The following is a 121,896-nucleotide window of genomic DNA, read 5'->3' as shown; positions in this document are numbered from 1 at the left end:
AAAACTAACTTAGTAAAAGCCCACCAACCTCTGCTTTTGATGCAAATATTAGCATCAAACTAAAGCAGCCAAATATCATTAGCTTCAGCTCTCAGCCTCTATAGTGTGTGCAGCTGCTTGTCACATGTACAACTCTCTCTCTCTCTTTGAGCAGATGCAGGGCTGATAGCTGGTGCCATCATCGGTGCCATCGTGTTTTTAACCCTGATAGCTGGACTGCTCTACTACGTCTTCAGCGTCCGCGGATACAAACTGAGCGGCCTGAGCCTGCCAACAAGAACAGCCACTAAAATCGATGTGGTGAGTGATTGATTAGCCTTTCACGGTCGATCATAGAGACGATGATGGTTCAGTTTCTGTGTGAGTGTAAATACTAAAGTTGTGTCATTCCTCTGTTGCAGCCGGCATTCAACAACCCCAACTTTGGAGGAGAATCAGACACATAAACCATAGGGTTCAAGTTTTGTACAGTATTTTTGCTTAAAAACAAATCAGTAATTAATTAAAAGCAGTTGTATATAGTGTAAAACATCACAAATCACAATTGTGCATTCAAGAAGAAAACTTCATTTCCATGTGCTGCACTTACATTAGATGTTTCTTTTTGTAATGTTTGCAGCAATAACTGTGAAACATGTCCAGACTCTAATTCTCTGCAATGCAATTCTTCTTTTCATTGAGGAATAAATGACAAAGTCAAATGAGTAAAAGACAAATGAATTCATTTCCAGTGTTTATTCATCTGTGTACACTGCAACACAAATTCTTTACATAGTTCACAAAAAGGAAAAAAAAGCATCCTTCAAAAACCTTTTCTGAACATTTTTCCTATAAGTAATTAATCGGACAAGATGTGTAAACTTGTTTGAGAGTAATTCATAAACGAAGCACCAACACCCGATGATAATGAAAATAAAGCCACAGGTTGGAAAGACGAGACCCAATAACATCCCCCCAAGAGTAAAAAAAAAAGAAAAGAAAAAACCAACAACAGATGAAAAATCAGAGTTTTATCTAGTGTCAAATGCCGAATTTAGTGTTTTCACTTTGTGTGCAGTGTAGACATCCGTGGATAAGATCAATACAATAGCAGCCTGCTGACGATCTGTACGTAAAAATAATCCCCCAATTTCCATGGCACCGGTTAAACTCCTCACCTAAAAAATATCACTTTTATCATTAATATGAGAAAATAAATCGAGGAACACTTTGTGGTCCTTTTTGTTCAGCCCTTTTAGCGTGAAATAGCATGGACACACCAACTGAATTAACAAGCGAAAAAAATCTCACAATTCAATGGCACTCGTTTCCAAAGAGGCGCTAATATCTAAACCAATGTTTCTTTTCTCCGATCGCTAAGTCATACTGATTAGTTTTGTTTCCCCACAGTGCATCGATAAGAACCTGCGACAACTGTGTCAAGAACTCATTGAAATTTTTAAGCCGACAAAACTCAAGCTTTATTGCTTAGATTCAAAAATAAGGAACACAAGGAAAGACGAGCACAGTCCTGCCGGTCTGATGTACAACAGTGCACTGAAATCAACTACAATACTCTTTTTTTTTTTTGTTAGTAAGCTACAGTTGGCCTTTTCTTCTACTCCCACAGATTTAGGGAAACATTTGCAACTCAACCAAAACGTGAAAATCGTGGAGGAAAAGCAGCTCACTGTTGTGAAAACAAAGAAAGGAAACATCACTGTAGTTTTTAGTTTCATGATTGCGGTCGTCCGCAACAGGACTCAAAGGATAACTCAAACTCATGATTGTGAACCGCTAAATCCTTCACAGTACATACAGAAAGTCAGGATGTAAAATTAGTCGCTCTTATGTTTTTGTTCTTTAAAAAAAGACACATGACACAGATTTGATCTTAAAAACCCAATTTCTGTTTGTACTTCGAGGTTTAGTGGTGTCTGGTCTCACATTGTTCCTTCTGTGTGCAAACAGAAGCCGTCCTAAGGTAATTATAATGTGAACTGTGATGGGGGGGTGAGTCCACAGTCCTATTTATGGGTGAAGATGAATCTTACAATTCAGCTGACACCAATTTAAAAAATTTTGGAAGTCAAAGTGAGGCAGGTCAGGTGTGTATTTCAAAAGATTTGCACAAAGTTTCCTCTAAATGTTGCGTCCCTCGGTCGTATCTCAGCAAGTTGCAGAAACACAAAACAGAATTTTGGTGATAATATTTTTCTAACTTCGCAAGATTCGCTCCTTGGTTTGTTGAACTAAGACAGTTAAAGTTGCATAATATCTTTGGTTGAACATTGGGATTCACTTTTACACCGAGATGACTGCTCTCAGCTTGTTTGCTGTGTGTTCAGCTCTGGAGAGAAACTAGTCAGCGTCCGTCACCACCAGCAACAGAATCACAGCCAGATTAAAGGCTGTGACCCTGAGCTGCAGCCGTCGACCATCTAACCACTACAAAACCTTTTCAAGCAAGAAACCCCGAGTCGCCGTTCTGTCACGCCCCAGAAGTTTCCAACCATCGGTCACTCTGACACAAACGAACAACGGTCAAGAGGCAAACTAACTTCTTCCAGGAGCAGAAAGGTCAAGTCCAAAAACAATGGTTCTTTAAATGCCCTTATTTAAAAAGAAAAAAGGAAAAATCTGTGGAATTTGCTGTGAGAATTACCTGATTTATCTTTATCTGAATGATCTATGAATGATTCCAGCTACATACAATATGTATTTTGTCTTGGAAGAACACAGTAACACATTTTTTTTGTTTTTCATTATTCATAATTGAACACAAAATGAGCTTAAAAAAATAAATAACCTTGATGCTGCTTTGATGTTGCAATCTGATGCTTCATTATTTCATTATTGTTTTTCCGGCTACAATACTTTGTCCATATTTGACTTTCATCTCTTAACTCCCCACACCGTCGAGATCAGACCATGAGACCATTGTTACATTCTTCTCGTGTGTCACCCTGATGCTAAATTTTGTGGGGAAAAGAAATGCTGTCTTTAAAAAAAAGACCCAAAGCATCCCTGAATCCAAAACAAAAAGAAATCTTTTCAGACTGAAACAGGGAAACTTAAATCTCCTTTTAAGAGAAAAACAGATACTTTTGAAGAATGCTTTAAGTGCTTTTTCAGGTCGTATCATTCACGTGCTGTGAACCGATTGCTGCCTGATCAGATGTATGGAAATGTACGGTAACAACGTAGTGATAATAAGAATAATAAATAAGATCTGTGTCGGTGTTCGCACCAACCACCACCACCACCACCCAATGGCACTTTTGGTTGTATCTGATTACGTTACCATCCTATTTCAATTAAGGTCACTATTAAAGCCCTGATTTGCAAATAACTCCATGGCGACCAGAAAATGTTAAACCTTCTAAGAAATGAAACGTGCAGCTTGCAAGTGGAGTCCATGTGTTTTCTTTTTAAAGTGCTAGACAGAGAGAGAAAAGAGAGAGAAGAGGAGGAGGAGGAGGAGGAGGGGGAGAGAGACACCAAAGTGAAGAGGAGGGTATAAATAACAAGTGCAATGATCAATGGATTTTCTTGTTGCGGAAATTCCAACTATAACCTCAGTAAAAACAAACATGAGATGACATCTGTGTGTCGTCTGCTGAAGAAGATGTCCATGTGACATAAAAAAAAAGAAAAAGAAGAAGAATAAGAAGAAGACACAGGCCTGAGGGACAGTTCATGTTGGTTTCACGCTGCGGTGAAGTAGTAAAGGCCGGGAGGAGGAGAAGCAGCAGCACGATTGTTTTGTTTTGCAGGCGTCCGTCCGGTGCCGAGAGCGAGGCGGTCGCTGGTCACTTCACCTTCTGGCCGTCCAGCCGCAGCCAGTGGACGCCCTGTCTCGTGTAACGCACCATGGAGCTCATGGTGGACGTGAGGCTCAGTGGACCCATGAGCGCGTCCAGCTCCGTCAGCATCCCTGAAACACATTAAAAACATTAGTCCGACATAAATATTAGATAGGACTTCTCCCTGTGGCTTAATACGATATTGATCAGTGTGTCTTTAGACCGCTCTCTGGAAGGATCAATGTCAGATATGAAGCTGTAACTATAAAAACTACACAGGAACATGAGCTAGCTTTCATTTGAGCTACTCCAGTCAAATGTCAGTGGATGTATTTTGATTAAATCTGAAAAACATGAAACTGTTGTTTATGCTGAGCTTTTCTTTTATGTATTTATCATTTTATAACTTAAACGGACAACGAAGAGTTTGTATTTGGTTATGAAAGAGTCTCATATTAATGTGGATGAATCTACGTTACCCACACTTGTTAATGGGTCCATTTTCGATAAATATATCGTTTATTCTTTATCGTTATTTTGTTATTATTATTTAGTGGTCGACTTGCCCAGCATTTCCTAGTTTCGGTTTCGTGGGTCATGGGAATAACACCACCAAATCGCCGTTTATGGTCGGAACTACGACGGTATCTGATCGTCTTCAAGCCTCCGACTTTCGTTCTTGATCAATGAAAACATTCTTGGCAAATGTTTTTGCTTTCATCCGTCTTGCGCTAGGTCCAAGAATTTCACCATGCGCGCGGAGGCTCATGGGAAATGTAGTGTGAAAACACCTCGCTTTCCAAAACTCCTCGTTGTCCCTTTAAAAAATTTCTTTTGTTTCTTTTTTTAAAATCCACAAATATTAAATATTTATATATTATAAATTGAGTTATTATATGTGAAATGAGTTGTATACACTGATTAGGTTAACAGATATAACCCAGTCAAGTGTATTTGTGACATTATTAATTGATCTTTAATGGAGCTTCAATACAGTTTACAATCAGATCTATTTAGACAAACTATAATGAATATCACTGGCCTCATTTACATTTCTGGCTTAAATTTAACCACACCTTCGTAATGGTAATTTGAGTCTGTACGTAGGTTTTTGGATCCCCATAATCCTGACTAAACAATTTGATTTGACTTTAAAAAAAACAGTTTGGTCAACACATGTCCGTGTCCTACGTGTCTCCACTCTCACCGCTGCCTTTGTGTGCCAGCGCCTCCGCCTGCTCCCAGATGTCGTGAGCGCTCAGGAATAACGTGGTGATGTTGACGTAGGTGAATGCCACTTGTTCGATGGCCTGAGGAACGGCCACGGTGCCGCCGACGGGGCCCGCGACCGGCCCGCTGCCGCTGCTGTGGTTGGAGCCAGGACCTGAGCTGGTGGACGTGTTGGCTGGAGACGGCATGTCGGGCATCGGGGACGGGGTGTCGGCAACTCTGAAGGAGAGGGAAGAGGAGGAGGACAGAGAAGGGTTTGGTCAGATGTTGACTTTGCATTTAGTAAAAATTAAATCTAAATCTTGGACAGTGAAAGGAACGGGGACAGTGCATGACTCACCTTGATGTGCAGACAGAGGGTGGTGGTTCATGTGTTGCCTGAGCAGAGCTCTGACAGGAAAAACAAAATATTAACCATAGTCGAACAACTTCATCAACAGTTTTTTTGATTGGCAAATACTTATACTTTATACTCACATTGAAGTGATCAGTGAGGGTCTTTGAATACTTGAGAGCAGTTTTGTGTTTGTGGCGAAACATGGCCATCTGCAGGAGGGACTGGCACTTCAAACTGAGAGACACAATTAATTAATGTTATTCAACGATTCACAGTTTGTGTGACTAATTAAAGAAAACAAAGAAGAGACTAATGAAAAGTGTTTTTGTTAGCTGCATTTGTGACTCACCAAGTAATAATAATATTTTGTTAGTAATGTTATTCATTACCCCAAACCATTACACCACTACTTGTGCGGAGAGATTGTGTTCATGTGGAGCGTGAGCCAACAAAACAAATATCCAGCTCTCCAATGATTTAATGCAAATGCATTAGATACACAACCCAGTTATTCAATTAAAGGAGTAATTACAAAGTAAATGTTTATTAAAGGTGATGATTTAATGTGTTGGACTCATCATGAATGGATTGGATCAGCAGGATCAGTAATGGACAATCAAATTAATTCTTTATACTGCCCATCTAAATAACTGCTACACACACACATACAGACAATTACAGCTGCTGTTTATAATGTTTCAGCAACATTTCAAAAAAATCTGTTTACTAAAGAGCCAAAAACTGATGGATAATAACAAAAAAAAATGGTGTGTAGAGAAACACCAGAGAGAGCACCGTCGACATCTTACCATAAAGCTAAAAAGTCCTTTTCTGAGGGTGGAGCAGAGGGGTCCACTGTTTTAAGTTTCAGCACAAACCTGTGTTGAGTGGAAAATTCAACATTAATGCCTGACATTTAACTTGGTTTTAGGAGAAAAATGTTTTTGCTAACTGCTAATTACAGATCATGTATGATGAGAGTGGGTTCTTACTTGAGCAGCTCCACTGTCTCTGCAAACATAGTGTAGGAAGACATTGAAATCTGGGGATCTTTTTCCATAGCTATGCCGCTCTCAACAAAGTACATGGCTGCATCCAGGTAGTTGAAAGCCTTACTGAGTTTATCCGACTGCAGAGAAAGAGCAACAGACAATTGCACTCTGCTCAGTATTTACTCAATGTGCTGTTTAGACGGCACTGTTTGTTAGAATATGAATGCAAGACAAACAAAAAGAGAGAGTTACCTCTGCATCCGCTTTGTGCTTCAGTCTTTTGGCCTCCTTTATGTAATGCTTCACTGGATACTTCCTGCAGGTGGAAGAAGAAACATACAACAAACCATCCATAACTCTATTTAAACTGCTGTAAATAAGCATGCTGCTCTAAATTTAAAATAAATAAATCAGTATAAATCAGTCACTTTCAAATTCCCGATCAGCAGATCCTTCAATAATCTCCAAGAACATGAGCTCATTCAATATCTGGCGTCTCTGGATGTAACTGAGGAATAAACTCAACAAGAACACGTCAACTTTTAAAATGTCACCATCCGACCTCACTGCAGTTTTTATTGCCTTCCCACTCCCCACAAATTACATTTCACTCGCAGGAGTTTAAGTTCAGGACTTTCCCACCAAAAGAAAAACGGCAAAACTGACTCTGTAGTTAAATTTCTGGCAACAAAACAAACAACTGTGTATAATAGCAATGCTGCCTTCAGTCCAAACACTCTCGCAATTTAGTGTTAGTTACTCCCAAAGAGATAAGAGTCGGGGGCTGAAAACTGGAGTACTGGGCTCATATCCACTTCATATAGCACTTCATTATGAAAACATGGTTTCAAATGATAAGTGTGAGGCACATTATGTGGTACTGTGAAAGCTGCTTTATCTTTTACTCTGGCTTTTGTTTTTGCTGCAGAGTTATTAGGAGTTTCTGCTTTTTAAGTGGCACCAAGTATCGCCAAATGTTTTGGTTACGCAGCTAAAACCAACTCTGTTTTTTAAACAAATCTGTGCTCAGGGATCAAGATCTCACAACTGTTTCTGTTTTTGAGGATAAAGCTGGAAAAAGAGGAAGTCTTGCTGTTTGTAGAGAAAACCAAGCTACGTCCAACAGGTTTTAAGGAACATGCATAGAAATAAACAAATTAATTTAGCACAAAAGCTCCATTATAGACGAGTTCAAGCTGGTCTACTCTTACCTGTTGTCAACCCTGAGCAGGGGCCTGGTGATGGAAACCTCCTTGTTGGTCTGTGAGGATGATGGGACGGCGATGCTGCTCTTTGGAGGCTCCTGCTCAGACTGCAGATACAGATGTGAGTACAAGAACTAATTACTAAATGACTCTACGCATTCATTTAATATTCACATTGGAGCTGCTGATAGTTACCTTTTCAGACTGTGGGGCCGCTGTGTGTTTTACACTCCTCTTCTTGTGCTTGCTGGACTCTTTGCTCTTGGCTGCCTCCTTGCTGGACTCCTGGGTCTCCTCATTGCAGCGTTTTTGTACCTTTGACTCTTTGGGCGTCACAGGCGGCTGCAAAGACGATGGAGGATTTTTCTTGGCCTTCTTTCTCTCCCGCTCCTCTGCTGGATTGCTGGAACTTCTGTGGACAAGAACGATAAGATCTGACTGAGACGACTCACACATAGACGCAACAAAAAAGGACATTTCATTTTAATAAGGTTAACCCTGGTTACAAAAAGTTATGGGATTTAGGGAACCTACTCCAGTTTGATCAAAACGTGAGCCGACGAGGTATTCTTGTTTTCCAGCCTCTGTCTCTTCCTCGGGACACTTTTATTCTCTACCTCCTCCTAGAAGACAACAAATCACATATTATAAGTTATAACACATATAGGACTTCTCTATGACAATATAAAGGTGTGCTGGCAGGTTTCTCACATTCGGAGGTATGCTCTTTTTGCTGGTTTTTCTGTGTTTCTGTGGAGTAGATGCGTCGTTGCCTCCTTTGTTTTGCTCGATCACCACCACTGATCTCTTTGCATTGCTGGCCGTCTCCTGGTGGCTGCTGGACGTCTGAGGGACTCGCGTGAGCAGACTCAGATCGATCTTCACCAGGAGGGATGTAGGAGGCCTGGGGAGGTCCCGAGAACCCTTGGCTGAATGCCGAGTCTTCTCCGAGTGCTTGTGGCTTGTTTTGTGAGACTTCTTGGTTGTCTCTGCCTGGGGTTTGCTAAAGCTGATTTTTACTGGTGGGGCGGGAGACGACCGGTCGGGCTGAGCAGGACTCTGGGTGGGGCAGGAGCAGGGGTTGGGACACCTCGCACCACAAGTTGGACACTGACCATACACGACCTGTGCGACCTGTGCGACCTCAGGCTTCGATCCAGCCTTCCTCTTGTCCAGAGATGTGTGTTTAGAAGTCCTTTTAGCATCTTGTTTAGAGTCACTGCCGTCCTTGCTTTTCTTGCAGTGTCTAGTTTTCGTCTTGACCTTGGGTCTGTCTGTGAAACACGGGTCTTTGTCTCGTGTGGCTACAACTTCCTCACACTTAACACTAACAGCTGCCTCAGCGTGATCCGGGCAACTTTTCTTTGCTGGTTTCGATGAGTGCGTGTTGCACGACAGTTTAGCCGGTTTCTGGCTACTCTGCTGGTAACAGTTGTCCTGATGGGTTTCTCTGCGCTGCTGGGGTTTGGCGACGTTGTCTCCGAGCTCTTTTTGGCGAGACAAAAGCTGAGGCTTGGACTCCCTGCCGGGGGCGACCACCTCTACACTGAAGTGCCTGGAGCTCTGAGTGGGGAGGGGCTGTTTGTGAGTGGGGCTCCTGGCGACATGAGTACCGCATTGAGTTTCAGTGCTTGAGTTCTGTTGGTTGGACCTGATCCAGTTCCCCAGCTGCCAGTCATGGCCACCATGGCTGACGGCTGGAGTTTCAGGCTGTGAGAAGACATATAGACATCATCATTCAAACAAAGTTGTGTTCATGACTCCACGTTACTCGGTGTATGAATGCAAAAAGGGGACAAATTACCTCAGTTTTAACTGAGCTGTTCACTGCAGCTTCAGGTGGCTCCTCCGTGGTGCTTTCACTGTCCGACTCCGACCTCGAGCTGCTCTCTGAGTCGCTGGAGCTGGCCGACTCTACCCCGCTGGAATGTACTGCTTCAAATGAACTATAGCATACATACACACACAAACACAGGATGCTATAATGACATGTGAACTAGTTTAATTCAGAGGAACTGCATGATCAGGTGATTGTGAATGGCTGGTTGAAAGCAGCCTCTGTAATCTATAGCAGCACTGTTATAGCCGTGGCCCTGATGAAGCCAGCTTGATTAAACTGCATTACAGCTACAAGGATGCAATAGTCCATCTCAAGCTCAGGAACTCAGGAGTTGATTTATGTCTGTCAATGTGTCATTTGAATCTTGGCCGTTGCACTTTGCTCTGTAAAGCACCTTGTGACTGTTGTCTGTGAAAGGTGCTATATAAATAAACTTTCTTCTTCTTTTTCTAAAGTTGCACATCCTCTGTCGTGTTTTGAAAAACAAAGACGAAAAAAAAAAAACAAGTCTCTCAGAGGAACCAAGTCACTTACGATGAGGAGCTCTGCTGGTTGAGCTGGGATGGATCTGTAGGAGGATGAGGATGGGGATGAGGATGAGGAGGAGAGGAGTTGTAGCTTTCTGGAAAGATAAAAAGAAACAAACAAGATAAGTTCATGTCGCTCTGTAGCTGATCCCATTTTTTTAAAAACTACATAACATTTTAAACTACCTAACTGACTCATATGCAAACTAATGTGACCGTTTCTAAAAGGGTCATGGCGTGCTGTAATTTTACTACTAGTAATCCACCTCAGTCTATTTTAATAGCATAGCTACTGTATCACTGCTGTTAAAGATTATACAACTGCTGCTGTCCAGTCCTAAATTACTAATGTCTTGATGAGGTTTCATCTGTGCTACTCCGTCTGTACAGGTCAGTAAAGTCACAGTAACCTGCTGCTGAAATGGCTTGTTTACATTTCTCAGGACCAAAGGACTAAATTCCTCAACTGTTGCACAAAAACAGGTCGTCTTGTGCAATCTAACAATGTAACACTATTTTTTTTTGTCATGCATTAGATTGGACAGCTACAAACCTTTCTGTTCAAACAGCAGCGCGGACGGTATCTTGATATGTATTGAATGTACTTGTGTAATACTGCACAGACTGACCTGAGTTTGGCTTTTAAAGAAAGTCTCTCGTGCTTTCACATTTGGTGTCCGATTATTCAACAAAACATGACATTTTCCACATTATGCACCATTATTCTGGTTTTTGAGTGTGAACCGTTTGTTTACGTTGCTAAAATACATCATCCACATGTGAACTTATTTTCTGGCGGGTGTTCAAACTACTAACAGAACTTGTAATGCAAGTAGCACTTAAGGAGCCATTTGTAAGTGTTTCTGCCCCTACAGAGCCAACATTAACATTAACAGCTGTTCACTTATCCGTCTGAAAGAGACAACGTGAGGTCAGCATCAAACGTGCCAAGAGCTATCTCCAGAGGTAGAGAGCAACCCTTTTTGTTTTCACTTATTAGTTTGCATGCTAACCAGCCATCCTGTCATCACTTTCAGATACTGACTCACTGCAGCTGCTCAGAGGGCGTTTTATAATCTACCGCCTCGTAAACAACCGTGGTTGAAGCTCTCAACAAGACTAATTAAACTGCCATTAATCATAACATGGCAATAGTGAAACTAACAACTGGTCAGTGGATAAGCGAGATAACATGGGAGGAAAATGCACTTCTCTCTCCTACAGGCCCCAGTCTCTTTTCCCCTTGGCTGAGGTTAATTTGAGATAAAATTGTAGGGTTGCCTCTCTCCTCCGGCATTTTGTGGTCAGTTCGCAGAATAAGAGACATGGGTTGTTGCCATAGAAACGTAGGTTTTGAAGAAGAAAAATACAGTGGGCTAGAGGCGAGGACGAGAGGTGCTGCTTTAATTCCACGTATATTTAAAAGTTGAAGCGAGGGGGAGAAAACAGAAGGTGATATTCAGGTCAAAATGACTTTCAGTGTTGTTGTTGATGAGACCTTTAGAGTTTATCTACAGGTTGTACATTCATATTTCATGATGACAGATCAATCTGCCTGCTACGGCTGACATAACAAGAGTCTATCCCTGCTTTGCATTTACTCACTTTGTCCCGGACATGAAGAGACATGCTCCGCTTCCTGTGAAGACAAAAAATAAATTCCTTTTAGTTACAGTTTTATAACCTTGCAACCTGCTTTGGCAGCAATGAGGTTTAGAAAAAATTATTGTGCGGAAGGCAAGAAAAATTAGAAATTAGTTTAAATATCCACAGCAAATGTAATCAGAGTTCAGCTATAGACTTGTGTCTATTTGTTGTGCAGCTGATAAATTGACCTGAGGGTGACACAGGTGGACAGGGCTCATCTTTGGGAGAGCATGAATGTGCTCAGTATATTATCTGGTAATGGAGAAGGCCACTGCACAGCTGCACCGTGGTTCTGGCACCGACGTCTAACAGTACAGGCAACCATCAGAGAGTTTTCCTCCATCACAGCTCAAAAACATGCTTTGTTGTTGTTGTTTTTTCCAGCTAAAGAGGTTATACTTTTGGAAAATAATGTTTTGCTTTTAAGATTAAGAACGGACATGTTGTTTTCTGTCCTTCAACCAGTAATCTAATGATGCAGAGAGGATTAATGCAACCGCAAGGTCTCCTCATACTTGCATGTGGGTCATGAGCAAAACATTAAGTTATATTTCAACCTCTTCTCTTACCTTGGCTGAGAATGGGGACTTGGAGGGTTCGTCTGTGCAAGGTGTGCGTATAGCTGTCAGAAGAGGGGGCCATGGTTGGGTCATCTCCTGAGAAGAGGAAAAGATAAAAATGAGTGAGATATATGTTGAGCAACGTTGGGAAACCTGATCAAAAATCTCTACCACTGAACCATGTCTTTACCCATCTTTCAAAAAATCAAATTGGACCAACCAAACAGTTTAAATAACAAACACAATGGGTGAATGGGTGAATGCAGGGACATCGGAAGCTGGGAACATTGCATGACACTTGGTACTCGCCAAACTGGTTCTAGCATCTCCAAACAAAATGTCATGTTTCATAAGCAAATATTTGTGCAAAAAGCAAACACCACCTGCGCTGTTAATCCTCTGGATGGAAACGGCACGAGGAAAAGAGGAGAATAGCACAAAGCCTTCAAAGAAAAGAAAATGCCACAACCAGACTGACATCTAACCTTTGGCAATGTGAATCAGATTCAGTGTCATTATGCACTTTGTTGAATCCAGGGTGAACAGTAAGCAGCTGGTAAACTTAACTCTATGTGCATATGTTTAGTAGAATTTTGCATTTATTTTAAACCATCCCATTCATTTAGATCCCACTTTATTGCAAACAAAATCTGATCACTTTGGGATCTGAAGAAACTTGAATTAATATTTGCATTTACCGCCTTCCTTCTTCCTCTTCCATTTGTATCCGTGCAGCTTTATAGTTATTTGTATTTGCATCGCTTTTCATAAAATGTATTAAATGTGCACTATTTTAAATAGTTTTATCTTTCGTTTGGTTCTTTTTAGTGTTTTCTTTTTTTGTGTGCATCCATGATGTGAAGTTTAGAGTTAAATGTTTGAATGAATGTACGACTATGAATATAGATAAGTTATAAAATAAAAAACAGCTGGACTTACCCTCAAGATGTCCTCAACACACTGAGCTTCATTTGTCCTTGTCTGGAGAAAGGAAAGGAATAATTATGAGTTTCTGAAATCACAGTTAAAATCTTTATACAAATTATAAAATGAAGACTAAACATACCCAAACACAAAAACTTAAACAAACTTTCAAATTTTTTGCTTTCACCCTGGTGTTGTGCAATGCCAACTAACACCCCCACTCCCCTTACTGCCTTATCTACCCCGGTAAATGGCACTGCCAGTTGTATTGCAAGAGCTGCCATTTTATCTTAAAACCAACCAACTAAAAATGTGTAAGTACAATGAAATCTCAAATCAATGTAGGATGTTGTGACAACTTATTTATCAAAAAATATCAAAAGAAGCACTTTAATCTTCACGTCAACGACCTAAAAGTGCTGAAACAGTCTCTGTCCAGAGCAGAAGATAGAGAACAGGCCCACATAATAAAATAAAGTGGATAAAACATTATCTGTCAATAATATATTGCAGTCCTATACCAAATCTCTGCTCACTACAGACTCAAACAAACGAGTGACGCAACGCCCCGTATCAGGCAGCAACATAGGCCGACGCCAACATCAGATAAATACTGTGTGTGAATGAGTCAACAGCCTGCATTTCAGTTTGTTTTCAGACCTCTCTTTCAGTTTTTCCTTCTGAATGGACAGTGTTTGAGATAAGGTCAGAGTGAATGGGCCCCCAGAGCAGTTATGTAAGTTGGTGACAAAGCTCATTTATTGTTCTGCTGAGCCCAGGGGTGAAGGTATCAGAGGCAGCTGAGGTCACATATGAAAACATAAACCACATGCTGCTTGCCACATACACCATGCGACGCACCTGAGTACGACATCAGGAATGCATGATGGATTATAATATATTTGCAGGAAATATAAATGTATTTGGTATTAACAGTGAACCTAAAGTGTAAAATCTGCAAATCTTAAAAATTGAATTGCTAATGTACGACCCATTACAGATGTGGCTTGATGAGAAATGGAGGAACGAGGCAGTGCCCAGCTATCGTGCACTGGATTAGTCCCTGCAGTGAAAGCAGCAGCACATTTAGTGCTAGTGCTGCTGCTGCTGCTGCTGCTGGAGGGTGAGGGGGAGGTGTGGAGAGCTGCAGGTGCAAGGGTTGTGTCTGTGTGCGAGTGTGTGTGTGTGTGTGTGTTTGTGTGTGTGTGACAGAGAACAGATGAATAGAGTTGAACTGGAGTTCAGCCAAATTCTCCAAAACAAAGACAGTCCAAGGGCCTTTTGAAACGCCTGAACAGTCAAGCAGAAACATCAAAACTATGAAGAGGTTTTAAAGAGAACATCCTGAGATCAGCAGACACACAATCCTCTTACAGGGAGAGAGAGAGGGACAGAGAGCGAGAGAGAAGAGCGCTGAGAAATTATCAGCGTGTCTTCCCTCGTCCTATCGTCTGCACCACAGACACTGGAAGCGTCACACATGAGGTTCAGTAACACCTGATACATCACAATCAGTATGTTACGATATCTGTGTTAGCCACTGAATAAGTGACTTCTACAATCTAACCACTGATAAATCATTTTCTTCTCTTCTACAAATATGAGGAAAATCTAATTCACAAAAATCACAGTGACTCTTGTAATTATGCAAATGAACAAGAATCTAGTCCTGCAACCACAACCTTACTCGCTCTGCAATTTTGCATTTTACTGGCCTTGGCTTTCTCAGAAGGGAGCTCTTGTTCTCACTACAACCCCCTAACTATTTCATTGACGGAGCATTTCAGTATTTTTGGAAATACATTTATTCACTTTCTTGCTAGACAATCAAACAACTCTTATGTCTGTAAACTGAACAAGAAGCAGTAGCCAGTCAGCAGCTAGCATAGCTTAGCATACAGACAGGAGACAGGTGGAAACGGTTACGGTGGCTCTATCCAGAGTTAATGAAATCCACCAACCAGCACCTCTGAAGCTCAGCATGTAATCTGTTTTGCTGTTTCCAGACTTTCCATGCAGCTAAGCTAACCAACTACATAGATATAAGAGATACTGATCTCTAAGTCCTTTAAAATCCTTTTTCATTACTGCTCAATTACTACTACTGTTATCTTTCACTTTAGATTACATTGTACATAATACGATATACGGCGCCCACCTCCAATTCTGGCAGTATCTTCATTTTGCCCGGGTTAGACTTGCTGATTAACTCTGGTAGTGGTACATATGGCTCTGGTGAAGGCTTCAGCTCAGGTGACTCACTGACCACCTGGTCCTGACCATCCATGGGCCGCACGTAGGCCGTCGGCTTCTGGGTCATGACGACGCTGGGCTGCTTCGACGGCAGGAGGGGAGGGAAGGTCTGGGAGGGGAGCGCGCTCGCCTTGGTGGCCTGAGGCAGAGACGACAGATCTTTGGGCGATTGTTTAATGTTAAGTGCGGGAACGTCCGTGGTGCTGGAAGAAGACTCCGAGGGGCGATCCGAGGACTCCTGAGGCCGATGTCTATCGAAGGCGTCCTTAGTGTCCGTATCAGTGATGTCGTGGTTGCTGGAATGTAGGAAGGGTAGCGGCTTAGCGTCAGGAGACGGAGCAGACATTTCCTGGGAAAGGCTGACGAGCTCCCTGAGATCTGAAAAGGCCTCACTCTTCTTCTGCGGATGTGCTGGGTGTCCCGGTGGCTGGCTACTACTCTGACTGGGGTTCAAGGAAGACTTTGAGAAAGTGGATGATGAATGTCCGTGTTGGGTAGGAGAGGAGGCAGCCGACGTCGTCCGCGTGGGCTGAGGGGGGCATTTCTGGTTTTGGGTTGAACAGTAATGGACCTGGTTGTGGAATGGAGCTTTGGTTGATTTATCGGTGTTTTGCTGATCCTGATCTGACTGTGAGAAGCTGACGTAACTAGGAATGGGTAAAGGCTCGGTGATAAGGGGATAGGGATTATTCACATCTTCGTAACTGCCCAGCATCCTCTGGATTCGATTGGAAAGCTCATCCCCTTTGTTTGTCTACAAAAAGAAGAGGTAAATATTAAAAAATGATAAAACAACAGGGTAGGAAACCTGAACAAAATTAACTCTTGGTCATAAGAAAACAAATAACACTGGCAGTGACGACAGTACATTTGTTTTTAAAAAGCACAAAACACTAGAGCATTGAGCAGTCTCTGTTTCCCGGACTGACTGAACATGATCTATAAGCAACATACAGATCATAATCCAGGCTGTCTTAACAGATGCATATCAAAAGAATCTATTTCATCCACTTCAAAGCAAAGAACTGGGTGTTATCTACAAACAACTGGGCATGGATGAGGACCACCATGTTGATAAATTGTACTGGTTAGATCGTCATAATAAAATAACTGGAATAACTGGAATTGATTAAAAAAAACAACACTGATAAAATCATCTGAATCTTTTTTTCTGTTTTTTTTTAATTTTTTTTTACCACAAGTCTTTTCCTTCCCTTTACGATTCCATTTACGGAGGTTGCTGGATCCATCTGCAGCCTTAGAAGTGTGGACATTACTCAAAGATGGAAAACAGGCCTGCCATCACCTCTGCACTTTTTTATATCATATAATCTGTCTTTTTTATGAACAGTTGATTGTCCTGAAAAAGGTTGCACTTGGCTGATACTAAAAAGAGAAGGCAGCGAAGGGCCGGTGCAATTTCTAGCTAATACATAATGTATTGTGATCTGCATCAAGGAGACTGTAAGGGCGGCACCTTTACCTTGTACGGTTCCCCGAAGAGAGGCACATTCTCGGGGTTGAGTTCTTTGGCTTGACTGGTTTCTTGATTCCTCTGTTCCCAGGCTTGGAGGCGAAGACGGTTCCTTTCTTCACTGTATACACTGTTGTAATCAGGACAGAGAAAGAAAGCTCTTAAATGACATTGCATTTATGAGCGCATCGCTTTCACTGAAACACCAGCTAAATGTCAGATACAGTAAGTTCCCTAAAATGGAAATCCCCAAAACCATGTCAAGACTGACGACTCTGAGATTGTGTTTAAATCTTTTTTACACTTGTTTAACATCCATAAAAATGAATAACAAAATGTGTTTTTTCCAAAGACACCAGAGAATTTAGAGAGTGCACTTTTATGTCTTCTTTATCACAGCGTTGTCTACCCGAGGGGCAGAGCAGCAGTGTCTGATGGGAGAAGGCGGTGCCAATCATATGTACAGACAAGTGTAATTAGACTCACAGATGCCATGAGGATTCATCACAACATTCACATCTGTTCTCTCCAGTCCCTAAAGATGACACGCAACCCATACAGTCACCAAATGGATAATTACAACTACTAGTCCTGATACGGTGCCAGTGGCAAAACTAATTTGTTTGCTCTAGTAAATTATATTGTGGAACAACAGCTGGCCCCACTGGGCTCAGGCCCTGTTTAATACTTAAAATAAACTAAAATAAACTCATTAATCATCTATGTTTGAAATTTTTTTTTTTTATCCTCCCAAAACCCAAAGTGTTGATCATCCTCACTGACAGCAGCCCCAATGGGATGCTGCCATAGCAACAAGTTGAGCAACACAGATTTGGGACCAAAGCCAAACAGATGAGCACTCACTCATTAATGTAGCAGAGAGAGTGGACAGACTGCTAGGACAGCATGTACTGCCACAGCCCATCATACATCAGTATTAACCTGAATGATGTGAAGAGTTGAGTTATTTCAGAGTCTGCAACATGAAGCGAGCGCTCACATTTTCATATGGTAAAAAACTTTGGTGACTTAATGATGAGTGACATCTGCTACCGTCAACTGTTTTTGAGCCATTTGGTGACGATTTCTGCAACATTCAATCAAAATTGAAGATTTCAATAAACAAATGAAATGCAATTGTATTTTTAAACCTTTACATGGCCAGAAAAACCAGTGAAGGTAAAGAAATGGATATGATTATTTTTGAATCGTGAATTTATTGAGCTCCCTCGCTAACTAATCTTAACATTTAAGACACTGAAAGAAATTAAATGTTAAACTTTTTTATATCTTGCAAGACCCATTTTGAGCACAACACCAACAAAAACATAAATGCTTTGTATGATTTTTTAGACGTACAGTAGAGAGAGATACCTTCAACTATGGTCAGAGCTCTGAGCTCGCCAGTTTACTGACTGCAGGAGACAAAACATCAGAAATGGATAAACTGTGGAATAAAAAAGTAAACTGAAGACCTGTCCATATAACAGAACAACCCACAAAGCTACACTGACTGAAAAAGCCAAACCCAAACAGAGGTGAAATAGAAACTCCAAACCTCTGAGATGCAAAGTATTGTCGAATCTTTTGACAAAGGTGTAAATCAAACAGAAGATTTCAGTCAGTGAAAATGTAAAGTGCTTATTCAAGGAAGCTTGACATTTAGAAAAACAAGTTGTTCATTACACAGAGGCATTCAAAGCAGTACGATGGGGCAACCACAGCATCTGAAGAGACAAAGAGGTACCGGCACACCCATATCAGTACAGGATAGGATATATGATTCCAGTCAATTAAGACCATTTGATACCATTTTCTGATTTAAAAGATGATACGCCTTAATTAAGATTTTGATTCTGACATTTGTACTCTTGGTTTTTGATAACATATAACGATTTTTTGTTTTGTTTTTTTAAATAGGATTCAATTACATTATTGAATTGTCGGTAGTTCAAAGTTTTATATGCAACATATGTATCTACAATGGACCAAGAATTACTTTAGATTTTCCAACATCGTGAGGAATATGGCAGGACATATCATGATATTTGACCTTGCCTGCTCCAGACAGATGCACACTGAGACAGCCAGAGTATTTCAGGGTTAAGAAGGTGCTTTCTATTTATAAAATCACAGATGAACTTTTGCCCTCTCCACCAAAGTTGTGGAAATGGACTTGAGGATATTCAGCTTTCTTTTACCATCTTTGCTGGCTTGAAAAGTTAGACATTATACCTTTAATTAGTCCTTTCAACATTTTCCCTCACTACCAAGTGAGTACTTTGTTTTGATGCTCCCCTTGCATGAATTCTGGACAATCTCTGAAAGGAAGTTTCGCTGTCAGAGAAACTGAATCATGATCATTGTTGGACAATGCAGGTCACAAGTCAGTATGACTTTATACAGACAATGCAGGTCACAGAGTGGCTATAAATTAGAACAGGAGAAAATATAATCATGTCTGAATTTCACTTTTCAAATCTATCACAATATGAAGTGAAATGCATGAGCAATTGGGCTGGGAATCACCAGAGGCACAACGGTAAGGTACAATACGATTCTTAAATCACAACCTGATATTATTGTGATTTTAAACATTTTGTGATATCCCAACCAAGTATCGTATTATCTTATTGTGATACATTCTTATGTATAACTTTTTTTACACCTGCAAATTATCTCCTAACTTAAAAGGAAAACCTGATTTGGTTTGGTGAACTGTGTTTTGACCACACTTAGATTGTTATTCTTGTAAAGTCCTAAATTGCAGTCCTATTTGCAATTTACCTCATAAAAGATTGATACTTGCCTTTATAAGCTATTACTATACCCCCCCCCCTACACACACACACACACACACACACACCTAAAGAGCAAAAGAAAAACACAGCAGCCATTTAAAAACGTGCTCTGCCTAGTGTCTACCTGTTCAGCCAGCAATCTAAATCAATGGGTAGATGATTAATCGGTCTGCAGACAACCAATCTGCTATTATTTTTTGCAAATGATTAATCAAGCAAATAAAGATTGTTGATTCAATTTAAATGTGAGGATTTGATGTATCTGATTGCAAACGTACTATTTTTGATGACAAAACACAAGACACATCATGAATGCATCATCATGGGCTGTAGTAAAATTATAACAGGTATTCATCACAAGTTTTATAGATAAAATAATGAACTAATCTGTCAGTCACTAGTTGCAGCCCTAATAATATTCGTAGATAAGACTTTAATGTGCACAATTATGTCGGTAAGCTGACAGGCAAACACAAAGCTGTCCCTGTGAAAACAAACTTCAATTGTTAGGCTATATCTCAAGTGTTAATGTTACGCAGTGGGTCATGTGTGGCTGCATGTCATGTCTTATCATTATAATTATTATATTTAGGGGGTGTGGTTTGACAGTGTGAGAGGGTTAAATGAAACTGATACAGACACTTTTAACCACCGACTGATCGAGTGCCACTGCCCAACTAAATCCAAGTTAGTCAAACACGACAGACGAGGTTTGGCACACAAAAAATATGAATCGTGAATGGATCTGCGTTGTTTGCAACATAACTAAAAGAACATTATACATACATATATATCTTATATTATATTTATATAAACTTAAACTATATGTAATATATATATATATAAACTTAAACTAGCCTGGTGTAAACAACAGAGAGCAGCTGGTTAAAAAAAAAAAAATCACACCAGGCTGCTCTTTTCCAGCTGATTCCACCTCTTCCTCGAAGTGCTTATCGAGCTAAAGCCCTGCTGCCAGTCAGTTTTACATTAACCACAGAAAAACTACCACCACCACCACCACCACACCCTGGCTACATTACGTTACAAACCTTCTCACACTTTACGCATGAGTTTTTAAACTCAAACTTTACGCCGACACGCTGTCAAGCGCACCCCGGTGTGCGGGCTCACCGTATCGGACTAATTACCATCAGTCGGTCGGGGAGTGTTGTTGGAGCAGCTAGCGCCCCAGCTGCTAGCAGGAGCAGCAGCAGCTAGCCTCGGCTAGTGTATGTGTGTGTACGTGTGTGTGCGTGTGTGTATATGTGTGCGTGTGTGTCTGTCGTCTTCCTACCTTGGCTGAGATGCCATGGTGCTGCGCCTCTCACAACAGCCAAAGTTGGCTGTCATGTGTTTGTGACAGTCCCCAGCAAGCTGTGTCCTTCCCTCTTGGTCACATTGTTTCTCGGTGGAGGTTGGTAGTTTTTTTTTTTAGTTCTTTTTTTTAGTCCATTTAAATCACTGTCAGGCCGCCGTGGTTTGATAGTTGTCTGCTGCTGCTAACCGTGCGTGTTTGGGTCGTCCACTCCACTCTCTCTCTGCCTACTGGATTGTTCTACTCTATTCAGCCATCCGGGGACCAAAGGCTCGGTTTTATACACTCAATAGCACAGCAAACTTGTCCGAAAACACCGCTAAAGCAGCTCTGACCAAGTTAAAAGCGTGAATGTTGCATTAATATATCCGATAACTCCATTAAAAGCTACATTATTTACTGTTTTCCCTTAGTCGCTACAGTTTGGACAAACTTTACAGCGCTACCCCTGCGCGACACAGACATGGTACAGTCATCAGTGTTTACATGTGTTTGTAACAGAGTGGTGTTATGAGACCTGAACTTTATATTATATGTATCATAGATAGATAGATAGATAGATAGATAGATAGATAGATAGATAGATAGATAGATAGATAGATAGATAGATTTTAATTAAAATGCATTGAGAAACATCTGCGGTTCTGTTTTAAGCAATAATTTGTCTCATACTATTTTATCTGTATTGCTTTGTATAATGTATAAACTCATCTGTGTGGTGAGTTTCCATTTTATGTGGGTTTAATGGGCAATAAAGTAGTATAGATAGATAGATAGATAGATAGATAGATAGATAGATAAAATGCGATCAGAAACTGATTGAAAAACATTTGCTCTGTTTTAAGCAATATTAACCTATCAATTGGAATTTATCAATACCTTACACTGTGGTCTTTCAAATCAGTGTGTGTTTGCATCATTTGCTTGATGGATAAAATTAAATTTATTTGTTCCATTGAATAATAAATAAAGGTCAGAACACAATGATATAATGCAGATATAATTAGTAATCATTATATATTTCATGCATGGTGCGCTTTGAAAGTTGCCTTTTAATAAACAATAAATAATAAGATACTCCCCGGGATGGGATATTGAAGTAATGAATATGTATGCAATAATAGGGATCTATTATTATGATAATTTCACATGCCAGAATCTAAATTTTGCTAATGGCTGTTGATACAGTACGTTGCTTATTCATGGGTAAGAAAATCTGATGGCGCTGAGCCTCCATGTAGCCTGCTCAGTTCAGAGTTGATGACATGCAGCCAAAAGCCTGCAGCAGACAACACAGAAACCACTGAATACATTTCGGCAAGAACATGAGGATAATAATGCTGCACACAGGGGGGAAAAACTGAAAAATCAAGTGGCCCGTGTCCCTTTTGCGTTGCTGTTCTTGGGGCACCAGCTGTGCAGAAAAGTCTGTTACTGGACACTCACTCTGGGTGGTTATATTACCCTGGTACTGGTTGTCTGCCAACAGAGCACACCAACACCACCTTCCCTCTTTTAGACCCTAAGTGGATGCTAAAGCACAGCTGAATGAAGCATGACACTGTAATATTATAAACATATGCCAACATAAAGATGTAACTGTGCAACCTGGGACCTGATATACATGACCTACAATATGTATACACCATGTAATTATTAAACCTCAAAAGAGTATCAAATAAATCCTGACCTATGTACATGAATATTAGTATCCTATCCTGGTTTGATCAGATTTGGGATATGACATATACATAGAAGAAAATGTTTTTTATATTCCTGTATGGGTATATACATGTTTATAACCCCAGTTTCTGTAGGTAGGCCTATATATGGACAGTTCAGAGAGCATAAGATAAGATGTGTCCATGCCACAACTTCCTGGTTTCTATGGCAGTACTTCATGTATCATATACACAAATGTCAACCGTAAGTTTCATGCATGCAGACATCCTGTTATTCACCTTTGATAATCATGAAGGGTAATAATTTAAGAGCAAGCTTACACATACATTCTCGAAAGCCCAATTAAGAGTTTCATTTTGCTTTATTGTGCACATCGTAAATTGTGATTACACATTGTGAGTACACTTGTCAGTCATAATGTCTGTTAAGGAGACTACACCCAAATAGTGTCTGACACACATATGCACACACATACACACATACACACTCCTCTGAAGTGCCTATGGTATCTCGGATCTATATGAACTGTTTCTAATTTGAACACATCACTCCCACAAACAGGAGTTAGATGTTACATAACACACTCGCACGTGCATGCATGCACATGCCACACGCACCCATACACACACACACACACACACTCATACAGTCCTGTGGCTAGCTTGCCATCCAGTGGTTGAATGTTGTCCAGGACAATTGTTTTCAGATTTTCATTAGTTTCCTTGACAACCAGTAGGTGGCACTATATAGTTTCTTGTGTAACAGAGCAGAGCAGAGACTCATCCAACATAGTTCACCTAGATACATTTGACCGCACAGTAATAGGAAACTTCACATCTTATGAGAACTAGATGAATACATACTGGCACCAGACAAACATAGGTGCACACTGTATATAAAGTGTATATTAGTAGAAATAATGTATCTCTAACAATCCCAGCTCAACGTGTCCAAACCAATTTGTTCACAAGAGAGCTTACAAACAAATATTGTGCTGTTCTGTTTTGAATTAATTATAATGAGAACTTGCTTTGCGTTAGTAATGGTGACAATACCGTTTAACACACACACACACCTCAAATAGTCAAACACTTTAACATGTAAGTGTAAAAGGAAAATAAAATATTTACAACGATAATCTATGTAACATCTATATGGATCATTCAATTTTGGCAACTTTTTTGCAGCAGCATCATGAATTCAACATTAACTGTGTAAGCGTGAATAATCATGAAGTAGTTACCACTATTGTCTCTATTATGATTATAATACAAGCAGGTCTTACACACACTCAAATGCAGCTTATATTGTAGTAACAAGTTATAAAACGGTGTTGACTCGACCTCAGTGCCAACTATTATTCTGATATACCTCATTATGGTTGAATACTATTGAGTACATTTGGACAAATATATTTACCTGTCAGCAATAGTTATTTTACACATTAATATTTTTGCATACAAAACATTATGACGGGCTTTTCTCACTTTTTGTGTCATTCATTTTCTGTTTTGTTTTTTTACCAAACCAAAGAACAAATCAATTAACTGAGAAAATAATGCAAAAATAGCTCAATTTCACTGAATAACAAAGTTCATTCGCAAAAGCAGATAACTCCGTTTTTAAAAAATTCTAGAATCTTCATTTTTTATTTACATAAGGTGATATCAGTCAAACTAAAGTTGAGTGACTTTGAGATGTAAAAAAAAACAGACATATCTCAAAAAAATAAAGTTTTATTGAAAACAACACTATGCAAAGAATACTTTCAAAGCCTCAGCTCATTTTTTTTTTTAAATGGCACTTATCTGCTTTTGCAAATGAACTCTTCAATCGTAAATGGCCCCTGCTACACATTAGTGCCTGAGTAAAAATAATGTGAAGATAAATGTGTTAGTAGTGGCAACAGTCACAGAGGCCATTTTTCTGCAGTTAGTACTCTGACCTCATACATTCCTGATTATACATACGTTTACTGAAGCAACATTTTAATTCAGGATTTTTTTTTACTTGTAATGAAGTATTTTTTGAGTGGTAGTAGTACTTCTTGTTTAGTAAAAGCTCTGAATACTTTTCCACCTCTGGTGTTTTATCCCCCTCCTTGCTGGTTGGACTGGTTTGGATCTCTCTGCCAGAAGGTGGCCAGATAAGGAGGGCATTTGAGAAAACTTTCCCTCCGGATGCCCTCCTGGGTCACAGGCCGAACACAGAGAGACGTCCCCACCGTCGCTGCTGAGCTGAAGTGCTCTGTGACGTCGTAACGGAGGCCGCAGCTCTCTGCGATCGTGGTGGGGCGGTTGTGCACGTGCAGTTTGGTGGCAGTGGGGACAGTGGCTTCAACCTCCAGCTGCTCATGTCCAACAGTTGTAGTCAGAGGCAGCACCACGTAGGCATGCAGAAAGCTCTCTCCAATGGTGCACTGGAGGTCTGTGGACCAACAGTATTCCCCAGTGTCTCCTGAGAAGGAGGATTTGTTTATTAAGGCCTTTACACAACTGATCATTATATCATATACATCTATTATTTTATATACATTAACTTATTGGCTCCTTACCTTCTGTGGAGTCTCTAAAGCGTATAATGTGGCGGTCCTGCAGTCTCAGCTTTTTGAGGAACGTCATCCCACTGCAGTCTACTAAACATTCAGTGAGCTGTGCCACCGTGCTTGCGATCGGTGTCTGTCCCACTAAAGTTTCCTTCTCTGAACACTCAATTGATCCTCCAGCCAGCAGGAGCTGGGGCAGCACGCCAAAAGACATCCACACAGTGAAATAGTTGAACATTTTGCTTAGTATCAATAAAACTGCAAACTGCTGTCAGTGCTGGGCTGTATAGGCCCCAGTGTTGCCGTCCTCCTGTAGAGCGGTTGTTTTAATGTAGTCCTGAATAAGTATCTTTCTTGCACAACCTGAGAATCACCAGTTAAAGCTCCAGTCTACAGCCACAAAGAAAAAAAATTGTTTAAAAAAAAGAAAAGCCCTGTGTGCAGATGCATGCAAGGCAAAAATGATCAAGGCTCGTCAGAACATGTTGCTCTTCCCCTGCCCAGCGCCTGGTTTTCTGGAGTACCCTGCCAACATTTCTTCATTGGCTATTTTCCTCCCTCTAGAGAGAGAGTATCACTGCCTGGCAGGCATGAAATCCTGAAAACTGTCATAAGAACCTGCCCTGACATAAAATCCTTTTAGAAAGCATCCCAAGATTTGTCCAAAAGAAAACCTCAAAAAGTCAGAAAATTGTACATTTCAATCATCTTTATTTAAAGATTGTGTCCATGAGCATTTTATTTTGAAATTGTACAAATGATAAATCAATGTTATAAGCACAATAAAACATTCTAATACTCTACAGCTGCATAAGTGTGATATAGCCTATCTCTGCTGCACCACATTACACTTGTGAAAAAACATTGGATATATATTGATAACAGTGAGGTAAGTTGGTAAAGTAAGTGTGAGCATACAACCAAACAACAGATACAATGACACAAGAAGAAAAAAACCCAACAACTTATAAGTAGTAAGTAAAAAGAACTCTGTTAAAAAGAATCACATATTACATACAGACAATAAAATGCTTTGAAAGTAAAAATCTGACTTTCACATAAAAGTAAAATAGTCAAACTGGTCATTGATCTACCATTTTATTCTGGTTATATTTTATCTGCCAGGCTTGAATTAGACCGTAAACTAAATTAATTTACTAGCTATAAGGCACAAAAATGATATTATGTACTATAATTTTTTTCTGATTATTTTTTTACACCTTACATTCCAGAGTAAAAAAGCCCATCTCTCATACAACCAATAAATGCCACGATAAAGTTTTTTGGGGGGAGTTTTCAGGGCAGCAGAGTCTTGTCTGTCTTTCCTGCTGGTTAAAACATGAAAATGGAGCCTGGCCAGTTGAGGGTTGTGGAAAAACACAGCACAGATGTTGTTGATACGCAGCAAAAGTTCACACTAACTTTTAGATGCAGGGAGGTTTTTACATCTACTTCTTAGAAACCTCCCTAAAAACAAACTGGAATTACTTTACAATTTAAGATTTTTTTTATGTGCCCTCGTTTTCTCTGTCGTGTTTTAAATAAATTCTTTCTCCATAAGAGGAAAGAGTCGTTTCACTGATCAGACATGAGACAACTGGTCTGTGAGAGGTTTTGGCTCTGGGTAGTCTCACATTTTTGGAGGGAACACTTAGTAACAGTTAGTAACTATAAATAGTGCTCTGTCCACATGAGATTCATTTAAAGTTAAACCAGCAGAGCTTAACATTGCTGTTTCCAAGGCTTGTTGCCAAAGAAATAGAGAAATTCATACTTTTTCTTTTTTTTATCCTCTTGCAAAGGTTATGTTAAGTCAACGGGAGATGTCTGCTTTAAAGCAATATTTGCAAAAAAGAAATGATGGTAATAATTGATCAGTTTTAATACTGACTGCTTCAACGAATCTGTGCTGCCACTTGTGTCATTATTTTTTGGTCACAATAGAGAAACAGGAATGTGAAATCGAGCCTTTGCTTAGGTTCCCACACTCAGTGTTGAATACACATTGTAATGTTTTCAGAAATCCAAGAGAAATCATCTACAGAAGCAGCATAAGTGTTTGTGAGAGAAGATAGTAATGATGCCGTCTACTTTTGTCTGAGGTTCATGTTTTTGTTTGTGTGCCAGGTGGCTCACAGATGTCACATACTCAGAGTGATAAAATAGACTTTACTCTGTGCTGGGCTGCTGGGGGTTCGCAGATCCACAGCCACAGCTGCGGGTCAGCTGCACGGAGGAGAGGACGATGCTGCTGGATTCATCCACGTAGGCGATGGGCACCTCTTCCTGGGAGGTGGGCTGACAACATGGCACCTGCACAACAATGAAGAGAGGAGGGGTCAGGGTGTAACATCCTCACACTGCAGGAGCTGTCTCATGATACAAACATGTGTTGCATGGTACACAACAGGTATCACTTACAAAATAAAAAAAAGAATAATGATAGAAAATATTAAAATATGGTCTTTCAAAAACTAAATTTGCATTTGCAAAGTCTGCTTACATACCAGAGATGATCATTGCTAAAATGATAAGACTGCATACATATACATAATATATATGAAATAGTAAAAACTTAATTTTACTTTACACTCACCCCTTTGCTCAGATATGTAAATCTGCATAATATCAAATAGCTGGAGGTTGCAGACATGAATGTCACTATGTAAACATCTCAGAGAGTTATTTATACCTGTGAGTCAGGATCCTGCACGTTGGTGTGGGACGATGGACACTCCACAGGGTTCACATCAGGGTTGCAGAGTGCACACTGGACGATGGTGAGGCTGGCGGGTTGGATCACCCAGTTGCTCCAGCCCAGATCTGTAGCACACATGAGAATGGATATTTACAAAAATGTTCACAAATGAGTGAATGTGAGTGTGGATGCAGATGAATTACACATAATTCTCTGCACAGATTGTTGCGTACCTGTCATGAAGATCTCAGAGGCCATGGAGCAGCACTTCAGGCTTGCGCTGTTTCCACCATCAGGTGACACAGAGACTGCAGTGACTGGAATAATGTGGAAAAAGAAAACAGACTTAGTCTGGAAAAAAATGTGAGACCTGCAATGAATGTGGATTTCCACTAACCTGCAGCGTGCGTGGCTCTGTGAGAAGGGGTGTTGAATCGGCTCTGCCACCGCTCTCTGACGGAGTCCACAGCACCGGCGGGCAGCCTTGGCTCAGTCTGCAAATTGAGAGCTCTGAGGAGACCCTTCCTGATGGACTCCAGTGACTCAGCATGGCACCTGATCATCGCATAGAGAATCAAATTGAAATACAACATTGAAAATGATTCAAGGGAAAAGAGAAGGAATCCTGGAGATTACACAAAAAGCAAGGAAACTTTACAGCACTTGTGTTACAATTTAAAAAAAAAAGATGCATTATAGAAATCTGTTCCACTCAAACTCTCTCACTATCAGTGACCCAGATGACCTGAGGGAACAGTTGATGCAAATAGCCAGCGTGACACACACACATACACACACACAGATACTTGAATTTCCCTCTAACCCACTAAAAAGGCCTGGATCAGCAAACACACATCCACAGGGATCTCATGATGTGTAATCTGATAGGTACGTCCTCTAGAGCAGTGAGGCTATTTATAAATACAGTGACCGCTCTGACTTGACCAGATGAAGAATATTGAGAAAGATGGTTATAAATATGTTGTCTGCATACAAAGAAATGTCACTTCTAAAAAAAAAAAAGAAGTGTTGGTATAACTAACATAGACTTGCATGTGAGCAGGTTTGGCGATACTGACCTGTGCTGGGAAACAGGAGCATTAGCAGAGGCTGCAGGTTCTTCCTTGGATGGCTGCAAGACAAAAGCAACCACCAGTGAAGAGCCCAGAAGTATCGTCGTGACCACGAATGCAAAGGACATGGTGGATGAGCTGGTAAGGTCCGGGTGGACGGATGAATTGGGCCGGAGTCAGGCGAAAAGGCGGCTGTTGGTTCGGTGTGTCTGGTGGGTGGAGGACTGAGGAATGACGAGACGGGGATGCTGTCCTATTGTTTGTCAGGGCCTGGGAACCTGGCTTTTTATCTTCCTGTACCCCAGCTTGGCCTTGAGATACTTAACATTGTTGTCTTCTCTCCTGTTCTGTGTGAAAGAGTAAGAGGAGGATGATCAGGCGGGCGGCAAACAGCCAGGACCAAGAGGTGAGAAAAAAAAAGAAGAAAAAAAACAACCTAGAATGCCATATAGGCCTGTGGTATTACGACATGCTGTATTATACCTAGAGGTGATGAGTGACAACATGGGTGAGAGATTTTTCTTGTAACATTTCATTTTCCCCTCTGATGCTCTTCGTGTACTGAAACTTTAATCTTCCTAAAGTAATTTAGCTCTTTCTCACTTGTGTCATATAGCTACAGTATGTTCTCAGGGGCGTATCTAGACACTCGGGAGGCCCCAGGCAAGAGGCACCGCACCACCACCAAGCACACAAACATTAACCATTAATTAATCTAAAACTTTTGATGATTCAATTTTGGAGTAGCAATGCTTCATGTTAACATTTATACCAGAAGATTCACAGAGACATACTGTATAATATCTTCCTCTTCAACATAGAAATTAGTAACATTTGGGGGAGGACAAGCAGATCTACTGACAGCAGAATTGATGTTGGTGCTAGCATTAGACAACAAATGCATTATTCTACTGCTAATGGGAGAAATTAAAATTGGCATCGGTATAGTAGCACTGATTTATCGTATGCTCTGCATATAATAACATTGTGCGTATCATGTTGTCATTAATATGGGCCACCTTGCAGCTCCCCCGGTTGCCTGTTGCAACGCCTCTGTATGTTCTCATATGTGCATTGTGATATTTAATCTGAACAAATATTCAAAACCAAGATTTGTATGCTTGTGCATCGTTTTATGCACATTTTCCCAATATCTGCCTAAACATATCTGATATGTTTGGAAACTTATGGATCTCATCTATATTTTGAATTGGTAAAAGAGGGCAAAGGCCATAAAAGTTGCATCTGAAGCACCTGGAACTTCACTAGTGGAGCACAAAACTATAAAAACACAGCCTGCCTATTCATTTCTGCATATGGGTAGTTATCAGTTTCTTTTACAAAAAGGTTGGCAGCGAAGACGGATGTCAGAGCCAGGGAGGATCACAGATATGGAAGGAATGGTCTCAGGTCCTGAGTTGCCCTCTCTTCTCCTCTCCTCTTCTCTATGAGGCCTTAAATGAGAGATAGTGACATTTTCTCATCTCCTGAGCTAGATTTTAATCCATTCATTTATAAACAGGGCCACAGGAATGCTTGGTACAAGCTGATACAAGACTTGCAGTGCACTCCTTTGCAGTTAAGACACAAACAAAAGTTCCTAAATGAAGATTGTGTGTCTCTGGACATAGATTCATAGATTGATTGTATTGATTGCTCAGTTAAATGCTGCATGGCAGCTGAAGCATTTAACATCTGTCTCCAACTGTGTAAGATATAAAATCATCTAAATGAAGATCACATAAGAAAATATTATATTTCATAAGTAGAAAAAAAAAAAGGATCCAAATGCTAAACTGCACAGTTGTGGTGGGATTGATCCACTTTACTGTGGTAGAAAAGTCTGGACTCAGGTTATAGAGGTTTCCTTGTTGTAGTGCAGCTGGGAGTCACTCTCCTCCTGGCAGGGATTCACAAAGGGCCTTGATACACGGATGAAGGACTGTGGAGGATGCACCATGCAGATGTTCCACCAGCACACAACAGACGGCATTCTTGAAATAAGTTTCAACACTCAAAAATAAAAGGGGAGTTATACGATTTAATTTTGAAAGCTGGTTTTCATCTATGTTTAGTCTAGTGTAGCGCTGAGAAGATACATGAACAGAAACTCACCTGTGGAAAGTATCACTGTATGACAACTCCCACAGCCCTGCAATGAATACTACCTCTGTAAAATGTATAGTGTTTATTTTTTGTTGAATCTGTGAGGAGGTTTGCAAGGTTTTCTGATTTCTTTTGAAGATGCAGATGGTGGTTTTATTGGATTAGATTAAACAATGTTACAGTTTGTTATCATCTTTAACTTTTAGTGAATATGTTGCTACTAATATCCTTATCAAATATCTGCACGGAAACATCTCATCACTGCCAGTTTCTGAATTGCTAAAACATTTAATTTCATTTTCTTTTCTTTTTTTCTTTTGCCTTTATTCGATAGTACATAGTGAGATAGACAGGAAAGGGGGAGGCAGAGAGGGGGAATGACATGCAGGAAAGGTCTGCCCGACGCGGGATACGAACCGGGGACACCTGCGTTGAGGACTTTAGCCTCTACATGGGGCGGCCATATTTCTAAAATATCCTTCAGGGCCTGAACCAATTTATTGAATCAATAACAAAATCCTAAACATTTTATTAAAGGGATAGTTCACCCAAAATTCAAATTTCACTCATAATCTACTCACCCTCATGTCGACTAAGGGCTGGGAGAATTTTCAGAGTCCTCCGTGCCTTCTCGGAGTTACGCAGCAGTATTTGTCCATATAATGGTTGTGAATGGGGCACTTTTCTTCGTCCAAAAAGACACACCAAAAAACATCCAAATACCTCCATACTGCTCGTCTGTAATGTCCCTCTTGTATTGAAGCCCCGACATGAGAACTTGTTCCGCCGGTCAGTGCAAATCACGCGAGATTTGCACTGACACAGGCAGAGCAGTGAACTGAGACACTGGGAGCTTCCGCTACAAACAAACTTAAAATATAGACTTATTTAATTTTTTCGGAACAGTTTCTCATGTCGGGGCTTCAATACAAGAGGGACATTACAGACGAGCAGTATGGAGGTATTTGGATGTTTTTTGGTGTGTCTTTTTGGGCGAAGAAAAGTGAGCCCCATTCACAACCATTATATGGACAAATACTGCTGCGCGGACCCCCCCGTAACTCAGAGAAGGCACGGAGGACTCTGAAAATTCTCCCAGCCCTTGGTCGACATGAGGGTGAGAAATTTGAATTTTGGGTGAACTATCCCTTTAATAATTTGTTATCATTGGTGTCAAACTGAGTGTCAGAGTCATGCAGAACCAAAATAGCCCAACATCAATCAGCATCTGCTCTTAAAGCTTCTGGAGCTAAAGATATACCAGCTACCTCAGCTCATTGTCTTTAAATAATATTCTCCTTAATTTAGAAACACATGTGCATTTATGGAGAATGGCGTAGTCAGATTAACCAGCGGTGAGTCAGGCTGTTGACAGAGGCAGTGAGCGTGCACTGACGGTGACAGGTGTCATATTAATCACTGCGACGACACAGGACTTGAGCCGAGGCCAGAACCTCCTTTCAAAAACAGTTGCTGCCCTTTATCAGAGCCCTCATCCGTTGATTCAGCGGAGATGCCGGCCGTAGTAAGGGCTTAATCCTAATCCACTTGCATCTTGTTTTGTTTAAGTGATCACGCGGTCTGTTCGAGACACTTGGCTCTGCTGCCCAGTGCGAACACAAGCCTGTACTCAGCGTGTGTGTGTGGCTGCACAGAGGGGAGACATCTAGTTACAACATCACAGACACGGGGACATGTGCTGCAGCGACTGGGACAGAGAGCCATCTCAGAGATAATGTGTGGCTGTAAAACATGGAGGAAACAATGACAGGGAGGAGGTGATGACCAAAAGGTAGCAGGACCAGGTGAGGTTATATTCTTCTCTTTTTTAAAGAAATATTAACTAGAAAACCTATTCTATCTGTGCATAATTATGCAATCATGTTGTATTATGATGTATTATCTATTACTCATAATCAACACTATTTCTAACATCCAAGTGTGTAGTGACATGTGATAAAACATGTGTTATATTGTGCATAGAGATCTATCATTGCATCATTCACAGGTTGCAAAAGACAAGGTCAAATGTCTCTCACTCACACGAAAGTATCTTTGTCTCAGTGAAAACAGCAAAGGGTCATGGGATGTGGCATGGGAAAATCAAGACCACAGAAGCTGAAGAAATCTGACAGAGGTGCGGCCTTGATCAAAAATCATTCCAGTGAATAGTTGGGTTTTTGCTAAAGAGATTTCCCAAATGATCTCAATAATTCAATATCTGTCTTTATCTTTTGTTTTAGGGAGCATCTCAGTTCCAGGTAAATCCACTGTGCCCTTAACACGTGTCTCAATTTATCAGAGTTGAATATCAGTTGCAAGTAGCTCATTAACTTTGACCATCTCTACTGAATTTCTCTGCACACTGTGAAGCTGCCACTGGTGAGTCTGCCAGTCTAGATTCAACACAGTGGTTGTGATGGAGAAAGTTTACTTCTCAGCATCTCAGCAGCGCTTTTCTCTCACCCTGAACTCCTCTCGTCCTCAGCGATCAGAGCTGCTCTGTTGATCCAGCGCTGGTACCGTCAGTATGTGGCTCGGCTGGAGGTGAGGCGCAGGTGCACGTGGAACATCTTCCAATCTATTGAATATGCAGGAGAACAGGACCAGATTAAGGTGAGGTGATATTGCATGTGACCTTTTCCACTGGTACACAACATGTTGGGGATGCTCATGTTTGTCAACGCAGCTCTTTGCAAAGCTTCCCAACAACTTCTGCATGAATTGCTATGGAATTGGGTACAAACATTCATGGTTTTGTTGATTGGTCATCTTGGTGACTTTGGTGAAGCCCCTGACTTTTCATGTAGCGCCACCAGCAGGTCAAGATTTACACCATAGATCAAAATTTTTCAGCATCAGAGTCTCTTATGTTTTTGACTGTTCTTGTTCTTGGATGGATCGCACCGAAATTAGACAAAAAACATTCATGAACCCCAGAGGATGAACCATGACATTGCCGGTGATCCCATGGCCTTTCCTCTAGCTGCAGCTGAAGCAGCATTGATTGGTTGATTGATTGATTACTTGATCAGGAGCAACTTCAAATCTGAATGTAAAACATTGAAATTTGAGTTTTAGGATATTGGGGGAAAAAAAGTTTTTGAAAGAGTTCAAGAGTTCTGACATTTTGATGAGCATTTCTCATTATTTTCATGCATTTTATGAGAAAACAACTGATTCATTGATGATGAAAATGATTGTGGTCTTACAGATACAGTATATATCCTATTAGTGTTTAGGCCAAAGCACCATCAGTAGACCTACAGCCTCACACAGCCTTTTGCATGGCTGGAGACTCACATTCATATTTTCATATTGCCCTTTGTCTTTCTGCAGCTCTACAATTTCTTTGGGTTCCTGATGGACCACTTCACCCCAGCCAGCAGTGAACGTAAGACAGTGACTCTCAACTCTTGTTTTAATTTACTCACATGTAAATTTTATTAGATTACCGACAGTGAGATAATCTGAGCTCACCTGCTCCACTCCCTGCTGAGAATAGTGGATTTCCCTCACCGCACTGATCCACTTCCCTTTCTCTCCCTTTCTGCTGGTTTCAACACAGGAAACCTGATATCTCACATCTTCAGAGAGAATGAAATCTGCCGTGACGTAGAGTGGGAGAGATACTTCTGCTACGAGAGTGTCGAGGTGCCTGACAGCTACGCCGGCCCCCATCTGACGTTCCCCATGACCTTCTGTGGGGTGTCCAAGCTGGTCGAGGCCTTCAAGCACAAACAAGTAGGCACACAAGCTCATAAAGAAAACTCCTGTCACATACCAAAAGCACACAAGGAGACATGTTTCTATTAGCTTATTTACACTTGTTTTTCTCCCAGTAGCAGCTCCATGCTCGATATGTCCTGCAGCTTCTCGGAGAGACTTGGAGGTGCCTAAGGATCCTTAAAAATATCAACCATGTCACCACCTGCCACACAAAGGAGATCACAATATGCGGTACGCTTCCTGCACAGATGTTGCTCTGGATACTTTGTCACACACTCACTTTAACGCATCTTTTATTCCCACCTCAGGAGACTTACACGGGCACCTCGAAGACCTGCTGCTGATATTCTATAAGGTATTCACAATATGGAAATTAACATATGGTCTATATGAGGGATATTTGTGTTACTTAATCATCTACATTTTAAATCTGTCCAGAATGGTTTGCCATCCTCGGAGAAACCGTACGTCTTCAACGGAGACTATGTGGATCGTGGCAAAAATTCCTTAGAGATCCTGCTCATCCTCTTTGGCTTCCTGCTGGTCTATCCCAACGACATCCACCTGAACAGAGGGAACCATGAGGACCACATCGTCAACCTGAGGTGCACTACAGTCTGTTTTCTTTGTTATATAACTGGTTTAGTGTTGTGTTTGTGTCCAACCTGCAGCTGATGTGTAAACTAAACCACTTATTCTTTTTCTCCAGATACGGTTTCACCAAAGAAGTTCTGGGGAAATACAGGGTAGGTTTTGTGTGTTTTGCTTTAAACTTAGTATTCTCTCTCAGTAGTTTACCCTCTGTATCTCACATCTAGCATCAAATAAAGTGGAGTTGAAGTATTAAGTGGATTAAAATGGACACAGTAAACTACAAAGCAAAACACACACTTCTATTTCCATTTCATTCACACCTACGTGTGTAAACGTGGCCTTCAGACTGTAACTTGTTCAGCTTGTGCGATGTGGGTGATTCCGTTCACTCCCTGAGTCCTGGAAAAAAGATTACATGCTCCAAGTTTGTCTGCCTGCAGAGATTTGATACAACATGTCTGACTCCCATCATAGTTGTTATGAGGACAGTACAGCTTAATTAACAGGTGCAAATGATGGAGCGTTGAAGGATTTTCTGTATTTTTCTTATCATAAACCAACGATGAAAAGACCAAAATCAAATGAATGAATGTTGTTTTTGGATTTTGTTTTTATATGATAAGAGGAACATGCATGTGGTCATGAAACAAAGTACTGCCGATGCAAGTCAGAGGAAAAAGTCTGAGGATAATTGTTGACATGGAGTTCATAGTAATAATCCATTTAACTGCACATTAGTCTTCATAAGCTTGACCTGGTTTGCAGTTGCATGGGAAGAAGATCCTAAAGCTTCTGCAGAAGATCTTCAGCTGGCTGCCTCTGGCCACGGTGATCGATCACAAGGTGCTGATTGTGCACGGAGGGATCTCTGACACCACAGACCTGGACACACTGGCCCGAGTGGACAGACACAGAGTAAGAGAGGCTCTCAGTAAACCATTAAAGAACTGGATGCTGTAGCAGCAAATCTAGGATTGCTATTCTGACGGTGGATATGTGTGTGTTTCTGAATGTGTGCAGTACGTGTCGGCCCTCAGGCCTCCCAAACCCATCCATAATGGAGTCAATGGTAACAAGACTCAGGCACTCAACAACTACAACAACTGGGAGGCGGATGGACCGGTGGAAGGCCGGCGTCGAGTGTGTTCTCTGACGTACCACAGCTCGACAGCGTTTCAGGGGCCGCAGCCCCCGCGCCGCTCGCTGCACAACCTTCCCGCCGGCAGTCAGCTCAACTGGTCGGTGGAGGAGGAGCTGAAGAGGAGGCGCAGGCTGGCCGGCTTCGACCAGTCCTACGGAGACATGCAGAAGTCTGACTCGGACTCGGACCCGGAGCCTGGAGAGATGGTGGAGACGGATGAGCTTGAGTGGAAACAAGTGAGTGAAACAAAAAACTGGATCTGTCAATTTTTTGGGGGGCGATTTAACAAAACACAACGAATTTACTTTGACTGCTTCATCCATCCAGATAGTGGACATGTTGTGGAGCGACCCCATGCCCCAGGATGGTTGTATTCCCAACGAGGTGCGAGGTGGAGGATGCTACTGGGGCCCGGACGTCACAGAGGAGGTGCTGGGAAAACACAACCTGCAGCTCCTCATCCGCTCCCACGAGTGCAAACAGGACGGCTACGAGTTCTGTCACAACCGCAAGGTGAACGCAAAGAGTCACATAAAGTGCAGGTTCAGGAAGGAAAGTAGAGTTTAAGGTGGGAGCAAGTGGTTGGAAACACTAAGAAAGAATGGATCTTTTTTAGTTTTTAGAGAATTGATCAACTTTCTTCTACTATATTCAGGTGCTGACAATATTTTCAGCGTCTAATTACTATGAGGTGGGCAGCAACAGAGGAGCCTACATCAGAATGGGCCCTGATCTGGTCCCACACTTCATTCAGTATCAGGCCAGTCAGACGAGCAGAGAGCTCACCCTGAGACAAAGGTAAATAATGTTTTTTTAACATGTACATTTGAGAAAATAGAAACAGAAAACGAGGTAAAAAAAATAAAGTTTCCTCTGCCTGCTCTTTGACAGTGTTGGGTGGACGGAGAGATCAGCTCTACGAGCTCTGAGGGAACAGCTGTTTGTGCATAAGTCAGATCTCATCAGTGCCTTCGAGGAGTTCGATCCTAACAAAACAGGTCAGACTCACACACAACAGAAGACCGGTGCCTCATTGCCTTCTAGTTACAGTTTGGTCAATAACAATAACCAAGCTGAGCACACGCACAGACCCACACACACACACACAAATCTATTCATATTTATACATACATTTACAGAAAAAACAATCCGAATCCCTTGGGTGTCAATTCTTAAAAGAAAAAAAATGTACAGAAACATTGCAGAACTCTTTAGCAAAAGCAAAAGGCAGAGAACATCACAGCTCTTTTCATTCGCTCAAAACAGCCTTGTTCAGAACGGCCGGTTTCAGTGCCTGTCCCTTTAAATGCAAATCAGTCACTGCTCGCCCTGCTACTGATCCCAGGTAGGGGTGGGGTTATGCAAATTCGAAAACTAGTCTGGAAGACATCTGAGGGAACAGCTCATAAAACCACATAGATTTCAATCTAGGAAGCCTGCAAATCACAGTTTTTTTTTGTCAATTCTTGCATTTTGGGGGCCGGAAGGCAAGACAAACACCTAAATATATGTTAAAGAGCCTTCAAAAAGTGATATTTCCATAATATGTCCCCTTTAAGTTTAAATCGTGCTTCCATTTATGATGTAGTCTTTGTCTTTGTCGTTTTGTCCTGTCTAATCCCTGTAATAGTTTTTTTTTTTTACCTGTCTTTTTTGCATCTGACCTGTCTTATATCTGCATCACTTAATTAAAAAAACAAAAAAACAATAACCAAGCTGTTTCTTTCTGTCTGGGTCTCAGGGCTGATCAGTCTCAGGCACTGGGCCAGTGCCACAGAGACGGTCCTGAAGCTGGGTCTGCCCTGGAGGGTGCTGCGCCCTCAGCTCGTCAGCAGCACCCAGCACGGCATGGTCAACTACCACCAGTGGATAAGGGAGCTCTCCATCACTGAGCCCAGACCAGAGGTCAGCTTTTATCTCACTGGCATCACTGTTATATCTCTCTCTCGCATCCACAGTTGTAGTTGTAAAATCATCCTGGGTTTGTTGTTCCTGTTACAGATTTCTGACACCAGCATCCTGGAGACAATGTACAAAAACCACTCCAACCTGGAAACTATCTTCCGAATCATAGACACAGATAACTCTGGTGAGTAAGCAGCTTAGCCCAGTTCAACCTCAACCTCCAGTGTATACCCTCTGCCCTATTTGTTTTATTGGCTGGGGATATAACACCACCACATGTGAAGTGCACAACAGAGGTTTCTCTGGAGGTGGCTGATACATTTCTCAATTAAAAATCCACAGAACTCAACAGGACAGATTTTTCGTTGCCACAAGTTTAAGAAATAAAACAAATCACGGCTTCTTTTTCTGTTGCCGTCCAGGTTTGATCTCTTTTGAGGAGTTTCGTCAGACCTGGAAACTCCTGTGCTCTCACCTTAAGACAGAGATCAGCGACGAGGCCATCGCACACCTGGCCCAGAGCATCGACTTCAACAAGGACGGGAGCATCGACATCAATGAGTTCATGGAGGCGTTTCGGCTGGTGGACCTCTCCGCACACAGCTGAGGGTCCGGACCAGGAACTGTAACTGCTGTAGTTGCTGATCGGCTGAATAGATGCGTCTGGACACTCATCTGTGGAAAGTTGAATGGTCAGTAGTATCATGACCACATGACCTGGACGGACTGGCAGAGTGCATCACTGGTGTAAACTACCGGTAGATCTCTTTTCTACCTCTTAGACTTTTGGCTGTTTATTTGTTTGTTTTTCTACCATATCCATTTTCCATTCAAGTTTACTCCACAAGTGTAACTTTTAATGTAAAGACTGCCTGGTTAGTTATGTAATAAATAAATAAAAAACTTTAACATGTGATGCTGTCTTTGCGCCTTTTAATGCAGAGTGTCTCTGTTGACAAAGTCTGGCCCAAACATGATGGGAAAAATCTTACACATCAAAGTGGTTTTACAAGTCTTGGAGAGCACCACTGCATATTGTAACAAATTAAAAGCTATTTAAAGATCTGTGTGGCTCCAGAGGGAGGGGTACAAAATTAGTTCAGTGGCCTCAACTTAATGTGAGATGAGTCACGACTACAAGTTTGGAAACTGACTCAGAAACAAAGAGATGTTACCTCACCGCTGTGGATGCTACTAGTATACAAGTCTGAACCTGAATCTCCCAGAGAACTGTCTGTAGTCCAGTTGTACGCTGGGTAATGTAGGCACCAGGGCTTTTGCAAGGTAGAAAGAAACAGCTCTGCTGCATTGATTTTAAAAATTCTAAATATTAAAGTGTTTGCAACTGTTTCAAAAGCTATAACTGCAAATGCTACAAGGTTATAAAAAAAAGGAAAAAAGGGCAGATTGTTTAGCTCATTCCCCATATTCAGTTTCTTAAATGTATCAAACTTCAAATTTCCTTTGTCTCATGTGTGATCATTTTTAAATACTTAAACATAAATTAATAATGAAAAAACCGTTGTGTTTGCAGCATTTGACCAATCTATGTGATTTGAGTAATACAGGGATCTTAGTTACTTTTCAATTACTGTATTTGTGGGTGGTCTAGTGTTTTTGTTTGTCTCCTATTCTGCAGAATAGCATCCACTCTCATTAGTCACTATTCCCACAGAGCAGAGCATGTACACGCACGCTTTATTTCTACCTGTGCTCCCAAAACCCATTGTGTAATTCAGACCCTTAGGATATGAGTGAGTCTTCTGCATGAGGGGATATAATCTTTCTGAAAGCTGCTTAATCAGTTCAACTGCCAATCAGTCTTTCATCCCTGTGGGGTTTGTGAATCCAGGACATGAATCCTATCAACTCAAGCCCTACTTTGATGAGATGCTGGAAAAGGCTAGTCTGAGGAGGAGGTAAACAAAGGGACCACGACAACACACCCTGTATGTGACCTCGTTAAACACAAAACAAAACAATAGAGAAACGCTGTGAAAAACTTGTTTTAAATTTAAATGAAATTTTAATCATATTCTAAACAGCATAAAAAAGAAATACAAAGATGTATTTACAAAGTATTCAATCACAACACACTCAATCCCATGACTTGTTTACATGTCAATCACGCACATAGTCGCATATCTATAATCTGCTGTGACATGAGGGAAGCCAGCTATTATTAGATGATGTTGAGTCTTTCCATTAAGCCGTCTATATCAGTCCAGAAAGATTAACCAGCCGCTGCGTTGCTGGTGCAGACAATGAGGCAGAGTCCTTATAAACCTGGTGGCAAAAAGAGTCAATAGACCAAATGGATCTCTCACTTAAATACTCTGAGATGTCGTCCTGTGATCAAACCTATAAAATATTGTTTCAAGACGAATCCAGTGCCATGACAAAAAGGACACGGTGACTGGTCTTTGTGACAGGTAACAGGTGAAAGCCGCCCCCCCAACCTCTCTCCTCCCCTTGTTTCAGGAAACTGATTGTGAAAGTAAGAGTCAAAGTAAGAGTCAGAGCACATGTGTGTATTATCTGTGAGGACTCAGCTCAGGATGCCTCCTCTCATGTGTCCACTGTCGCTCAGGCCGTGCTCTACAAGTTTGATGTCCTCCAGGTCGTCTTTGATGACGCTGATCAAATGACTCAAACCGTCCTGTTGCTGCTTCAAGTGCTGAAAGTGAGAGAAAAGACAACAGTCAGTACGTTTTACATGACAGTTGGAAAAAACTAATTATGGCCTTAATCCGTCTGTAACTGGACAACTAAAGTGCATGTAAAACCGTTATGACCGACTATGACCAGACTTCTCCAGATCGGACTAAAATATCAGGTAATGTGATTGGAAACTGGTTTTCTTCTGCATGTCGACCGGCCCGTACCAGTGCATCCAGTAGGGAACTGTGGGTGAGCTGAACTCCAAGTTATTTAAATCCAGTTATTTACTAGGTGACAGAAAAGTCAACTGGAAAGGGGTCCGTATCAACCCGCTGAAACAACGCATAACACCATCTACTATGTTGAGGAGCCCGACATGTTTCCATCACTATTCAATTTACCCTGTTGCATGTAAACTGGAACAAGGACAGATTTCCAACGAGGCGCCCAACCTAAGACTCTCACCTGTTTGATTTCTCTGAGCAGGTCTGCGTCAACACTGTAGCGCTCCTCTGATCTCACAGCTCCGAAGTGGTTCTGCATACGGATTTGGGACATCAATTCATTCAACCGACCCTGGAGGAAGAAAGACAAAGCAAAACATCCAATGAAGACTTTTTCTCAAGAGGCAGTCTGATTTGTAAGAACAGCTTCATCTACAACCTTTAAATATGAAATTGTCCCATTGTAAAGCCACTTTTGACTGATTACAGGTCTAATCATTTTGCTGCACGAATGGAAAAACACAGGCACTTGAGGCAGCGTGTGCTTGTGACTTGCCTTGAACTGTGTGGGAGCATTGAGTTCAGACTGAATGGTGTCCAGCTGCACCCTGAGATGCTCTTCATCCACTTGGATAGCATAACCACTTTTCCTCTGAATCTCTTGTTTAATCAGCACCTGCCAAGAGAACAGAGGAAGAGGAGGGAGAGGAGGAGAAGGAAGAGTGATAAATATGAAAGAATTACTGAAGCAGGAAAGATAAAGCAGTGAAAGACGTGGTTGGGCATTCATTCAAGCTCCTTGAACGGAGCAGATGGCTGTCATCACAGTTTCCTTCACTGTTCTTGGGTAATGTGAGCTGGAGATCGACTTTCACAGGGTAAATAAAAAAATAAAAAAATAAAAAAAACATTAAAATAATGATTTGGCTACCTGCAGCACTCTGTGAGACAGATCCATCAGTTTCCTCTTGTACTGAGCGATCTTTGCCACCGTGGTCGCCTGGTTCTTCTGCAGTTCACTGATGTCACTGGAGATTATCTGTGGGGTCAAATGTGTGTGAGTGAAAACACGGAGGAGGAGGAGAACTGTTGCCATGTTTAGCATTTCTCACAGATCTCAAGTTTTATTTTAGCCCCATGAATGTGTAAACAAACCCTGCCCTGCTGTCTTACCTTGAAAATATTTCATGTTTTTTGGGGTGTTTTTTTCTTCAAATTTTGCCCAACAACATACTGCAATAGAACTACAGTGTAACTCCACATAGACTCCTTGTTACATTTTATAGTAATATTATCTATGTGATCCCTTTAAAGAGGTTTTACAAGCATTTTTACTCTGTCCACACTTCATGAGTAATTAACTTACTATCTCACATGATGTATCCACACATCAAAACAAAATGTAACGGACAAAATGTATTATAAGATTGACTATATTTTTCCACTTAATGTATTGAGCTATAATTGTCCTAATACATCGATATATAACTTATTGATATACAAATACTATAAATTCCTTTTGAAAGATATCTGGATTCTGACACTTGTAGTTGTAATTTCAGCTGGCAACAACCTGTTGGCAGCAAGAATTGAACATCTGTGTACTCCGTCCTTGACACCACTAAATCTGTTTCAAAATTCCTCTATTGATAATCACAAGGCTCTGTGCCCATGTCCAGTGAGATATTATTATTATTTTTTATATTTAGAGTCCAAAAAGAAAAAAAACAAACAAAAAACCACAGCTGCAGTGTGTTCACTTACATCCACTCTGGTCTGATGCTGTTTGGTCATCTGCTCCTGGATCTGCAGCCTGCAAAGGAGCTCCTTAAAACCCACCATAGGTACTGGGATTAACCTGGAGAAACACATTAAAGGACACTGATGACAACACACAGCTGCAGAGATGTTGTCAGGACAACTTGGCAAGGTGTCATGTTGTCAAATCAGTGCATTAAACCTCATTTTATCTAATTTCAGATTAGCAGTATTGTTAAAGGACCACTTTTATTAGTGTTAAATGAAACTACATTAAAAATAGTATAGTTTTATTTTGAAAAACCTAAAATCGATCCTTTTAAAATGCTCACATCAAAGTAAAAAATGAAGGCAATTATTTTTAGAGGCCCTAATCTTCCCCCACATCTCTATATCAGCTCCTCTCCACATTATTTCTGTACCACCTGCAGAAAAAAGTCTTCAACATATGTTCTTAACCAACTTACTTCTCTGGGTCTGGGTTGTCTACCTTGGCCTGCTCCCAAATGATCGGGTCCACTCCTGGCAAGAAGAGAGATAACATCTTAGTCACAATTCAAGACTAACCACAAGACTCACATCGTCACACACATGCAGGCGGTCGTGTACCTGCGGGGGCGTTCTGCAGCAGCTGTTTGAGCTGTGCCGGACTGAGCTCTGTGCGTGTGACAGACATGACCACTCCAATCTGTGTGAGCTGGATTTTGACGTTGGCCTGCTCCAGGAAACCGAAGAACGTGGTGGCGGGAATCCGCTTGGAGGTGCCGTTAGCGGAGCGCTCCACCACGTAGACAATGACCTCTGTCCTGAGAGACAGAAGACACATACCGAAGACCCGTCACCCGCCGTGATGCGTTTGCCTAGCTTCTACATCAGGAATTAGGAAGCCGTGTGTGTAGACACTTACTGGTCATTTGGTAGGGCTTTGACACCGTCCACATTGACAGAAAGTGTCTGGTTGCTTCCCAGGACCTTATGGAGGGACTCCACCAGCTGCTGCTGCTGCGCTCGCACATCAGCTTCCTTCTTATTGAGAAGTAAGACCACTAAACCATCCTCATCCTTACTGACTGGAACACAGCTGTAGCCCACTGCCTAGGAAACACAAAACACAAACAGCTGCCATGAGATATTCACCTCCACATGAACCAAACAGCGCTTCAAACCTCTCTAATAAAATAAATTCTGCTTTTTTTTTTCTTTTTTTAACCTTGAACCTGCAGAATGGGTTCTCCTGGGTGAAGTCCACAGGTGGGTTGTTGTTGCTGTAGTAGCCCTTCCCTGTGCCCCAGTAAGCCTGCAGCTGGTTCCATTTAGCCAAGATGGAGTCGCGCTCATCTCCCAACAACGTGGGAGCTGACAGAGCGGTGACCTGCTGGTACAGGTGGGTGGGCTGAGCCTGACCCTGCTGCTGGGCCTGCTGGCCGAACAAGCCGCCTAGTTACAGGAGAGAAGAAGTTCATTTACATTGTCTGATGTGTTATTTTATTTATTTATTAATTATTAGTTTATTTGAAATGGGACTCTGCATATTCATGAACATAGAAAACAATTTTTTTTTATGTAAATATGCCAGATTTAGCTACAGAGTTAATTTCCATCCGTAGTCCCACATGTTATGTTTATGTTCTTAGGGACAAACTACTAACTTACATAACTGTGCAATTGTTGTCTTATATCTCAGTCTATGTTGGCTTGATAATGATGATAAAGCATACACAATCATTTTACACTTACTCATAATTTTTTTTACAATAAAGGCAGACTCGTATTGCTTTCTTTTTTGTTGTTGTTGAATTGTTTTTTAATCTTTGCGTATTTTTCGGGGAGGTATTTTGTATAAGCCCATATAGGGTTTTTAAACTCTCCCGCACTTACTATTTGTGATTCATTTCTGTTTTTGTAATTGTCTTTGATTTTTATGGTGCAACTAAATAAAACTTAAAAGCTTAAATGTGTGACTTTCTGCTTGTTGTCGCCCTCTGCAGCAGTTTGAGGTGTATAGCACAATTGGTAAATACGTATATGAGGGATTGTGATAAATTGTTTCCTGTGTTAGACTTTTCTGGAAACATCATCCAGGGCAGGATGATTAACATTTTCTCCAACCACAGTGAATGGGCTCATTTGTGTGTTTTCTGATGGTCTTTGACTAATTAGGTTTTAATGTTCTGCAAGAGCTGCCATGTTCAAGTCGTGGTTTTCTAATCTACAAACAGAAAACAATACAGCTCTTGTGAAAAATGGGCTCTTACCTTGCTGCTGCTGAGTGGACTGGATATTAAACCCTCCAAACCCACCCAGGCCAGTTGTCCCTAATCCAGCCCCAAATCCTGTTGTCCCAGCAGCGGTGCCTGCGCCGAGCCCGGAGGAGAACCCAAACCCTTTGTTCTGTGTGTTACCAAACAGGCCTCCTAAAACACAAGAGTGTGCCAGCACAGAGAGAAAATATGATCTGCAATAATGCTATTGAATGCCAGTTAAGTCCACAGAAATGTGCAGCAGGCTTTGCAGCAGGAATGGGAGGAAGGACTCGTTGTGGTAGAGTGAGTGAGACACCTTGTGGAGGCTTCAGTACTGTAAGTGTTGGTGCTTAAAGGTAAAGGCAGTTTTAGGAGGACAGTCTAAAAGTGTTAATACGTTTTTTGGTAAATACTTTATAATTAACTTGGTAATTTGGTAACAATTGTAAGAACAGTAGGGAGGTAATGTTGTTGAATGTTGCCTTTTTGTGTGTATATGCACATTTTGTGACTTGAATATAAAGATAAAGAATAATGAAAAGAGGGTGAAGGTAATATTTTGTTAAAAGTGAAGACAGCTCTACTGACCTGCGGTGTTGGCAGGGGCAGCAAAGCTAAAAGTGGACCCTGCTGGTGCAGCAGTCGTTGTAGTCGTCCCAAAGCCACCGAACCCACCTGAAAAACAAAGCAAACAATGACAAATAAGACAGAGGACGGGATACAAGACGAGGTGAGAGAATGAAGGAATGAAATCACAGACATTCAGACATATTTTACATATAGTTGATCTAGAAATCACAACTAAACCTTGAAGATTAATAATAGTAAGGAAAAGGGTATTTTTTTCTTTCCATTCCATCAAGAGTTGTTCTTTAATCTGACATGTAAGGTGATCATGTACTGACTTTCAACGGGATTCAAATGAAATGGGTGCAGAATTTCACAAATTTGTCTCCTCATGCAAACGGAAACGACGATGCATCACATTTCAAAAGATAAATCACAAGGTGGGATGAAGGAGCACTGCACCACACAGAAGTGAAAATGGATGAGAATGTGCGTTTACAGACACAGACTGTACTGAGTAATCAATCACAAAGGCCATCTACCTGTGCTAGCCAGGCTATTACCAAAATTGAAAACAGTGCCAGTGGTGGTTGCTGTACCAAAGCACCCCACATTAAAGCTGACTGCTGCTGGGTTGGCATTTAAACCAAACCCCCCAAAACTAAACCCACCAGCCGTGGTGTTTCCAGCTCCCAGCCCCCCAAATCCTGCAGCCAGTGAAGGCAGGCAGCAAGAAAGAGAGAATGACACGGTGGAGTTAAATGACAGGAAATAAGCTTAGTACAGGCTCATTCATTAAAAAAAAAAAAAAAACAGTCCTCAAGTGCCTTTAAGAGGGGGCATGACTTTTAAAGTGATACAATACGCAATGTGCTTTGTAAATAAGTTGTAATAAGTGTATCTCACCAGTGCTGGTGGAGCCAAAACCAAATCCTGTGGCTGGTGCAGCAGCAGCAGCAGCAGCAGCAGTGGTGGTGGCTGCCCCAAAACCAGGGGCTGTAAGAGCTGCAGAGAAATAGAAAAACAACAGACACCACACAGACTGTGAGTTTAACACAACAAGTTCAACTAAAAATAGTTGTGACAAACGCTTTGCATGACATAACAGCTCTCTCCTGATAGTTGACTACATGTAATCCTTCTCAGGCTTATTCTTCTTGTCAACTATAACTAAACATAATCTGTCTAGATGTACGTAACCTTTTCTAATAAATTATTTTTTGACCACAAAAGGTCTCTATCAGTTTGAACGCATTATGTAAACTTTTCAATGAAAAACACAAGGAACTGACCACATTTATCTTAAAGGGATAGTTCACCCTAGAATGATATTTCGCTCATTATCTACTCACCCTCATGTTGACTAAGGGCTGGAAGAATTATCAGAGTCCACCGTCCCTTCTCTGAGTTACAGGGGGTCTCGGCGTAGCAGTGAATTTCAATGCAACGGTTGCAAAGGGACACCGGAGCTCTTCGTAAAAAAACACACACAAAAAAACATCCAAATACCTCCATGATGCTCGTATGTAATGTCCGTCTTGTGCTGAAGCCCCAAATTGCGTAATTGTCCCGAAAAAAATTAAATAAGTCTATATTTTAAGCTTGTTTGTAGCGGAAGCTTCTCGTCTTCTTCTTCTTCTCCTCTTCCTGGTCCGTCCAAATATCGCGTGATTCGCAGTAACCGCACTGACGCCGGCGCAAATCACGCGATATTTGGACGGACCAGGAAGAGGAGAAGAAGAAGAAGACGAGAAGCTTCCGCTACAAACAAGCTTAAAATATAGACTTATTTAATTTTTTTCGGGACAATTACGCAATTTGGGGCTTCAGCACAAGACGGACATTACATACGAGCATCATGGAGGTATTTGGATGTTTTTTTGTGTGTTTTTTTACGAAGAGCTCCGGTGTCCCTTTGCAACCGTTGTATTGAAATTCACTGCTACGCCGAGACCCCCTGTAACTAAGAGAAGGGACGGTGGACTCTGATAATTCTTCCAGCCCTTAGTCAACATGAGGGTGAGTAGATAATGAGCGAAATATCATTCTAGGGTGAACTATCCCTTTAAAAACACATTCACTATCCACTATTTTCATACTAATCAGGATACAACAATATTATGCAATATGCATGCATGCATCCTAGAAGAAAAAGCATCCCCAACAACAGGGGACAAGGCAAAGGAAGACAGTGACTGAAGGGGAAACAGACTTTGACACAACACATGATGTTAGCCATGTTTGTTACTGCTTCATGTGGAGAGACATTGCCAGATGGTTCCCACAGAAAAGCTTTAGGGTAGTGGCTGCATGCTGCTCTTGGCTGGAGATGTGAATACACAGTACATTTGCCAATGAGTTAGCTGTCATCTGTGAAGCCTCTGCTCATGTAAAACCACAACATTATGCTTGAACATATCTGATGAAGCATTAATGTCACCTGTCACATGTCTTAATGGCATCTTTTAGTTTTTTACTAGAGAGATGACACTTACAGTAAAGCACATAACAAGCACACACATGCAGCTTAAAGGGTTGGTTCACATTGTTTTATCAACTCAGACAGCTCAAGTGTCATGGCTACTAACACGGTAGATTTCATCCTCTATCACAAATTGAATTAGGAAGCAAAAATCTCCTAAATGCCAGAAAGAACACGTTTTAGTTTTAGTGTTTACTGTCTTTAGGGGGGCTCCCCCAACTCTTATTTCCATGTAATACTATATGATTCCTTTGTTTATGTTTGATATGGGCCCATCCCCTTTTGTTCTTGTTGTTATGGATGTTTTTGTCTGACAGCACTGCTTATTTGTTGTTTTTGTGCTTGTCTGTGCTGGTTTGTCTCCATGTATATTTGTATATATGTATACTCTTAATGACTTGTTGTAGATGTGAAGGAACAGAAACGGTACTTATCTACACATGCCATAACCTTCCATTCATTACATGTCTCTCTAGCCTCTTGCTTTAAATTTATATTGATTTCTATTTGTTTTTATTATATGAAAAACTCAATAAAGATATTGGAAAAGAAAAAAAATAGGATGAGGGTGAGTCAACCAGATGTTAACCAGTAGTTTTTTATAGACAGTGGACAAGACTGGTGGTGCTGCAGCCTGCATCTCTCCAGCAGTGACCACCACTGGTCCAACATGAAGAGAGCCGAGAAGTTGTTGATTACTACGGGTCATATATATATATATATTACTGTATGTGTGTGAACAGAGGGGCCGGCCCTTGGTCAGGGAGGACCGGTGGGGTGGTGGTGGGGGTCCTCTGGCTGTAACTTACTGCCGAATCCGGACGAGGCGGTGGTGGTGGTGGCTGCGGGGCCGAAGCCAAAAGCTGTGGACGCTGTGGTCTTGGCACCGAAAGACCCAAATGAAAACCCGGTGGTGCCTTCACAGGAACACAGAGAGAGCTGTTGGTTGCTGGGTCTCAGGACAGTGAAAGTGCGATGTATGTGTATGTGTGTGTTTTGTTTTGTTTTAGCGTGTTAGCTCTTGGGGATCCGTTACTAGCCAAACACAGCTAGCCATGAGAGCACATGCTAACCAAACATATAATACTAAAAGCTATCCAGCCAGCTTAAAAAGGGGAGATTCACCCCCCCTTTTCAAAAAAAGTAAACTGCATGTCTTGAGTTTACTTTGAGCTTTTCTCATTGAGATTATCGTTAGCCGGTAGATGTCATGCGTTCATGCTACGGCAGCTTGATGTGATTGAGCTATAAGATGCCAATGTACATGTATTGCAGATACAAAAGACACGGAAATAGCATTGCCGTAACAACATACATGCGATATATGAACAGCTTGACTCAAAACGCTCTAACATAAAATAAAAACACACATACTTGTCGCTGGGTTAGCCGCGGCGCCGCCAAAACTGAACGCCATGTTGCCAGTCACCAGAAACTGCTCCTTCTTCGTTTGCCTCAGATGAGGCAGCTCATCCGGCGTAATGACGTACTAGCGCCACCTGGCGTCAGGACTAGAGGTGACAACTGGTGACTGCAATAATCCGCTTTAAATAATCACCTTTTTTCAGTAGTGTGTTTTTTTCTCTCACTAAAAAGCTCGATTAAGGTTACTTTATAACTTCTTGAAATTACATCAATGCTGCTTCCCTCATGTATGTTCCCTATGAATATGCATGATATTTAAATTTCAAAGGTTTGACTGGCCTCCTGTTATGATCTCTCACACTTGTTTGAACTGTTAGGCTATTATCAGGTAGGCCTACAGGCCTTATAGACAGATTTTAACTTTTATGCCACATCAGATTGACCTGAAGTGGAATGGTTGAGTAATAACGGGTAGTTTTTAAGAAATATGAATCCTAATGTACATAGAATAGGCTACAGTAAAATATGGAAGTTCAAAGGGCTTTTATTCTGAAATTCCACATCAGATTGGCCTGATTTTTTCTGAGTGTCATCCTGAGGTCTAGTACTACCAGTCTGAAGTGGAACGGTCCAGTAATAAGGGGTAGTTTAAAAAAACCAAAAAAAACAACAATTAATCCTACTGTACATAAAATACAGTGAAATATAGAAGTTCAAAGGGCTTTTATTCTGAAATGCCACATCAGATTGGCCTGATTTTTTCTGGGTGTCATCCTGAGGTCCAATACTACCAGTTTGAAGTGGAATGGTTGAGTAATAATGGGTAGTTTTTAATAAATATGAATCTTAATGTACACAATACTGTATAGGAGAACCAAACACCGACAAAAGGTTTAAATGATGACAAGACACATAGGCTATACTGAAACTACTTTTATTCTTGTGTACACAATAAAAACAGTATTAACAGTCAAAACTTCAAAACAAGCGGACGATTAGAAGATGTAGTTTTATGATAATAATCAAATTGTGGCATGAAACAGCCCTGTGAAGAATCCATGTTGTGCTTTCTGTGTTTTGGTTTTTTACCAGTGTAACAAAATAATTTATCCTCTTTAGAAACTACATTAATATCGTTTAATACTGACAAACAAAATGATTGATTTCTCCACCAATCCACTCTCTAGTGAATTTATAACACTACTTTATGCACTCTCCAAATATATTTTCTAGTCTTATTGATTTTTTTTATCATTGTACACAACTTGAATTAAAGTTAACAAACACAAACTGTAAAATCACAAGGATGCAAAAAAAAAAAAAAACAACAAAGAAAAAGTGAAAACACATGAAACATGTTGCTGCTTCTCCACCATTGTCTGACATAATCAGTGCTGATTATTACAGTGCATGTAATAAAGTAGTGTGAAGTAACTCATTCATCCATAAAACATTACAACTATAAACAAGTAGTAATAAAAGCTGGGCTCATCACAGTTCAACATCAGTAATTCTGCAGCAATAAATGGCACCTGAAATCTAAGGTCTTCACCAGCTGAGGAAGCTTTAGCTCTGTACAGCAGTCATTCATCATTCAAAGTGCAGCTTGACCTTCCCAGCTATACATAACACTATAAAACCAGTCCCAAGCTCCATCTTTGTTTGGTAGCTGGAAGAAAAATGATTGGCACTTGAGAGTAGACATGTTGATGTGACATGGGTTTTGTTTTTTTCACAAAATATGTGAAAACTATAAAGGCATTTATTTTTATCCAGTAACATTGATTCTTTTAAAGGCACAGCTTTAGCATCTCTCAATATTGAACAGTCATGAGTTTTGAGTTGTAATGGCTGGACACCTGAAAAGTCCTTCATATAAACACTGTTGGACGTCATATTCAACACCGAGGACGCTAGTAAGGCATTCAACAACAGCATCATAAAAGCATATTTTGAAATGACTATAAGATGAATTACGTTTTGATAAGGCGCTGTCAGTTAGTATAAGCAGTAATATTGGGCAAAAAAAAAACAATACTATCAACGCATAAATTCAGTCCTGCATGTATGGATCACTGTTTGAACCATAACGTCCCGTCACCTTCAGGGGCTTTAGACAGTTCATTAAAGTGTCGTTCATTATGGCACTAGAAGACATTTGCAAAAGCTCTAACTTACAATGATCTTCATTCAAATATTTCTACATTGACATTTACAAAAAAAAAAGTTGGACTTCTTATTTTACAAAATTAAAGTATCCAAAATATACAGCATTTTTTTTTCTCTTTCTTTTTCTTTTTTCCCCTCAATCTGATATTCATTCCCATCACTCACTGAGAGGAATGTTAGCAGATATACACATCTTACACAATATATAGTGCAAGGCCGGTGGAGATATGTGTGTGTAGATATTTATACACATATATGTAATAATACCCCATACTCTAAGTTGTTCAGGTATGGTGACGATGTGTATTCTGTGCGACACTTAGTTTAGGATGAAATGTAAATGACACATAGTAGTAGTGAGCTGATTCACATGCTGTTATGTTTTGCTCCTTTCTCCTGCTTTAATATTAGCCGAGTGAGTGAGGTATGAGATCCAGAAAACTCACATTTTATGGATTTCATAAGCCTGGTCCCAAATCACCCTCTATGCCCTGTTTTAAATCAATCACTCGCTAACAACGAGGTGAACAAGGTGAGACCCTACACACCTTGTGCTCTCCATCAGACGTGTAGCCTGTTGTCAAGTTTTTACGTGATCAGCAAACGGATGAGAAGTAGCCCTTCACAAACACACGCAGTGTTTTCAAATGATGTCAACTTTTTTTTCCTTTTTTTTAGCAGGGAATATTGTGCCCCAGACCTGGACCTAGGTAACGCTCCATGAGTGAAAACTGAGAACATACAGCATAGTATGTTTGGGACTAAAATCCTGTCCCTCCCTCTTCCTGTTCCCCTTCGGCCCCTCCCCCCTTCCCCACATCAATAACAAACTGATTTACAATGATAAAGGATATTCACAAATTTTTCCGCAATGTTTTTTTTTTCTTTTCTTTCTTTCTCCCACCCTCCTTCTCTCTCCAGAGTTGTATTTATAATCTTTCTTTCTTTCTAACCACTCTCTCTTTCTCCCTCCCTCTTTTCAGGCTTGTGGGTCGGCTTTAGCTGTCAAACCAATATAGGTCCCATTCTGGGGATCATCCTTTTCCTTGTCACTGACTGGAGCGTAGGAGGTGTCGTCCTCAGTAGAGGTCTGTAGCAGGAGGTTGAGGATAAAGAAAAAACCATATTAGAAAGACTGATGATGCAAAAAACAACAGATTAAAACACATGTCATTTCTCTTAATACATTAAAAACACAACAGGTTTCCTGTGTGTCGCAGCAGAATTATTTTAGAAAGGGTGAAAACATGTGGTTGCATACTGAAAAACTGGATTAAAGGTGCATATGGACATGTGTGTGTGTGATAGATAAAGTGAAAGAGAAGTAGAAATAATATAGAAAAACATAATAATTAAAGCATAAAAAACTTACATAGGCAGGCTTGGTAAACACAATGCGCTTAACTTCGTTCTGCACAGAGACACACAGTGATAAATACACATGCACAAAGCCATTAGTGTGTGGTTAAGCATAAATTAACACCAATTACGTATCAGCATGAAGCGAGCCAAACTGTGAGTTGTTACGGTCTGAGTGCGGTGAGAAGCGGAGTCGTACCTTCTGCCTGCGGTCCCGCACCAGCAGGATGATGAAGACGACGAGCATGATGACGCCCAGTCCCACGATCATGAGCGGGAAGTTGGACACCACGGCGACGATGGTCAGCAGCTTGTGCACTCTCGCCGCAGAGGCTTCATCTATCACCACGCTCTGTTTATTTGAAGGCATTTTCACAGATACATCAGGGAAAGACCGTTCGTAGCATCTCCTTCATAAAACTTTCTAATAAAGTTATTCCAACAAAGATTCTGCAGAAAAACAACAACTTTACAGTGACGCACTAAGTTATAAATGTGTTCAAGCTGGCTGACTGGAGTTAGAGGGAACAGCTGTGCACCTGTTAGGTTTCTTACCTCATTGAGGAACATTACAGGGAGGACGATATCTCTGTTAGAAAATGCGCTGGTTGCCCTGTGATAAAAACAATAGAGTGTCAAGCAGACATATATTATATAGTACAAACACACACACAGACATTCATTCATTAAGTTATTAAAAAATAGAAAAAGCACACACATCCCCCAAGTCTAAACGCTGGGTGTCTCAGGAAGGGTTTCTGACCCGAAACGTTACTCCCTTGTTTTGGTGATAAATAAATTATTGCTCTGGAGCTGTTGTTGGTGTGCGGACTTTCTTTTTTTCCTATTCATTTAGTTATTCACATGTCTATTTAAAAAACCAAGTGCATTTACATTATGTGAAATGGGACTCCCTATGAAGCCGAAGAGCTTTTTGAATGGGGCACAAAGAATAAGTAACACATGTAACAAATAATACAACACATTTTACAACAAGACAAACCCAAAATACACACACACACACACACACACACACACACACACATCCATCAAGACCATGGAATAACAATACTTGGTTTAGGTTTGGATGGAGGTACTCACGGAAAACCCAAAATTTTGCTGAGCAAGATGTTAACCTGTGCTCTCTTGTTTGCTCGTACGATCACTCCGGTGGTCTGTCAACAAAAGAATAAAATATAGTGTTAAATAAAGTGGCTGTAATAGTAGCCACATAACAGACAATGAAGTCAAATCTGGTGCTAAGTGGTGAAAATATACAGTATCATATATAAAAGCACTGGCATAGAAATAATCCACTATAAACATATCTTTCAAAGTATTGAGAGGGAAAGTGTCAATCTAGAGGAGTTAAATATATTACATAATCCATAATTTCACATTGTGTAAAAAACTTGATCAAAAGAAATAAGACCTTTTTGACACTATTCGTAAAAAAAAAAAAAGTCACATGACTATACTTTTTAATATCAGTGAATAATATTTTATATCTATATTTAGTTACATTCAGTTAAATTTATGGCATTTCAAGATCATCTTACTATATGCTTTGTGCAGAAAAACCTTAGTAACTGTAACTGAGGAGTGAAATCATTATGTTGCTCTGAAAAGTAATACAATATAAGTGGCATGAAACTGAAAATATTCAAGTGAACTGTACTGTAAGAATAATATTGCCATTTGCCAGTACAGTGACGCCAGTGCAGGTGATAAAATCCTGCACTAGCCCCGACTGGCCACTAGGTGGTGCAGCAGCACATCTTAATATAACACGGTGTCTCTCCTCACCACACAGTGCTATGAAGTAACTTGGCTCCTATAGGAGTATATGAGTCACTGCAGCACAAATGAATCACAGTATTTATGTTACTAATCACGGCAGCTGAACTAAAAGTGCATTCAAGGCCGATGAACTCCGGCCTGGTTCCTCACCGGGTTAAGGTCCAGGAAGGTTTGGTGGTGCTCCCTCTGAGGGGACATTCCTTCGATGGCTTCGGGGTATTTGTCCTCCGCCAGGTAGAAGTGAGGGAAGGAGGCGACGACCGGGGCACCTGCGTGAGGAGAGGAGGGGGGGAAAAAAAAGAATGAATAAAATATAAAAAGAGTCACAACAGAAGTGAATGTTGGCCGTGACAAATGGAGTGCTTCGTCCTCTGTGACAATATCGCCCCATTCTGGTTTAATGAGACGTGAAACATAATTATGACAAGAGGGACTTGAGCTGCCACAAGCCTCCGTAACAAGGAATTACTCATTCATTTGGCTAATTCACACATTAATTAGTGATTATTATATTTCCAAGAATATCAGGGTTTTTTTCCCTTCTAATTAATATGCCAATCTGTCAGTGTATAGTGTTTGTACGTGATGCTGCGACATAAATACCTCAACTGTTGATACAATTAAGTAATTAATCATCGCAACATTTCCTGCTGTTTGATGTACGATCTTATCAACACACATGGGAGCCTTCAAGAAAGACCACCAGATATAATCTAACCTCCGACTCAGGACACAGGGCTTGTTATTCATGGTCAACCTCCTAAAAACATAACAAATAAACAATAAGTACATAGATGGACAACAACCTCGGCGGCAGATCTAAATAATGGCCGCTTGTGTTATCCAGATACGGAGGCATGTAACTCTTGCTAAGTTTCCTTCCTTATATTGTCCACGGGAGACATCGCGTTCCTACGATCTCATCTCGGTCACGATAAGGAACATAAAAGCTTCCAGTGGGTTTGGTTCAGGGCCCATCTGCTCCACGAGAAGCACATATGTGTGTGTGTGTGTGTGTGTGTGTGTGTGTGTGTGTGTGTGTGTGTGTGTGTGTGTGTGTGTGTGTCAGTGGCGGCAGCAACAACAAAGTCAGATGGCGGTGCGGTCAGAGCTGCTGCTGCTGCTGATGAAGTGGGGCAGAGGTGATAGTTTTCCTGCTCTTGTGTTTGGCAACAGACACACACACACACACACAAAAACAACACTGGACACCAGCAGTCACCTGAGAGGCTTTTCCCATTACAACCCCACAAGGTCAATGTAGCACAAACACACACACATATTTGTATGGGCATACTTATAAGCACCATTAATCCTTGAGTTTCTTCAACTTATCCCTGAAATCCACCTGATTTCTGTTGTTACTAAACACCACATTCATGCTCCTGTGTGATCCAGTTTGGTTTCCCGGCAAGAAATCATGTCTCATTTTCTTGTGTCAAAGGTCGATTAAATTAAAAAATTAAAAACAGACAGGAGGATAGATAAGAGTTGATTTTTTCCATATTGTGCTGAAATGAATGGAAAGTAAACTAACGAAAACATTCATAAGAGCTTTTATAAGAAAAAAGAAACAATCAAAACACTCAGCTCCTGTGTGATCTCAACTGTTTTGATTGTTTCTTTTTTCTTATAAAAGCTCTTATGAATGTTTTCGTTTCGTTTACTTTCCATTCATTTCAGCACAATATGGAAAAAATCAACTCTTATCTATCCTCCTGTCTGTTTTTAATTTTCGTCAGCATTATCGTTGTGCAAAACTTTTCAAATCGACCTTTGACACAAGAAAATGAGACATGATTTCTTGCCGGGAAACCAAACTGGATCAAGTTACGAGTTGCGCATTGATAGTGAAATAAATACACAGTAAAAGTTCCCACAAGGGTATTAAAACAAAATAGCATTATTCTTTCACTGGGAATGAGACACGAGGGACAATTGGACAGTGAACACAGCCTCTAAGATAATGCTTGGTTATATTCAAGGCCAGAATCAGGTGACAGGGCTTAGTCCACTCAGCTACTGGGTCAGTCATGGTCAGATGGTGCCTGAGGTGTGGAGAGGGTTGGAGAGCTGTGTCACATGGGTCATTTAGGGGGAATTACCAGTACTGGTGATAGCAGGAGAGAAAACAAGAGGGGTACTTGACTGATGTGAGAATTACTCGGGTCATGAAAGCAGAAAGAGCGCGGGCGACAAAAGTCAAGAGATCTTAGCTTGGAAAGTTGTGCGTCAGGGGGGGAGGCACGCGGGGAAAAATGTTGATGTTGTAGCAGAAATCATCATTTGTGTCAGCAGAACTGTGTTGAACAAGAAAGGAGGTCTTGTGACAGTGCAAAATGTGTTAATGTGTCTGTGTGTGTGTGTGTGAGAAAATGTGCACAAAGCTGACATTTACCTTTGCGACAGGGGCTGACCTTGAGGAGGCCCGTTCCCAGGCACTCCTTCTGGGTGACGCAGAAACCCTCGTTGTCCGGGTTCTCTTCCTTGCTGGCCAGGACGGAGCGCGGCGGCGTGAAGCGGTAAGCAGGGATTCCCTTCACCTCCACTTCTTTCTCAAAGTCCATATAGATGGTCCTGGAGCGGAGAGAGGAGGAGGAGGAGGAGGAGGAGGAGGAGGAAGTGAGTCATACGTCAGTGTGAGTTTATGAGTTGAAAAGAAGAACAAAAACTGAAACAACAGTATCATATCTATTCTAAGTGGGATTGTTAGAAAAACTGCATTAAAGAGGAAGGCAAAGGCAATAACAGGACAGTGGTGTCTCAACAGGGTTTGTATACAGGTGCATCTCAATACATGTACATTAGAATATCATGGAAAAGTTTATTTATGTCAGTAATTCAATTCAAAAAGTGAAACTAATACATAAAATAGATCCATTTAATTTGTTTTAATTGAATGATTATGGCTTAGATTTAATGAAGACCTAAAATTCAGTATCTCAAAACATTTGAATATTACAAAAAACATTTTTAATATGGAAATGTTGGCCTTCTGAAAAGTATGTCTGTCTATATGCACTCAATACTCAGTTAGATCTATCTGACTTGAACTACTGGAAATTGACTTTTCGATTATATTCTAGTTTATTGAGATGCACCTGTAGAACCAGTGCCATTATATTTTTGTGTTGAGGAAGTGTTGAAGTGGTTGGCACTGTCGCGTCACAGCAAGGGGGTTTGCTCTCCCTGTGCATGTGTGGGGTCTCTCCTGTGTACTCTGGCTTCCTCTCACTCACCAAAACCATTCACACTTAATTGGCGACTAGGTGTGAATGGTTGTCTGTCTGTCTGTATATGTTAGCCCTGTGACCAACTGGCAACTTGTTCAGGGTGTACCCCGCCTCCCACCCTAAGTCAGCTGAGACTCCCCCATGACCCTTCAAGATTAATAAACCAAAACCCAAAACCAGAACAACAATGGTTTGCTGTGAAGAAATTACAGATAAAAACTACCCAAAACAAAAAAAAAAACATCTTCAGGTTTTCACTGACTCGACCATTCTTCTCAAATCCTATGGAGGAAACCTTTTTTTCAGTGTGATGTTGACCTTTCCTTTGGACTGGGAGTGGAGAAGTTGTAACTGATTACTTCTAAACGTCTGTTGCGTTTTCACAGCTTTGCGAGAGAATTACGTTATTGTGAGCCCCTTCGTCTTCCTTCTGTGTGTCCGCCGCTCTGTCCCGTCTAGGGAATCCCGACGATTCTCAGCGTGAACAAAGGAGCCTGTATAGCCTCTGCCAACTGGCTCGGAGGATGCAGCCTTAAGCTACGCAGCCCACCAATTGTGCAACAATACTGTAAAGACCTTTCCCTTGACCTTCGTGAGAGAAACCAAAGGAAAACTGAAGACTGATGTGTTTCTTCACTAGAATTGGGTAGAAAGCCTCTCGCTTGTACTACAAGTACAAGCCATGAGAGCCTTTAATGTGTATTGATCACATATAAACAAAGAAAAGAAAACCTTGGCTCTTTTGGACTGAACTCCAGCCAGAATGTAAGGGATAAGAATTTATCTTTTAATCTTGATTTGATATTTTTAGGTGTTTACGACAGAAGAAAATCAAATCATCTCTTTTAAAATAAAGCTCACGGCTACTTCAGAGTCCAATGTGCGGACAAACGGGAGTTTGGTATCTGAACAATGACACCTGTCGGCAATTCATCACAATCCGAGGGGTTTTTTGTGGTTCAGCTGTCGTTCACTGGATCAAAGGGGTCGCAGGCCTCGTTTGGGTCACTGATGGGAATTTTCTTCAGTTTCGCAGACCGGTCCCAGATGTCACTAAACTAAACACATGTTTTAACTGAATTCTCTCTGGGGGATAAGACGGCTAAAAAAAAAAAAAAAAAAAAACCAAGCCAAGCCAAGCTGTGCGTGTGAAAGGTGAACATGCATGACTTAATTGAACATTTCCCCTTCGGATTATGTTAAAAAGTACAGGAAACAGGGAGGGTGTCCTCCCTTTAGTCACAATAACACACACAGCCATGGCGGGGCCACCAGGCAATGAATAAGTAGGTGAAAGTGTACAGTAAACATTTGGGACGGGGTTTTGACACGCTTCCAATCAGAGTCAAAGGTACAACCATGCCCCGGCAACAGATTCTTTCCACTCAACGAAAAAGGGGGAAGATGTCTCGTGATTATTTTCCAGGTCAAGGTTATTTTGAAGCCCACGTACGTCGTGAACTGGAGCGAGGACACAGTTTCCTCAGCAAAACCGCATTTCACAAGACTTAGCATTCGCGAAATGAGCCCCCGAGGAACAATTCACCAGTCGGTCGGTCACTGTGTGAGAGGTGGTGCTTTTTTAACATCGAGCACTGGGCTTTTCAAAGAAGAAGAAGTCTCGATGCTGAAACTCTCCAGAGGATCCACTTCAAATCTGAATGTCCTCATGAGCATTCGGCCTGAACATGTCTGGCAGTTGGATGCACACGGGGTATTTTATATGGAAAAACATGATTAAAGTTGTTTTTTCCAGCTGGACAAGAACAGAAACTTCCCACACACATAAATATGTCCTTGATACAAATTAATACTTGTCAACGACCATTTAACTGTTTTCATTCTCACTGCCAAAGTTTTCTTTTTTTGTACACTTCCTCACTTGCTCGCTCTCCATCTCCATTATTGTCCACACCAACACTCTGCTTCATGGAAAAACGCCTCTCCATTTAGTGTTTTTTTAGGAAACTGGCATGTTAGCCCCCATAATATAGGCAGCGAAGCTTTTGTTGAGAAAACAGAGGTCACCTGCAGCGCTGTTTGTAAGTGAGCAGGATGTTATGTTAACAATCCATGGGATCCAAGTCCTGCGAACATACCATAACAGATACGAAAGCCGGTGGCCCTGTGGTGAGCCGCGTCCAGCATGTTCACTTCAAGCCAAGCGCCAGAAATAGAGAACACTTAACTCACTGCATCATCATCACTGCTGGTAAAATACCACACAGCATATGGGACACAAGGTGACAATGGGACAAATGGGAGGCTGCCGATCCTTTTGCTATTGCCATGACAACAAATACAACGCCTTTGATAGTAGTTGATCAACTCCTTGCATGAGCGAGTTGTATTTGAACCTTACCCCACCCTTCGAAACAAGTGTGCTAAATGCTAACGTCAGCGTGCTAACACACTGATGTTAAGCAGGTGTAGCGTTCCCCATTTTCCAATTAACAGAAAACACAGTACAGTTAGGGGAGGCACAGGTTAGCATCCTCGACTCTCAGCAAGAAGGTTCCTGGTTCAATTCCCTGGGGCCTTTCTGCGTGGTTTGCATGTTCTCCCTGTGCCTGCATGGGTTAGGGTTCTCTCCGGGTTCTCCAGCTTCCTCCCACAGTCCAAAAACATGCACACTAGGTGGAATGGTGATTATAAATATGACTCATTTTTCCAGGAATTAAAGCAACACTAGGGATGCACATTTAGATTTTTTTTTCTGACCGTTAACTGATTGCAGGGGTAATCTACGATTCTTTGATGTTGTTGTTTTTTCCCTGTTATAAAGCACAGCTGAGCAGGTGGTTAGATCTTCACATGTTGAACTGTTTTTATTAGGGATGTGCATGGTTACGCGACTACTCGAGTACCCGAGTAGGCAATTTGCTAATCGGTTATGAATTATTACCCGTAGTGTTAAACAGTTTTGGATCAAGCAACATGATTTTTTGCTGTGTAAAAGGATTTTTGGACCGAGCCTCGAACTTTCCAATCTTTTTATAGAATCTGTAGTGGTTCCCTCGGCGTAAGCTGTCGGGAGGGAGATGACAGGTGTCATCAAGTCTGTTAGAAAATAGGCTTTCAGTTTACAAACATTATGAAACATTCCCAGTTATTTCCTGAGACGATACGAGGCAGAGAGGGGCGTAGGTAGGCGCCAAAACTTACTACTAATAAATAGGCACCGCTAATGACTGAGAGAAAAAAAAAAGAAAAGTTTTCTCCTCCAAGGCAGCCGGGGCACAAAGATGCACATATGCACCATATGTGCATTTCAAACTCTACTCTTATTATCCACCTGATATTTTGTCTGACGATGCTGTGTGTCGGGTAAGACCAGGTTAGGTTACTCAGTTAGAAAATTACGAACAGGAGAGGATCCTCTGTGGAGCTGTAGGTGAACCGACTGGAGAGTGCAGCGCCGTTCTTTTTTTTCTTTGCAGCGCCGTTGTGACAGGTGATGCACATCTATGTCCGTGTAGGCTACATTTGTTGTCTGACCTTCCTTCATGGGGACTGTGCTGCATAACTGGCACATACTGTCAGTCCTCTATTGTAACTTTTTGCTGCGAAATATGTCTGAAGGCACCAGTGGAAGTCTGCACGTGTCGACACACACTCCCCCATGAGTTGACGACATAAGGAGCTAATGCTGCGTTCCTACCCGAACAGGAAAGTTACAGAGTGCAGTTGGAGACAGCGCGACCCCGCTCAGGCTGCAGCGGCGGCACGATTCGTCCTATTGACCGTTTTTCTACCACTTCAATGAGTTTAGAAACATTATTTTCAGGTCGAAAAGCTACATAGTGTTGCTTTAACTTTGGTCATGAACAAAGTCTTGGAGAACTTTTGACCTTCTGGTGGTGCTAGAGGAGAAGTTCATTTGAGTTCATGCTCTGCACAACATGAACATTGGCACCTCATTTTGTGACAATCCATCCGAAGGCTGTTGAAATATTCAAGTGTGGACCAAAGTGGTGGAGCAACCAACTGATCAGCCAACCAACCAACATTGAGCCAAGTGTGATGATTTACCCATGCAGAAGTGAAAGCAGAGGTTAATAAGCAGGCTGCAGGAAGGCACTGTGGCGTTACGCTGTACCTGCACAGGTCTGGGGAGAAGATGTGAATGCGTTCCTTCTTTTCCAGCAGGGGATGGAAAGCACTTCCATCCGATCCATTGATGCTGTTGCTGTAATTAGTGCTCCAGTAATTCAGCTGTCTGCAAAACAACACAAAATCAAAAACCATCAGCATTTGATGTCACATACAAAGCAGCTTAAGATCCTTTTTTGTGTCTTATTCAGACGTAAACAGAGTAAAAACAATACCTAGTTTTTTTTCCTGGCTGGATAAATCATCAAAAGCCCCATCATTATCGACTCCATCTTAATAACAGTAAATTACAATGAAATGTTTTGGTGATTTTTTATCTCAAAGTCACACTTGAAAAAGGCAGCTTCCCAAGAGTAAGAAGGGTAATTACTGCAGGGGAACTGAGGGTAAAATGGGCTGTCAAAGGTCACTTAGAAACCATTATTAAGGCATTCCACGTATCAGGATGTCCTGCCCTGTGCTCTGCGCTACCAGCCCAGACCAACCGGCAAACAAACACGCAGCTAGTACATTGCTATTATTGGCCAAAAGCTGTAGATTTGAGAAACATTTTGATCCAAAGGTTACCCCACTGAAGTTTGTTTCATCACAGTGGATAAACACAGATTTATTCTTGTTACACAAAGATTTGTGTGCACTACAGAATAAACCCGAATGACAAACTGGTTAAGGTGGACATGCTTTACCAGGCAAACTTCAGTTCAGTTGCATCTCAGTCCAAGAGAAATGAAGATAATGTAAACTGTCCAGAATGTGATTGAAGTCCACCGAACACTTTGAGCTTCACATTGATGAGTTCTTAAACTCTAAGGGCAACAGGTGAGTCAAACTATTAAATAATTAATTAAGTTGAGGCACTTCAAACCTAATATTAGTCCTTACTTGAGCCCTCATATAAATTCCTAATTACCTGAAAAACCACATATTCTACAGAAAAAGTCAAACATATTGTTTCAAGGGCCATAGCAGATACTCCCACAGACCCTCTTTTCCAATATATTATATAGAGTATATAGCTAAATGACACTATTAAAATTTACCTTGCAAAATCTACCTTTACCTTGCATATATACAAGAGAGTTAGGTTTCTTATAAAACTAAAATATTATGAATCTTGTATGCTTTGTTTTACCTGTATTTTATCCAGATTTGTGTGATATAAATGAAATATATGAATGAATGAATGAATGAATGAATGAATGAATGAATGAATGAATGAATGAATGAATGAACAGAGAAAGCGAGAGAGTGGGGGTTTGTATGAGACTGCATCAGTGCTACCTTTGGCCTTTCCATGTTTTCACCCGTCCATAATCCAGGTAGTTCTCCACTCCAGTGTGGAAGATAAACTCCCCGTCGTTACTTCCATTTTTCTAAATAGCATGAATGAACACATGGTCATGTTATTAAGCACACTCTAATATTTTTTTTTATCATAAAGAATGAATTAATAGAGCTGTACATGCCTTGTGCATGAGACCAAACTCCGGGTGCACAGCAGATGACGCTTTCGAGAGACGTTCCAGCAAGGGATCTGTGTAGCCCCACAGCAATTCATCCACAGTGCGGCTAGTGAAGACCTTGCTTTTTGAAGCGGTGATCGCAAAACCTGCCATCATTTTGGCAAACCCTGTGGCTTTAGTCATTACAGCCTGAACACAGGAAGTAGAGCAGAGTGGAGAGGAGATGTTAAAGAATGCAGGATGACATGACGGCCACAGAGGTCGGACTAAAAAAAACAAAATGGAGAAGGAAATCATGCAAGTTACAGAACACATACTCCACTTTCCCCCACTTGGATGTCGGCTTTCCTGTACGTGTTTCGTGAACATTCGGTTCATGACTCACCCAAAGAGGGATGTTGACAGTGGTGATGATATCCTCAGCTGGGTCTCCCACAGACTGCTCCCTCAGAAACACAAAGCTCTTGGTGTTGTACGCAATCACCAGTGTGTCATTTTCCACCATGCTCACGTTGTCCTTGTACCTGTACTCCCTACACAGACACAAAAAGACATTCAATTATTTCTTTTTTTCTTCATTAGATTGTCTAGAGTAGACTTGTTCCTGTGTTACAAATGAGCATTACACAGCAGTAATAACTCACAAAGTACTAGGGATGCTAATCACGATACGATATTATCATGCTACTGAAGTCACAATATGATATTATTGTAGTTGTAAACACTATGCAATATCCTGTGTATTGCAGTAACATACTGTGACACACATTATGACTTTCTGCAATGGAAATTAGGCCTCGAAAAGAAAACTTAGTAAGCATCAGTTTTTTCTAATATGATGGTTGTCAGTCATGTGAACATACAAGAAGCGATTATAAATCATCTATATTGAAAAAGTTTCTAGTAGGAAGATCACATGACCACATAACCAAAATGAATCATCTGTTCTCAACTACTGCTGACTCTGCAAAGCCTAACTTTGGATGTATGAATTTTCGAAAATGAGCAACTCAGTAAACCGAACAAATCTGAGCAACAACAATAGTCCTCCTTTTCTGGTGGCATTTTCATTTCCTGTGTGCAGTTAGGTCCCACCTGTACGTGTAGGGTCCAACCTGGTTGAGCACCGGCTTCTCCCCTGCAAGGATCTCGTCCCCATTGGTCACATTGAAGAAGAAGAACTGCATGTAGACGGGAGGGGGAGGGGTTTTCCACGATGCAAACACACGGCTGCCCTCCACCAAAACAATCTCCTGTTGACACATAAAATGCATGTTTTCAGTTTAAATGGATGGACATATACATCAATGCATTAAACACCAATTACATTCATATCAACATAAAACACTATGCTTGATACAGACTATTATACAGGTTTTTGCTGGACAAACCAAGTTAAATTAAAACAACCTTTAAGACATGTTTAACACCACACTGAATACAATGGAAGAAAAGTTAAGTAGAAGTAGAGGTGGAAAAGATACCAGTGAAAACCAAAAGGAACAATAAGACTTACAATTATTTAAGTATATAAGCGCAAGCATTGTTTTGAGGAACAACCTTTGAGAAATGATATTATAGCCTACACTTACATTAAAAAAAGACTTCATTTTTTTTGATCAACTGATATCAAAGACCTAAGACTTTCAATTGGTGATGGATTTTCTGCAGAAAGGTGCAGAAAGGTCTTTGCAACAGCGCACACATGTTCAAGACATTTCACTACCTCTTCCCTGTAAAAACAGCCCTGAGAACAAAAAACATCCTCGAGGGGATGGGAGAGGGGGGGCTGCTGTCTGAGTGCAAGGTCTGAGTGCAAGACAAGTGCATTGGCTGCTCATATGAATGGCATTAAGGGAGACCCCGTTGTCAGCGGTTGCCATTGACAATGGGCTATGCTTTCGGGGGAGAGCTGCCGGCGGATCATGTGATGCAGAGAGCTGGATGCCCACTGGTTGCTCGGGACTGTGACCTTAATCATCTGAACCACATTCCTGAGGACCAAACCTTCTGAGGCCCCCGATAGTGCAGCGCAGGCACAAATTTCCCCTACTATCCTGTTTCATTACACATGATGGAGATAGAAAATCCTCACAGCAGATATTGCTGTCTCTGGAGGACAACTGTCCCCAGAAACCTTTACTTTACTGAGAAATGTAGGGAGTGGAAGACGAAGGAAGGGGGGGAAAAGGATTAGTATTTCCTTTAAAGACACATCAAGAGGAAATCTCACTTTGGCCTAATTGTGTCAGATTTGGGCTTAAATTTAAAAGCAAAACTTAAGCAAAAAAAAAAAAGCCCTGAAAAAACAGCAGAGCAAAACCAATGAGTCCCATTATTTCAGAGTACACCCCCCCCCCCCCCCCCCTCTTCTGGGGGTCCCTTCACAAAAGATGAGCTGAGTAGCCAAGGACAATGAAGCTGTCACCCTTGGATTGAATAATATGGCGACCCCCCCCCCCCACATCTCCCCGTAACCCCCCAGCATGCTACATGAAATACCGCATGGAAAACAGGAACAGAGGAGCCCTCTCATCTCAGTGCCTACCCACCGCCATTATTATACCACTCCCTATATGAAAACACATGTAGCAGGTGAATACACAGGCTGCTCCTGCTTTGATGTAGAGACAGACGCGAAAAACACCGGGCACAGCGAGAAGCTATTCGTTCAACCCTTGAACCGTGGTGCACCAGCTTTGCATACTGTAAAAAAAGGGTTTGTCCCAGTAGTAACGAAGCTCTGTCAGCTAAAACGGTTAGTCCGGCCCTGCTGCTACCGAAGCCATCAAAGTCATATTAAGGGTCATTTAGTTGTACATTAACTATAACTCGCAGTGTGGGAGAATTTCAAACGCACTCTAATGAAATGCAGTGTGTGATGTGTTGTTTTGTTTGTTTGTTTTTTAGGCCACAGAGACAAACAAAACAAAAACTGGGTGTTTAGTTCTGGGCCGGCGCCAAGGGAGAGTGTTTTTCATATTGATTTATATCTGAGTGGCTTTATGGACGGCAATGTCACCGCTTTGTTTCAGAATCAAACAACTTTTGAAGAATTAATGAATTAACAACAAAAACAATTTAATGTGCTGCCTTGAAATCTGGGAACATGATTAGATAAATATCCCTTGCTTCAATCAAAAAAACAAGTTTGGTGGTATAGATAATTATCGACCTGACAGATAACTCCGATAATGACATTTTTCGCAGATCACGCCAATTATAGTTTGCCAAGATTGCCTTGATTTGGTCATTTCCAGTCTGTTTGTCCCCTAAGTTGATTTGAAACAATAAAACATGTTGATTTTTGAGTCATAACTGTTCTTGTTTTTGTTGTGATTACAGTAGTGATGTTGGTTAAATTATTTGGTTAAGTCAGAGGCAGCGCTATAATGCTAAATTCATCTTTACACACTACATCTTAGCCCTTTCTTAACTTCAGGTGTGTATATAAACTATTAAAAATGAAGTATTGGTATCGGTGGGAAAAAAAAAGAATTATTGTGCATCCCTAATATAAAAGCATTTAATGACAGTGGCAATATCAGTATTTAGTGTATGTAACCTTACACAGACTTGCTTAATACTTCAATCCAAATCTGTTTAACTGTTTAAAATGTTTGTGTGAAAGTGTAAACTTGGCAAGACAACCAGCACAGAGGTGGTGGGGGCCACTGGCTGCTGTGTCTATGTCTAGTCTAGTGTCTAGTCTATGTTAAATTACCAAATTCCTATTAAGGCACAAGTCATTTTTCACCATCAGCCCATCAGCAGGTCATTGCATACTGACCCTGCTTGCTTGACTCACATGGAAGCTGAGTGGCTGCCAGTGCAGTTTCCCAATAAACCTAGCAGTGTGAAAGAAGCTTAGCACACAAAGAGAATCTGCTGCTGGGAGGCTATCCGTGGAATGAGATCCTTCACGCTGGTGCAACCGGGGTAAAAGGCGTGGGGTAACTTGATACGGCTGAAATAAATCATCCTGCCAGGCTAGCAGATAACTATGTGCATCTGCATGTGAGAGGCTACGCATGTGTGTCACACCCCCACACATGTATTTATCAGGGGTTTTCTTAAGTTTTATAAACAGACTTCATACTATCAACAGTTAGGAAATAGTGCTTGGGGGGCTGTGTCCTGTCAGTGTCAGTCATGCATGCATAAAACGATGTAAAAGAACTAGTCAACAGACCAAGAGGCCTTTCAAGTAGCTTTGGTTTTAAAGATTCAGCATTGTCTGGTTTGCACTGCAGTTGATTCAGAAACTTGAAATGCGATGATCCAAATGGTCTCATCTTTGAATTTCATTCCAGAGTGTTTGTCAATTTGGGCATTAGCCAGCATGTATTGCTGCTGCCTCAACCTTTGCTAAGGATCGTGACCCCGGTGGACTTACAAATTTTAGTGTATTTAGAAATAACTTCTGTTGCAATGGTTTCTCAATTAAACCACTGCATTCAGCCAAAAAAAAAAAAAACCAGACAGCCAGTAACCCTCAAACACAGCATCAGTCAACCCTCCCCCAGGTCCATTGACCTAAGAAGTTTTATGTCCTGGGGGTGTGGTTACACCCTTACCCATTGTTGATCTTTACTTGAGAGGCAACAGATTGCTCTTTCCTGGGGGGATCCATACAATTATCTTCATTAAGCACTATATAAAGAGTTATTTAGTTACCCCACCACCTGTAGAGCCCCAGCAGATCACCCTAAGGCTAAAGACTTTGACTAAACACTCAGCTTTTTTTTTTTTATACTGTAACTGACTATAGCCTGGAGGTACGTGTAAACAAACGTGTAAGTGTGGCTGTTAAACAGGGCTGAACCGCCTGAGATCATTTATCTTACTTTATCAGTTCCTCCCACAGGTAAGTTCACTTTGTCTGTTTATTGTTGGCTCCAAGTAATACAAACACAACTAATTGTAGCCATGAAACTATGTAGTGGTGCAGTGACATGACTCATCTGAAACGTGTGCGAAATTTATTGTGAACCTCTTCCCTGTACAACCTTATCTACTAGCCAATGATTAACTCCATGAATATTTTAATATCGTTTTCATTCTTCTTCACTTCCTGCAGCCATTTATATTACACACCTTTAGAAAAGTCAAGGTTTCTCTATGTTGGACAGTTATAAACATTAGGACCAACTCCCAGCATTTGAAGTCCACTGGCCTCTAAAGGCAATACTCAGCCTCTCTGGTAAGAGCTATTTGACACCTGTTTTGGAGAAACAGGTCTGATATGAAAATAAGGATGAAGGTGTGCCATATGATAATACTGAATATGGACCAGTGCTGCTGCACTGTTATCAAAGTAAGGTGAAGCCTGTGGGAACAGCCCCCCCCCCCCCCCCACCCCCAACAAATGTAAAAAACAAAAGTCTGTGGGTTGAAACTTAGGTTGAAGAACACTGATTAAAGTAGGCTATAGGGAACTATTCCTAGAAATGACACTCTACAAAATGAAACTGGAGCAAATGCAACCAAACTAACCCTAACTTCTGCTGAGCTTGTTTGATTCTTTAGCCGTTGTCTCAGCAACCACACAACCCCAAATACACGTTTTCAAACAAGCTCAGCAGAACGGTGTGTGTGAAAGAGGCAGTGAAGTGCATTAATGTGACTCTCCTCTAAAGCTGAGCATCGCGACTCCTTCACAAAGTTACATGCCATCACATTAGTTGTGTAAGGTTAGGATATGGCGCTTAAGGGGTCTTTCAATCTAAACAATACCAAAGCAGAGAGTTTGGTGACCTCATGGGAGTTAATGACTTCACCACCTTTGCTGTCAGTCATCGGCAGTGAGCTACGACCCGTTTGGATTCCTTCAGTGTCAGTGGTTCAAGGAGGTCTTCACTGGGAGCCAAATTATCCACAGAGATCAAACAGACCAGAGGATAAAACACTGAATAAAAGCCGTTACGCAAACGCAAAGTAGGCTACAGTGTGTTCCTAAAGAAAACGCAAAAAGACAAATTTGAATATTTTATTCCATTTTCCTAAGTTCAGCGAAAACAAATTTGTTCTCAACTGATTCAGCGTTTTCTTTGACACAAAATACTAACCAATACTGAGAGTAAGCAATGCTGACCCAGCCCTTACTTATTCTTAGCTGTGGAATTTGCCTCTTGAACCACCTCCTGTCATAATGACAAGCAATGGAGGCAGTACCATACATCAGCGGGCCATTAGGAATTCCTCTGGAATCAAGCATCTGTGGGAAACAGGCTCTCTGATAAAGATTTTCAACACTGTACAAGCCAGTGAACCACAAATTGTATCTACACTTGCAATCAAAGTAACTGTGGGAAAGAGACGTGGCTGATGCACAGCCGGAGCAGCAAAACTAATTTGGTCTACTGCTGTAATTAAGATTCAATTGTGCCATAGAGTACAGACAAAACAATGGTGTTTAAACAATTAGCAGCTATTTTGGTAATTGATTTTCTTCCAAGGTTTGCCAAAATGTCCAGATTCTCAAGAGGATTTGCGTATTTTCTTTGTATAAACTCAGTGTATTTGGGTTTGAGATAAAACAAAGTAGGCCTAGTCGTCATGTATGCATCCACCATATTCTGATTTACTTGATTAATCCATTGACAGATTGACCCATAATTGGAAAAATAATTCTTAAGTGAAAAGCCTACACCCAAATTTCAGTTGGGATATGATAAATTGTTAATCTATTGATCTGCAATGGTCTGCAATTAACACCCCCGCCCCCCTCAAAAAAAAGAAGAAAAAGTAGGCTAGATAAATAGTTAACAGCTCAATGTACTATCAGTGGCACTTTATGGTTTATGAGCAATAATTGACAGTTGTATTGGCGTTTAAAGAATCATTTACTAATGATTAATGGATCAGTAATGCGCCTGTAGGCGCAAAGTTTGGGTTGGGTTGCCAGGTTGGGGATATCCTCCCCAGGCATTACCACTTGTGTGTCTGGTTCATTAATTCATGAGGGAGACCTGTGCAAGAGACTGTTAGTTGGACCACTCACCTGTAAGAAAACAGCTGCACACTTCAGTGGATAACACATCGTAACAAACAGAGCTGCTTCAGTTCACTATTAAAATCTTAACTTCACCGGCTCTTGCTTCATTCAAAGAGGAAGCCATGAATTGACTCATTCAAACTGCCCTGCCTGCATGCATACGTAGCCTATACACCTGCTTAGTGAAAGCATGAGAATGAACTTTGGGTACTTTCTCTTTCTCTCTTTTTTACCTTTTTGAGGCGGTTGAGCATTATAGTGCGGAAGGTCTGAGTCACGAAGAAGCCAATCCCAAGGACCAGCAGCCCGGCGCAGATGATCCCAGCCGCGTAGACCGCACAGGACCTCCGAGTCATATTGGAGGATGGGTGGATGGATGGATGAATCGGTGAATGAAGAGTTTATGTTAAACTCCCCTCTGATGACTTCCTTAATGCAGACAGGCTGCAAAATGAAGAGCTCCGACCGTGTCGTCCACGCTGTTTCCTCTTAGTTGCGTTGAAAAAGTTGTCACAAAGTTTGTGCAGGGTTGTTGCAAAACTGAAAAACTCTCCCGGGACGAACGTCTCAAGTCAGAAAGTAACGGTACGAAGATGTCTGGCTCGTCCAGCCCGCGCTTCCGAGTTGCACACAGACCCGTCGCTGTGTTTACTCGTAGTTAATAATGAAGCGCTTCGCTTTGACAACCACGAGGTCCTCTGAGTCCCTGTGAAGCCACGACCTTAAAACGCAAACAATAAAAAAAAGAAAAAAGTGCCACGGCGTATTTGTAGCGGTTCGTAGCAGCTCCCTCCCTCCCTGCGGGCGAGGACAGCGCTGATTGGCCGCGGAGTGCTCCCCCGAGAAGCAGCCGAGGGGCAGGGAGGAGGAGGAGGAGGAGGAGGGAGGGAGGGGGTTTGAAACTTCGTGGTGAGTGAGTGCCTATAAGCGATGTTAAAGCGCCTCCGCCTGCAGCAACTTCAAGGACACAACAACTTACTTTGTGTAAACTTGATGCAGCGCTGAGGAGAGTAGCCTACAATGGGCTGCCACAGTGTAGAGATACTCCACTACAAGTAGCCTACAAGTCATGCATTTTAATTTTTTTTATATCAAAATAGCCTACAGGAGGGACCAGAGGCAGCTAGCTACTATGCAGAATGAATGGCTTGTTTGGCGATTTGTGAAGTGAAATGTCACAGGTTAGAAATGTATTTTTGTTAAAGTAGCCTACAAAAGTAGTCTACAAGTAGCCTATCACCCAGAGTAAATAAATGCACTATGCAAAACGGGCCATTTGAGAATAATATAGCTCTACTGAATGTGCAATAGGACTTTCAGAAATTATGCCATATTTTTCATAGGCCTACTCATCAGTTAACTGACGAGAACAAAATCTAATCAAGTCAGCCCTTTGTGTGACCTCCTCATTTTCAATGTAATGGTAGGTTATTCCATTTTCAGGGGAACTGTGGTTAGACAGTCTCAATGTCGCCACTGATAAGACATCATAGGCTATAGGCTATAGGTTTAAGCGACACACCATGGTTTTATTGATGGTTAACTAATGAATTACTGATGCCTCATATTAGGTACAACAACAGTGGACAATCCTCCTGGCTTCTGTCTGTATAGCTAGCTCTCTTCAATAGGGAGGCCCCTTCAGGCACCACTGGACCACCACTCATCTGGAAGAAAGCAGCTGCACAGCTTAGTGGACAACATAACACAGTTACTTGTCCTTTCCGCCCGTTGTAGCTTAATTCAGCAAGGAAATTTGAACTTCTTTGTACACACTAATGCATTGGATGGATGAACTTGGATTTCTTTTTCTTTCTTTCTTTTCTTTTCTTTTTTTTTTACCTTTTTGAGGTGGTTGTGCAGAAGAGTGTGTGGGAGGCTTGACCTGTCAGTGTGGCACAATCACAATGATGGGCAGGTAGCCTAGATAAGCCCGACCACACAGACCACACTGGCTCTTTGTGTCATGTTGGAAGCTGGACAGAGACTGCTATAGAAGACTTCTTTACTCCCCCATCCCAAAAAAACGTTGCGAGTGGGAGTGCAAAATGCAAACCCCGACCTTGGCTTTTGGTGTTTCCGTTTTGTTTCGTTGTAATAAAGTTTGTTAAAGTGTGGAAACTTTGAACAAGGATGGCCCAGTCTTAACACCTTCTCAGAGAGGAGTGGTGGGTATAGGCTACTAATGATTTTACCAGAAGTAGGCTACTTATTATGCAGAATGTGGGGTAGTTTCTTTTAATAAAATAACAGTAGGAGGGCAAACATTTAGACCTACTTTTGTGAAAATATAAAGGTATCAGCATCAAAATATAGCAAAATAGATTATTTGTGAATGATATACAGTTGTGTGCAAGTAGTAGGCCTATGGTAGGTTAGGTGAGTACGCACCACAAGAGAAACAAACAAACGAACCTAATCAAGTCATTACTTCCTATGACCTTTCTTCTTTTCAAGGTTAAGCAACTAGGTCAAGGTCAAGCATACTTGTTCCAAATATGGCTATCTAGGAGAACTTCCTCTGTGGTTTCAGGCTTTCTCAGATCCCTCTCTGTCTCCTCACGTGGTCCCAGACTGAATAGATGATGCCCGCTGAGATCAGGGCTCTGTGGCTTCTTTTATGCCTTTATTTAGCAGTGTGCAGTGGGAAAGTAGAAAGGAAACATAGTGAGACATTGAGGACCATAAAGTACAAGTACCTCGAAACTGTCCTTGATTACTTGATTACTTACTAACAAATGTGTTCAGTTGCATTACATTACATTATTTTGCATTACTTTCCTATTATTTCAATATCATAACTCTTACTTTTATTCCAACTGTCACACTTCACAGTCTGCTAATTATCTACATTTCCTCTGAGAAATGTTTTTCTCACTTATCTCTAAGCCTAGGCAACCAGGATGTCAACAAAAAACAAAAAAAAGTCACGTGCTTCTTCGTACTCAACAGACACTACATCTGTTGCTGTGGTGGCTCTGGTGATGCAAACATAACACCTCTGTCTGTCACTCCACAACCAAAAACCAGCGCAAAAAAAACCCAGAAGAAAAAACGTTTTGATTAAGACATGTGTGTTACAGGTGGTAAGAAGCACTATGCACATTTCCTCACGTAGCCATACTGAAAGTCTTTGAAAGAAGCTTTGCGTTTTCAACTTGACACATCACATGGACTATGATACTCTACATCTCTGTCCAGAGCGACTATGATTCATTTGGGGAACGTAGAATATGACAAATATGACACAGGTTGGGCAGGTTAACACCTACTTGAACCCTATGTGGTGTAACCTGGTTTTTGTCATCAGTAAGAATAGAAAATGTGGTCATCCTGTAGCTGGGGGTGGCTTCTTCTTTTTAACAGGCCGTTATTCGATCAGTTTCAACCATAAGACTATGAGAGTGATTAAAGGGAAGTAGTCTTTAACAGACTCACAGTGGATAAATCATGTCGACACTTTGGGACTTCTGCATTTGTCTGTGTGTACAAAGTGTGTGAAGATGAAAAGTTACAACCCCCGAGGGGATTCTGTGGGACAGCATGACATCATCAGGTTTCATCATCAAAAACCCTGACACACTGGGATTTGTCCTTATCAACGAGCATTAAAGGAGAGGTTCATAATGTGTACACTATATCTTGATCTATTATAACATAATAGTTTGTTGTAATAATTTTTCCTGCCTGTATGGTCTTTGAAGAGATATCTCCCTGACAAATCCACAGTCCTTGCTGCTCTCTTATTTACACTGACAGTTAAGTTCAACGCTAATATGAGACTCAAGCAATCTGAGTTTGACAAATAAACATTTCTTTTTTTAAGGCATAATTTCCTCTTTGTATTACTGTCTTTCAGCCACAATGCATTAGAAAACACAAATGACACTTTGGTACTATAGCATTGGCTCTGTAATTCTGGAAAATAATGTGTTTGACTGACACTTTTCAAATCACACATTATATTAAACTTAAACCTGCGAGAACTTATATTTTTTTAACAAGTGGCAACTACTGTACTGCGTCGCTAAATGTGTGTTCCTGTTTAATGTGTATGGGTGGGTGATGTAATGTATGTATTTATGTATCTTGAGGTTGTGTGTTGCGTACGGGGGTGAAAACAAGTTTCCTTGTAAAGGACAAATAAAGCTGAATCTGAATCTGAATCTGTAGCAGAAACAAGCTGACATATTCTCAACTTGTCAGCTGATATGGCAAACGTATGTTTTTTCCCACACCCAGTGGTTATGGTTCAAAAAACACAATTTATTTCTGCCATGGTGTTTCCAGCCATAAAGCATACAGTCCAAAAGTTCTTAAAAAAAAGAAAAAAAAATCTCTGTTTTGGTTTCTACCAACTAAGGGCAATATCTGGCTTTTTTTTTTTTTACCCGTAAATACTTCACCATTCGTGTATGTGTTATGTTTGGTGCTGCATGAGACGAAAGGTTTGTTTTTACTAAAAACAGCTTCCTACTGCAGATGAAAACAATGAGAACAGGGAATAACCCAACACTGAAAAAGTTGTGGGCCAGGCATCTAAGAAATGATCTGAAAATTGCTATTAAGCCGAGGCTGCTGCATGGTCGATTACTTTCACTTTGACATCTGTTATATTGCCATTATATTAATAATAATAATGAAAAAAGATTATAGCTGCTGCAATTTTAGATGCATTTTAGATTTTTACATAGAGTAATGACCATGGAGTCTAGACTGGAATGCATTTAGGAAGGGATGTTTTCAAGGACAGGAGGAAGGGTCACAGTGACCAAAGCAGAGTTGATTCACTGGGGGATGTTTTGCATCTCTTCAAAGTTTCGTGGCTTTGTCAGCACTTTATAGTTATTACACATTTGTTTTTCTGTCTTCTTGTGGACTTTTATGTCTCTGCAGATATCCTGCATCAAATTTGTAATCAATGAATGCTATTCACTGGAATTGAACTGCTTGAATTTCATTAAAAACTTAAAAAGTCTGGATGCTCTGGATGCTCTGAAACGTTTGCCTGGTACTATAACACTTTTAGGACACTTATTCCTTCATGTTAGCATGTTAATGTTGTTTTGCTTTTTATATGGTTCTTGCAAGAGCTGCTGAGTAAGAGAAATGGGAGAATGGTCCAGTGTGATAAGAGTTGTTTTCCATAAACTGTAAAGATGTGATAGTGAAGGTAAGAGTGGAGCCTTGTATTTTGCTTACACGATTGATGATCTGAGAAAGTTTGGATTTGCTCTTAGCAGATGAAGCTGTACCAGGATATGTAGATGTTGTAAAAATGCCTAAAACTTTACAGAGACATGGCTCTATGATTTCAAAGCCCACATATCTGCAGGCCCTAACCTGCTCCCCCACCATCTACCTTTTTATTTCCAGGGCTTTAAAAAGTGGGCGGATGTTGGTATCGTTGCACAGTGTCGTTCTTTGGCTCAGATCAGCTCAAATCAGCCGAGTTAACAATTATGTCCAAATCCATAAACTGTGCTATTAGGCTTCTGACTGGAATCTAGAAATAGGAGTAAACTTCTTACTGAACTCTCATAGACTCATGGTTGTGGCTGTTTTATGACATTTTTTTTCTTGAATCTGATTTATATATATATTTTTGCCTCTGCATCTCTTTGTAGTTACTCTGTATCTTTTTTTTCTGACATTTCTATCAGTGTTTTATATGGAATTATGTAGGCTCTGTGTTTGTATCTTTTAGTAACTTCTTACTTAATTTTATTAGGATCTGTGGTTGTTTTATGTCTCCTTTATGTTACTTGTGCCTCATTCTGGGATGTTTTGCTGGTGAAGTTCAGGGGCCTCTTGCCCCTTCAGGCCCCTTCAGGGCCAAGATCTGCTCAGTAATTCATACATTACTTGAAATGGCCTCCTTGGTGTATAGAGCACGAACTGGACTGATAAGTAATTTTTAGCCTGCACCAAATTACTAATTTCCTCTTAATTTTGTGCGTCATCGCAAGACATATTTTGTTGCTTTTTGCTTGTCATTTGATGCCATGTCATTGGCTGACTAACCCAAACCCTTGTCCCACCTGCAAACAGTGTTTAACATTATACTTTACCAAATAGCTTCAAATCAAACTTATAATGTGTGGACAGGACAAGCAAAATGCCCTCACAAGTGTCAAACTATTTTTCCACCATCCATGTAGCAATGTCAGTGTGGCTTCTATTGATCTGGGAAAACATTTGCTGACCACCCTTTCACTGCACTGTCCCACATAGAGGAACATAGCTGCCAATACTAGTTTACTTTGGCACTGCACAATTTTAAAGGAACAAGTGTCGGCACATTGAGGGGTTTAATCTTTCACTTTGTGCAGCCTTGAAGGTCAAATGTCTCTGTCACCAACCATTATTAGTCTACAACTTCCTGTATGTTGTTTTGTCTAGTATCCACAGCAGCTTTGAAAATGCAAATAAAAAAGCTGGAAAGCAAGTGCAAATGGAAACAGAGACATGTGATGTGCTGTAACTTCAAAGAGTAACCCTACTGAAGAACAAAATCAAGAGCTCTTTTCATCTCCTGCCCTAATTTTTATATATAGGATATAGGAAATATATCTATTGTGTCATGCTGTCCCCCTGCAGTTTGCATTGTATAGACTACGATAGCCAAAAGTCCAGACAACTCTCTGTAAACATTAGGCTTATGTTACACATACAGTAACAGGAAAAGGCAATCAGTGGTGTACTCAATTTCAAGAGGATGTCTCTCCTTTGAATTGCCACCATTGTGTGAAGAAACAATGACCAATTGCAATAGGACATTGTATATACTGTATGTATACGTATATATATGCAACAAAACCAACATCAATCCACTTTTTAAAGCCCTGGAATTAAAAAGGTAGATGGTGGAGGAGCAGGTTAGGACCATGTGGGCTTTAGGTATTTTAACAACAGTCTACAATACATATTCTGGTAGAGCTTCATCTGCTAAGAGCAAATCCAAACTTTCTGTCTCTCTCTATACATAGCCTACAACTCCAATTCCCGAAAAGTTGTGACAATGTGTAAATGTAAATAAAAATGAAAAAAAAAAAAAAACATATTTTTTTCACAACAGAACATGAACAAAATATCAGATGTTGAGAGAGAGAGAGAGAGAGAGAGAGAGAGAGAGAGAGAGAGAGAGAGAGAGAGAGAGAGAGAGAGAGAGAGAGAGAGAGAGAGAGAGACATGGACAGTTTAACTGCAGGAGAACGTCCGTCTCAAGTTATTAGACCAGTGTTATTTTAACAGGTCTTTGACCTCCGATTACAGTGTGACAGTCTATATTCACTGTTGTATATAGCCTACTCATTGCCACACCAGTCAAGATGATGGTGTGCAAAACCATATGACAAACTGTGTCAAAGTTAACCACTTTAAAATTGGGGTTAACCATAGGCGACCTACAAAAAAACTGTGAAGTAAAAACAAAACTCAAAGCAAAACAAAACAGAAAGTTTTAGAATAATTTTCTAATTTCTACAGAAAAAATAAACAATGACCCCTGAAATATGTTTGTTGAACTAAATTTGATGTAAATTTTAGATTCGATTTAGTAGACTTAGTACCGGTACTCCTACTTCTTGCAGTGCAGCGGTGCCACAATACCACATCTGAGTGTGGTGAGAGTGACTGTTGGAAAGGTTTTAAGTGCAAATATGTGTGTGAGGGAGCTAAGCTGGTTTCTTGTATTGAAAGAAGTTTGTATGAATGTTCAATTAGTTCAATTCTGAACAGTTGGTAGGAAACTAAGATAGCAAAGGAATCTGTAAGGGTATGTTATGGAGGGATGGGTGTGGCCAGTTTTTTCACTTGCATGGTTGATGATATGCAGTATGTCTGCTCATGACAGATACAGTATGTGTAATATCAAAACTCTATCATTTCCTTCTGCAAAAAGAGATGACGGTCACGGACTTCGTGTTCAGTAAAGGACAACATTCTGTCTATTTCAACGCCCCGGCCGTCACCTGTTCCACTATCTGTACTTTTAGAGGCAGAGATTCAAGAGTCAACAATAATCCACAACTTACGCTATCAGACTTCTGACTGACATCCAGAAACAAGTGTCCACCTCTCTCTGACCTCTGACCTCAGGTCGTTGGTCGTTCTCAAGTTTTGGAACTACTTTGAACTGATTTATGGTTGAGGGCTCTGAGTGGGTTGGCATCCTCTCATATCCCTGAACTCTCCTGCCCCTCGGTCACCGAGGTCCTTTCAGCAGATGCTTTCAGTTGTTGCATGTGCTCAGACTGTGGCCTTGCTGCACCAGAAGTGTTTATTACTTTCATATGAGGTTCTGCAGAGAGGTGGTGGGCTATGAGTACTTACCAGATTTTTAAGAGTCATTTCAAACAGATTATCTTGTAAATTTAATAATTTTCCCCCCAAAAAAGTTTAATCTACTGATGGAACTGACTGTTTGATTCACCGCCTCTTTTCGACATCATCATAGCCTCATAAATTAAGTGGCAGCAAAACCATTAAGCAAATCATATGCTGAAAATGAAATGAAAAATGTTAATTCTCTATGTTGTGAGGCTGTTTTTCTCAAAGGGATCCAGAGAGAAAGATTACATTGAAAGCTGTTGCCAGTCTGAAAGATCTTCAGCCTGAGGGTTGAGTGACTGCTCACTCAAAGACACACACATGATGCCCACAGATGTTTTTATTTATATATTTATCGCTCTGTTTCGCTTTAATCTTGAAACACATGCAAAGATAACATTCCGACATAATCACCATGAAATATGTGGTTTCCATACGAGTGAGGAGCTCTGGCCTCTGTGATGGGACTGGCCTGTTTTTTGTTTTTTGTTTAACATTGGCATTCTTGGAAAACAAAGTCCTGATAGCATCCCCAGACTTAGAAGTACACAACCACAGGAGATCTGAAAGACTAGGGCTTTAAAAGTCTTAATTAATCTAATTAAGACAACAACAACAACAAAATAGATGGATTTGGGACAGTATTTGATAACAAAGTGCACACGTACGTGCACCTACAGCAGGTTTTTTTCTGCTTTGTGTTTACTTTAACTGTGTCTCACTTCAGGATGAGCTTTGCACGCACACACACACACATTTTGGGGTTTGGTTGTCACTTAGGCTGAACTCTGAGTATTAAGCAAGTGTCAGGGCATGATGCCACGGTAAGAATAGCTTACTCGTGGGGGAGGGTTTAAGGAAAAGCTGTTTATATCACAGGCTTTATTCGTGTACACATTAGCTGCTGCTGCTATTAACAGTCTCATATACAGAAAACATGTTCCCAGAAACTAGAATCCGGACTTCTCCTTCCCTCATGTCTCCAATCAATATAGGTCAACTTCATTCTTCTCTAGCTGTAACTTAACTTGTTATCAAATCATCTTCATTTCCAGTGTTTAAAGAGGAACTGTGCAAGATTTTTACCTTAACTATGCTACATCTTTAACCTTAATTAAACAGCTTCAGAGTAATTGTGGTTAAATAAATGACTTAACTTGTTACGGGGAGAATGTATAGGCTAGGTTCTCTTGGCCAAAAAACCAACCTTGTAGATCAGCGTCTCAGCGACACCGCAACACAAGCGCGCCCTGTAATCCATAACCTCTTATGACGGATGAGACTACACAAATATACACATCGTAACATGTATATGATATTTAACGTTATCCACCTCTCCATGGATTGCTTTCTCGCCGGCTTTGTGGAAAACAAATGCACATAGCCAGGAGGAGGGTTAGCAAAACAGTGGAAAAGCGACTGGACTTACATAGTATCCCTTTAAGTGTGGGAGTTGTTGAGATATTTCATGGGAAAAGTGTGTGAATATCTGTCCTAAATTTTGTGGCAAACTGATAAATATTTGTTGAGATATTTAGAGACCAAACTAGTTGACAGACTGAGATTGCAATGTAAACTGTAGGTGTGGCAAGTACAAAACAGAAAGGATCATAATGTCGTCAACATCAAGAAGGCAATCTATTGGTCCGGAGATTACAAAAAAAAAAAAAAACCTTCACTACATTGGATTCAGTTCAGTTCACAAATAGGACGTGTTTACCTGGGGGAGTGTGCATGGGGATGGTTTCCAGGTAGGTGCCGTTGTGAGAAGTTGAGACAGGGAGTAGAGGGAGGGAAAGCATCATAGGGGTTAAACCACCTTCATAGGTGTTTCGATGACAACACCTCCAGAGGGCTCATCCCCCAGAATTATTGCTGTGTTTATTTGTTTTTACCGTCACAAGATCTAAAATGAGATCTGAATGCATGCACGTGTGAAACGATGAATGAATACTAACTGATACTTGTGAATCCTAATTCTTCTCTGTCTCTTTCTCTGTCGTACATCTGGTGTTTAGACTGTGGGAGAGCATCTGTAGTGTGACAGTCAAAATATCTGAGATCGTTTTTTTTTTTTTATCAGCCTTTGAAAAGGATCCCTCTATTTATTTCGTGACAGCTCCTCTCTTTATCAGCCTAGAACAGTCAGGGAAGTACTTTTCTCAAGGAAGCCAACTATCAAACAGTTTATTTAAGATGCTTCTTACATGAAATGCTCATGTGTAATTTCCGCTGTCTTGTCCAACTATCTGCCAAGCAAGCTGATATATACAGCACTTCTGTGAAACCATCAATCAGGTTCACACAGTCGTCTAAATAAAAAGCAGCACTGAGCGTATGGGCAAAGTAATCTCAGCGATGTATCCTGTAGCAGCCATGTGCATATTGAAGCATTAGGGTGTAAGAAGTGAAAGAGTTACATCAACACAATCACGTGTTTTGACTGTTACATGTAGTACATCACCTCCGTCCAACTGTGGGACCCTGATGGACGTCTGTACAGGATGTATCATGTCCTTGGCCACCACGTGTATGTTTATCGCACTTCCCAATGTTTTTCCACGCTGTGTAAGGATATAGAGTAGGAAACAAGAGGGCTATAGACCACCGCACCCACCACAAACAAAGGCGATGGCTGTTGAACAGGTTTGACGCTGACACTTAAGACTATTCTGTGAAATTGGGTAAAAAATTATAAATAATTATTTTGAATGACATGACTGATTTATATTCATATTGGCAATTCAATTTTATCTATATGAATATTTGGTTATTTATTACATCCAATTAGTTATTATAACCAGGCAGTGATTGACTGGTATTTTCTCGGGGCGACCTTTGTCCAAACTTGGCAGAGGTGATGTCGGAACGCCTCTGTGACCATCTGTATTTCCAGTTAAACATGTTCCTGGCTTGTGTTTTCTTTGCGGCACGTGTGACGAATTGTCTTCTAATGGCTCAAAACAATAACTTATCAAAGCTGTGATCAACTGATGTAATGGTGTTACTATAATGTAGTGTTACTAAATATAGCAACGACTGCACAGAGGCAACTATGGGTCATACTATACTACATTAGTAGTTTCTCCAATGTAAACCTATTCTGTTGTCTGACTTTCTGTACATAAAATCAAACAGCTAATACGAATTCACAATATCTAGTGGATATCACATTTTTCTGGAATTGTTGGTCTATTTACTGTTCTGTGACTTAATAATAAAAAATGTCACTTTAATATTCTGTTATATTAATAGATAAAAATACAGGAAAATACAGATATTAGCCTATATAATGCCTTTTATATCCCAATGAGCTCATTTGATATGATCCAGTTTTATACCAGTGTACATTCTTGTATTGGGCTGGAAGGCTGCTCTACTACTTGATCTAAAAAAAAAAATAATAATAACAACCCCAACAGAAATACCAGGATGGAAATTTTTTGATTTAAGGGTTTTCCTCAGTGGTATGGGGAGAGATTTATGTGGGTCACCATATGACAATAGACTTTTTGGGAGCACATCCTGAGCTGGAGCCAAGGTCTCCGCAGTGGATTATCTTTAAGCACGACAAAACACATGAAAACAATAGATACTGGAGCAAATTTACCATCAGTGCCCCCCCTAAAACGTTTTAAAGTCTACCCAAGCCAGTATGTGACTTGTTGGTATTACTTTCATGCCATTTATCTTCTAAATGAATGTCTGGTTTTCTCTACATTTAAATAACTAAATCAAAATTCACATTATTGTTCAAGCTGAAAATTATAATGGAAGTAAGTCTTAGAATATGGAAAGAGATTATTACCGCAGCCCGGGTTGCAGATACCTCACAGCGGTGAATATTAATTATAAAACACCAATATATGGCTCACATCCATTTTAATAGCATGCACCTAACTGAGAGGTGTGTGAACCTTATTTCCTGTGACAGTTGTAGGTGATCTTTCTTCCGGCGTGGGTGCTAACTAAACTTTATGACAAACTTTATAACTAACTAAAGATTTATGTCGGCTTTTATGGCAGGATATGACATTGGATGCCAGAGGTGCCTCTGCACTGCTGATGTAAATCATTGCAGGCAAAGTAAATCTGACCTTTGTTTTGCCTCGGTTCACTCGCCTACACAGTGATTTTCTGACTGTACATTTTAAACAAATATTTATTTCTAGTACTATACTAGTACATTTAGAGCAAGGGTAAGAAAAACACATGATGAGTTTAAAGATATTTTGAGAAGAAGAAGTAAAACTATCCAATATTTCGCAAAAACGATTACACAAGTTGTTGATCATCACTTTATGATCACAGGAAATCACAAAACCACGGCTGCTGCATATGAACAGTAAAAACAGCTCTATACCTCACCCGTTGACCAGAGTGCAGTACAACTGACATTATTGCACCAGGATTAATAATCTCACCCTGTCATATACATTATATATCACAGGGGGCAATGTATACTTTTGATCCATTTCTTTTTTTAAACTTTTGTAAAGTAGTTGGTGTTTGTCCACCTGTAGATTGGTATTACCTTGATATAATGTTCTAATGCGCGACACTGCGGGAAAAGTCTGAAGGTCACCAAAAACATCTACAGTATCCACAGAAAGCTGAATCAAAGTCTGTATTTTGTGAGGTGTCCTGCTGTGGATTACATTGTTTGTTACGTGGGGATATATTGTACCTCGCAGCAGCAACACTGCAGAGGTCTGCAGAGGTCACCAAAGTGATTGTAATTCATCCTTGGGGAGCCGTACCAAATTTCCTGGGAATTTAGCTTCCTGGTATTTGTTAAGGGCATCGTCGTTCTCTTGACCAAAGTTGAGGAGAAACAGACAGAAAGACCAACCAGCTGACATCCCGCCATTGTCTGCGCTACAGCTGTTGCATTCCAGCAGCAGCCCAAAAACTAATTCAGTGTTAAGTGAAGAGCCACAAGTGCTGCTCTTCCTCCTCAACCTATTTATTCCTGGTGACCAATAAATTGTGTCTGCTGCTGCTTCTGTTTTATGTTGAATGACAGTCACTGAATGCTTGCTCTTTTGAAGTATAAACTTTATATTTATATATGTATATATTCAGAACCTTTAGACATAACTTTAAACAAGGAAATGGTCTCTCTTATCTATGTTGTTCCTATTTCACAGGCATTTTATGAGGAAAAGCTTCATAAAACAGGGAGAAAGCAGGAACACATCATCGATCTACTGGTTTAAAATAAGTAATTAAACACATTTCTGGAAATTCAGTTTATGTAGGCCTACTTCTTAGTAAGACATTCAAGATATTTAGGTATATAATTCCACTAGGCCAACACTGGCTCGAGTGTGTGTAGGATTTCCTTTGTTTCTCTGTCCGGTATTGATGTTGACAGATGCCACGGTGCAGTGATTTGATCTGTGTGTTGTTTACACACCGATATGAGATCTGTACCTGAAGCAGCCATTGTCCTCTGCCTGTCTCTTATTACACTGTCTTACAGATATTCACTGATAAGATGATTAAATCAGCGTATACTGTATCTCTGTTGTGGTTTTAATACAATGAGGTCTTCACTCACCTCAGTTGTCTGACAGTAAAATGCAGGTGGATTTAAGTGCCTCTATAATAAAGTTCTGTATTTAAATGCTTGACACAGACACATGGATACAAAAAGCCTGTAAAATATTATTTATAGAGCGTACTTATCAAGTGTGTGAGCATGTGTGCAGGGCAGGAAATAGCTCTTACCATGATGCTGAACTCGGGAATGCAGCAGCTAAATGCCGCCGTTGGAAATCCATCAGCTGAGTTAGTTGCCCACTGTGCCTTTTGGACGCTGCAGGAGATGATAATTTAATCACTTAATAATTCATCAGTTGATAAAAGTCAAAATGTTATGTTAGTCTGACTTTTTAATATTTATTTTAACATCTGTGTCAAGGCTATAGCTTGCAACATCACATAAGACAAAAACTAAACCAGATAGTAAGGAGTTTAAAATGTGTATACAGTAACTAACAGCATCTGTGAGTGTGTAACAGTGCTCTTACCTGTTCTTATGTTACGTACAGTAGGTTTATCATTTATCATCAATGCAAATAATAATCTATATTCAGCACTAACTAAAACAATATTTAAAAAAGAGCAGCAATGGCCTCCTACAACCAAACCTACATGTTAAATGGACCGAGTGAATGACAAAAAATACCCTAACCCTATGAGCTATAAGAATGTGGACATTTCAGCATTATGCTGCATATCATTCAAAAACCACAGGCTTTAAACAGCTTCTCCTCTGGTGAGGTACAGTTCATCCCACAGGGGCTGGACAGGGCTGAAGTCAACTATTTCTTTATTGACCTGGCTTTTGTTGTGTGTTGGCATTGTCTTACCGAAATGGGGAAGGATATTATTTAACCAACCATTTTAATGACAAGGGACCTACTGTCTGTTATACAAATTAGATTCCAGGTAACCAAAGCTATCACCTCTGCCTTCCTGGTTTATCACCTGTGCTCGCACATTCATGTAACACAGATTATTTTCATACACCACATCAGGTGAGCCCTACCTGGTGTAGACTGAGAGCTGACCGTTCCTATCCTGAGGACTCAGCTGAGCCGCAGTGCAGGACTGTATTTCTTCATGCTCCACCTGGGTGGACAAAATATATTAAACACAATGACGTACAGTAGAGCCTTTTGATGATTATAATGTCAGGTGTTCTCTGTGCCAATTCATTCTTTCCTTATTCTCAAGGTTAGTGACCTGATATATATTCGAGCAAAGACAGCCTCACATTTTACTGGGAACATTTCGTCCAAGCTCAGTCCAAGGCAAGCATTAAAAATCTACTTAGTGTTGCATCACAGATAGATTTCACATTGAGCTTTGATGTCCACACCTGCACACCTTGAAGTATTGCTATATATCTATTTTCCCCAGGGAATACACACACACACACACAGTGGTAACCATAGCACAGCAAAGCAACGCAGGCAGATATGACCTGGACAGGGACAATCATCCGTTTGCAGTAAAGTTTAAGGGCCTAAATACTGTTTGTTTTATGTGCACAGCCAACAGAGGGCAGCAGAGCTCTGAAGCGGCCTCTCCTCTTCTTGTGTCAGCAAAGAACATGCAGTTTTTTTTACAAATCATGACACTTTCCATGAGATGTTAAAACATAAAACACAAAACTCAGTTATTATTAACACCATCGACCCAACCTCGGGCTGTTTTTGCAAAATCCATGAATTCCCTTTAGAGCGGTTTGATGTGTTCAATCTCATACACTCTTTTCAGATCAAGTCAACCAGCCAATGTACATTTACTATTACACACTGCATAGAAAAATGGAAAACAGAGTGTGTAGAGTGTGAGAACATGTAGCTCTTTATATTACAGAAAAGGCATTGTTTCCAAATAAATATTCATATCTCTCACTTTCACAGTTACAGTCTGTGAGTGCTGTAAGAAATGAAGTATTGAAAGTCTCGATGCAGAGTGGCAAACTGTAACATTACAGAAAGGGACAGTGCTGATTGCAGCTGCGGCTGCCTTCTAAGTTTCCTATATCTCTCCACTGTCCTAAAATTACCCAGAAAAATAACTTCAGAATGACGATAAGGCAGAAACTACAAAGACACGACTCTCCAAAAAGGGAACAGGCACGCAGTTAGAAAAGTAAGCATGCTGTTAAAATTAATGATAGACTTTCGACAAAGAGATTCTGTTGAGAATGGCTTGTACTCTTTGTCCTGCTTCCTTTTCTGTCATTCTGTGAACAAGAAGATGGTCTTTGCTCAAATTTCATCTGAAATTACTGTTCTTGGTCGATCTCTTCCTTGCCTAAGTTCGTCCTGCTTTTTCCATGCACTTTTCTTCCTCTACATCCCCTGTTATTTTTCTCCATTAAAAAACAAGAAAAATGTGAAACCCACCCCCCCGAAGATTCAAAAGAGGCACTTTCCATTGGTAATTTTAACCATTCAGCCAAAAAGGCTCAAATTACCAATAAAGCCTGTTTGTGCAACTGCAAATGTTTGTTTGGATAGAGAATACACAGTGGCAAGGAGAAAACTGACTATTCATTTGCTCTCCAATACTTAACACCCCACATTAAATGAAGAAAAACAACCAGCTTTCTTTCGAGACCTCTAGCAGCAACTAATACTGTCTGAGATACTGCTTATACTAAGACATTATTTATGTCTGGACAAAGGGGCTAAATGTAACCATTTGTAAGAGTAGTAGATGAACAGTTGGTAATCGAGTGTTACTGTAGTAGCAGTAGCAGCATAGCATCTTCTCTTTGCCTGTAAAACTCAAAGGCAGGTTAAAGGTATACTTCTGGCTCGTTTCACCACATTTGTTTTGAGTTAATGTCCCTGAAAATGTTTCATTAATCTTTATCACAGTTATTTTCAACATTTTGCAGCATTTCTTTCACCATAATCCTAAATCAAAGTCGTGGTTAGTGACTGGGCTAATCCCCTGTTTCATCCACTCTCAGTTGAATATTTTCATACACCTGGCTCTAGATGTAATGCGTGCTGAGTGATTAAATACTCTCATTTGTTGGATGTCCAATGTTGGATAATAGGATCCATTGTCAGTCTCTATTGTGATTCAGAAAGTATAGTCAAACACAATGTCAGTTTGACAAGAAAAACACATACAATGAATGAACCCCAGGACACCCTCAGCTCTATGGCCCAAGGACAGTGCTGCCTAGCTGATACTCTGGTTTTGTTCGTTCTTAGGGGACATTCTTATAGTAGCTATCAGCAGTGGAGAAATCAATAAGACTTCCTCTCCCACCATCAATCACTTGCTAATACTCTGGAGTTCGGCTGCACATGCTTTTTCATAGCAAAGTTTTATGAAACAGTGGCTGCATTTTGCAGCAAATTTGGAGGAGTAGAGAAAGAAATGATTATAGAAAAACTTTCAAATGTGATGAAAACTTCATTTATTACCCCACAAATAATTCATGCAGCACGCTGACCAGATGGCTGAGGTGCAGGAACATAACATACACCAGATACAGCAAGTAACTCCTTATGGTCCGTCTGCCCACATTGGAGTGTAATTTGTTAACCAGGTTTTGCACATTAAGCTCTTGATGTCTAATCATCGCTTAAGAAGGCCCTGATCCTCAAAGAAAAGTAATGAATATAAAATGAGCCTGAACTGCCTGCGAATGAATCCCCCCTGTAAAATTGGACCGGATCATATTATCTCACCTGTAGATAAGTGGTAGAATTATTCATTAAGTGCACTGGTATCTACCTCTGTTTTTTAAATGAGATACTATCAGTGTAGGGATGTCCCGATCACAAAGACAAGTCTAATGTTTTATATCAGGGCTGAAGTCTAACAAAAATCCCTCCATCTTGTGATATGACATTTTCTTAATCATGGTTTTTTGCAGCCAACTAAATGCCACTCCACATGATAGTTGCACTAGAAGAAGATAACTACTGTAGGATAACACTTTGCAGCCATATTAGGCATTAGGTAGCCTATCTTACCAGCTTTTCATATGCAATTTCCTAGCCTAATGGAGCTTGTTCAGAGGATTCAAAAAGGAGCAAAAGCAACACTTTTACAAAGCAAGGATAATAATAATAGTGGCATTTATATACCCAATATATTAACCTTGTGTATGTATACATTTACCAACTCAGATTTGAACAAATTTGAATTGTGACTATGGAGGATGATATTTATTATCTATTAATTATATTTTTCATCCAAATATGGTCTTGATTTGCTCATTGGAAACTAAGTTTTCATGTCTCAGATGGCATTGATAGAGTGAGATGTTTTGTTCGCTATGAATATAGTGACTAATTAACTACAATACTGAAGCTGCATCTGACTGTCACATTATCAATACTCATTCGATGTGGTGTTATTCTTTGGACTTATTAGCATGTTTTGGAGCTTGTGATTCCAGATGTAATGTGTAATATATTGCTACATTTTTGGGATTTATTATTGGCACAGCTTGCTGTCAACACAGGGTGTTTGATTTCTTATTTTTAACTGTTTAAAAATATGTTGGCCTTGAGGATTTCAACCTCATGAGTATTTTATGACTTTCTTTTTTTTTTTTTTTTGCAGCCTGAAAACATTGCCATAATTTAAACACCTCACCTTGAATCACAATCGAAAACTCTTCTGTGCCTGCATCAATGCCCACAAAGGATTTGCAGAGGTCATAGGTCATTTGGCACATAGTATACAGTATATATATTGTGTCTGTTTTCTTGCAGCCTTCCTCTCTGTTTATGGAGGATGACATTTTTTATCCAAATATGGTCGCGATTTGCTTATTCGAAGCTTCATTTTCATGTCACAGATGGCATCAATTGAGCGAGATGTTTTGCGCGTTATAAATACAGTGACTCATGAACTACAATTTAGCTGCATCTGTTATGCATTAGCTGAATGTGTATTAAGTGATTTTCCCCATTAGGAATCATGATTATCAACAGAGACGCCTTTGTTTCCACCCCATCCCTTTCTCTCCTCCCTTCGTAATTTCTTTGTACAACGCTGCAGAAAAGAAAAACACCCAGCAGGCACACCTAGTTTATATCCAAAGCGCTTTTCAATATCAGTTGACATTTATGAAATGATCCACATAAATCTTGTATAAACCTGGTGCCCATCAAGACCGGCATCCATCTGGGTTACATAAAAGTTGACATTTCAGTTAGGTGTTTGCACCACAACTGAATAGGCACAGGTGTTGTCAGTCACAGGGACTCACTCACAGCGATAATGAACACTATTTAACAATGTACTGTATAGCTTAAAGCACACAGAGACACACTCACACAAACACGCACAAACACTCACTAATGTAAACTCCATGGCATAAAGACCTTACTGACAGCTGATTCGGATGTGATGACAGTCACAAGGATAGGATGCAAGTGAAGGAAACAGGTAGAAATTTCATAGTTTTGAGAAGCACCTCATTTTATAATGGAAGATAGTGAATAATAGCTGAAAATATGTCTTTATATAGGCTATATATAATTCAGTTAAAAGTTGGAACATTGCTATTTGAGTTAGAATAAATATTGTATAGGGTCCTTGCAATAATAGTCTATTTCATAGCCGGATAAATTATGTCTCCCTCTCCTCTTATCTGATATTTAATATAATTTTATATATTTTTATCAGTGCTGTTTAAGCTTTATATTAGTATTGCATCTACGGCAGACCATTCATGTTATCTATCTTTATTTTTGTAATAGAGGGTGTCTCGGTAAAGGAAGAAGAAAGAAATGAAATGAATGAGTCAGACATAAAAGTGAGACTACATTAGAGACAGCAGCAGGAAGATTAATGCCCTTCTTTGGAAAAAGGTTATTTAGCAAAAATACTTTGTGCTATGTCTTCAATAGGTGATATACATAGGCTACACATATCATCACAGAATGATAATGAATATGGAACATAACGAACCAAAACTTTGTTGAAATAAATCTTCATCTATCAAAGAAGGGTTTGAAGGTCAAGTTTAATACCAACTTTTAATAAAAGTTTTGAATTACTTTATATTCCATCAACAATGTACTAACAAATTGTTGGCCACACTTGTGCAGAAACTGGAGGAATGTGCTTATTTAAAATGCCCTTTTACACTTCATTTGGTTTATATGCGAATGTGCTCTTAACTTTTAAACAGTTTAAGAAAAGTAAGACCTTTCCTCATTCATTTGATGTGACTTGCAGCTTTATTTGACATTCATAAATGCAAATGTGTCTATTTAAAACAACTTGTTGCTTTGATCAGTGAATTAAAACCACAAAAGCCTTTTCACCACATACTCATATTAAAAGTAGTTTCCTTTAAAAAGCCTTTGATAGTTGTTGATTCCTTTTCTTTTCTGTAATGATTTTCTCATTTGTAATGCAGCTGGGGATGTTTTGTATGCTTTGAATAGATTTTAAATTACCCCAACAATAGCAAAAGCTTTAGCACACATTCTTTTTTCTTCCTTTGAGCGTGAGTGTGTGCTATCTGCCTAATATTTTATTATAAAGGCGGCTGTGGGGAATAGGAGTTGCCGTGATCTTGCAAGAAATGTCACCATGGATTATGTCTTTATTTTGCATAAAGGGTTTTTTATGATAATGACAACTATGTTCTAAACACCAAAGCACCACTGCTGTAATTTGGAAGGTTTTTTTTGTGTGTGTATTAAAACTCTAAATTTAGTGAAGTTGAGACCAAGCAGCAGACAATGGAATCTGTGTTTAACCTTGACCTCTGGCAACTGTCTTAAATTGTAATCATATCTTATGAAACATGCTACACCAGGTCAAGAAATCATTTTCAGCACTTTGTCCTGCATCCTGTTTGTGGTCTGGGTGGAAATTATATCAGAGTTCAGCCTCTCCTGCCAGTGTGGAAACATTGTGTTGTGTTGATTTGTGTAGCTGAGGGTCATCACCTTATGAGGTTGTGGTATTCCCCTGGCAAGAGGTGTCTTGTCTAATCCAGGTGACAGGGTAACACAAACATGGTCCAAGTGGAGAAGGTGTGGTGGTGAATAACAATTGAAGGCTCAGCTGCATCTGCTGCTACAAAAATGTATTTGTTGTCATGAGCTGCAGCGGTGAGGGAAGAGCTTGCAAAACACAGCTTTTAATTAGCCAGCCCCCAGTAATGATATGTTATGTGAAAATGCAATTATGAGGGGATTGTAGGGCTGATTACCTACTCTCTCAATCACAATAGACTGAGTGTGGCTTTTTTAAGAAACACAGAAAAGGAACTAGACGGCTTTGTAATTAGACTTAGAAAACTTTTGTTGAAGAATGGCACCAAAGGTGATAATCATATGGTGGGATGGAATTTAGGAATGTGATAGATTGAACAACAGTGTTTCACTGCCTCTGAATTAAACTTAATTAAAACAAATCTGACAGATCCCCATGATTTATATGGCACAGGCCAGAACTTTGGTCTGTAGCCTATACTTCATCATTTGTGTTTTTTATTTTCTCATATTTGGGTCCCAACTTTTAAAAGTTTATTCTGACACCTTGTTATTGTTGGTTATGTAGCCAATACACCCTGCTTTGTTTACATCCCTTTATCATCATTATTGTGCTACTCACCTACTGTCGCTCCCTAATCGCGTTTTATTACCCCCGATTTTGAGTGATGAAAGCCACGTCACGTGAATAACGAATCACAAGCGCCACTTGCTGTAGCTACCTCGTTGTTTGAGTTAGACCATAAAAAGACTTCATTACCCAGAATTCGTGTCGCGGTGGCGCCCGGGGTTCACCAGGAAGTCGTTTGTAAACACTGCTCGGTTTCAGATCCATGGGCTTTATTTACCACCGAGCTGAGCTGAATGTGGCTTGCTTGGTGTCGTTAATTGTTAGCACCTTATATTAAGTTGACCTGCTTAACGACTGACCGTTTTTAAATAAAACTAGCTACCCGGTGTAAGAGGAGTCCCACAGGTTCAACACACCAGTTTTATATAGGCCTACAGTCTATGGTTTAAATGCAAAACATTTATCATTTAGTAATGTTTGCTGACAAAAGTAAGAGATAAAAGTAAGTTTGTAGCTACCACGTGACCCACTCCGGGTGTCTCTGGGAGTTTTAACTTCCGTCCGGACTTTGGCAGCGGTGTCCTGTCCCCTCGACGCACAAGCACCAAAGGTAAGCAGAGCTACACTAATGCGCAGTAAGATGTTGCTCTGTTATTTTGTCGTCCTTAACACTACACAACTACATGACATGCTCGTTGTTGTTTGTCCAAACTCTCTGCCTGTAGGCTAACTCGTGTTGATATAGGCTATAGGTATCGCAATAATTAATTGATATTATTAAAGTATTGTCAGATAAAGTAACAACAAAGTGAGTGCATGCCCTTGGATTAGCTACACTGTGTATCACAGCTTGCACAAAGTAGGACCTTGTGCAAAAAACATGTAGCCTACCATAGGCTAGGCTATATCTTGTAAAACTAATTGAACAAGCAGGGGTGGAAACACTTGTTGATAAAGTATGCCACTTTGGACTTTGAAAAAAACATATAACCTGCAAGTTACCGAGTTTCAAAGTCTAAAAGTCACTGTTGCAATTATAAAAAGTTACTTACCCACTAGTTCTGTGCACTAGCCTATGTTTTTTTTTTTTTTTGTGTGTGCACTAAAAGTAAAGTGAACATGCTTTAAAAAAGTAATGCAATAATACGTTCATACTGGTGCATTAAAACATATTCAGTGTAGGCCTAATTAAGTTGATCGAAACATGTCAGGGAACTGGAATTAGTTCTTTGGATTTTAGGATGTCTCACTGATGTTTAGATCAGGTCTCAGATAAAAATCCAGAAACATTTAAAGTAGGATAAAACAGTTGTATATTTAGATGTAGATGAAAATATATGGTACTGAACAACTGCAGCAAAAGTTTGCAGTAGTTCATTTCTGTTCATACTTTTGACTCATCAGGAATGATTGACTAATGGCCATTGTCTTCACACCTCCCCAAGACATTTAGTCTAAAATGATCATGACAAGAGACAAAAAGCAGCAAGTCTCATTTTTAAGGCTGTAATATTAAAAGGTAACACATCTTTATTCAGAATGTCTGTGCTTGAAAAAAAAATTAGTCAATTTATAATTGAAGATTAATGCTGTTTTTGTTTATATGGACTGTGATAAACTTAAAATGTCATAATGCGACACAGAAAAAGTGGATATGAGTTTTTACTTCAAAATGTGGCTGCTTTGCAAGCGAAATGGAGCAGGTGGCCATTATCATAATTACATAGAAACAACGTGGTGCTTGGTGACTCGCTGCTTTCTGTGTGGCTTCAAGATCATGGAAACTGACCAGTGAGTGGAATAATTACAGATAGTTGCTGGTATCTGTTTTAGCACCTGTTAACTCGAATAATCGGCTCTAAATCAGGTGTCAGTTAATGGCTTCATCAATCAACAGAGAGTTTGTCAGAGTGACTTAAGCAACACTGACCATTTACAATTTGTTGAGTGCTAAACTGAATAAATTATGGATTGGACTGTTTATTGGTCTTTTAAAGAACACACCTTGGGAGTCTGGGAAGTGTGATAGGTATTGAAATAACAAACAAAGATAAATTTCTGTTGGATAAAGCAAAACCTAGAGTAAGCAGTGTAAAAGAAAATGAAAAGAACGTTTTTCTATTCACATGTTCCAACATATTGACAACCGAGAATAACAACTGTCTGTAACACACAAAGAAAGTATGCAAGATTTGGAGACTGCAGATGTGCTTCTCCTGCTGCTGCTGCTGCTGCTGCCAAACATCCATTCAAATTCTCTCATTCACACCTGCAGGCTATTTACAGATGCCATTTAAACTACGCTTCATGTCTTTGGGTTGTGGGATGTTTGGTGGAAATGCATGTTGGCACATCTGAGTTCACACTTGGCAGGTTTGAACCTATTTTAAGGTCACATTAATGCCCCTACTACATTTTCTACCTTACAGTCCTTTCATCATGGCACTGGCTGGAGTGAGAGTTATTGAGCTGGCGGGCCTGGCTCCAGCTCCGTTCTGTGGGATGATCCTTGCAGACTTCGGAGCCAAGGTGATCCGCGTGGACCGGACCAAGGTTGCCATGGCTTTGGATACACAAGCGCGGGGAAAACAATCGGTGTCCATCAACCTGAAGACCACTGAGGGTGTTGCCGTGCTGAGGAAGCTCTGTGTCCAGTCTGATGTCGTCCTTGAGCCCTATCGTAAAGGTCAGACAATCTTAGAAGCATTACAGTACAAGTAAAAAGTCCTGCATCCAAAATCCCTTATCTGTCAAACTCCTCAAGTGTTACACACAGTTAAGTTCACAATCAAGAGGATGATTCCCCTTCAGAGGAGCACAAAACAAAGTTCAAGGGTTATTAGGAAGCGGGGAAACAAGAAAAAGTTCTATATTCAATATTGAAATATTGGATAATTTTAACTATTTGGGTCTCAAATGATAATTTGAGACATGTTTAGTGGTGAAATCTGTCTTTGGATGAACAGCTTGTAGACAAATAACAGGGTTTAGTAAAAGATTTCTTGCTATAAATATTGGGAACCACTGGTTTAATGTTTAACAACATAGCCAGTTGTCACTAGAGCTCTAAAGTAAATGTACGTAGTAAAGGTGAACGTTGAATATTTTCCTCTAAATCATAGGGAAGAATATATAAAGTAGCATCATATCAAAGTATTGGCAGATAAAGTGCATGAATCTTTTAAATATTTGTGTTTGTCAAGAAAACCTTATGGTAATAATCCCCAAAAATCTTTGTATACAAATGTCTTTAAGTGTACTGATGTGTTAGTAAGTAAAGTGAGGTTGTCACCACCTGGTTGGTTCACTGTGAAAACTCACCTGAGCAGATAGTAATGAAAAGTGTTTTTGACATCGTACATCCACTTCCCTCTAACTGCTTAGGTGTGATGGAGAAGCTGGGACTCGGTCCTCAGGAGCTGTTGAAGGAAAATCCTCGTCTGATCTATGCTCGGTTGACCGGCTATGGACAGTCCGGATCGTACGCCGCTGCAGCTGGGCATGACATCAACTACCTCGCCATGTCAGGTAATAACACACGGTTAGTGGTTTTGTGAGACTAGAGTGATGGAATAGCATCAAGTGTCTGTAGAGTGCTACACACACTGTCAACAGCACTTTTAATTTGAATGGCACTCAGCAGAGTGCAAACCCCTGCCAAGGACAAAGAATTTTAAAAGGGTCTATGTGGCGCTTTTTATGGAAAAATAAAAGCAAAAGTAGTTGTATATTTTTCAACATTGGGATGCATTCATCATTTTGAGAAAAAGGTCTGGGGCTGTATATGTTTAGCTAGAAACAAAATTGAATGGTTCACTCTCAGTTTTAGTGCAAATTGTTTTTTACATTACTCCATATATAAACACACTCCAGGTGTGGGTCTCTTGTTCTCTTGTTTGCTACAGAAGGATGTGTGTGTTCACCTGAACATAAACACCAGCTTTTAGAGAGCACAAGCCTTTCTTTGCAGGTGTAAGGATATTGATTAGCTGCAGCTGATCCAGTCTGCTGCTGGCGACATCTGTCTGCACCTACAGTAGGAAACCATCAGGAAACCAGATACTGAAGCTGATACTGAAACACCCATTTTCGTTACCCATACCAGCTTGTATACCGGTATGCACCACCCATTGATACTGCAGCAGAGTGATGCAGGTGTCCAAACTATATGGTGGGATACCTGCTTGGAATATAAATTATGAAGAATTATGCATTCCTGAATTCCTCATTATGGTAGTTCCTGTGATACTCTGTTTTAAGACTGTTTTTTTTAATTTAATTTATTTACACACTGGCCATGATAATGAGCCCATCATAAATCTAACCAGACATATTTTTCAACTAATTTCTCCTACACCTCTAGGTCTCGTTATTTAGGAGGATGAAATAGTGTGTAACCATACAGTATTTTCACTTTAATGGTCTTAACAGCACACGGATGACTGACACTCTTCTGCTCATTAGGCCCACACATCTGTATTTTAAAGGATACAGAGAACTGGGAAAGAAGGAAAAGTAGTGATTTGGCTGAAGCAAAAACGCAACCTCACTTTGACATACAGTAGGCATCAGCCATTAAGACATGCGGCTTGCAGTTTGTGGTTAGTCATGAAGCTTAGCCCAACTAAAACTTTGATATTACACTCTGGTAATAAAACAAAACAGTGGCTTAGTATGTGTATGTAGCGCCCTTTAGACACCACTGGAGGGTGATAAAGGTATCCCAACCATCTACTAATTCCACCTAAAGCTGCAACTCTCGCTAATTTAAGCTGTTATGTTAACCTGTCAGCTTCTTTTTCTTCTGCAGCCCGTATAACTACACAATTACAGGTTTTACAGAGAGTAACATAGGTGACACACTTTGCTTTAAACATTTACTTTTGTCCTGTGTGTATCGATCATGTGCCCTTCTTTTAACCATATCATTTTTTTTATTTTCCACTGTTGGGTGTCTAGTAACATCACTGTAATTGAAATCAATTACTGTTAATGGCTCCAACAAAACAGCGGTTATTGTAGTTTGCTTCCATTGTTCAGTCGGTGTATTTCAGAATAAAGCTCAAGGGGGCATTCAGCATGGGACCCAAAATATTAAGACTCACTGTCAGTGAGTGACCCTTGCACTCCTAATGCGCAAACTGAAAACTTGTGACATTCTTAGAGTGGTTGGTTATTTGAGTAAACAAAATGAATATTCACAGCAGGTATCCACTCTGTAACAATATGAGAAATGAAAAATGTCACAGTGGATACAGCACTCACAAACCGCAGAGGACAGGATCCCTGGAGAAATCTGCCACTGTGGGCCCTAAAGTAGAGAAGAGACAAATTGGGTAGTGTAACTTTTGGGAGAGTTAAAATAAACTTGACTGTACTGTTCTGCTTTAGAGGTTTTTGTGAGATCCATATGATAACACAGTAGCAAAAAGGACAATGACGCCTTGAACAAAGGCTGTTCGATTTGATCAAATAAGATATTTCTCCATCAGAAAAGAAAAAAATGAATCATTGAAGGGCGAATGTCCACTCAGAGGTTGTGTAAAGTTAATAGCAATCCTGCTTGACTGATAACCTTTATTTTTTTGGTGCTCTATCGGGTGCCATCGCTCCCTGATTCTTTCTATAACCAACAGAACTAGAACTAATTAATTTTCCATCACATGCTGGGCTCAGAACTGGATATAACTCCATTATTCTCCCACCAGAGAGGCTTTAATTACATTTTCTGTGGCACTTTTGCCTCTTCATTTCTGTCACAGGGCTTTTATCCCGGCTGGGTCGGAGCGGAGAGAAGCCCTACGCTCCACTGAATCTGTTAGCGGACTTTGCAGGAGGTGGTCTTACTTGTGCCCTGGGGATAGTCCTGGCTCTGCTGGAGAGGACAAAGTCAGGGAAAGGACAGATCATCGATGCGAGCATGGTGAGTAGATTGTGCATTGTTGCAGCGAGTCAGCCGCAGCAGTCAGTATGACATGCACCACCAGCTGCTCCACAGAATGTGTTGTTTTGAAAGAAGCACAAACAGACAATTCCCCCCCCCCCCATTCTCATAATGGGGGGGGGGGGAATTGTCAACAAAATCCAAGTCCAAGCAAGTCACAATGGAGATGCTTTGCACAAATTACAGCCAGTCAACAAAATCCAAGTCCAAGCAAGTCACAATGGAGATGCTTTGCACAAATTACAGCCAGACACTCACACACTATAGGCTGCTGTCAGAATGACAATAGACTTTCAGCAAACAGGGGTGAGCGTATGGCTGTGTTTGCTACAGGTACCAGTAAGTGGATGTCCATGTCGAAGGCTTATCACAACACCATAAAGCAGCTAATGCGTCACAGGGGCAAAGATTTCAACAAGTCTAAACCTCACAGTTTAGTCCGTATTACAGAGCGGTACCTCTCCAGGTAATGGAGCGCCGTACTGTGACAAACCGTGAGTCACGATCCATTTAAGTGGGATAAATGATCACTTGGCGACGGCCCCTGGCAAAGTTATTTGAACCGCACATCAAAGTCTCTGAATCCTGCTGAGCCTGACATCCACTGAATGTAAAGGGGTGGGGAGGTTAGGAAGCAGAGCAGATCTAATGAGCTCCTTAACCTCCTGAGACCCTGCGTCCTCATACGAGGACATTACATTTTTGCCTCTTAGCACCATGATACTCCATTTTTAAAAACTTTGACCTATTAGCCACATTTAGGGACACTGCCTGCACCAACTTGTGGTGATATCACAAATTACACCAATTTCTTTGGGGGGAAAAAATGGCGGGAATTTCAGCCGGAGCCTTCTATGGCAGTTTCCGGAAGATAAAAGACCAAGGTAAGAATTAAATCCAAATTTTATGAATGAAACCAGTGTATTTATGTACAACAATGCCTCTGTCTTCATATGGCATTACAATTTGACACATTTTAGTAATAGTAGCAGACTAGGACATCAATAAATGTCACGTCCTCGTTTGAGGACATTGGGACTATGTTATGTTATTAAAGTACCATGTTGTTGTCTTTTTTTTGTGATATCACCACAAGATGGAGCAGGCAGTGTCCCTAAATGTGGCTAATAGGTCAGGTAAGATAAGTTTTTAAAATTGAGTATCATGGTGCAAAGAGGCAAAAATAATGTCCTCGTATGAGGACGCAGGGTCTCAGGAGGATTCACATTTCTTAAAAACTACTCGTTATTACTTGACCGTTCCACTTCAGACTGATAGTACTTGACCTCAGGATGACACTCAGAAAAAATCAGGCCAATCTGAAGTGGCATTTTAGAATAAAACCCCTTTGAACTTCCATATGTCACTGTATTCTTTATACAGTAGGAGTCATTGTTTTTCGACCCAATGTCCTCATATTTTTTTTTTTTTTTTGATCAAAATTTTATTTAATTCCTCAAAACATTAGGAAAGAGAAAAAACAAAAAAACATAGTGAATAATACAGGGCACAAGGGAGTGTGGTAGATAAACGATAGACAGTACTAACAAACAAGACCACAATAAAAAAAAATAATAAAAAAGGGGAACAGAACCAGAGCAGATGCACACAGAACAAGATGACCTCATATGAGGACACTGATTTTTGAGAGAACTACTTATTGTAGAAAGCTGAAATTTTGAATTTACACAAATTGGGCCCTTCTGGTCCCAAACAGCAAATACAGTTTTTTTATGTTGAGATAGTCCCAGTGTCCTCATATGAGGACATCATTTTTTGCAAAAACTACTTCCTGTACAAAGACAAACTTTAGGTATTGTACTTATTAGGTCCTACTTATCCCAGATAGCAAGGAGAAATAAAACATGCACACCAGAAAAAAGCTGGGGTCTCAGGAGGTTAAGGAGGTGGAGTTACGGTGTTAGAACTTTTTTTTTTTTAACGTGACAACTGTCAAATCTTCATGAAAAGTATACATTTTAAACATGCATATAGATGTTCTGTACGTAAGACAGTCAGCTGTGCATACTTACTTTACTGTGAGGAAAAATTCCGATTTTGGCAAATTTTTTATGCCATTTTCACAAAGTTAAAGCAGAAGTAAGTGGTCCGGTCGTTTTCGCTAATGCTGCGTTCCAGGCAGGCTTTTGAAATCGTAAATTACAGCTTCAAGTCACAACTTACGACTTTGTAGCGTTTCAGGCAACCCACTCGTGTTTTTCCGACCTGTTTTACCGGTGAAAGTCACTATAACGGCCACTCGTAACTTCCGACCGGTGAACTCGTACCAGATCGAACTGGTACCACTTCACGGTCGGAAAAATACGAGTTTCCTTGAACGCACCATAACAGTCCTCGTCCCTACGTCACCGCATTCACGGCGTTCCTTGGCTGCACACACAGCCCTGCATGCCGTTCTCTCTCCTCATTGGATAAAAACTGTAGGATACGATAAATGTTTTCTCTTCGGCTCAGAGCAGAGCAGAGTGACTGACAGACCCGTGTTTCAGTCCAAACACTCTATGTAAGTGATTGCTGTCGGAAGATATAACTATTTAAGACTTATATTAACACAAATATATCACTTACTTCTGCTTTAAATCTACACTGGACTTGACTTAACGAATATGAGCAGAGCAGGAGAAGCAGTCAGCAGCTTCCAATTTAAAGTGTTTTTTATCTTCTTTTACTCAGGTATCACAGACAGCAGCTGACTGATTTAAACAGATCAACACTCACTTAAGACCAGCCACTAACCAATCAGGAGCAAAGGACAGACTGTAGAGGGAGATCGGATCAATTGAAGGGCAAACATTGAGGTCCTCAGGGCGCAAAGTGACGAATACTCATGGCATCAGCAGTACTGTACGTCCAATTAGCACACCAGCGCTCCAGCAGATCTCAGCAGACTGGTTATTTTTTCCATCTTTTATTTCTCTTCAGTTTCCAGCTGTGTAGACCTTCATCTGGTTGTTACAGTTAGTGTGCTCATCCTCATCTCCGTCTCATAGATTTCCCGTACTTTTTGAATCCCAGTGCTGTATAATTGCGAGTAGTTGGAACTTTTTTACACTTCTGGAATTACACAAAGTAGGATAATGTGTGAGTCTTTGGGAATATCATATTAGGGGAGAGACACATTTTAAAAAGAAAGATATACATTAAAGAAGAAGAGGTTGAGATATCCTGACTGTATTTAGCTTAACAATTCACACAATGTAGCTGCTGCCTTTTAAATTCCCCCATCTTTTAAGCTCTGTGACCCCAAATCACGTTGCAGTATTAAGCCTAACTTTAGTATTTTTATTCATCATATGCTTGTGGTTCTTGCTGTCTGACATTTATTAAAATTTTTAATTTCTTAAATAAATCAATACGTTATTTTTTTTACCTTGGTTACAGAGAAGCTCCACGCTTAACTACTATTATCACCACCACCAGTCTCATGTTTTTCTTTTTGTCGTACTGACATCAGATTTCCACAGAAAACTTCAAACTGTCCATAGTTCAGTGATTAAACCCCCACAGATCTGACAGCACTGTCAGTTTGAGACTCTCTGGAACAAAGCGCAGTGTTTTGACAGGTAAAATGAGATTCAACTCGGTGGCTTCTTCACTGACTATTTGAATTGTCAACGTCGGTTATTGTCTCTGACTTTAGAAAGTCCCTCCAGCTGCCACAGAACCCAAAATTGATTTGTATTCACAGGTTACTTTGTACTGACCTAACCTGTATGTTTAAAGTGCTCGTGTCCCCCGGGAGAGCACACTGTCCTGACCAATTGTCTCCTTCTAGTTCATTACTTTTCAATAGCTGGGTTGAAAGCTGCTAAATTTTGCTTGGCAGGGCGACAGTACTTTGTAAAAAAAAAATAAAAGGTTGTCTCAAGGCTACGTGGGTGATGTTTACAGTGGTCGAACAAAAGCCAAATCCATCAAAAAGCAGGTATTCTCTTCACTTTTGTTCCGTTAGTATTTTCCTGTGTAGTTCATACAGTATGGTGCTGCTGGCTCTCCATGTTACACCACACAGAGCAGCTTGTAAGTCCTGGGGAAGGAGTTAGACTTCAATTCACTTCAATTCTGCCCTGTCTAGTCTGTGTATGTGTGCCCAGATGCCCGGATGCAGTTTGTGTGTATTTGGCTTTCTATATCTATGTAAATCAGGGTTTTCTAAACTTGTCCACAAATTTGCATGTTCTCCCTGTGCCAGCATGGGTCCCCTTCTGGGTACTCTGTCTCCCTCCCACAGTCCAAACACACACAGTCCACAACAGGATAATTAGCCCATAGATATGAATATGAGCAAACCACTGCAGCCCTACAAGAAACAGCTGTGTGGCGAATGGCTGAATGAACTTGTTCGCAGGCTGTCACTGAAACAGTAGGTGGTCATCTTTTTGGAGTCACTTCATTAGGTACAAACTATTCTACACAATTCAACACAACAGCACAGCGGTAGTGGTGTTTTTTCCTATTGTTGTTCAGCGATGGGTTTTGGGTTCGTCAAACACCAAAGAATAGAGAAAAATGAGTCAACTGAGTCTAAGATGATGTACACAAACAGCTATTGTAGAAGTTACACAAGTGAAATAATTTCAATACAAATAAATTGCCAAAATCAATATGTCTGTGCAAAACATAGTCACTGTCTGGATTCACTGAGGTACTCTGATCGTGTTTTGGGATGAATGAATGTAGCTCTTCATTTATTGACATCAGCGAAACTGTCAGGAGGCAGTCTGGTAGATGAAGCCTGGTTCATGTTCCTAGACTTGTCTGTGATTAGACAAAAACACTCTGATCAAGGTCAGAGAAGGATCGTGGTTTTGTTAGATACAAATGAACATGTCTCTAAAGTCACTCAACTTTTTCTTTCTTTAAAGAGACCCCGAGGAGTTTGCTTTTGGTTATAAAAGAGTCTCATATTAATGTTGATGAATCTGCGTTACCCACACTTGTTAATGGGTCCATTTTCGATAAATATATTGTTTTGTCTTTATGGTTATTTTGATATTATTATTATTTAGTGGTTGAATCGCCCAGCATTTCCTAGTTTTGGTTTCCTGGACGCTGTCCGGCGGGTCATGGGAATAACGCCGCTGAATCGCCGTTTATGGTCGGAACTACGACGGTATCTGATCGTCTTCGAACCTCTGACTTTCATTCTTGATTAATGAAAACATTCTTGGCAATTTTTTTCCTTTTGTCCGTCTTGCGCCGGTCTAAGAATTTCATCGTGCATGTGGAGGCTCATGGGAAATGTAGTGTGAAAACGCTTTGCTTTCCGAAACTCCTCGTAGTCCCTTTAATAGGAACTATGCAAGATTTGCACCTCAATTAAACAGTTTAGGAGTAATTGTGATGGTTAACTCTGTCTGGTAACGTTCTGTTATTATCTCATAGCGTGGTGAATGTGCAGGTCACAACTTGTCCACCAGAGCATTTTGGAGTTGTTGGATTGTGTATTTGATGAGTTTGATAAGGGAAACCAAATAATCCCATGAGCCTCCGTATAGCTCTGAGCAGCTTGCGGCTCTGTTCTGCCGTTCTAAAAATAGCTTGCACCGAAAATTGAGGGTAACGAACCTACTGCTATGACTATAGTATAGGGATTATGGCAAAATGTTCAACTATCTCTTTAATGTTCTTACTCAGTGAAGTGTTAGAAAGCCCAGTTAGAGAGTTTCCATAAGTTTCCCTGTGTTCATGAAAGTCAAGAAAAACAAATCAGCCTCAATCATAAGCTTCTGTCTGTCTGCACAGAGATGCTGGCAGGCTGATTTGCCAGTCTAGTTATCCACACATACAAACATGAGGCCCTCCTTAGCTGGGCACTTCTGACAATAAGCCAGTTCCAAGTCAATCTGCAGCCCTTTAGCAGCTCATAAAGCCAGAGCTGTATTGTCTCCAACTGGGAAAGACATTTATCCTTGGACTTCGGGCCAGTCCTGGCAATGTCAGGACTGGACCTGCCAGTGTTGGCGCCCTATGTGAGATTTCTGATTGGTGCTTCCTGCCTCGTGCACCTGGATTGTGCACCACATTCTCACTCTGTAGCAACAAAGTTCAACCAGGTGTTTCAAGGTTTTGCTTGAGAATTAACTGAAATGATTATTTGATTATCAAGACACTTGCCAAATTAATTTTCTATTCATAGTTAATGTTCTAATTGTCTGAATGCTTCACAACCTCTGTAGTCTACATTAATGATTCCAACTCATCTTCAATATGCATGGCAAGTTAAGACATCTGGTCCATTTTTCTTAATGTCATGATATTACCGTAATTTCAGCCAGATCACTCAACTACACTGGCAAGTGTATGAAGACTAAAGATGTGATAATTTACCATAAATGGAGCCTTAAAACTCAAGTCTGTACTTATTTGAGAGTAAAATCTTCATTGGGATGTTACAGAAACACCAGGTTTATAGCCAACACTGTTTGTCAGTGGAAAAACCATGTAATTATGAAGAGAGACCTCAGTGCCAACGTAGGAGCCACATGCAATCACAGTTAGTGCACCCCTCTGCCTCTAAACTATCAGCTGTGACGCATCAGGACCAAGTAAACACCATTTTGACATGACATTTAATTTTCCCTCAAATGTGTTTTGGAGGACTGTCTATACCAGTTAAGCCCACTCAGTTAAAAACGTGTTATCAATCTCGCCAATACTCTCCTTTCCTCCATCCATTTTCCAAGTATTTATCCTTTTGATAAATACTTGGCTGCATCATCTTCTGAACCAAAATACATTTATAAACCAGAAATAAAAAATCAATACATTCACTATGAATTAAAAATAATAGCTGCACCAATAATGCATGTATTTATATATATATATATTACATGTACAACACACGAATGTCCAGATATCAGATGCCGGCCTAACTCAAGGCTGGCACTCGTGCACAATTCAGAGGCAATGTATAATCAATGTATGTATAATTAATCAAATTCTACAGAACCTGCAGCTCCTCTTGGACTTGCAGAGTTTCAGTTCATTCACGCTTGACAACTTTATTTTTCTGGCTCCTTGTCATTGGTCACATACGTTGGTTTTGGCTGCAGCAGGCAGCCGATCGAAAGTTGGACAAATCCCACAGCACACGGTCTGTTCAGTAGCAAACAGCAGAGAGAGACCCAGGTACAAACTGAGGTGAGGTGAATACTGAAACGTCATTCATCATGTGGTCAGAAACACAGCTTCAGATGAGTGGTTTAGTTTTCAGCTTCCACCTTCACATGATTCTGACTTCTCTGGTCTCTTCTCTGTCTGTGTGTGGTCCTGTCTTAAACCTTGTCCTGCTTGCAGAGATTTCAAATTGGAAACACGGAGACTGTAATTTCAAGTAATATTTTGCAGCAGTGGTCAGTGTGGCATGTCCAGTCCTCCAGCTTCTAGCTTTAATTTACGCTCCCAAGACCAGAAGCCTGCTCCCTATCTCTCTCTTTCATCATATTGACTATTTTCCCTTTTTCTCCAGTTTTAAATCATTGCGTGCCCTGCTGCTGAATGACCGCATTAATTAGTGAGAGCCACACTGATAAAGACGGATGGCAAGCTCCTCGAAATATTCCTTTTTAATGCCACAGCATGAGGCCTGCTCGCTGGTCACTGACGACAAAATATAAAGCACAGTGTTTTTCTTATCTCTACTCATGGTTTTTGATTTCTTGATACCGTAATTCAAACTACATACAATAGATTCAAAGAATCATTACCAGCCTCTATTTACTGTTTGTTCAAAGTATTTTCCCCATTCAGCTGCAACTGTATTAGCTTGTGCACATGTAGATGCATGTGGAGACAGGCAGCATGTGGTTTATACAGCAAATGTCAATATTCACAGCCACATCTTAATGTTATTCAAATAGAATGCAATTTCATTTAGATTGGCTGCTGATATCTACTCAAGCATATGGGTTTCTACTATGCTATGAAAAACCTATATACTTGGACTGACATACAATATATAGCAGCATACACAAGTGGCTGTTTGCAATTTTAATGATGTTAATCTACTCTGAATGTATGATGGAATAAATGAATTGCTTATATGATGGCTCTGCTTTCCCTTCTCCTTTCTTTCCCATTTAGTGAATTTGAGTATTTATGCATAGAAAAATAGAACATGACATAAAACATACATCAAATAATGAAAAAAGCCTCTGACCTTGTGTTCTCCGCTTTAGGTGGAGGGAGCTGCATACGTAGGTTCATTTGTATGGAAATCTCGTAGCATCGGCATGTGGGACAGTCCGCGGGGAGAGAACATGTTGGACAGCGGAGCGCCCTTCTACGATACCTACCAGACTAAAGATGGAGAGTACATGGCAGTGGGTGCCATGGAGGCACAGTTCTACAGTCAGCTGCTGAAGGGTTCGTATTACACAAATATGCATAGATATAGATGAAATAAACAGCCGAGCCCTTGGGGGAAACTAATGCACAATGAGTTTGATTAAAAAATAAATGTGTATAATTTAATACAGTACACACATAGGACAGCTCCAGGTACAGATGTTCTTTACAACTTTACATTTTCTGTTCTTTCTTCCTTTGTCTTGCCCCTTCCCCAACCTGATCATCTTTCATCTATCACATTTTTTATTTCTATTGTGATTATTATTATTGTGTTGTTTGATTGTTCAATAAAGATAGGATGCTGGAAATTACTGCCTGTGTTCAAGTAACTGAAGAGTTATAAAAAGTTAAATCCTTGTGCTGATGGCACCTTTCGGTTTAAATATTTTTCTGACAGACTTGGGGCTCCAAAGTGAAAAAAACAACAACAAATCAATATGATTAAACCACTGCTTCACCATTAGGTCACATCTAAGTCTCTTTTTTCTCCCCATAGGGTTAGAGTTGGACGCTGAGGACTTGCCTTCTCAGATGAGCTTCAGTGATTGGCCAGAGCTGAGACGGATCTTCACAGAGCGTTTCGCTACCAAGACCCAGGCAGACTGGTCAAAGGTTTTCGATGGGACTGATGCCTGCGTTACACCTGTGTTGTCTTTCGACCAGGTGAGCTCACACCCACATAACCGCGCCAGATCCTCTTTCATGAAGGACTCCAGTGGGGATGAAAGCCCCCGGCCGGCCCCGGTTCTCTCTCGTACTCCTGCAGAGCCGAGCCTAGCCGCTGGCCCCGTTATCGGAGAACACACAGTCAAGGTCCTGGAGGAGTACGGCTTTACATCATCGGAAATAAACCAGATGCTCGCAGCGGGGGTCTTAGAGTGCAATGCTGCAAAGGCAAAACTGTAGAAGAGCGCAATTCAAAGGTTTTAAAATCACACACAGCTGCACCATCGTTTTGTGTTGCGACAGACTGTATGGAGGAGATGTGCCACGGAGTTAATTGATATCATTATAATAATTAATTGGGGCAACAATCAAAATAAGGATCTGACTGAACTTTGGGTGATTTCAAACCTGCTATCTAAACTATATTGAACACAACAGTTGAAGAATTAAATGAAAAGTTTTCTTGACCTGGACATTCGGTGGCTAGAAAGCCAGAAAAAAATCTCCATCTTACCGACTTTTATTCTTTCTCTCAGGCTCCAGGAACCTGATGTATGCATGTTTGCAGCAAAAGTGGATACATATTCCACATACTTCGAGTGTATGATCAGATAAGGTGAAAGGTCATCCTGTGGGCTGTTTGAGACTCAGAAAGAGTTTGTGTCACCTTTGTGTCACCTTTCACCTTGTAAAGCAGCTCTCTTTTCTCTGGTGCTGCTCAGTACTGATGAAAATCACTCTTTGCTGATGTGTGCTGTATTTTCCCATCTAGTGTAAGTGTGTTGATGGATCAGCAATATGAAAATAATCAAGTGTTATAAAAAAAGAGCAGGACTTGGTAGTTTGGGATCCTAATACCTTAAGTCCACTTTTTGCACGTACAGCAAACTCTGAAAATATTTTCAGAGGCAGGAGACGTTACACATCAACAAACTTAGAGTGGGATTGTGGGATGTACGGTTCATGTGCACCATCAGATCTGGTGCAAAACCAATTACTACTCTTTGCTAGGCAGCCAGGAAGGTATCGATTTTTGTAAAAATGAAAAGTAATAACTTGTGATTGCCTAATTAATTTATCCAATTTTTGCAGCTTTATCTGTGCCTAGGTCCTGTTATTATAATGAATCAGCTGGAGTTATTTTTGTACACAGCCAGGAAGCTACTGAAAAGAAATAATAGGATTAAAACATAATTGTCTCTCTCAACTGGTTTGCCATCATACTTATAACAATATGAATGTGAAACAGACATTATAAATTTGATTCATTGTTGTAATAAAAAGGTCTTTATCAGCAGAAACATGTACATGGCTGTATTTTAACAATTTAACTTTTTATTCCTGTACTTTTTTCTGTTAATGCCAAGACAATAAAAAAAAAAAAACAATTTCATTCAAGGCACAGCACCTTGGTGATGGGATTGACACAGGTATTAGTATCTACTGGCTCCAAACACATTTCATACTTGTTTGTTTGTTCTGTCAGAACAATACTGGAAGATAAGAAATGTAAGAGATAACTCAATCACAAATCTAGCTGCATTAAAACACAGTGAAGGTGATCAAAGAGAGCAAGAGACAGAAATAGTCTCTCTCTTCTTTTTCCTCCTTTACACCAACATCTACAAACAGAAATGATGCTTCTGTATGTGTCGGGATAAAGAGAGAAGTGCGTCAAATCAATTAATGTCAGTTGTCAACAAAAGAGTGGATTATGTAATTATATTGAAGTTCAAAGTGGTTCAAATACCCATAATAACGATAAAAATAAATCATAATTCACTTTATTTCTAAAGTGTCCTACTTATCATCAGCAAAGTTAACATTAAATCAAATGAGGCAACTTAGAGACCGAAACTGAATAAAATACTCTGCAATCAATAAGATGAAATAAGATAAAAGGATGAAAACAACTAAAACAGAGTAGTGTAACAGGTCAATAAGTAAAACAAACACTTGATGTTAAAAAAAGGCTTTTTAATCAACTCAACTCTGGTTTAAGGCGGCTGTTAATAACTAAAGGGATTTATTTATATTTATAAGTAAAAACTCCAAGCTACAGAGATATGAGTTACGCTGGCAGATCAAAGATCCATGTTCCCATGTGTATGTCTCCACAGACTGTCAAATAAAGTTATAGAGCCTAAAACAAATAAAGATGATGGAGCTGGAGGATGTATGTTAAAATTACATTAGACTGTGTCCACATTCAGGACACGATGCAGCCGGATCCAATTTGGCAGTTTGGTTTTGTGGCACATGTTGAATATTAATGATTTCCAATTATTTTCTAATCATTAAAAACAGGGAAACTGCTCAGATGGAATACTAGACTGTTGAATTTGTTTACCCATGTAACTTCCATTCAGTCTGTGCCACCTGTGAGCACAGCAGCTGTTCCATCAGTTTGCTGCTGCAAAATGTAGTTTATTGTTTGTTTTTTAATGACTCTGTAAATAATGGACCTCATTCATAAAAAACCCCAGAACATCTGTGCTTAAACTGGACAGAAGTGCTACAACTATTGAAACACTAAATTAACCAGCAACACAGGAGCTGTATGTCAATTCAAACCTCTATTTATTCATAAAGTATTGTTGTCCAGGCTTTATTTGTTCCTGCAGGGGCCAAGACATAATACACAACTATTTAAAATACAAATGCAAGAAAATGCTTCATTGGCTGCTTTTGGCTTATATTTTTGGGATTTCCATTTTGAAACAGCAGACAGCTGGAGAATTTTTTAAAGATTAGTTCTGTCTCTGAGATGGAGTTAGTTCAGTTGGTCTTGTTCAAATCAAAAGGAAAAAGAATATTTGAAAACTGAGCATCAATATGTCTTTTCAAGGACAAGATGGCAACTCTGGATACTCTACTGTATATACTTCATTAGTACAACTTAGAATCTTCCAGATGGAAACTGTTGACAGCATGTATGGATTCATTAATTCATTTAAAAGAGTAGCTGGAGGCAAATTAATAAGTAGCCTTCTGGGCCTTGATCAACACGATCTTTAGACTGGAGCTCAGTCTGAACATGTGGAGTTTTTTTTCGTGATTTTCTTGCACCAACCTTTTGCTTTCTCTCCGAGAGCTGGGTTAGAAGATCGATATCTAAAGGTGAGATGATGAAATAAAAAAATAACACATCACACCTCTGATGGAAAGGTGAAAATATCAAATTGTGGTTTTATAGGGAGAAACATTTTCCCTCATTAGCAATGACATAAAACCTGTACAAACTTTCTCTTTAAATAATAAAAGGCGCCACCTAGTGGTACATCCAGGTACCACAAGAAACCATAAAAAACACTTTCTCATCTCCTGCATTGTTTTCAATCTATCATATTTTCAATCAGTTAAATTATCAGTGAACCACCTCTAATGGGGAGTAACATGCTAAAATTATGCTGCGTTAAAGAAAATTTGGAAGTAACCAATTTATGCTTATTTTTGAAGCAGATGAAGATGTGTGGAAACATCGACAAATAACTTAGAATTCCTTTCTTACCATTAACGATGAGGACCGCCATGTTTCATTGCTGTCACTGATGTCAAGTCGGAAATTCAGAGGTCTGAGATGATACCCGAATTTCCAACTTGTAATTTCTACGCCGTTCAAATAATTTTTCACAACTTGAAGCTTGTTTTTTTTCTGTTAGCTGTTTCACCATACTCCCATAGACTGTATAAAAGATGGACGTAGACTTCCAGTCTGAAGAGTGAAGCCAACACGGAAGTGACTTGAACGCTGGGGGCTGGCTCCAAGAAGCCCTGGCTCCAAATGCCACTCCCAATCATTTTCAATCATGAAATACTCGATCAATAATTTTTTTTCAAAACTGATAACGGTCTAAACAGCTAAAGTTCCCCATCCTTTAATATGACTTTGTGGTCGATCTGAAAAAAAAAATCCATAATTAATTTAATATTAGTCCTTAAAGATTGGCATAATTGACCAATCACCTTCCTGTACAACCAATGATTGACAACCTGATGACACAGACCCATAGGCTGCTCCTAGTATAGTCTTAATGTGCTGCTAAACTAAGCTAAGCTAAAAGTCTCTTGTTGATATTTATCCCTGTTATTTGATGCGTGAACAGTTTCAATATTTAAAAAGAAGTGTTAGCAAGAAAGCTGACATGTCCTTTGAGTATTACTGTGGGAATAAAAAGCTAAAGTTAGAACGTTACATAAGCTATCTCATCCCTTTGTTGTGCTGTTTGACATACACATGTTTTCTGAGAGGCCACACACTGTTTTTGCATTTCTGACTTACTGAGTTAAGCAGATTTGATCCGGCTCAGTTTGTAATATCAGACTTTATTATTAGTTTTCAATGTACCTACGTGGCTGTAAATGCATGAGGCATATTATCATGTTTTTTTGTGAGGATGGGATATTTGTTATTCCCAGCATGATCACAGGTTGCTCGTCACTAAGTAACCTACAGAGGTGTTACAGTAGGTGGCCTTTCTCTTGGTGCGAGGCCATGCATCATGTCACAGCTCGCTGCAGATTACTGTAGCCTATGTACATAATTATTTGTGACCTTTCAATGCCAGGTCCTCTGTTGTCAGTGTCACATCAGTACAGTTGACGGCTGCTTTAGCTTTTATTATAGGACTTTAAAACGCGCAAGTATGTAAGGAATGTCTGCAGTGTGATTCAAACATCTGACTCTCACCTTTGCAGGCCAAACAAAGGGCACACGACATGAGATTAGATTTGGCTTCAAACACAGTTGAACGTATAAGATGACTTGTGCAGATTGGTTTTGATCTCCATCGTGCAATTGGTGTTCAGTGAGCATATAGAGGAGCTCTGAAAAGTATTTGAAGACCTTAATCTCCAACGTGTCACCACACATTTTATCATAAATAGCTCGATTAAAGACTTAATGTGACATGTGCAGGGATGTTTTTGAATGTGATTATGGAAATACATTTAACTCGGAAACAATTTTGACTAAGAGGTGCTTATTAGCATGGATAGTGTTTTAACAACAGACCGTTTGTCATTTGAATTGCTGCTTTTAGGTGCCAGACTAAGTGTTCACACAATTACTGCTCTGAGAATAATTTTGAACAACATTATCTCTTTATTTGACAAGGTTTTGTGGTTATTGTAACGTTTATTTTTTTTTCTCTGAGGATAACAATGATGATTTTTTTTTGTTATCTGCTGTTTTCATTAGTCAGTGAATTGTTTGGTCTGTACAAATGGCAACAGATGTCTATTATAATTTCCCAGAACCCCTTAATACCTTGTCAAAATAGATCATCAGCCCTCCCTCCCCCTGGAGCAGGGGTGTCAAACTCATTTTAGCTCAGAGGCCACATTCAGCTGAGTTTGATCTCACATGGAGACAGGTAAAATAGAACTCTAAACTTTTTTCTTTGTTTTAGTGCAAAGAAGTAGGCTACATTATTAAGATGTTTACATCAAATTAATTACAAAACACATTATGAACAATCTGAAATTTCTTGACAAAAACACATGCAATTTGAACAATGTAATTAATTAATGTATTAATTTAATTTTCACATTCATCTCGTGGGCCGGATTGGACCTTCTGGCGGGCCGGTTTTGGCCCACGGGCCGCATGTTTGACACCCCTGGCCTGTAGTCTTCCGGATGATGACACACATGGATGTGCATGTGTGCTGTATGTCAGAATGCATTCACATGTGTGCAACATGTGTCTATCAGTGCACTGACTCAGAAGTGATGAGTCATGCCTATATTTTCTTCATCCATATCAATGTGCAGCATTCAGGAAACCAAAAATGACCTTTTTCCCTTGCGTTTCCCCCCTCCCACCTTTCTGGTCCTGATCAGCCCCTCCCCGTGGGATCACATGCATCATCACTTGATTCGCTGAAAGTGCTGCTGCTGTAATACACCACAAAAAGGCCCTTGTGATTTCATTGTCTTGTGAAGCACTCGTAGATCAGGACCAGTGATTTAGGAGGTGGGAATATCCGTGTGTGATTCCCGAGGGCAGCACACATGTTGCCTGGAGGCACACAGATCTTGATCAGTTGTATTGTGCAACTTATACAGAATAACTAACTCATTTTATGTGGGTTAGGGTTAAGTTAAACTAATAGTGAAATCCTCTGAAACAAAAGGTAAAGGATCTCCTCCAAGGGACACCAGACAGAGAGTACTATAGGAACACTATACCACATAACGCACAGATTATTGCATGATATTAAATCTTATCTTGAGAATGTAATTTCTGTTTTACATAATGTTTTATAAAACAAAACAAAAAAATGTATATGAATCCAGCCAAAGAAACTGGTTCAAACCGGACCCTGCAAGGACCAACCCTCTCAGGTGTTTGTCCTCCTTGGGGGATTAATTAGGGGATGAGGATCTTGTCTATGAACCATGTTGCTGTTTAAAGATGTAATAACTTGCAAAAGAAAATTTTGAGTAACTTCCGGCAACTATTTTTTCAATGTCGTATTTGATGCCTTTCCAATAAAACGACAGTGTTGGAAAAAGATAAGTGCCTGTGGGGGAAAGAACTGCATCACATTTTCACTGCAATCTATCCAGCAGCTCTCAAGGCATTTCACTTAAACTGCAAATATCAGCCTCATTGTTGCACAGTAGTCACAATTAAAATAAATTCTGTGAATCATGACTATATTGAGGGGAAATAAGGACAGGATTAAGTTGATGTTACGAATTCAGCCTATAGCTTGTTCAGGCTGGAGGTCTTGTAGCGCATGTAGTGCACGGCTATAAAAAGAGACATGGCACAGATGTTAATATTAGAAATGTGAACGTTGGTGGCATTACTATTTGAATTTCAATATTGGAATATCACATTTATAGTTCATAAAAATGAGAGCTTCAGTTTATCCTGTTCACACTGAAACCCCCCTATGGTTACTTTAAGATCTTTATAGCTCATCAAACACAATGTTCTCAGCATCTTAAGGAATTGAAACTTTCCTTTTATTGAAACTATGCCTTATGTCCTTCACAAAGAATGTTACTGCTTTCTCTCAGGTTAAATGTATCTTAATCAAGTGTGAATGTCTGTCTGGCCTATTATATTAAACTCATATTAACCTCCCAACTTCAGCTGAGAAATCAAATCTGCCTGAATGTCATCCTTTGTGCTCTGTGTTATTATTTCTATGCACATTGCATTGATTTATTTTTACCTCGTCTTTCATTTCTCTTTTCATCTGCCGGATGCTTTTCTCAAGTGAGGGACAGCAAAGCTTCAGTGCAGTATAAGCTTTATTTCAGACAAAGGTCCATATCACACATCAATATTTAAAAAAGAAAGGAAAATACAAAAAAAATACAAATGTCCATTTTATAAAACCTGTATGAAACCTTGGTATTATAACTAATTATTGCATTTACCACGTAGTTCAAAAAGAGTAAAGAGGTGCTCCAAATGTGGAGTTGGTAAGTGCTAATTAGACATGTTAGCCACCAAAAGAGAATCACAGTAATCAGGGCAAGAGACAGCCTTGATTTCGACCAGGAGCTGGATTGAATACTGAAGTAAAGTGTGTTTTTTTCTGATGGTGTATGACAGAAAATGACTCTCTGGGTTGGGGTAAAGGATGAAGAGGCAATTTTGATATTGATATCATGGATTGGCCGGGATGACCAGGAGTAGAGTCTTGAAGAGGTGTATTTGAAGGTGGTTTTCCTCCATCCATCATCAGAGAGAGACAGGCCATCTGGTGGGAATGTATTGTAGTAGGTAGGTACTGGAAGCCATGGAAGTGGATAATTGGACCTAAGGAGGTGGTGCACATTGCTAAGAGAAGGGGTCCCAGTGGCGATCTTTGAAGCACTAATGGGGGGAGGATAAAGTGATGGTGTCTGTCCTTGTCATTAGATGCTGAACGAGCACCCAGTGATTGGATGCAAGCTAAGAAAGATGCCCTAGAAGAGAGTAGAGATAGCAGGATGCTGTGTAGTGGGGCTCTCAGGCATCTTAAAGCCCATCTACTGTCAATCAAGGAGACTGTTTTATGACAGGAAGTCAGAAAACATCACATGTGAAGTGGCCATGGTGTGTTTGTGTGTGTATCAACTGGCAAAATGATCCCTCTTTACATTTCACCGATGTGAGTCAAGAGCATTCTTACTTTTACAAAAGAGGGCAGCTTCACAGCCACAGTTAACGAGGATAATAATCCATGTGTGCAATCAAATGCTGCAGAAGTTCAGCATAAAGTTCAAAAATTGTGTCATTTCTAAGGGTGTAATTAGATTTTCAAGTGTGACTGAACTATTTTTTTTTTCACAGGCGACTAGATATCAGAGTTTCAAGTGGAGGGAAGGATAAATGGACAGATGCCTTGAATGGCTATTTTTATTGAACAGAGAGTGAGTGTGTCAAAATGTCCCTCTGGTTAAGATTTCCTGCAGCGCTGGTGTGAAGTTGACCTTTAACTGTTTCTCAATCAGCAGCTGCTGCTGCTTCGGGAGCTGATATGGAGCTGGAAAATGAGATTGTCTTCTTTCTAACACCACAAACCTTCAGACAAAGCAGAACAAAACTTCACTACATTTCCATAGCAAATGAATTAGTCACCCAAAGCGGTTCAGTAGCAGCAGCATGTATTAAACTCTGATAGCTGTAGCTGCTAAGAAAGCAAATAACCCAATTTCTTGTGAAGGTTTTGTTATAAAATATGTCTCAAATGTAATCTGCTCAATCTAAATTCCCACAAAAGAGCAAATAGCTCTATTCTCCCAAAATACAGTATCTCATCATTGGTTTATCCTTTCTTCTTTTCATCATCTGCATTATCTGCTGATCATATAATTAAATTTTGTGCCCTCAGAGAATCCACACTTCATTTTGGGAGGATGCTTCAGCTAATCCAACTCAATGGAGGAAGAGAATTGTACCAAAATGTGCACAGTTTGCTGTTGCATCATGCAGCTTCACGGACAGGTCTGAGAGTGAAACCTTGTCTAATCACAGGCTCATCCGTTGCCTGTGATTGCATATCACAAGCTTCTGTGTTGGCAGGCGGGGAAGCTTTCCTCAGCCGTTTGTGTTTGTGGTGCACAACATAACAAACATGTGTGGAGGAGATTTGTGCCACAGCATTGTGATGGAGAGCCTGGACATTCATCATAACCTGTCAGAGCAGTTACTGGATTTTGTTTGGGGTGCTGAAAGTTTCAGCCTGAAACCATTACCAGATTGCTTGATTGTGTAAGAGTGGATGTACTGCATGGATTTCTGGCCTCATTGTTGTGAGCTGAAATATTGTATTTTGCAGCATTGATGCGGCAACACAGCCCTGTTTCTGTTCATGTTTATGTTCGACACCGGCTGAGTCCTGTGTTCCTCACTCAAGGGCTACGAGCCTCCGGCCATGTAAAAACATGGCTGCACAATACAGGCAACACAACTTCAGTCATTAATTACTGTAATGCAACTTCAGCAAACACACAGAAGGATTTCCAGTTCTTTTACACCAAATCATCACCTTACACCAATCAATTTTTCAGTTGTATGCTGTGAAATCAGATCTTCTGGAAACCTGAACAAATTTAAAATAAACTTTTCAATGGCATGAAATCCATGACTAAGTATGTTGTCATGGATTAAGTAAGGTTAGCTCTAGGCTCTAACATAGTTTACATTTTGGAAAATAAATAATTGTAGGCTACCTTTGACAAATATCACAGAACTACTGACAAGTTTCTTTTCCTCGAAAATCTGAATTTAGATATTAGAGTTAGATATTTGATGATTAGTTAAACCAACATATTCATCTGATTTGTTTTGTGTGAATAAGTGTAACCAGTAATATAAGACATGATGAGATTTCTGCTGTAAAGCACAGAGACAGTGCAGCACTGGTGAAAGAGGTATTCAGGTTTTTAGAAGGTGCATTAGGACAAAGTAAAAATAGTCCATATCCAAACAAAAGAAATCCTTCATACAAAGTAATAATGTTGAGCTTATATAACGAGTGTGTTTGTCTCTCTGTACTTTCAGATTCTCCTTGCCTGTCTGTAGTTCTGAACAAAAAAAGCTATTTGCTGTTACAAAAGATGTAAAATGGTCAAATATATTGTTTCATAGAAGAAAATACAAAATAATTTCCTAAAACAGCTAGGTACTGCAGGGTTTGATTATTAGTTGTGGGGAAAACACTTTAAGATGTATGTTTCACCAAGAGCAGCAGTATGACTCACTGATGTGTTTGTAATAGCTTTTGGACAACAATATGTAGAATAAGCAAGAATGAAATTACAGCCTGTGTAATGAAACATTGTAAAGAAGGTTTTGGAAATTACACTTTTATTTTTGCAGGAACAGTGATCATTATTTTCTTCGCAGTAAGCGTGCTGATCTACAACGACCCTGCTGTTCTGCACCTGAGGTGAAGCCGTAAAGATAACTGCTTTGACCTTAAACCAGCATTTAAAAAATACATTTCTCTCCTCACTGTGATTATCATCATAGACACAATTGAATGTCATCAAAGATAGTTTGCTCAGAAAGGTCAGTTGTCCGTCGTTCTCAGGATCAGCAGACCGGCCTTGTACACAATACACACACAACATATTGTATTAGTTCAGAGCTGAGACACAGCAGATATTCAAAAGTTCAACCAGCAGTTCCTGACTTTTTCCGACACTTGCAATCTCTTTCCTGACCCCTGGATCACACCTACTAAACCTAAATTACACTAAACTACACCTAGAACAGCAAAGTATGGCTGCCACAGTGAAACTGTAGTTACATGTTGTTTTTTTTAACAGGAAGTAATGTCATACAACAACTAATAAGACAGTGCATTAACTTTGAGTGCTTTTATTAATACCTCTATGTTGCTACTTTGGTTGAAATGCGTTGATTTAATGCTGTAAGCCTGCATGCTGGAGCCCAACAGAGAGTGAGTGTGTGTGTGTCTCCTCAGAGGGATGGCTCCTAAGAGGGATGCGTCACTGCAAATCAGGACCATGGTGCTCTCAGCGAGCACATTTATCCATTAATGAAACATTTCCATCCAGACAGAAGCATCGTCTCCTCCAGGATGACGATAACCCCGTCCACACGGCGACCGGGGGTCACTGAGAATCATGTGAATCATATGGGACAAATGTTGCAGCCACCAGATCTCAAGTTCTTCACCACCATCATCACAACGCCAAGTAAGAGAATATTCTTTTCTACTGATGTGCCACCCTGTTGTTAGTTAAAGAAATGTGAAGTTTGGAGAGGGAGTCAGGTACAGCAACACTTGCTTGAACATGTTTTAGCCACTTAACGAACATCATATTGAAAAGAAACAATAACAGTTGATGTGTTTGCTGTATTAAAATGTTTTCACTGCTTTAACTTGCAGTCAAACAGCTACTCCCTCTGGCTCGTCAAGCACATTTAAAGGGATAGTTCAACATTTTGGCAAATTGGCCCATTGCCATAATCGCTATAGTCATAATAGCAGTAGGTTTGTTACCTTTAATTGTCGGTGCAAGCTATTTTTACAATGGCGGGGCAGAGCCGTGAGCTGCTCAGAGCTACGCTACGGAGGCTGATGGAATTTCTTGGTTTCCCTCATCAAACTCATCAAATACACAATCCAACAACTCCAAAACGCTCTGGTGGACAAGTTGTGACCTGCACATTCACCACGCTATGAGATAATAACAGAACGTTACGAAACGGAGCCGTTTTCGAGGTAAATACAGAGACTGCTTGCTGAAAAACTGTCCCTGAAAGCAACGCGCATCAGTAGTTTTGCATGAATTCGCCTCTAAAACAACTCTGTCTCTTAACGTTGTGTTATTATCTCATAGCGTGGTGAATGTGCAGGTCACAACTTGTCCACCAGAGCGTTTTGGAGTTGTTGGATTGTGTATTTGATGAGTTTGATGAGGGAAACCAAGAAATTCCATCAGCCTCCGTAGCGTAGCTCTGAGCAGCTCGCCGCTCTGCTCTGCCGTTCTAACAAAACCTTGCACCGACAAATAAAGGTAACGAACCTACTGCTATGACTATAGCGATTATGGCAATGGGCCAATTTGCCAAAATGTTGAACTATCCCTTTAAGACCAATAATTCAGTATTCATGCAGCATGGTTGATAACACAGGCTGGCAGAAAGATCCTGATGTCATATCGTAACCAACCCCCTGCTTGCGTCTGCCTTTGCTCTGCAGGTCTGTGGGTGTGGACTTGGAGTTCACACATCTGCATCAGACTCTTGATCTACACAGCTTCCACAGAAGTTTCCCTCCTGTCTGTTCGTTCTCCATTTCTCTATATGCATGGTTCATAAAGGTAGCTATCCTCTTATCTTAAAGTTTTTGCCATTCCTGTCAAAATAACTTTTTTATTTTCTTTTATTTGTAATTTCTTCTGCTGCAAAGTGCTTTAAATTCAACATCCCCATGGCTTCTCTCTCTCTGACTATAAAAACAAAAAGTTCAGGCTGCAGCACATGATGATCTGATGACACATGCAATAAATAACGAGAGGCAGTGAGCAACAAACTCACCAGCTCAGCCAATCTTTTAACTTTATCAATGAGGGCTGTCTCTCCTCCCTGGAGCCCTGAAGACTCAGATCTACACAAGAAGCTGTTTCCTGTTACAAAACCACATGAGAGTAGGGGATCACAGTCAGTCACACACACAAACACTACCTCTCTCTCTCTGACACACACACACACACACACACACACACAAAAGTTTTACTGATCGCTCTATATTCTTGTCGAGTTTAATTTTATTTGTAAGAATTTCCATGTACTGTACTAAACAGTCAATTAATTGGCTTTAACCAGTCACAAGGCAGCTGTGGAGACTGGACAGGGACATCTGGATCATAATTATTATTAGTGACAAATCAAGACTAAAAGTCTAGAGGTTTAATAGCTGCTCTGTAACACTGTATTTAAGACATAGCGGTGCCGTGAGCCAAATGCTAACAAGCTAATGAGCTGTTGAATGTATTAAGTTTTGAAGATACTGAGTCATAAACTAAAGATGTGGATTGATTAAAGAACTGATCAGAAGCCCCCCTGTGAAAACTAATGAATATCACTGGTTAATCATTAGCGGCTGTGGAAACAGAGCAGTAAATAACCCTCTTCATGACACACATGCACTCTCACATGCATGTAATTCCTCACACGCACACACTCACTCCCATGAGCTGCCCCGGGCCTTTACTACTGTAGAATGAAGACAGTAATCTCTTGAGTACACCCACTTCTCTCTCTCCTCCCCTCTCCTCCTCCTCTTCTTCTTCATTGAACCCAACTCTACTCTGCTCAGACCAGGAGGCAGATCTTCTCATGTGAGGTAAAGCTGCGTGGCTCGATCGTGGACTCATTGCTCAGCTATGCAGTAGAGAGGAGGATTAGCCCAAGCTGAGCGCACCGGTGCAAGGACTGGGCACCCGGCCATTTATCCATCACCTGGCCGACTGACTGAGGGAGACACTGCCAACCTCTCTGCCTTTTGTCTCTGTTTATCTACCTCTTCACTCCCTTTCCATTCTCCCTCTTTCCTTCTCCCTCTCTCCCCTTCATCCCCTCTTTCCTCCCCCTTTCTCTCTCTCTCTCAACCATGACCCTTTTATCAGAGGACCAATCAGTCAGGCCCCAAGCCTGCCGGCTCCCAGAGCCTGGCAAGCACATTAGCACCTCCTTGCACCAACACCCAACAGATTACAGCGGGTCCAAAGAGGACTACATGGACAGTGTGGACAGCGCTGTGTTCGGGGCAGTGGAGCCCCCCAGGCGCTCTCGGGGCCGCCTCATCCTCCACGGGCTGGTCATGTTTGGAAGGGAATTTTGCTACGCCGTGGAGGCAGCGTTCGTCACACCGGTGCTCCTGAGCGTGGGCCTTCCTCGCAGCATGTACAGCTTGGTGTGGCTGCTCAGCCCCATCCTGGGCTTCCTGCTGCAGCCGGTCATCGGCTCGGCCAGCGACTACTGCCGGTCGACGTGGGGCCGGCGAAGACCTTACATCCTGGCCTTGGGCATCCTCATGATGGTGGGCCTCACTCTGTTCCTCAATGGAGATGCTGTGATTTCAGGTGAGCAGTATTAAGTGGAGGGGGATTGGAGGTAATAGAAGAGAGACATCAAGAGCAAGACAGCGAGAAAAGTGGGAGGTGCTGTTACAGTTTTAATCTTGTCATGTTGGAGAGTGAGTTCTTGTTATGGTGGCGCCTGTGCCTTTGATTTAGACGGAATAAGAGGGAATGAATAATCAGTGTTTTACATCTCAAAGAAACAGAAATGTTGTAGAACATTCTGTGGAAATTTGACAGTACTTTGATCTCAGTTTTATGTGTGCTCATTTCTGGGAATACAGAAGAACAATTGTGAGTTTTCTTGCAAACCTCAAGGTGAACATACAGCGGTTTTATATTGATCTTCCTATCACTACCTCTCCGTACCGTCTATTGCAGAACATCAGCGTACACCTGCTTTTTCAGCTCATCTGATCGGACCCTCTGAACTGCATCAGTATCTGCAGAAAGAAAAATTAATCTTACACGTGTAATCTCCTGAGAAAGCTCACTACCTTAAACTTGTGACTGAAGTTGAACGTGTGACTCGCCGGTGCTGCTCTGCGTCGATGCCCACTGGCACAGACTGATGACGAGGCCTCAACTGAGAAAATCTCATTGGACGTTTAGTTTGAAGTCGGAAACTGCTGAT

The 121,896-nt window shown here is 40.5% G+C and overlaps 8 protein-coding genes across 11 annotated transcripts in view; 3 read left to right on the top strand and 5 right to left on the bottom strand.

Moving 5' to 3' along the window:
- Positions 1–726: 726 nt before the first annotated feature.
- On the bottom strand, positions 727–21,117 carry LOC310994953 (AF4/FMR2 family member 1-like). The gene is made up of 19 exons (XM_083983880.1): positions 20,870–21,117; positions 16,784–16,904; positions 15,206–16,054; positions 13,063–13,104; positions 12,133–12,219; positions 11,522–11,555; positions 9,924–10,011; positions 9,354–9,495; positions 8,261–9,259; positions 8,084–8,172; positions 7,745–7,961; positions 7,556–7,656; positions 6,597–6,660; positions 6,345–6,481; positions 6,162–6,230; positions 5,493–5,586; positions 5,356–5,405; positions 4,993–5,234; positions 727–3,916 (listed from the first exon to the last, which is right to left on the bottom strand). The coding sequence occupies exons 1-19, from the start codon at positions 20,923–20,925 to the stop codon at positions 3,792–3,794; spliced, it is 3,606 nt and encodes a 1,201-aa protein (XP_083840006.1). The 5' UTR covers positions 20,926–21,117; the 3' UTR covers positions 727–3,791.
- Positions 21,118–24,409: 3,292 nt separating this feature from the next.
- LOC310994472 (uncharacterized protein) lies at positions 24,410–25,653 on the bottom strand. The gene is made up of 2 exons (XM_083983176.1): positions 25,128–25,653; positions 24,410–25,030 (listed from the first exon to the last, which is right to left on the bottom strand). Exons 1-2 carry the CDS (start codon positions 25,354–25,356, stop codon positions 24,663–24,665), a joined length of 597 nt encoding a protein of 198 aa, XP_083839302.1. The 5' UTR covers positions 25,357–25,653; the 3' UTR covers positions 24,410–24,662.
- Positions 25,654–27,287: 1,634 nt separating this feature from the next.
- Positions 27,288–29,467, bottom strand: LOC310995082 (bone morphogenetic protein 7-like; the record flags this gene model as incomplete). The annotated part of the gene is made up of 5 exons (XM_083984011.1): positions 28,839–29,467; positions 28,214–28,371; positions 28,050–28,133; positions 27,811–27,941; positions 27,288–27,431 (listed from the first exon to the last, which is right to left on the bottom strand). The coding sequence occupies exons 1-5, from the start codon at positions 29,015–29,017 to the stop codon at positions 27,288–27,290; spliced, it is 696 nt and encodes a 231-aa protein (XP_083840137.1). The 5' UTR covers positions 29,018–29,467.
- A 3,165-nt stretch (positions 29,468–32,632) lies between these two features.
- Positions 32,633–39,465, top strand: ppef2b (protein phosphatase with EF-hand domain 2b). The gene is made up of 18 exons (XM_083983278.1): positions 32,633–32,800; positions 33,060–33,132; positions 33,239–33,256; positions 33,484–33,611; positions 34,335–34,389; positions 34,564–34,739; positions 34,841–34,955; positions 35,033–35,079; positions 35,163–35,329; positions 35,434–35,470; positions 36,084–36,233; positions 36,339–36,695; positions 36,787–36,972; positions 37,115–37,257; positions 37,351–37,457; positions 38,201–38,364; positions 38,461–38,548; positions 38,787–39,465. The coding sequence occupies exons 2-18, from the start codon at positions 33,078–33,080 to the stop codon at positions 38,969–38,971; spliced, it is 2,178 nt and encodes a 725-aa protein (XP_083839404.1). The 5' UTR covers positions 32,633–32,800; positions 33,060–33,077; the 3' UTR covers positions 38,972–39,465.
- A 965-nt stretch (positions 39,466–40,430) lies between these two features.
- Positions 40,431–49,729, bottom strand: nup54 (nucleoporin 54). 2 transcript variants are annotated; one of them, XM_083984194.1, is made up of 14 exons: positions 49,674–49,727; positions 49,109–49,216; positions 46,724–46,822; positions 45,839–45,925; positions 45,263–45,421; positions 44,218–44,444; positions 43,915–44,102; positions 43,617–43,813; positions 43,475–43,529; positions 43,014–43,107; positions 42,181–42,288; positions 41,806–41,925; positions 41,491–41,601; positions 40,431–41,041 (listed from the first exon to the last, which is right to left on the bottom strand). In XM_083984194.1, the coding sequence occupies exons 1-14, from the start codon at positions 49,714–49,716 to the stop codon at positions 40,913–40,915; spliced, it is 1,725 nt and encodes a 574-aa protein (XP_083840320.1). In that variant the 5' UTR covers positions 49,717–49,727; the 3' UTR covers positions 40,431–40,912. The 2 variants fall into 2 exon arrangements, with proteins under 2 accessions (XP_083840320.1, XP_083840321.1); XM_083984195.1 differs by lacking the exon at positions 49,109–49,216 and having other exon boundaries at positions 49,674–49,729.
- Positions 49,730–50,582: 853 nt separating this feature from the next.
- LOC310995170 (lysosome membrane protein 2-like) lies at positions 50,583–71,540 on the bottom strand. 2 transcript variants are annotated; one of them, XM_083984122.1, is made up of 13 exons: positions 71,032–71,540; positions 64,897–65,054; positions 64,187–64,334; positions 63,805–63,990; positions 63,620–63,711; positions 62,325–62,444; positions 57,391–57,569; positions 55,143–55,261; positions 54,294–54,367; positions 53,748–53,805; positions 53,392–53,544; positions 53,206–53,244; positions 50,583–52,923 (listed from the first exon to the last, which is right to left on the bottom strand). In XM_083984122.1, the coding sequence occupies exons 1-13, from the start codon at positions 71,152–71,154 to the stop codon at positions 52,813–52,815; spliced, it is 1,560 nt and encodes a 519-aa protein (XP_083840248.1). In that variant the 5' UTR covers positions 71,155–71,540; the 3' UTR covers positions 50,583–52,812. The 2 variants fall into 2 exon arrangements, with proteins under 2 accessions (XP_083840248.1, XP_083840249.1); XM_083984123.1 differs by lacking the exon at positions 53,206–53,244.
- A 21,024-nt stretch (positions 71,541–92,564) lies between these two features.
- On the top strand, positions 92,565–108,665 carry amacr (alpha-methylacyl-CoA racemase). Of its 2 annotated transcripts, none has more exons than XM_083984116.1 (6): positions 92,565–92,822; positions 94,642–94,898; positions 95,597–95,740; positions 97,975–98,135; positions 106,358–106,544; positions 107,026–108,664. In XM_083984116.1, the coding sequence occupies exons 2-6, from the start codon at positions 94,652–94,654 to the stop codon at positions 107,433–107,435; spliced, it is 1,149 nt and encodes a 382-aa protein (XP_083840242.1). In that variant the 5' UTR covers positions 92,565–92,822; positions 94,642–94,651; the 3' UTR covers positions 107,436–108,664. The 2 variants fall into 2 exon arrangements, with proteins under 2 accessions (XP_083840242.1, XP_083840243.1); XM_083984117.1 differs by lacking the exon at positions 92,565–92,822 and adding an exon at positions 92,835–92,847 and having other exon boundaries at positions 107,026–108,665.
- A 12,128-nt stretch (positions 108,666–120,793) lies between these two features.
- The window catches only part of slc45a2 (solute carrier family 45 member 2), a gene marked incomplete at both ends in the record, with an annotated part of 17,212 nt that continues 16,109 nt past the window's right edge, over positions 120,794–121,896 (top strand). The window contains one exon of the mRNA XM_083983173.1: positions 120,794–121,265. Within this exon, the coding sequence (XP_083839299.1) occupies positions 120,794–121,265 (472 nt within the window). The remainder of the gene's footprint in view (positions 121,266–121,896) is intronic.

This window comes from Trachurus trachurus (genome assembly GCF_905171665.1).
Source record: "Trachurus trachurus genome assembly, chromosome: 12".
Lineage (NCBI taxonomy): Eukaryota > Metazoa > Chordata > Actinopteri > Carangiformes > Carangidae > Trachurus > Trachurus trachurus.
This window is presented reverse-complemented; position numbering and strand designations above follow the sequence as displayed.

Coding starts and splice junctions, on each gene's coding strand:
- LOC310994472 (XM_083983176.1), bottom strand. CDS start 25,356: ATGTTCAACTATTTCACTGTGTGGATGTCTTTTGGCGTGCTGCCCCAG. Junction 25,031..25,127: donor CTTTAGAGACTCCACAGAAG/GTAAGGAGCCAA, acceptor CCTCCTTCTCAG/GAGACACTGGGGAATACTGT.
- ppef2b (XM_083983278.1), top strand. CDS start 33,078: ATGGGATGTGGCATGGGAAAATCAAGACCACAGAAGCTGAAGAAATCT. Junction 36,973..37,114: donor AGTTCTGTCACAACCGCAAG/GTGAACGCAAAG, acceptor TACTATATTCAG/GTGCTGACAATATTTTCAGC. Junction 37,258..37,350: donor GAGCTCACCCTGAGACAAAG/GTAAATAATGTT, acceptor GCTCTTTGACAG/TGTTGGGTGGACGGAGAGAT.
- nup54 (XM_083984194.1), bottom strand. CDS start 49,716: ATGGCGTTCAGTTTTGGCGGCGCCGCGGCTAACCCAGCGACAA. Junction 46,823..49,108: donor CGCCTCGTCCGGATTCGGCA/GTAAGTTACAGC, acceptor ATTTCTCTGCAG/CTCTTACAGCCCCTGGTTTT. Junction 44,445..45,262: donor GTCCACTCAGCAGCAGCAAG/GTAAGAGCCCAT, acceptor TCCTGTAACTAG/GCGGCTTGTTCGGCCAGCAG.
- amacr (XM_083984117.1), top strand. CDS start 94,652: ATGGCACTGGCTGGAGTGAGAGTTATTGAGCTGGCGGGCCTGGCTCCA. Junction 95,741..97,974: donor CAACTACCTCGCCATGTCAG/GTAATAACACAC, acceptor TTTCTGTCACAG/GGCTTTTATCCCGGCTGGGT. Junction 106,545..107,025: donor CTACAGTCAGCTGCTGAAGG/GTTCGTATTACA, acceptor TTCTCCCCATAG/GGTTAGAGTTGGACGCTGAG.
- LOC310994953 (XM_083983880.1), bottom strand. CDS start 20,925: ATGACAGCCAACTTTGGCTGTTGTGAGAGGCGCAGCACCATGGCATCT. Junction 10,012..11,521: donor CTCTTCATGTCCGGGACAAA/GTGAGTAAATGC, acceptor TTATCTTTCCAG/AAAGCTACAACTCCTCTCCT. Junction 6,231..6,344: donor GAGACAGTGGAGCTGCTCAA/GTAAGAACCCAC, acceptor CACTCAACACAG/GTTTGTGCTGAAACTTAAAA.
- LOC310995170 (XM_083984122.1), bottom strand. CDS start 71,154: ATGACTCGGAGGTCCTGTGCGGTCTACGCGGCTGGGATCATCTGCGCC. Junction 53,245..53,391: donor TGCGGGACCGCAGGCAGAAG/GTACGACTCCGC, acceptor GTCTCTGTGCAG/AACGAAGTTAAGCGCATTGT. Junction 52,924..53,205: donor TGTTTACCAAGCCTGCCTAT/GTAAGTTTTTTA, acceptor CTCCTGCTACAG/ACCTCTACTGAGGACGACAC.